The following is a 144,179-nucleotide window of genomic DNA, read 5'->3' as shown; positions in this document are numbered from 1 at the left end:
GGATGGATAAAGAAGATGTGGTACATATATACAATGGAATATTACTCAGCCATAAAAAAGAATGAAATAGTGCCATTTGCAGCAACATGGATGGACCTAGAGATTGTCATACTGAGTGAAGTAAGTCAGACAGAGAAAGACAAATACCATATGTGGAATGTAAAAATATGGTACAAATGAACCTATTTACAAAACAGAAATAGAGTCACAGATGTAGAAAATAAACATATGGTTACCAAGGGGGAAGGCTGGGAGGGATAAATAGGGAGATTGGGATTGACATATACACACTACTATATGTAAAATAGATAACTCTTAAGAACCTACTGCATAGCACAGGGAACTCTACTCAATACTCTCTAATGGCTTATATGGGAAAATAATCTAAAAAAAGTGAATATATATATGTATAACTGAATCACTTTGCTGTACAGCAGAAACTAACACAACATTGTAAATCAACTATACTCCAATAAAAATTAATTTTAAAAAAAGAACTTAGAAAGATTTCCAAACAGATATACAAAAATACACAACACATAAAAATCTGCAGTGCTGTCAAAATCTCAGTTGTTGATCAGATTAACTCCAGATGCCCCTTTGCATCTTCTGAGTATGATTCTTAGGAAACTGTGTCCTTATCTTGGCTATTTCCTATGATATTTTCATCTACAACCCTTTCTAGAACTGCTTGTGGATCCAAAGGTGATTCTAATTTAGGATTGATATTTCATTTCATTCATTTGGCCCCTAAGAGCTTCAATGGGACATGAGACTTTTCTCCTTTTAACAAAATGATGTACGTCAAAGCGGAATCCAACTTTTGACCCCAGAGTCGGAACGTGAGGGCAGATGGTAACCAGCTCAGTCCCTGGTAGCTTATGAAAACCTGCTTCTTCTTAGGATTATTTTGGGGAGGTAAAGCATCAAAGAGGAAGTTAACTGGACTCCCGGACAAATGAGTGTGATATAGGGAGGAGACCTCTGGAGGCATTTGGTGTTCATTAGTGGGCATTCAGTAGCTGCTTTGTCATTTTTCTTGTTTGTCATGAAAAATAAATAGAGTTTAATAGATGATCTAACCTAGCAGGTTTTGGCAACAAAGTAGACTGTGTCCCATTATGAGCTTGATGTGTATAATTTAAAGTAAGATGGAACATAAAACCATTTCCAGCGCACATAGGGGAGTGAGTGACAGATTTAGGCCCTGATTGTGCAGAAATGAAAACCAGTGCTGTCTTGGATGGGGTACTAAATCATGTATTCTCTTTTATGGAGTTTGTGCTGTAAACAGCATATTTCAGAATAATTAACCCTGTCATTTTTTACTTAAAAGTTTGTTTTTAAAAATTGGAGTGCTTTATGTAGAAGGCAGAAGCTTAAGTGCCGTAATAGATTGCATGAAGGCCAGAAGAAATTCGAAGGGCCGGTCCTGTTAACTCACAAAATTAGTCAAAATTACCATCAGTTAGCAGGAATTAAGACAGCCGAGCCAACCCAGGGGGAATTCTGCACTTGGTGGGAAAGATCTTGGGTCCCAACCAGGGCCTCTCGCCTGGCCGGGGTGGTGAGGTGAGCATCCGGGTCTGCAGGAATCATGCCTTTGGCAGGACATGTTGGATAATCATCTCCTATTCCACGGAATAGCATCAGGAATGGATTAACCTGTGCTGCCACTTGAGGGACTCTTATCAGTGAATTGCTCAGATTTTCCGCCTGGTGGGTGAAGCTGAAGCGACCCGATCGTAATCACCCCCAGGGGATTTTCCTTGAGATATATTTCTTGATTTGTTCTCAGATTTGTAGCCTACACTTGGTTTTCTTTGTTCTCAAAATACGAAAATTCTCTCCCGGCAAATTAAAGAACCCAGTGCTTTGCTGCGTTCCGAAGGCCCGTATGTTTTGGAAGAAATTCTCCCCAAGGTCAGGACTCAGGAGAGCCTTCTGCTGCTTCTCCACTCCTTTTCCTCCCGTAACCCATGGGAAGCATCTTTCTCCTCCTCTGTCTTAAGAAAACATCCAGGCGATAAATGCCTAGTGAATAATACATCCTGATGATGTTTATAAATGCACTGTGTTACTGTTGATACAGATATCCCCAATATCTTGCAAGAAGAGGTGTATCTAGCTAGTCCCATTCGTGCATCAGACCAAAAGATTGGGTGACATGCTGAATGGTCCCCAAGGAAAAGGCAACCTTGAAAAATGGGTCGCCAGCATCCCTCTCTTGGAGACTTTGTTGGGAAACTTCTAATGGCATTTCCCTTTCAGTTTCCGTGATCCTGTTCTGATTTCCTTTCCACGTCGTAACACCAGTTGTTCCATCACTGAAGCCCAAGCATGCATAAAATTTATTTCATCGGGTATTTATGAATATGACTACTATTTACTCTCTTACAAATGGTCTCTTATGAAATGGAGAGTTTTTCTTGGGAGTTCAGTGATCCAGCAGGAAAAATCAATATTTGCCCAGAAAAAAAAGCATGCACACAAACACTGACCAAACAGCTACATTCACTCTTCCAAAAGACAACTCAGAGAACAAAAAATAGGACAGTTCGTCCAGGGCCATCCTCCCAAGACACTACACTCAGGCAACCAGGAACATCTCTTATCTGACCCATTGATTGAGTAAAAATAGGTTTCATCCTTTCTGTGCAATCTTCACACGCTCCTGTGACAGAGATTACTGTTCCCACTTTACAGGTGAGGCACCTGTGGTTTGAGAGGTATTGTCCAAGGTCTCATGGCCCGTGAGGGCAGGGCTGGGACTTGTGCTCAGACCAAAGGCCATCACCCTCTTCCCACTACAACAGGGAAGTAGCCAAACAGTCATAACATCCCTAAAGAGACCATGTTACGGCTGTAGTCTCGAAATAATGATACTGACGTCAATCAAGTTTGGGAACCATTCTGCATATTATCCAGATATTTTCTTTTTATAATCTTAAATATCAAGAATGACAATTTTTAATTCAACTATCTGAAGTTTGGTATGAATTAACCTGAAGATTCAAGTATTCATTTTTCTAATTTTGTTATAAAATTATTATTACTATTTTAGTAGTAGTAGAACTTGGTTTAAAAAAATTGAAAGAAACTTGAAACCATACGTAGAATTACAGAGTTAACCTTGAACCAAAGTTACTCACTTTAAACTGCTTTTTAGTTGTTACTGTTCTTCTGTCATCCTTTGTGAAGATTCCTATGCACAGGGTCATACCGTGTATGTGTCTACGAAAACTTTGTAATTTTTCACAAACTGAGTCATTTAGATATACAGTGTTCTACACCTCACTCATTTCAATAATATACATCCCACACCTTGTGTAAACCAGCATATTTAACATCTTTCTTTTGAAAACTATGTAGTGCTATAACCTATACCACCTTCTCGTTGCTGACAAACACACAGGCTGTTTTTATATTTGACGGCTGATTGTTTTCACGTCTCAAATATCATTATACTCAACATATATTTGTCAGTATATGCATAGAGAAAATTCACACAAAATAGTTGGGTTTACACTTGATGCACTTTTAATTTTAATACATAAGGGCTTAATTGTCCTTCAAATAATGTTTTATCAATAGATTGCTTCTAACAGTGCATGAGAGGTTGTTTTATCCCAGACCATGGGATAAAATCCCATGACCATCAAAATTTCAAACTTTTACCAGATTAGTAGGTAAACTGTGATATTTTATCTCCTGTCCAATTTGCATTTCTTTAACTCTAGGTGAAGATAAGCATCTTTTCATCAGCTGTTATTTTTGATGATTATTTTAAAACTTCCTGTTTATTTTTTTCAGACAATCTTTAAGTTTCTTAGAAATATGTTACCAGTGTGATTCCTATGACCTTTGTAAATGACAAAAAAAATAGCCCATAGTCTATCACATATATTGCAGAATTTTTCACTGGTTATATCTTTTGTATCTGGCTCTGTTTATGATATTTTTAACAGCTTTAATTGACATGCAGTAAACAGCAAATGTCTGAAGTATAGCTTTAATTGACATGCAGTAAACAGCAAATGTCTGAAGTATACAATGTGATAGCTTTTGACATCTGTTTATACTGTTAACCATCTCACAGTCAAGATAATGGACACGCCCATCACATTCTTTGTGCCCCTTGGTAATTGTCCCTCCCTCACCTCAGCGCCTATCTACTATGATGGTTTCTATCATATATCACTATGCATTGTCTTGAATTTTATAAATATGAAAGTACAGAATGTAGTGTTTATTGTCTAGCTTCTTCACTCATCATACTTATCTGATACTTGTTTATCTGTTCCTTTATTGATGGACAGTTAGGTTGTTTCCATTTTTATGAACATTTGTGACAAACTGTTGTCTGGCCACATGCTTCCCTTTCTCTTAGGTGTAGGGTTAACTTTCTAAGAAATTTCAAATTGATTTCCAAGGTGGTTATCCCATGTGACATCACCAGCAGCTGAGTATGAGAGCTCCAGTTTCCTCACATCCTTGTCAGCACTTAGTGTGGTCAGTCTTTTTAATTCTAGTCATTTTAATAGGTATTTATCTCATTGTGGTTTTTAGTTGCATTTCACTAATGACTAGTCACTTTGAGTATCTTTTCTTGTGTTTCTTTGCTATTCACATATCTTCATTGGTAGTGTTTACTAAGATCTTTTGCTCATTTACTTGTGGGATTGTTTGATTTCTGTTCTTTTCTCCTTCTTTTGGTTTGATTTCTTATTATTAAGTTTTGAGAGTCATTTATACATTCTGAATACAAGACTATATTATAATATTGTATATTCTTTATATTTAGATGTATTAGACTTGTGCTTTGTAAATATTTTCTCCACATCTGCGGCTTGTCTTTTTATTCTTTTAATGATATCTTTCAAAAAGGAGTTTTTGATTTTGATGAAGTCTGATATCGTTTTTTTTCTTTCATGGATTATGATTTTATTGTATCTAAGAAATCTTTGCATAGTCCAAGGACACAAAGATTTTCTCATATGCTTTCCTCTAGACATTTTAAAATTTAGGTTTTATACCTAGGAATATAATACATTTTTAGTTAACTTTCTATATGGTGCATGGTACAGATTAGAGTTCATGTTCATTTATTTTTCATTTGGATATCCAATTGATCTCCCACCAATTGATCTATCATTTTTGCAAGGACTATTCTTTCTCTGGTGAATTGCCTTTGTACTTCTGTCAAAAATCAGTTGTCCCTCTATGTGTGGAATTATTTCTAGATTCTCTGTTCCATTACAATAATCTGCCCATCTTGATGACAATCCTCCACTGTATTGATTACTTAGCTTTTAATAAGTCTTGAAATCAGGTTGTGTTATTCTTCCCATTTTGTTCTTTTTACAGGGAGTTTTGATTATTCTATATCCTTTGCCTTTCTATATATATTTTAAAACAAATTTATCAATTTCTAAGGAAAATGTCTGTTGAGATTTTGCTTTAATTGCATTGAATCTATTTACATATCACTATATGGAAAATTGTGATATCTTAACAGTATTGTGTCTTCTGAACTATGAACAATATATGTATTTCCATTTATTTAGGTCTTTAATTTCTCTCAGATTTATTTTGTAGCTTTCAGGATGCAGTTCTTTCATATCTTTTCTCAGATTTATCATTATGTGTTTCATATTTTTATGTTGTTATAAATACGTACTACTTATTTTAATGTTCTGTTGTTTATTACTGGTATACGAAAATGCAATTGATTTTATGTATTGATCTTACATTCTGCAACCTTGCCAACCTCACTTACTAGATCTAGTAGACTTTTTGTAGATTTCACTGGATTTTTCTACATAGATAATTATGTTTTCTGTAAATATAGTTTTACTTCTTCCTTTACAATCTTGATATCTCTTACTTCTTTTTCTTGCCTTACTGCATTGGTTAGAACCTTCAGTGCAATGTGAAATAGAAATGATAAGAGCAGAAATCTTTCTTTCTCATCTTAGGGGAAAACATTCAGTTTTCACTTCTGAGTATGATGTTAGTTGTTGGTTTTTCATAGATGCCATGTTATTCCTAGTTTCTAGAAAATTTTTGCCAGAAATGGATGTTGAATTTTGTCAAATGCTTTTTCTGTGTCTATTGACGTCATCATATATTTTTTCTTTTTTAGAGTGTTGATATGGCGAATTACATTAATTGATTTTTGAAAGTTAAACCAACTTTGCATTCTGGGGATAAACCCACTGATCACAACGTATTATACATTTTAAATATTGTTAAAGTAATGTTTAGGATTTTTGCATGGACTTTTGTGGGTGATATTGATCTGTCCTTTTCTAGTGCTTTCTTCAAGAAGGTTTGGATCTCAGCTCAGTATGATTGTGTGTGTGTAAGGTGGAGACAGTGGTGATACTTCTTTCTTGGGCAGTCTACTTGAGCTCTAGGGGTAGTGGGCGTTCCTTATATCTGCTATGCTTATATTCTTTTTTATTTTTTTTGCGGTACGCGGGCCTTTCACTGTTGTGGCCTCTCCCGTTGCGGAGCACAGGCTCCGGACACACAGGCTCAGCGGCCATGGCTCACGGGCCTAGCTGCTCTGCGGCATGTGGGATCTTCCCGGGCCGGGGCACAAACCCGTGTCCCCTGCATCGGCAGGCAGACAGACTCTCAACCACTGCACCACCAGGGAAGCGCTATGCTTATATTCTTTACATTTATCTTTACTTCTTACTAGCCAATCCTTTCTTATGCCATTGCCCAGCAATAGTTATTAATTCTTTTTTGTTTTTTTTTGTCTCCAAAGGTTTTTTCCTTGTCCTTTTATTTCTTTTAAGCTCCATCAGGCAACTGTAAAACATAAAAAATTCCTGAGCAACAAAGCACAATAGTATACAGCTGAGAAATAAATGAACCACTGAATCATCAGTCTGGTGTATGACTTTAAAGAATGGACTATCTTTTTATCAGTAAGGGTTTCAGACCAAACAAGAATTTCAAAGATAGAGGCAAAGCAAAACAAGCTCCTTAAATAACTACAGACATGATTCTGAAGAAATGTCTTTGTATGTACACAGTGTGCAAAGGACTATTGGTTTGACATATAACAAACTTTTTCCATTCAAATAACTGGTTTCTCTTTCCTGATTGGACACTCCCTGATACGATTATAGCTGTATAATATGTTTTATTATTTGGTGGAGGTAATTAGCCTTCATTACATTTTATTTTCAAATTTTCTTGAATAGTCTCAGGTTTGTTTACAGTTGAAATTTTGTATAATTGTATCAAAATTAAAGAAATTCATTAAATTTCAAAATTTATGTATGTGAAATAGACTTCTTTACAATCATATTGAGTCTTCTTATTGAAGAACAAATAAATGCTTCCATTTTTTCAAGCATTTTTTAGATCCTTCATAAGAATTTTGTCTGCATATTTGTTATGTTTATTCCAAAATATTTTATCTTTAGCTTATCTTGGTCTACCATTCCTTGGTAGCTTATCTTTATCTTATCCTCATTTATTTTATTTACTTATTTTCATTTATTTTTTTATTTTTGGCTGCGTTGGGTCTTCCTTGCTGCCTGTGGGCTTTCTCTAGTTGCGGTGAGCGGGCTTCTCATTGTAGTGGCTTTTCTAGTTGCAGAGCACAGGCTCTAGGCACACGGGCTTCAGTAGTTGTGGCTCGCAGGCTCTAGTGCACAGGCTCAGTAGTTGTGGCACACGGGCTTAGTTGCTCTGCCGCATGTGGGATATTCTCGGACAAGGGATTGAATCCGTGTCCCCTGCATTGGCAGGTGGATTCTTAACCACTGGCTACCAGGGAAGTCCCTCTTCATTTATTTTAATGGGACATTTTCTTTCATCTGGTTACCATTTGTCTCAGGAAACTCTTGTTCACATAGTTTTATTTCTTCTTTGACTCAGGAGTGTTTAAAAGAAAAAGTAGTGATAGATTTATAGGTAGTTGGATGTGTGTTTGATGGATTTGGAGGGGTTTTTTGCTTTCATTTTAAATATTAATTTTCAGTTGTATTGGACAACGATGAGGGAATGTATCTGTAGTATATCAGCCTTTAAAAATGTATTGCCTTTTTTTTTTTTTTTGGTAATCCAAGGGTACTTGTATTTTTTTAGAAATGGAAACCACCAGAGTCTCTGCATTAGATGTGGAAAGACTGATCATTATGTTTAGATCTTTTTATGTGAAGGGAAAGATAGTGAATATTTTTCTGTAAAGGGAAAGTGGGTGTTACGGTCTGTGTTACAAATACTCAGCTCTGCCATAGTAGCATGAAAGCAACCACATGCAATAGCACAAACATGGTTGTGTCTGTGTTCCAATAAAACTTTATTTACAAAAACGAAGTCTGCGGAGGCCTGGTTTAAAAGACAACTGATGAATATGTTTTAGGACCTAAAGGAGGAAGATCAACTGTCCTCTTTCCTTTTTGTATCAGGCTTGTTTAGCATGTAAGTTTTCTGTCTATGTTGAAAGAACAGAGAATCTGATGGGGGATAGAGGAAAAGCCAATAGCCCACCCCTGGGTGGCCAGGACCCCTCCCATACAAACAGAGGTGCCTAAGCACAGAGGCAGGCTCCATTCTGCTCCTGTGTTCTCCCTTCCCTTGAGTGACTCTCAAGTGCCACTTGAGGGACTGAATTACAGGCCTTTGGACAATGCCTTTAATATTGAGCTGGTGTAGGAACATGAGCAACATCCTTGCTTTGAATCCTGGCTCTTAAATACATGATCTGCTACCTAACGTCTCTGAGCCTAAGTTTCCTATGCGTAAGCTGAGTATAGTAAAGCCAGCTTTGCATGGATATTCTAAGGATAAAATGAATGGATGAGGTAAAATCCTCTGCACATAATAGGAACTTTAACAAATACTGCTCCATCTTCCTTTTAAACACACACACACATATACACAGAGATTGTCCTTCTCTTTGTTTTTGCCTGGCTTTTTTTGGGAAATGATCTCATTGCTTTTTTTTACCAGTTGTTTTTGACTGGTTCACAATCTCCTACTATATAGCAAATCAGAACTGGTCCTAAGACTGCTCCGTGAGCTTCACTGCCTGAAACAGGTATCTAAAAATCCCATTACAGTTTTATTTTTAAGGTGTTTACTACTGGCCCAAGAGTAGGATAATATGATTAAAAGCAACATGGAGAAAAATTTTAATTCTATAAATCTCACAAATAAGAGAATTCTTTTGTGTAGATTTGAACATAAGTGGAGTTGATTTTTTTCCTTTAACAATACTAATTTCACTCACATGAGCCTTCCCCCAACATTTCATATATATTTTAATTCTGGAAGGGAAGCTCTTGAGTTCTCCTGGGTTCGTTCTCGCTCTACACATGTATGACTGTATGTGTGTGTGTATTTATATCATATTATATTATATTACCTTATATTATATTTACGTATGTAGGAATTTGTTTGCACTTGAATTGAGAGTAAGTTATAAACAACTTAAAACTTTAAGCACTTCAGTATGTATCTATTAAAAATGCTCATAATCTCCTACATAATCACAATAGAAACCATTCTTAAGAAAGTTTACATTGTTTTAATCCATGCAGTCAATACTCACATTTTCCCAATGGTCCCCCAAATGTCCTCTTTCGCATTATTTTTTTTTTCAGCTTGGGAAGGGATGATTTCTAACGTCTAGCTTTCATTCTTTGAGGGGTCCGGCCCCAGTGGCACCTGTTTATTTTGCCCCGGTAGGAACCTCTCTGCTCCTTGCCTGAACCTGGCTGGCTGTAACGGTGCGACCTGGCTCCTTAGAGAGATGCTAACTCCGTGTGGCGGGATGTAGGTCTGCCTCTGGCCCCATTGACTTCCCTTTGCCAGGCAGACTTTGTATTTTTTTTTAATTAAGATTTATCTTTTTCCAAGTACTCAGCCCTTCCCTGGGCTTGTAGTTTATTAATGAGCCATCAGATTGCTCTGGTTAAAAAAAAAGAAAAATCAAGGTTTGCATATTTTAAAAGGTAGTAGACACGAAAGGGCATTGTTAGGGCAGAGGATCAACCCTGACTAACTGAGGTGAAGCCTTGATTTGTTCCTTGTCTCGAACTATGAGAACACACTCTTCTCAGAAAAACGTTGATGACAAAAATTTCTCTTCGTTTCTGTTTCATCTGTGATTTGTGGCATGGAACAGGAGTAATCACTTAAATGGGTGAGGCTCAAAAAAGCAATTGAGCTGACCCCGGAGTCTGATTTCCTCTGTGATGTCTTCTGGAGCACAGAGGTCAACAGCAGAAACAATAACTAAGGGCTCTCTCAGCCTCTTGGCCTGTGGCTATTTTCCATCCTGGAGGGTAATTTGCCAAAGTAAACTCTTGTAGATGGATGGGGCCTCTCCCCAGTCACTTTCCCTGCAGCTTTAGCTGGTAATGTAATTGCTGTACAGATCATGGAGGTCCAGCCCCCGAAAGGAAGAAGTACTTCATAATCTAAGTCCAGAAATTATCCAGTATTGTAGAATCTTACAGGTAAATAACAACCCAACGTGGAGCTGTCTTCTCATTCCTCTAATTCCACACGGCTTCCAGTTCCCATGAAACATAGACTGTTTTCAATCTTACTAAGGTTTGGGGGGTTGCAAAGGGATATTACAGAAAGGGGTCTCCACCTTTGCTGGCTTCTGTCTGTTCTTCTCCATCTCTGGGTTTCTCACCATCTCTCTTCCCAAAAGAGAAAATTGTAGTGTGTTAATATCCAAAACAACTCAGCTCAACTGGCCTCTGCATTTAAATTTGCACATGTCTCCCTGACAGGGTGCTTAGCAAACAAAACCCTTTAACTTCTATTGGAGAGTACACTCTATGAGGGAAACAAAGACTACCTGCTTTCCGCCCTCCAGAAGCTTACACTCTAGTAAGGGAGAGTGATTTCCATTGATTAAGGATACATGAAGGAGAAAGAAGTACAGGGACTTCCCTGGCGGTAAAGTGGTTAAGGCTCTGCGCTTCCACTACAAGGGGCACGAGTTCAATCCCTGGTCGGGAAACTAAGATCCTACATGCCACGTGGTGTGGCAAAAAGAAGTACATACTACAACTTCTATGTGTTAGTTTACGTTAACATTTCTATTAGTGATGAATTGAGAAAGACAACCCCACATCTTCCTTGGCAGAGTTACAGTCCTTAGATTATGAGGGATGAAGACCCCACCCCAACCTAACTTTGGTTTAAGCTGGGAGGGGCCTGGCTTCCTCTGAGGCTGGGGAATTTGGAAGGTTGAGCGAGCTTTAGGTGTTGTTTATTTCAGTGTTGTTGTCACATGGCCAGAATCACAGTGCTTATCTTTGGGGCTCTGGGCTCAGCTGTAGGTGGCAGTCCCCACAGCTTCAGTCTCAGACGAAGTGGAGAAGAGTCGATTCTCCCATAGATCTGACGAAAGGCTCACAATTGAGAATCACCAGGTCTGTTTAACCTGACTTGTGTTATCCCCGTCCTGGAACTGACCAACATGTGGGGAGAGAGGGATGGGGGCAAAGATGTGCTGACTGACCTAGCCTAGGGCATGGTCTTCTCCTGAGGGTAGAGACAACACTACATGAGTAGAGAGTAGGATGAAGTGCTCTTCCAAAAGGAAATTGAAATGGAGTGGTGAACAAACGCTGATATCTACTACAGCAAGTAGTGTAAAGTAAACCATGGGCAGAGGAATTATATCCTACCTGTGAAACACGGAGGTGACCCCAGGTCCCCCAAGGCAATGTGAACCCTTACCTGTCTTCCTCGGCTGCCAACACTGGTCCATCCTCCTGACTCTGGGATGTTATCAACACAGGCTGGACAGCTGGCTATCAGGATGCCAAGGTGTGCATCCTGTGTTCAGAGCAGGTCACCTGCCCTACAGCCCAGTGCCCCAGCCACGGAGCGGCACTCACAGGCTTGCTCCCTGGACATGGGACAGATACGGTTCTCATCCTTTGGGGTTCAAAAGACCTGTCCCATTTCTCTACCCCAGAGCCTCACCCCCGCAAGCTGAGACACTGTGTGGGGTTGGGTTCACTGAAGGACAGTGAAACTTTCCCGGCTCACCATCTTTGTTTTGGTTCCTTGGTTTTTATTTTTAATTTTGCTCATGGTAGTCATATGTTGTATTGTTCAAGAGCCACCGTTGTTGCTGCTGTCTGCTACTGCTGGTACCACTATTATTATTACTGTTACTGATCCTGCTATTCTTGTTAAAAATGACAATCTACCAGAAGTCCAGAAGTAGGAAACAGAGAATAAGAATTTGACCATGATCTCCAATATTATCTAACACAAAGACCTCTGGCAGACCAAGTCAGGAATCAGTTGTATGGTTGTGATGGGTCTGTGAATGGGAGGGGTTTGGAGCATGTCTCACTTGAGTATTCTGGTCAACTAAAGGCTTTTGCCCAATCGGTGTGAACTTTCTCTTCTGAATCTCTCTGGAGCAAATTGTTCCCCCAGATTCTGATGGCACCCAGAAAACTGCCTAATTAGACCCAAATAGAAATAGCCTCCTGAGTGTTTGCCATTTGATTTTGCTTCCGAAAACCAGTGATTTTACACTTTGCAACTCCTGCCTCTGTTGTTATTACGGCTTCCAGGAAGTTCTTCAGTGTCGGATTATGAGTTCCTTGATGTTGTTTGTAATAACCTGCTGCTTGAATGTTTTGTCAACAAAACATTGTCTGGGTTTTGAATCTAGAGAATAGGAGTTTTATCAGGCTGACATCTCCCCAAACAATCTAATGAAAAACCTTTCCCTCCAAATCAAATTTGCTAGATGATTGACTCTATTATTTAAATTCTGTGTGGCTTTTGATACATTAGGAAGGGTGCTTGGTGCTTGGAGAAACGTAAACTTATGATTATTGTATCACATTTGAAAATCCTTGTGCTGAGCAGACAGTGGCTGTTTTCCATCTGTTTCCATAACTGCATTTAAAAGGCATTAAGTGTTGTGATTGTGGGTGATTTTTGTTTGGGTCTCATCATCAGTGTGATATATGATGGCATAAATTTCAAAGATACATTTTTGTGGTGCTGCATTTGGGAACGAGAACGTTACTGTTCAGCATGAGACTCACGGAAAGGATGATGCCGTGTTAATGATAACGACCTTACGAAATGTTCCGCCTTCAAGAACATTCCCATCCATTCACCACTCTCTCAGCTTGCCGTCTCGTTCTAGGAAAGCAGCGCACTAATCTCCATGACTGTTATGATCACTGGTCTCATTTTCTCTGAGGCTGTTTCACACTCATTCAGAGCCAACGCAGCCCAGAAGGTGGAAAGACATGGAATGTTCGGCCTCATTTTCTTAGCCAGCTTACAGGGACTTCCATTACCCGCTAGGCGAAAACTCCTTTAGTCTCCAGCTCTGAATGGAAATTCCTGGGTCAGGCTATGAGACCCTGTGGTGTCATCATACAGAAGCACCAAACAGAGCTTGAAGTCTTCAAGCCTTTCCATTGTGGTGCCAGTCAGTTTTGCGGAAGGGAAAAGGGACCTAGAACAGTTGTTTTCACTAAGGAAACAACAGACACAAGTGCAAGAAGCCCCACCTCCCCTTCCACCCAAACCTCAAAAGACCCACAGAATATTACTCAGCCATAAAAAGGAACGAAATAGTGCCATGGTGTGGATGGACCTAGAGATTGTCACACAGAGTGAAGTAAGTGAGAAAAAGAAAAACAAATGTATAATACCACTTATATGTGGAATCTAGAAAAATGGTACAGATGAACTTATTTGCAGTAGAATCACAGATGTAGAGAACAAACTTATGGTTACCAAGAGGGAAGCGGGGAGGTGGGATGAATTCGGAGATTAGGAATGACATATATACACTACTATATATAAAATAGATAACTAATGAGAACCTACTGTATAGCACAGGAAGCTCTACTCAATGCTCTGTGGCGACCTAAATGGGAAGGAAGTCTAGAAAAGAGTGGATACATGTATATGTATAACTGATTCACTTAGCTGTACAGCAGAAATTAACACAACAGTGTAAATCAACTATACTCCAGTAAAAATTAATTTTAAAAAAAGATCCATAGAAATGGAAAGGTGACAACAGGTGTAGAAGTAATCTAAGTGCAAACAAACTTTTAAGAATTACTAGTTTGGATTTTGGGGACAGAATTCGAAACATGAGTTCCCATAAGTAAGTTATATATTCTTCAAATAGTCCTCAGTTAAATGTTAGTTTATCCCACATCTAGAACCTCAAAGTTTTGAATCAGTAGAGTCTGAATTCATAGTTAATTGATGCTTAATTTTAGACTCTTATTTTGCGTATCTGTCATGTGTCTCCCTTGAATGTGGTAAAACCACTTAGGACATGAGACCAGGTCTTTTCTTTCGGTTCATACATCCCCAATACTCGGGGTAGTGGTACCTGGCATGTGATTGACATTCGGTGAGTAACTGTTGAGTGAGTGAAGAAGCGTGTAGTTTGGGTGGCTGACTATCAGCGGCTTAGCAGAATCCTAAGTCCTGGAGTTCAGGGGCTTGTGAGGGAGACAGAAATTTCAAGCCTCGGTTCCTCGATTCACAGCGGCTCTTTCTAGGTGTGTAGAGCCGAACGATTGGCAGCAGCGTGGTCAGCAGTTAAGGTCAGGGAGTCAGCAAATGCACACTGGAAGGTCTGCTCCGTACAAAGGCAGCTGCTTGTAATAAAAGAGCTGCCAGCAACCAAACAGAGCAAATGAACAACATCCATAAACCCAACAAACAAACCCGAGCTTCATCCAGCCATCCCCTCAGGGCACATTCCTGCTTCAACTCTGCTAAGACTCCTTATATTTACAGTTTGAATTCACAGCTCCCTGATCTCTCAAATTGATGATGAAAATTAGACACGTGTCTAATATTTCTTAATGTATGCAGGTTCTCTTGCCTGTTAATCAGATAAAGTGAAGCAAATGGAAGTTATTAATTTTTTTTCCCTGCTAATGTATCCTCCCTAAAATGCAGAGACTGAACTGAAAAGACTCTCCGTGAAACCTGAGTCTTATCAAGTAGGTTCTCCCAGGGCCTTTGAAAGACAGATAACAAGCTGGGGTTATTAAAGGGTAAAGCCTCAAGCTGTAGTCTAAAGACAGGGCGTGTTGGAAATAGGACGAAAAGCCCTGGAACGGTTGTAGTCTAGCAGATGAGGCGGTATAAATAGCTGGATCAAAGGATGCCTATTCTAAGTTGTCCTTTTCGCTGGGCATTCTTGCGGGCAGCAGTGCTTGGGGCGGGTCTGCTTCATCTTGGGGAGGGAACCAGTATGGACCAAGCTGGACCACATACCCCCCCATGCCTTCCCCACCACTGTATGGTTCTCTGGTTTTCAGGCATCCCACATCTATTCCAGTGCCTCAGCCTGAAGGACTGGTGTAGAGATAAAGTGCAGACAGAGCAGCTCCAGGAGGCCTCATGACAATGTGGATACAGAAGGACTCCGTATGAAACCCACTGAAACATGGCAGAAATCAAACTTGTGAGAGTAAGAGTTGAAATCATATTGTACTAAAACACTTTCTTTAAAAAACATCTCCAAAAACATTCAGTGGAGGATTTTTATGCCTCCACAGTGTCTCTCTTACAGATGGAGTGGAAAAGTTTCTGCTGTCATCTGATGGATTCCCAGAATTCTGCTTCTGTGCCTCAGATTAACTCTCTGACTTTAGTTCAATTCAACAGATACTCAATCATCACCTAATACAGCCAAGACACTATGTTTAAGCACCTTGAGGATGTATACATGAACAAGGTGAGAGACATGAATACTTGTGATGGAAAGGGCCTTAGGGATCATTATTAATTCATTCGTATAAATACTGGGTCACCACTATGTGCCAAGCTTTGCTTCCCTCTAGAAAACTAAAGAGATGGCAATGAGCCAAGATAGGCAAGATCTCTGGTTCCTGGGATCCAGGGGCATGTTCTAGAATCACCTGAAAAGCTTATAAGATGCCCATGCCAGGACTTCACGCCACCTTGAAGATTCTGATTCGGTCGGTTTTCATAGAATCATGGCAACACAGGTAATTCTGATATACCTCCTGCCTTGGAACCAGTAATGTAGCACCATTTTACCAGCATTAAGTTGAGGGAACTAGGGCTCAGAGAGAAGTTGTGTTGTTCACAAGGATATATACTGCTTAATGCCAAGTCATGCTAGGACCTTGAATTTCATACTACACTACACCCTGGCCTGATAGATAAAAAGACATGTACACAAGTGATCATAAAAGTAGGTAAAACTTGACAGAGGCTCTAGGAAAGGTTCAGAGTACCTGAGGATATAGGTGGGGAGACCACTTCTAGGATGGTAATCACCTTAGAGGCCTTGGAGAATGATGGGGATTGTGTAAATTTTTAAATAAGGAAGTGTGAGTCCTCCAGTTTTATTATTTTTCAAGACTATTTTGGATATTTATGATCCTTTGCAACTCCATATGAGTTTTAGGATTGGTTTTTCATTTCTTCAAAAAAAAAAAAAAAGCCATGGGGATTTTGATAGGAATTGCATTGAATCTAGACTGCCTTGGATCTATTACCATCTTAATAATATTGTCTTGCAATCCATAAACAGGGATGTTTTTCCAATTATTTAGGTCTTTTTTAACTTCTTTCAGCGTGTCTTGTCAATTTCAGTATATATGTCTTCCTTAAATTCATTTCCAAGTATTTTATTCTTTTGATGCTATTGTAAATGAAATCATTTTCTTAATTTCCTTTCTGGATTGTTCATTGCTAGGATATAGAAATCCAACTGATTTTTGCATGTTAATCTTATATCCTATGACTTTGCTCAATTAGTTTATTAGCTGTAATGGGTTTTTAAAAATAGGTTCTCTAGGATTTTCTGTCTGTAACATCATGGCATCTGTGAATAGCTGTACTTCTGCCTTCCAGTTTGGATGCTTTTATTTCTTTTGCTTGTGTGATTGCTCTGACTAGAACTCCTAGTACTATGTTGAAAAGAAGTGGACACAATGGACTTGCTTGTCTTACTCCCGATCTCGGAGGAAAAGCTTTCAGTCTTTCACCATTGAGTATGACGTTAAATGTGTTTTTTTCGTAAGTGCCCTTTACCAGGTGGAGGAAGGTTTCTCTATTCCTAATTCTTTGAGTGTTTTTATCATGAAAAAAATGTTGGATTTTGTCAAAGGTTTTTCTGCATCAATTGAGAAGATCGTTTGCTCTTTTCCCCTCCTTTCTACTAATATGCTTATTACTTTTGTTGATTTTCCTATACTGAACCACCGTTGCTTTCCTGGGATAAGTCCCACTTGGTCATGGTGTATAACCCTTTGAATATAATGCTGGATGGATATGGAGGGATTCTTTTTTAAGTAATTAAATTAATCTAGTACATAATATAGTTACCTGTTAGAATACTGGTGAAGGAGGGCACATGATTGGAGGGGAAAGATTGCAATTTCTACGTCTTACATGGATACAGGAATAGCAAGCAGGGAAATGAGAAAGGAAAATGCAGACTTTCTTCTTATAGGCTTGAATAAATCTCTGAAAAGACTCTGTGAAGGCCTTATGCTGCAAAAAAAAAAAAAAAAAAAAGACTGCTATAAGCCCTGACACATGGTGAAGCTTCAAAATCCCAGGCAATACATGGGAAAAGAATCTAAAAAAGAGTGGATAGATGTATATGTATAACTGATTCACTTTGCTGTACAACTGAAACTAACACAACATATACAATGGTATATCAACTATACTCCAATAAAAAAAATTTTTTTTAAAAGGTACAAACTTCCAGTTATAAGATAAATAAGTACTAGGGATATAACGTACAACATGATAAATATAATTAACACTGCTATGCATTATATATGAAATTTGTTAAGGGAGAGTAAATCCTAAGAGTTTATATCACAAGAAAAACATTTTTTTTCTACTTCTTTAATTTTGCACCTGTATTTGATGATGGATGATCATTAAATTTACCGTGATAGTCACTTCATGATGTATGTAAAGCAAATTGTTATGCTGGACACCTTAAACTTATACAGTGCTCTCTGTCAATTATATATCAATAAAACTGGAAGAAAACAGAACAAAACAAAATCCCAGGTGAGTGCTGTCATTCATGCACCATGGCGTGGATAATCGTGAACAAGGTCTGTGCAGTAGATGATAATTAAGTTAAAATAAGTTGGTGAGTAATTTCTATGTCTATAATTCCCTGTGCGTTTATGACTCATTTGTATTCCTGTCCTCTATTGCTGCCTAACAAGCCACTCCAAAACTTGGTGGCTTAAAATAAGAGTAAACATTTTATTATCTCTGGCAGTGTCTGTGGGTTAGGAATTTGGAGAAGGTTCAAATAGGCAGTCTTGGCTTGAGGTCTCTCATTTCAGTCAGACAGGAACTGGCCAGGCATCTCTCTGTCTTGGTTTAGTCTAAAGAGCTTCTCCATGTGTTTTTCCCACATGGGCTGCCTTGAGCCTCCTCATGACATGGTGTCCTCCCAGGGGAAGGACTTTGTGTCCGGCTATTTAGAACTCCAGCTTGAGTGCCCCAGGGTACCAGGTGAAGCTGTACCTCTCATATGACAGCCTCCAGAGTCACGTGGCATCACTTCCACCATAGCCTGTGGACTGACCCATCACGAAGGTTGGCCAGATTCAACGGAGGGGATGTGGACCCCATCTCTCCAGGACAAGAGAATCAGAAACTCACAGGACTGTTTTCAAACCGCCACAATTTGCTTGACCGAATCCTTGAATGCTATTTTATTTAATTGATTGGAAAATCTAATTCCCCGATACTGAAGCATGAGCTTCGTTGTGTGGCCCATAGAGCTGCAGCAAAGCAAAACTGTGCACCCAGTGGTGGCAAGCAGAATGCCCAGGAGGAAACAATGCACTTCTTGAGTCCTGCCTTTGCAGTCCTCGCACAAAGTGAGAACTTCACAAAACATTGCTACTCCCAATACAGATACACAAAACCCATCTTCCAGGAAACACCGTTCCATGTTTCTTCGATGTTTCTTCCATGTTTCCATGTTTAAGAAAATGCCATAAAACATCATCAGGTCAAGGCCCTCGCAGTACCTGTGGCTGACACTTATTTGCTATTTTCATTTGTATGAACCATTTCACCGTCCCACAGAGCGCAAACAGCTGGTTAGCCCTTAAATGAACACGATGATACAAGAATGATGTTCGGCATGCACTCGGGAAGGTCTCGCTGGATAAATAAAAGGTTGCTCATTTATTTATGATGCAGAAAAATGCACTGTGCATTCGGCAGAAAGAATCATCAATTATTTATTCAGAACTCTCTGTCTCCAAGTATAGCTTTTTGAGTGCACAAGGCATGACTGCTGTTATTACTCTAAAACATGTAATCTTCTCTTTGACGGTGGTGGATGTACTCTCATGGAGCACGTGGCGCTGTGGTAACCTGTGCATTTGATAAAGGATTTCTAGTTGACCATATACCCTTTTCATCTGATCCCCACGGTGCCCTGTACTCAGAAACCCAGGAGCTGTGACAGATGCATATCAGGAGTGCATTCATTCACCAGGAATCTCACGCCCTCTCTCTACCCCCAGGACAGAACTACTGCGTCACTACACCATTAATTAAACCCTGGGAGCAAACATCTTCTCAGGCATCACTACTTACCCTAACCTTAGTGAGGGCATGATTCTCAAAGGTATTTAAAGGTATTTTAAACTGACTTTCCTTCAGCTTAACTCTACATCCATCACATCGCATTGTCAGATCAGAGAACCTGGTTTCCAAGGTCTATGTGGAAAGTGTAAAGAGCTGAAATTGGGTTGTCCACAGCCTGCTGTGTGAGCTCTCCAAGGAGTTCATTCATCCCCCAGTGCGTATACAGCGGCCGCCCCACTGCTGTGCTCACTTAGTAGGAGACTAGGGGAAGGTACACCACGTGGGCCAGGAATTACTCCTCTTCCAGACACCTGTCAAGGGCTTTCTTTATTTTTATCTTTTATTTTTAAAAAAATTTATTGGAATATAGTTGATTTGCAATGTTGTGTTCCTTTCTGCTATACAGCAAAGTGAATCAGTTATACATACATATATATATATATATATATATATACATCTACATATATACATTATATATGTATATATACACATATATGTACATCTCCACTCTTTTTTAGATTCGTCAAGGGCTTTCTTGGTGCAGAGGGTGGGAAGTTCCCCTCATGGGAGGTTTGGGTGGCTGCCTAGCAAAGCCTCTGATCCAACACAGCTTTGAAGCGCTTGAGCAGCGCCCACAAGCAAGAGCAGCCCTTGGATCCCTCACCCAGGCCCTCCAGGGGATAGTCTATGCTTGGGCCCCTCTCCTGGCTCGAGGGCCAGCAGGTGTGGTCTCCATTGAGGTGCATGGCTCAGGTGATTTGGGGGAGCCTGCTAAGTGGAGAGCGGGGGACTGACGGCCTTCAGCTGCCACACCTTGGATCCACTGTGGCGTGTGTGCCGAGGCCATCCTCTTCCCAGGCTGCTTCCGACCGAGGAAGGAGTGTAGTGGCTAGGGGCAGGAGAGGGGCTCAAAGAAAGCCATTTCTTACCAACGTGGAGCCCCTGTAATGGGCAGCCTCTGCTCTAGGACTCCCCATCCGAGGACCTTCTCAGGGCTGCACTGCAGTTTGAGGCTCTTCCTTCCCTTCCTAATTCCTTTCATAAATGTCACACTTGCATTCGGATCTGAAGGCTATTATCCTCAATAAATTTTGCTTCACCTCACCTTTCTAGAAAGAGAAACAGCATTTGCCCCAGCAAATCTCTCCTACTTAAAATTCCATTGTAGGGTCTGCTCATAGAGCGCTAACCCTAAAACTTCACCCTCACCCTAGGTTTCTTCCTCACCTTTTCCCACTCTTCCCCTCTCCTCTGGGTTCCTGCCCACACATCTGCATCTGCCCACACAATAGCCTTCTTTTCTTTTCTTTTTTTGGTGGCATATCAGAAATAGATAAATATTCCATCTGTCTTAGCCTACCTAAACCATTAACACACACACACACAACTGCTTTACTTTCCAAGTCCCTGCTCTCTGTGGGGCAGGAATTGATCCTCCTCCTTAAGCCCCATCCCCCAGTAAGACAGGTGAAACCTTCTAGTGAAGCAAAGAAAACAGTGCAAATCAAGTTGAACTTTGTAAAAGATGGGTGAAACATGCATATTCTGCTACCTCTGAATTTTACTTGGTCATGTTTTATTCATCTTTGTATTCCCCTCACAAATGCCTGGAGTATAACTAACATAGCTGAAATAACTGTTGAATAGAAAACCCACAAAAATTGATCTCTGCTATTTCCCCACCCACACTCCTCTTTACATAACCCCTCTAGCACCTCCTGGTAGCCAGTGGCTTCAAGCTTCCTTCTGGCATTTGCTACAACCTTAACCTTTGCACCACTCAGATTCATTCTTGGCTCTCATGTAAAAGCCATATTAAAATCCTTATTCTATTAGCTCCCATTCTTCCGGCTACCAGAAATCTGATTCAACTCATAAAGTGGGAAAAGAATTTCCATGGAAGTCAGTCTGCTGCCTTTAACTAGCAGAAGATTTTGGATAAGTAATTCCGTTCCCTTGGCTTCAGCTTTCTCATCCGTGCTACCTAGTGTATAATGGCTATTGTACATTAAGGGAATTTTCTGAAAACTGAATCCATAGAACAGTGCAAATGGTTGCAATTTTACTTTATACTTTCTGATACGTGCGTGTGCGTATATATATTTATTTATTGCATATTCCTGGTAGATCAAATAAATCAGATGCATTCAGCCTTTCTGTTGATGAAGTGAAAAATGTCAAGTAGTGTTGGGGAGATTCTGGGAGGATTGGAAAGAGTGATTTTCCTGCCATCGAGGTATAATCACCACATACACTCACACTCAGTCACACACACCCACCTACATGTGTCTTGAGAGCCATATCCCACCTGCTCTGGAATATCAGGGCAAAAAAGTCTTGCTGACACACTTGGGCAACTCCTTGGTGAGACTCTCAAGTCCTCTTCTTGGCCCTCAAGGCACAGGATGGATGTCCTGACAGTGCAAAACAGCAACAGTAATAAATGACACGTAAGGGGTTTGAAATACAGGGCGAAACCGTGGTTATTTATGCTGAACCGCTCCGAAGCTCTAAGAGAAAGGAAATCTGGCAGAAACCTCTGCATTTCCTTTCCCCACCTCTGGGACAAGACCCTGAAATCCACACACCTTGGGAAAATGCAAAATATCTCTTGGATCTAAGCCCCCTCCCTATTGGTTTTAAGTACCATAATATACAAAGACGACGGACAGCCGGGAGACCCTGCCGGTGTTCCTCAGTAAAACGTGCCATTGTACGTTGTAAGACGCTCCCATCAGAAAGATAGCAAATAAACAGCCTGTTTCCTTTTTGTCCAAACTTTTTGGCAGGATCCTAATTTTTCAGTCTCCTTTATTCTCACAACATAGCTAATATATGTCACTTGCCCTAAATGTACCTGAGGGACCCTTGGGGTCACAGGAGTAGCAGCTTCAGGACAGACAATTAACTTTAGGAAGCTTGTTGCATCCATCTGATCGAAAGCAGCAGATAACGCAGGATGAGATTTTGAAATACCAGACGAAGGTTCTCCTCTTTTACTGTGTGACTTCCTCTCCCCAGGCCAAAAGGAAGAAGAACTGAGTCAGCTTTGGATCAAAATTGATTCTGGAAACTCCTGGCAGGAACAGTTGTCTACAAGAAAAAGAATTTTAAGTCACAAGGACCTCAAAATTAGGAGTTTCAAGAGCATACATGGTCCAGCAGATGTTTTCATATATCTCCCTGAAATGAGAGGTAGATAAACAGCTGAGTTATCCTGCCTGTGTATTGGGCAGATTTCAAAGGCTGGGAGGAGAGAGGTTCATTAGAAGAGAGAAAGGAAGTTAGAGGCTCACCTGGTCCTCAGGCAGGTCAGCAGGGTAATCGTGCCAGGTAGGCTGGAGAAGTAAGGCCGCGACATCTGCGTCTCTTCCCTGTGGAGCCTGGGGAGATAAAAACCCTGCTCTCTGGTGCTCAGCAGAACGCTGGAGCTGTAGAGTAGAAATGGCCGTGAGGTGTGTCTCAAGGACTCAGAGTCTGTAGTCTCAGGAATGGCACCAGAGAATGGCTGAATGTCTGCCTTGCACCCCTCACCCCTCTCCCCTCTGCCAGAGAAACACAGAAAAGGCTGAGTGGGAGCTAAACAGGTGTGTATGAAGAGGCCTTTTGTCTGGGGCAAGAAGGATGAAGCAGCAGGCTGAATGGTCAGGTAACTAGAGAAACGTTGGGACCAAGGAAAGATAAGCCAATGAATGCCAGCTCTGACCAACAGCAACGGAGGGACAGACACTCCATCCTCAACACACACACACACACACACACACACACACACACACACACACACACACACACACCTGCCTTGGCACTTGGCAAGAAACTGAAATACAGAATGCTGTAGGAATTGGAAGAATTCACACATTCAATGACTTGTTTCTTGAGTTTCTGTACATCGTTTTAGGTTCCTGGGGATAGAAAGGAATAGAAAAAATTGTCCCACCCAGTGGCATAGGATCTTAAAAGAGAAAATAGGATCCGCTAGAGATAATAAGGTAATGTCTTGAAAAGGCGAGTTTGTGGCCTGAGATTGGTATTCATTCCCCAGGGGTCTCGGGGCTGGGGCAGGAGTCAGGAAACACAAAGAGAGAAGCATTGGTGTTTTGCTCTGGTTCATTTAGCTCGAGGGCCTGCTTTTGCCAGCATGACGCACAGTATGCTCCATCTCTCCTTGCTGGGCCCTGCAGCCATCTTTCTGGTAGTTAACCTCAGAGCAAGAAAGAAGGGGAACCATCTTGACAGGTGACTCAGGATAGAGGCAGAAGTTATGGGACTAAATAAGATTTCTCTCAACCCTAGACTCTTGATCTTGTCACTCTGCCCAGTGCTCACCCTCGTGGGGTTTGTGTACTGGTTCTTCCAGAAGGACTTCCCTCCTGGCCCAGATGCCCAGAGGCCTTCCAAGTGCCCAGCTTCTCGCTCCTAAGCTACTTGCTGCCCTGGTTTCTAAGTCCTGGCTGCCTGAGGCTGATGGAGTATTGCCAACTCTGTTTTGATGGAAAGCATATGTTTGTAACTCCACGTCAGTGTCAGATGGCAAGACATGGAGTAGAAGCTATGGCTTCTTGTTCCAAGGGGTCTTTGCTTGCCTTAGGCTTGTAAAGATGAGTCCTACAGTTTGCCGGGATAACCCAGCATCCCTGCACTCCGTACAAAAAGCCCTTTTGCTAGACGTGCATGTGCTCTTGGTTCTCCCAGGCAAGAAGGCAGAAGAGCCATCTCAGAATTGAAGCATCGTGTTGCCCACCCCGACATTGCTCCCTGCAGGGACACAGTTCACCTGGAAGGCAGTGAGGATAAATCCGGGCTTTGTTCCCATATGGTGGTAGAAAATACTAGTCACCAAACTTCAAGTCACCCTGAGTGCCTGCTGCTGATTATAAACAAAGAGGAGGGCCTGAGATGGGCAGAGTCTAGGGCCAGGACCGCTCTCTCGGGCCTGAGCATAGGGGGGCACAAAGGCCCCTATTGTTTACACTGGGCCTGTCTGATGCCCAGTCAGGAAGCCCCCTTCGCAAACAGAGTGGCCTCTGCCAGCCCTCGGGGACCTGGGGAATACATTCGCCCAGCCTTCGGTCTGCGTGTTTAGACTCATGCCACACCGAATTTCATCTGGGAGGAAAAGCTGTTTCAGATGACCATGAATAGCAGCTTTCATCAGCTGTCACTCCCCATTAGGGCCAGCGTGATGTGGAAATGTACTAGAGGCTGGAGTGGAAGGAGCTCTTTCTATTCTAAACATTTATTGACTTCATTTATCCTTTCAAAAAAGTTAATCAGTCCATTTGACTTTCACCCCCACCCCCCATCTGGCTTAGGTTCATCTGACTTTTGGGGGCAGAAAAATTTGGTACCTTAAGGCCAGACCTGGGTGGAACTAAGGATGCCAATCTAGGTGATTCGGGGGTTCCATTTAGTGCTCTTTCCCTTGGGGCAATCAGCTGTGTGCCTCAGCTTCCTCATATGGACTTGGCCTCAAAGAGACAGGATATGTTTTCTGTGTTAGGAGAAATGGGATAATGTCCCTGTGGGCAGGTATTCTGTCTTATATTTGTCGTTAGGAGTAGTGATGGGCTTGCTTCAGGGGCATTTGGTAAACCAGCTCCCTCAGGAAAAAAAAAAAAGAAGGAAGGAAAGAAGAAAAGAAAGAAGGAGAGAGAGAGAGAGAGAAAGAAAGAAAGAAAGAAGGAAGGAAGGAAGGGGGAAAGAAAGACCATATTTGTAGCGTTTGCCAATTTCCACAGTATAAATACTCTCACCATGGTTGAGTTCAAGGTACCAGCATGACGTCACTGAATGTGGTGTCCATGCAGCTGGGAAGAGATGCAAGCTGTTGGCTCTAGTGAGCCAGTAGGGGTCAGTTCCAGCACACCACTGGTGCGTGGGCCTGTTGGTTGGTTGTACAAAGCTGTGTGATGGGTACAGGCCCAGGAACTTCTGATTGACCTGGATTCTTCAAGCCAGCCCAGGCGTTAAAAGAGCTCTCGATCCGAGCTATGGAGGGGGCAGGAATGACTGGCTGTAGCTCAAGCTAGCAGACATAATGTACTTTACGCTCCAGCCTAAGACTAAACAGGTCAGAAGAGTCATTCATTAGCCATTCAAGATGTTGAACAGGCAGTGGGGACAGGCCAAACCCTCGTGTTTTGATCGTTGACATCCTGCTTATGTTTGGCCACAATATAGAGAAATGCAAAACTGGGAACCAGGACTTGTTCATGCAGCCTTGATGGAAAGCAGATTCTATTGTGCTGGGCAAGAGAAGGAATGTAACACCTTTGAAGAAAAATGACCCTCGCTAGGAATTTTCTGTATAAGCCGCTATGGCTAAAGTAAACTTTCACAAAGCCAACTGGACTTCCCTGATCACCACTGGTTCACTTAAGGGTTAGTGCTTGGTTCAGAGCAACTGTGTGTGGAGTGTCTAGGGTGATCTCTGATGAACACCTCCTGTAGGGGCACTTGTACAGCGTGGCGGCAAAATGGTCCGATCGGGAAAAACATATAAATGTAAACACAGACAAGGTGAGTCCTTCGCCCTCAGTCTTTCTCTGTGGAGGGGGAGAAGCTGTTCTTCCAGTGAAATGAGGGGCCTATCTGGTGCCATAACAGCTGGACCCTGGCTCGCCTTCCCTTGTGTCCTTATCACAGTGCCCGGGTCTGCCTCGATTTCTATCCTGGAGTGAAAGCAGTCCTGCGCTTAAGGAACCTGCAATCTGGGAATATAAGTTTAGTATATAAATAGCTAGTATACAAAGAACAACAAAGAAATTGTCAGGGGTCACGAAGGGCTTGGAGAAGGGTGCGGTAGCTTAGAGTGATTGCAGAAGGGATTATTAAAGACACAGCGCTGCAGCTGGGCCTTGAAAGGGTCACAGTATGAAGACCTACAGAGAAATTAGGAGGGAAGGACAACAGGAGAACACTCCAGAAAGCATGAGCCAGTGTATCAGAGTCAGGCAGGCACGGACTGTAAACTGGGGAGCAGGAAATGAAGGAAGGAATCACAGAAAATAACATCAGGAAAAAAAATACAGACAGACTATGGCAAGGCAAATAGTGAATTAATGAAATTTTTTGACCAGGAGGGAGTTTCTGGAAGATGACTGTGGTGATAGGGTGAAGCCAGGAACCTGAGAGAAACAGGATCCTTTTTGCTGATCCATCCAGAAACAATCTGACATTGAAACTTCTCCTGATCAGGATGCCATACTCATTAAAAGATGACAACGAATGTGACATCTGGCATCAATGAAAAGGATACGGGAGCCGTATGACACTAGCTCTGGAGGTAAGTTAGCTCTGCCCGGACAGCCTGCCAGGGCCTGGGTATCTGCCATGGGGAAAGATGGTCCCTACGACCATGTGAAGCCGGGATGAATCCCTGAAGAAGGAGGAGATGATAGGATTCGCTCATTAAATTTTTCTTTCTGTTTTTCCTTATGAAAATTTTTCTTATGAAAGAAATGGAATAGATTCATCACGGGGTGGCTGCCAAAAGTGACGTAAAACCATCCGACACCGCGTCTATAGGAGCAGCTTAGAAATGCTTTCCCAGCATGACTCATTTCACTTTGAAACGCTCAAGTACAAAGCCCTCTGCGATGGTGGACCTGTCAGAAGGCAGAGGTGGCGGAGCAGTGGGGTCAGAGGCTCTGGAGCCAGACTGTCTAGTGTGTCGCGCCCTCCATCGCCTGCCTCCTTCGAAAACTTCAACTAGCCCTTAGCTACCCCAGGCCTCGGTTTCCTCTTCCATAAACGAACGTGGAGCTTACTGACAACACTAAGTGAACCCGCACGTGAACTTAGAATAACACCTGACCCATGATAAGCAAGCAGTTAAGTATCAGCCAGGGATTCCTATCAACTTCTCTTGACTTTTGACCTTCATTGCTCTCAGATGGAAGTTTGCTCACCCCTCGAACACCCAGAACGGAGCCGGACACGCTTGTGCCTCTGGGATCGAGCTGTAGCGGTGCCTTCCCTGCTGCTTAGAAGAGAAATTGTCTTAATGCAGCCCCTTTTAGGCTGTGGACAATAAGGGCTTTTAGATGTTTTCTATCCAAGTCACCCCTGGAGGGCTTTCTGGAGCCTCTGTACTCCCACGAGGTCTCCTGAATTGCTCTAGACCTCCCTGCTCGCCCTTCCTTCCCTCCCCACGCTGGGCCGCGCCCCCGGGGGTCAGGGGGAGATGGAAGGGGAGCGCATCCGCCCGCCAGGTGTCCTATAACGGGAACATAAAGAATTCCCCGTCTTTACCTCTTTCCTGGGAGAACACATTTCCTTTTAAAGCAGCCCGATCTTTTTTTTTTTTTAAACACTTTTAGGTCACCACCAACATCTATAACAGGTTTTGCAACAAAACTTTAAAGAATGCTTCATTTTGTGCTGGTGTCGAGTTAGGAGAGTGAGATCTGGGCCCCAGACTCCACTGCTGCTCACCAGCCCAGCACATGTTCTATTCTGAGGCTGATTTTATTCCAAGATAATCTATCTACCCTCCCCCACCCCTTTTTTAAACCAATGCACGTATACAGCTCATGAGAGGACTTCACTTGATCTACATTTTCCTTCTTCCCCATTCAGAATTTGCTCTCTCTCCTACAGACCTACCATCTCAGTCCAGCTTTCTTCAAAAATACCTGCCGTTCTCCCAGTTTTAAGATAAATAAGTCCTGGGGATGTAATGTATGGCACGGTGACTCTGGCTAACAATACTGCATCGTCTATTTGAAAGTTGCTAAGAGTAGATCTTAAAAGTTCTCATCACAAGAAAAAAATGTGTAACAATTCGAGGTGATGGATGTTAACTAGACTTATTGTGGCAGTCATTTCGCATTATATACATTTATCAAGTCATTGAGTTATATACCTTAAACTAATAGAGTTATATGTCACATATTGATAAAACGGGAAAAATGTTTTGTTTTGGTTTGGTTTTTTTAAAAACATCGTTCTCCAGTAATAGGGAGAATGAGAATAGGAGTATCTTCTTCCTGAAATTCCCCTTGGTCCAAAGTTAGTATTTTGAAGGAAACAGTAACTAATCCCTATTCTTCACATAATCTCCTAAGTATTTTTTTAAAAACCAAATCCATAGATGTGCATAGTTAATTTACAAGAGGTCGGGAGGCAGGTGTGCGTGTGTATGGATACAAGATGGGAAGGGAGCAACAACAATGAGCTTAGGGGTCCTCCTCTCGCTCCCACCCCTGCCCCACGGAGAGAATTTCTGAAGAATTTACAATTGTGTAGACAGAGTGAGAAAAAATGCAACTTCCTGATTTACTCATTTGGGCAGGATATGCGCAGTCCTGCCCATGGATTGTGGATTAGTCATTCCATCCACCAGGAACTTCGGGGATTGTTTGAGCGATGTCCGGCTGGGGAGAACATCCTTCTGAAATAAACCAGGAGTTAAGGAGTAGAGCCTTACTGACCAAGTCAGCTCATGTCTCACAACCTTGATGCCCTCATCTCTTCCCAAGCCCCATTGGGTGATGCTCTTTTCACAGTGTCTTATCTCCTTTGGTTCTTTGCTTTCTCTCACCTGACCCTCGTCATTCCCCCATCACAGTGAGTTTGGCATGCATTAAATCCCTGCACACTTTCACCCTTCCTCTTGCCAGAGCTAGGGCTTTCTTTGTTCTACATTCTGGCTCTATGAGTTGGATTAAACCCGTCTGCCCTCTCATCACAGGTGGTTTGCAGTAACATCGGGAAGAGTGTCTCATTCCGACCCTTGAGCTGAGCCCAGTTATGCTACACAACACAACGGTATTCATTCCTTCCCCCCCACATCTGGAGCCCCAGTTCTTGAATGTGAATGCCTCATGCTCTCTGTACTGGGTTCCCAGGTAAGTCACAAGGAACAAGAGAAGAACATGCAGCTTCAGTGGCCGGTGGGTTGAAGAGGTCGTGGCTGGGGGCATAGTATGCTAGGAAATGGGGAAGGTGGGGAAGGTGAGATGAGTTTGAAAGTCATTCCAGTGGCATTAGGCAAATTACAGAGTCCACAAAGCCAGGCCTGAATTGACATCCGGAAGTCAAAGCCAGGACTGAATCAAGTATGGAATTGTTACTGGCATCCAACAACTTCTAGAAGTACTAGGCTCTCTTCTTTCCACTCCTTACAAAGAAAATAAAATTTCATTAATGTGCCAATGGATAGAGTTTGAAGTCACAAGAATAAAGTCAGGAACCCTTGTTTCCTCATGGAGAGTCAGTCCATCTAGGATTTCTCTTTACCTCCAAATAGTTAATAGAATAAGAGGGGTCGAAGGGGTCTTCTCCTCTGTTCCCTTAGAAGGTCAAGGAAATCAGGATGTGACCACTAGAGAGAAGGACGAGGTTGACCACTTGGGGGCTTTGTCTAGGTCTTCAGGAAGCTACCATGGTTAACTCCAAAGATCTTGTTGAATTCCACGATTAAATGAAATTGAAAATTAACTGAGATTTTCTGCATGGCATTTAACATTTAATTGACAGTACTGTGCGTTTGTTTATGCCTCTGGCCGGTCATATTGAATTCCTGGATTTGGGTCCAGGGGGGTGGGAAATGATTGAATTGCATGGCTGTCTTTGAAATCCTAAGCTGTTAGAAAGCTTTAAAATTTCATGTATCTTCTATTTACCATGAAAAAGGTCGTGTGGGTTGTGGATATAATTAGGATTGAAGCAGAACGTTTTTCAGTGGCAATCATTGGAATCACTGATTTCATTGAGGTATTTCTTTTTTCATTCCTTTTCAAACGTTTTTTGCTTGGAGCACAGGCAAAAAAAGACCCTGTGATTCGCCGAATTCTTTAGTGTCATCCCACCGTCCCCATTACAGCCCTTCAGAATGCTACAGTGTGCCACCAAAACGCACAGGGAGAAGGAATTTATGTGCCCACCAGGCCTGGAATGGAAGTTGAAATCTCAGAGCACTTCATAAATCTGGGAGGCCTCTCATGCCTGTTGGCAAACTCCTGGCCCCTGAGCCATACGTCAGGTTGAAGAGCAACTTTCCTTTAAGAATCTCAACTATAAAGCATGATCCATTGTGCAAGAAGAAGGTCCCTGAGGGCCAGCTGGGTCCGACTTCCATTGCTCTGTTGAAAAGAGGTCAGTGTGTCCATCCATCCTTTCTTATTTTTAGACAGTAAAAGAGAGACACAGATAGGCAAGAAAGCCTGTGACAATGACCTTCGTTAGCTTCATCCTGAAAATGTGTAGTATGGCTGACCCTTTTTTGCTTCAAGGCTACAGCTTCACCCACTGACACGGCGTTTACTGCCAAGCGTGTGATGACAACATAGCTTTTCTTAATTGCTCTTGAATGTAATGAAGCAGGAAAGAGAAGACAGGTCTTTGGATTCCTAGCCTCATCAGTGGCTAATGAATCAAGCACTCCATCCCAGGATACCGCTGGTTTTAACTAGCAGTAGGTGCGGGATTTATTGGGGCAGATGGCAGTTATACGGGATGCGGGTGTGCAGAGAGTTCCCCTGAGTTGGAGAGGTGCGTACCCACCGGGCCAGCCTGGTGCTGCGGAACAGATGTACTTCCTGCCCTGGTTACTTCACCTGAGTTCTGTAACTACAGAGCTCCCTGCTGACAAATTCCTCCAACACTTTAAAACCACATTTCCTGTGAAGGTCTTTCGGAGGTGAAGTAAAAGTTAACGGGAAGCACAGTGAGGGGCCGGGATCGGGTTGCCTTGGGGAAGTTTATTACGATTCACACAATGCTGTAGACCCTGCAGACGTATCCACTCTGACGTGACGTGGTGAACTTAGCGGGAAGCAAGTTTGCCACTTCCTTCACATGGCTTGTCCCTAGAGCAGGGGTGGGGTTCCTCCCAGCCCACACAAGAGAGGCCGTGTTGGTGGTCAGAGGTGCCTCCCAGACCTCACTAGGAGGGGAGCTGCTTGGTCCTGAGTGATGTTAATGTCAGTGACAGCTCACGTTTATCAAGTACCTGTCACTGGCCAAGCCCTGCTCTCAGAACCTGATGCACGCAACTTTATTGAATCTTTAAAACAGTTCTACAGGTCTGATGTCATTAATACCCCTATTAACAAAGGAAAGTGAAGCAAATTGAAAACACTATCGTCTGACTCTGCGATCTCTGGGAACCCAGCTGTCTTCTGGGCGCCTGTATTTCAGCTGTAGGTCTCGGAAGCTGAAATGTGATTAAGTTGAACATACTATAAAAGGGTAAGTTATCATTTGAGACCCTGGGGATCTTGTCCATCTTCCCTTCCAAGCCTCACTTTTCCATTTTATTCCTAGAGTTCATTCCCTGAATTCTAGAGCAGGGATGGCAAATAGGGTTATCACATGCAGGGGCTTCAGTCACTTGGTAGGAGGTTCCCGAAGCATGTGGCTGGGGAGGATTCTCAGGGGAATCGGGGTTCAGTACATCAGAGCACTAAGATGAAAGAATGGCATCTTCTGTGGGTACAGGCGGGAGTGGATGAGGGGTTAAGACCATCCCCACAGTGGTGCCATTGTATCTCCGTTGGCCCTTCCATAGGGACCTGAAACAGTAAATCAATTCATTAATTTATGTATCCTGAGACGCTTCTCTGTGGTGGCACCGTGTTTTCTCATGCCTTCACACCACCAGCAACAATCCCATCCATCCTGGGAGGTTTGGGTCAAATACCATTATAGCCTGAGGGACGGTCCACGGTGGTGAGGCTGGAGATTCAAAGAAGAGTTTCACCAGCTACTGGCCCCCAATCAGAATTACTTTACTTGAATCTCCGTGTAAAATAATAAGGAATGTCCTATAAAGAAGCACCAGTGAATGACAGCAACAGACGCTGTATCGCATGAAATGGGTGCCGTTTATTACATACAATATAAAACACAAACACAATTGTTTTTAAAAACAGAAATAACACGGAACACAAAGTGTCCAGCAAAATATATGAAGACAGATGTTTTAAACTCCTTAAACCTTTATCACAGAAAACATACATATTTTATGTTACATAGAAAGAGACAGAAAACCTGGCGCAGTGGTGCAAATTTAATAAATACATTTAAAATGGGATTTTCCAATTTTAAACTGAAATTTTTTCTCTTTTTTGGCCTCACCCCATGGCATGCGGGATCTTAGTTCCCTGACCAGGGATCGAACCCGTGCCCCCCCGCAGTGGAAGCAGGGGACTGCCAGGGAATTCCCTTAAGCTTAAATTTTAAATTTGTTACTATTGCCTCTAACTTTCCTTTTTGTAATTTTGTCACAGCGAGTCTTAATACATTAAATGTAATTAATACATTAAACAGTGTCTAGTTTAAATTACTAGAGTAGAAAAGTTAAAGAATTAAGAAAATTCGCAGAGAAGCATTTTGAATAAAAGACCGTAGCAGCTTTTGTAAGAACTGATTAAGAATGATGGACTGAAAACAGAAGAAGAAATTATATTTCCTCAGAGACAGAAAATGGTCAGTTGTCTCAGATGGGGTAAAATTTGCAGTACTAAAAAAGAAATTTAAAGACTTAAAGCACATAAAAGCTACCTTTTTGATAACTGTCAGAGAAAAATACTTTAAAGGAGCTTTGAAAGGCCTTTTTTTTTTTTTTTTAAGTTAATTGTCATCAAATATGACCAAACAACTTGGAACTTCAAATAGAGTGCCCCCTTAATACAGCACATATGTAAATCTAATTTCTACTTCCACAAACATGAGAACATAAATTGCATCAAATCAACATCCACGACCACCAGTGGTCTCCTTTCAGTTGCCTTTGCTCTCCAGCGGGAAGAAAATAAACAAACATGTACAATTGGCTTAACGGAACCAAACCATGAAGGGAAACTATGAATTTGCTTGTTTTTTATGAACCTTAATATGTTTGCAGAAATCCATAGGAAACCCAGATGTACCCTTGAAAAATTCCAACTTTTAATTTCAGAAAGTCAGGGAAGCTAAAACTGTTTAACCAATTTGATAGATATATAAAATGCTAACAGCCCTAGTCTCTAAGGCCGGGAGACTTGTAAAGTTTTATTTCATAGCATCTAAGTCCTATTTCCTGGTAAATATCTTCATCTTATAGAAGTGCTGCTAAAGAGCATTTGTGTCATATTGAGGTTTTGCAACTGTAATCGTGAATTAATTCCACGACCTCAAAACAGTCTGATAGACACAGCATCCCAGTTTCATTCACCTAGTTTATAGTCGAAGAGGTTGAACAACACCCTTGCCAGTATATGAGTCATCTCTCATTAGGCTTTTTTCCCTAAACTTATCACTACTTTAAACTTCCGAACCATCATCTTTCTTCCTCTTCTAATAAAAACAGAAAATGTGAATTTACGTTGTCTCCATACCAGATGATTGCAGAAGTGGGGTGTGGCGTAGACTAGTACGAAATCTGCCGGATCACTGGGCCAGTGGTGATGATTCTTAAAGAAGATACTCTGCCATTGTAGTTGCAAAGGTATTACTGAAGAAGAGCCATTGAACTTAGGGGCTATGAGGGATACTCGGTGATGAACATGAAAATATCCACCTTCAGGGGCTCTGACTCCCATGAAAAAAGCTAGCCTTTGGCGTCAAAAGTCTTGGGCAAACTTGAAAGTGGCCACAATTAAAATGTGCCATCATCAGGGTTAGCCAAGCGATCATGTTTTCAGGTTTGACAAAACGTGCATTTATCCTTGTTTAGAGCTGGTGGGAACCTTCAAAACCATCTATTCTACTTCCTGAGGAGCAAAGTGAGACTCTAGGAGCCCTAGGAATTTCTGTAAAGTCACAAGGGAGTGGGACATGAGGCTGTGGGGGCTGCTCCGGCCCTGCCCTGGGGAGACCCACAGGTCACTCCACCAAGTAACCGCACGGGTTTGCTCTCTGTAGGGTGACTTACAGTGGGCAAGCCTAAGTGGTCTCCCTCCTGCCCATGACTTGTTTCTGCAAAATAGAGGCGGGGGAGGTGACTGAGGGGTCACAAACACAGACTCCATCAGTGGGTTTACGCTACTCCCCGCTCCTTCCATCTCTGGGATTTGGAAACTTCCAGCGTGTTTGAGCAGTCTTCTAATTTCAGGGTAAAATAACCTTAAAATGGAGTGCAGTTATCCCAAACTGCATAATCTCTGTGCAAAAAGACCTGGAAATGCATAGGAAGATAGGGATGCACCTGTATGTAAACGTGTTCATGCAGTCAGTTCCTAAAAGCAAGAGAGGGGGTCTGTAATACTCTAAACAGTAGCAAACAGAAAGGCTGAAACTTACATCCTGTTTGCTGGGCGCCAGGCATGGATATCAGCGCCTCACACAACAATTCAACCCTCATGTCAAGTCAGTGCTTTAAGTGCTTATTGTCATCCTTTCTTCACAGGTTAGAAAACTGGGGCACAGAGAGCGTAAGTACGTTTCCCAGGGTCTTCATAAATTAATACATTTAGAAAGTAATAAATCTAGAATTCAAATCAAATATCCATGCTCTTAACTAATAATTTACACAGACCCTCAGGATTAAAGACTTAGAAAATAAGCTCAGATGGGCTTAAGAAGGATGTGAGGTGATCTGGCACTGCCAGTTAAAATTAAAATACATCGTCATCATTCCTTTCAAATGGAGCTGAGAGGATGGTCTCCATTGCACTGGGCTGTCCCTGTCTCTCACACGGCTCCATCAGCCTCTCCTGTAAGTTACAGCTGCCAGTCGGGAGCAGATGATGAGAATGAGGAAGGGGAGCTGGAGAATAAAGCAAGAGCCTTGCAGCACTTCAGATCAAGGTGAATTTGAACGTGGTTTCGGGGAAGGCCGTGTGCCTGTGGCTGAGTGTGTGCCCTGGCCACATGCTACTGGGATGACAAGAAGGAGGTACCGGTTGGTCGCCTTCCAGAGCCCAGAACGGAAAAGCCAGACAAGCTGGGGGAATCAGGATCCATCCAGATGAAGCCGCCATGTGCTTGCAGGATAGATGATCAGGAGGGTCTCTGGGATGTGGAATGTTGGAAAGAAGCAGAGGAAGCCGTGGAAGAAAACAGAGGATGAGTTGATTCTTGTTGTGGAAAGAAAAGCGGGGAGCTGATTTCATCTGAGGGATGGAGAGGGGTGAAAAGGTCAGGAAAGGGCAAGGAAAATGAGAAACAAGTCTATGTATTTAAAAAATAAAAAAATTTAAAAGCCCCAAGAAGAATGACAAGAAGAAGGAAAGGGCCAGAAACAAAGATTTTGAGCTAAGGAATAAGAATAGAAAAAAGGCATCCTTTTCCCCCCACATCTATTAGGATGGCTATTATCAAAACAATTCAAATAAAATAAAAATCAAACAGAAAATAACACGTGTTGGAGAGGATGTGGACAAATTCGAAATTTCATGCTTTGCTGGTGGGAATGTAAGATGGTGCAGCGGCTATGGAAATGTCTGGCAGGTCCTCAAAGAGTTAAGCACAAAACTACCCTGTGATTCAGGAATCCACTCTGAGGTATATGCTTAACAGAATTGAAAGCAGAGACTTCCGCAGATATTTGTACACCCACATTCATAGCAGCGTCATTCACAAAAGGTGGAAACAGCCCAAGGGTCCTTCAAAAGATGGATGAATAAATGAAATTATATATATATATATATATATATGCAATGGAATATTATTTATCCTTAAAAATAAAGGATCATCACTATGTGGAAGGATCCTTAGAGACATTTGTAAGTGAAACAGCCCAGACACAAAAGGACAAATATTATATGATTCTACCATGAGGTACGTATAGGGGAGTCAAATTTACGGAGACAGAAAACAGGATAGACACAGCCTGGGCTGGGGGAAGGGGATGGGGAGTTATTGTCTAATGGGTACAGAGTTTCTGTTTGGGAGGATGAAGTTTTGGAGATGGTTGGTGGTGATTGTTACAGGACAACATTGTGAATGTATTTAATGCCACCGGATTATATACTTCATGGTTAAGATGGTAGATTTTATGTGTACTTTACCAAAAAAAAAATTTTTTTAAGGACCCTTTTAAAAAAAGAGAGTTCAAAAGATCCTTGGAAACTAAATTCCCACAAATCGATGCCAACTGGATTTAATTATGAGGCCCTTAGGCACAATGGATAGTGCCTTTCCTGGTCCCTTGAGGATAATCTTTGGGCAAACCCTAGACTCAGAAGGCATTTGTATTGTTGATCAAGAGGCAAGAAGTATGGTCCCCATTTCCAAATGGTTATCAAATGGTGCATTTTCTCAGTAGTAAAGGATTCACAGAGTGAGGTTCTATCTTCTTCCTTTGCAAGCAGGGAATGAATGGTGCAGGAGGTGGGAAAAGCCAGAGTATAAAAAATCCACGGAAAATAGCATATGTCAAAGGAAAAGCATGGTCTGTTTGGACCAGATCAAAGTGATGATGAAGGATATGGTTAACACAAGCATGGATGAGTTTCTTTATGGCTACATTTTATTGTTCAAGGTGGGAGGTAGTCTGTAAATTAAAGACCCAAAATGGATGGATGAAGATAGTCCCAAAGTAGAAACTGTTATTAAGGACCTTTTTTTAAAAAATTTTTTTAAATTTTATTTTATTTACTTTTTTATACAGCAGGTTCTTATTAGTCATCAATTTAATACACATCAGTGTATACATGTCAGTCCCAATCGCCCAATTCATCCCACCCCTCCTTCCCCCCGCAGCTTTCCCTGCTTGGTGTCCATACGTTTGTTCTCTACATCTGTGTCTCAATTTCTGCCCTGCAAACTGGTTCATCTGTAACATTTTTCTAGGTTCCACATATATGCATTAATATATGGTATTTGTTTTTCTGACTTACTTCACTCTGTATGACAGTCTCTAGATCCATCCTCGTCTCAACAAATGACCCAATATCGTTCCTTTTTATGGCTGAGTAATATTCCATTGTATATACGTACCACATCTTCTTTATCCATTCGTCTGTCAATGGACATTTAGGTTGCTTCCATGACCTGGCTATTGTAAATAGTGCTGCAGTGAACATTGGGGTGCATGTGTCTTTTTGAATTATGGTTTTCTCTGGGTATATGCCCAGGAGTGGGATTGCTGGGTCATATGGTAATTCTATTTTTAGTTTTTTAAGGAACCTCCATACTGTTCTCCATAGTGGCTGTTATCAATTTACATTCCCACCAACAGTGTAGGAGGGTTCCCTTTTCTCCACACCCTCTCCAGCATTTGTTGTTTGTAGATTTTCTGATGATGCCCATTCTAACTGGTGTGAGGTGATACCTTATTGTAGTTTTGATTTGCATTTCTCTGATAATTAGTGATGTTGAGCATCTTTTCATGTGCCTCTTGGCCATCTGTATGTCTTCTTTGGAGAAATGTCTATTTAGGTCTTCTGCCCATTTTTGGATTGGGTTGTTTGTTTTTTTAATATTGAGCTGCATGAGCTGTTTATATATTTTGGAGATTAATCCTTTGTCCGTTGATTCGTTTGCAAATATTTTCTCCCTTTCTGAGGGTTGTCTTTTCATCTTGTTTATGGTTTCCTTTGCGATGCAAAAGCTTTTAAGTTTCATTAGGTCCCATTTGTTTATTTTTGTTTTTATTTCCCTTATTCTAGGAGGTGGATCAAAAAAGATCTTGCTGTGATTTATGTCAAGGAGTATTCTTCCCATGTTTTCCTCTAAGAGTTTTATAGTGTCTGGTCTTACATTTAGGTCTCTAATCGATTTTGAGTTTACTTTTGTGTATGGTGTTAGAGAGTGTTCTAATTTCATTCTTTTACATGTAGCTGTCCAGTTTTCCCATCACCATGTATCGAAGAGACTGTCTTTTCTGCATTGTATATCCTTGCCTCCTTTGTCATAGATTAGTTGACCATAGGTGCGTGGGTTTATCTCTGGGCTTTCTATCTTGTTCCATGGATCTATGTTTCTGTTTTTGTGCCAGTACCATATTGTCTTGATTACTGTAGCTTTGTAGGATAGACTGAAGTCAGGGAGTCTGATTCCTCCAGCTCCGTTTTTTTCCCTCAAGACTGTTTTGGCTATTTGGGGTCTTTTGTGTCTCCATACAAATTTTAAGATTTTTTGCTCTAGTTCCATAAAAAATGCCATTGGTAATTTAGGACCTTTTTTTAAAACAGAATTTTTTTTTCAGAATCCAGAAAAGATAACGGCCTTACAGTCAAGGAGTGAGAATGCCAGGATTGCAGAGAAAATAGGAAGAAACACACAATTCAAGGGCAGTCATCACTCCTCCGACATTGACAAATGCAGCTAAGTGATAGAGGAAGGAAAGGTTTGGTGGCCAGCTAGCACTGATTCTTATTAATAAAAGCAAATTTTGGTCACAGTTTTTAGTGGCCTATGGGAAATAGGTAAAGCAACTGATTTAATGATAAGCATTTTAAGAGACAGAAGAAAAATAATTGTGACAGCTCCAACCATAAAATGTTTCCAGACATTTCAGTTGGACTGAGCTTGATAGTACAGTTTATCCTGTGCATTTTTTAAAATAAATGAGAAAATTGAGGTTTAGTGGTACTGAATGATTCATGCAAGAGTTCATCATTTCTGGTCAAATCAAGACTGTTCACAAAATAATCCACAGGACATAGGGTTTCATCATTAAGGCACAGAAAAAGCTGATGAAATGAAACATCTTTTTTTTTTTTTCCTTTCTTTTTTAAAGGAAGCTAGGGTTAAGAAAATGGATGGATTGGGCAGGTCATGGATTCTTTTCAAGGCATATTTAACTTTGAAGTGTGAGATAAATCTAATGACTATATAATCGTATTATTTATCAGTACGGCTCTATCCCTGGCCTCAAACAGTGAGTGGAGAAAAAAAATTTAAGTAATGTAGGAAATGAGAAGGGCTGCTTAGGAAGGGTCAGGCAAAGGCAGACACATAGCAGACATCACAGTGGCCAGAGTAGAAATAAAGGAGAGGACAGTAAAAAGGATGACGATCAGGCTAGAGAAACTGGAGCCAAAGTCAATTAAATAATGAAAATGTCGTAGGAATAAATGGGCCTGAACAAGCAGGGAACAGACTGGCGAGAGAGCTAGAGACACACGTCGAAGGACTGATGAGGGAAGCAGACTCCGGGCATTGTCACCACACGGGAGATGTGCAGCTTAACTTAGGACACGGGATGATGCTGGTCAGAAGAGATCTGCTTCCAGTTTTTCCGTGTATTCATTATGTATGGCTCAGGCTAGCGGAGTTTATCGTTCAGCTCATACAGAACTTTTTACTCATGGCCTCATCAAATAGCAGAGGCCAAAGAGTCTAAAAAAGAGCTCATTATTTACAGCCAGATGGAGGAAGAGTTAAACGTGTTCAACACAATCATTTCACAGTTGGGAGCCAATGCCATTTGGTGCTTTTGCATCTCAGTGGGTAAGAAGGGATCAGAAAGCTACATCCCCAAGAAAGTTCTCAATTCCAGATGCTCAGACGCTAGTGGGAAGGAGATTTTTCTCTAAAGAGGACTTTTCCTAAAATGAAAAGGCACACTCTAAGAAAAGGTAAAGTAGATCAAAGAAGGTAGAATCAAGGCCAAGTTTGGAAATGAAAACAAGGTATCGTTCTGGGGCCAGATGGTTACAAAAAGGGAAAAGTGACAACTAAGAGTCTCATTGAAAAGAAAGGCAGGAATCCAAAAAATAAAGATGCAAGATGATGTTTGGCATAAAGATTTTGATACAAGAAAGTATTGCAGGGTAAAAGGTCACCTAGAAGAAAGATGATATGGAAGTTCTTAAGAAGGGTGGGAAAAAAGGGGTGAAAAGATATTTGTAAGTTATTCAGTTGAGGGGAAATGTGGGGTTCGCTGGAAATGCTGAAGAGCTGTAATAGCCTAAACTTTTTTTTTTTTTAATTTAGAAAGAAAAAAACTGTTCAGGCCTAAATACGGTATAAAAGTGCTTTGACTCATTCTATATAAAGGTAAGTTATAATTATTCTAGACTATTTACTTGGACTTTTCATGACAAAGAACAACTGATCTGGGGTTTAAGGGGTAAGATCAAGTGGTCTGAAGCAAGCACTATGCTTTGCTCTAAAGGTATCAGTTGATAGTAACTCATCAGGAACTCTGTTCCCTCTGAAAAGCTGCAGTGAGATGACTGCAGAATTTCCTTGCTGCCTAGTGTTCCCTACTTGACCAGCTGTTGCAGGCTTGAAATAAAGAAATCTGAGCCTAGATAAGGCTTTGTGGGAAAACAGGTGGGAGAAAAATGCCATTGCCCAGACCAGAGGCAGACAACCTTTCAGGAGTGGAATGCCAAGTTGCTGACCCTGGTTCTTCAGGTCAGGGATGAAGGGCAGGGCCCTGGGAACCTGGGAGGTTCCAAGAACACCTCCAGCTCCAGTCAAAAATGTGCCCACAACTTTCACCTCTGTTTCATCCATCTTCCTTTGGGCCCTGTTTTCCTAATGTAAGTATTCTCTGGGAAAATGAAACTCATCTGACCTGCATCTGTCTGGGTGTCTACATCAGATAAACAAACTACTTTCCGTAGAGCTAAAGATCAGAGCAGTTGCCCCAGGTGGACCACAGGGTTTTCCCCAGGAATCTGAAGCGTGAAGTGGACACCATCAAGTATGGTGCTTCTGATGAGAGGGTAGAACTTAGACCAGTAGGGTTAAGCCCATAAGGACACAAGGGAGCAGTGGACACAGGCAGGATGAGGGGGGAGAAGTTACTTGAAAAGTGAAGGAAGCAGGGATCTAGGAGGTAGGAGGGGAAAAGGCACATCACTTCTCTTTGTGATGCAAACAAGCCCCCAAGGATGGTAAGCACTTTATGATTACTATAAAGTGACTTTGGGTACGTGGACCATAGTTGGACAATGTCTAGACCAGACAGTAACCTGAATGCCCCTGAGGAGTTATCAGTTAGCGCCAACCTAGGAATCTGGCCTCATCGTGTACCAGCCAGGAGGAGCTAACAAAGGATGCCGTTTCTCATCATATGTGATCCTTCGAATATACCTAAAATATCAGACCCAGGAATTGGGGGATGAAAAGGACTCACAACAGAATGTATGATCCCTCTTTATTGTTACTTTTTATTTTGACAGTAAAATTAGAGGAGAATTAAGATGTTGAGCCTATAGCTATTAAAAGAACACAACCAACTGTTGGAAATTTAACTAGATAATTAGGGTTATAGCCTGAAACATACTAACTAAATATCCTAAATGTCCCACAATGGATTCATATATTAGAAGCAATTTCTATTTTCAGTTTTATTTCCTCCTGACATAACGAAAATCCATTATTTTATTACTCTGTATTTGAGGTTGCACTGCCTTGTAATTTTCCAAAATTCATTTCTTTAAGCTTTAAACGAAAGACCTGCCATTCCACAATTTCATGATGTGACAAACAGGTCTGTACTTTCCCTGTCCATGGTTTTCACCATATGATTGAGGCTCTGAATGCAAATCTGTCTTCACGTCGATGAAGATATTTCAAAGACCATAAATTCTACAGTAGCGCTGATGTTTCTTGATGTTTGGGTTTTTAAAGTCCCCTTCTTCCTCAGTGATTACAGGATGCAATAGGAGAACAGGTGGGTGTTTTATTTCTACACTAAGACTTTCACTGGACGGTGAGCCATATTTTCTTAATTTGGGGAACCATACAATTGTCTCTTCCTTGATTCTATGGTGGGCCCATACAAAGACCTGGGGTTTCTAGAAAATGTGGCAGTAAGAATTCATCTTCCTTTGCTATTATTCAGCCACTCAGGGCCAATTGTCAACCATAGCACAACTGTCTGGATTTAGCTGGTTTACAGAAGTCGAGCCATTTACTTCTATTTCTCGACACTTGGTTGTGTCAGGTGACAAGAAATGCTGTCATGGCACTCTCATGGAGGCAAACTGAAGCTGCAGGACTTGAACTTGAAAAAGACTTCAGAAATGTTTTATCAGAATGACATTATTCCACCCGAAGCTGACTGATTCCACTTCCCAGAAATGCAGTGATCCATTTGTTACAAGCTGCTCCCGTATCTCAGTTGTAAAACACCCAGCTCAGCGATGCTTCTCTTTAGTACTTCTCTTGACAAAGCACACCCTCAAACACTGATCTAGTTACTGTAGTGGAGTCACTTACAGAGTTAGAGAAGGAAAGGTTTTCAAGAGAAAACCTAGAGTGGTGAGTGAAAGAATTACTAGCCAAACCTTAATTAAAGTCTGGTTTTTAGACCTGGTTTGGACACAGACTAGCTGTAACTGGTGTACTTCGTCAACTGGAAACCTCAGCACCACTGAGGTGCTGATATCTATGTGTGATAACAAAGAATTATCACACATTTTGGGTGCGATAATACTTTGTTATGAAGGCTCTCATGTACATTATTAGATGGCATCTATAATCCACCATGCTTGGGACCCCAGAATACCTCCAGACATCACTTGGAATGAAAAATTGCTTTTCGTTGAGAGCCACTGTCTTAAGTATTAGTTTTTTCATCTGTACGGTGGAATGTAAGTGGAGAGTAGGTGTTGGTTTAAGGGGAGAAGATGTACTTCGGGTAATCTGCTACATTAATATAAGCTATTATCGCTTTATGGACACATGTACTCACATATTAAATGTTGGTTATCTTCATGGGTAACAGATTTGGCAGGTCTCATGCAGGATGCAGGTGTTTAGAAGAAACGTATCCTCTTTACAACTGTAAAATCAGAGTTAATTTAGAGACACATCAATGTTTTAAACCCCTGCATAACCAGCTAAAGAAAGGACTCAAGTGCCAAGTGGGGATTTAATCCGCATTACCATTCAGGTTTATTCTAACTTTGAGGATTTTTGAAAATAAGGAAATTAGAGTGGGATTAATACTTCTGGAATAATAAATATCTGTTCTCTAGAAGCTTATTAATCTATAGTTAATAGGACAAAATTAATTTCCCTTAAAATTTCTTAGTTACCGGAAGAATTTTTACACTATAGGCGTGGCCTCAAAAGCAAACGATTCAGAATGAAGCTGTAGACCTCTGGTTGTTCTCTAAGAGGGGTGAGCTTGGAGGAAGGATGATTACAATGTTCAAATCAAGAGCACAGCCTATGATCTGATGGAGCCAAATGGACGAAAGAAATCTGAGGCCAAGTCCGTGTACAACAAGAGGAAGTACCACATAAAGGCAGAAATGGAAAATTCCTGTTCTGAGGTAACACTGACCCAAGATCTTTGTACACTTGGGCTGGGATCTAAAACCTCTACCACTCTTATGAAATCTTAGAAGTTAGAAGGCTTTCCGGGAATGCTCTGTAGTCATTCATTTTAAAAATCATATGACCAAACAAAAAATCTACATGCAAGAAGAGGTTCTTTGCACTCAATTCTGTTCTTTTATTATTTCTTAACACAACAAGATGAAGGTTGCTGGATTCAGTTGTTAGATGCACTTGTGTCCTTGTGCAAGCCGCCTTCGCAGAAGGTCTGGCACACGCTTACTAGGGAGTCAGAAGCACAAACATGAGTTAAGAGAAAAGACGAAAAGAGTTTAAAATGCGTTTCTTGTTGCTGGTAGTGATGATTCAAGTAGAACAAAAAAGCAGGCTGTAGCATCGGGAAATTGAGGGCCTCGAAGGGAAGGCTGTCGGCTGGGAAAGGGGACCTGGATTGGGGGTTTACTTAACCCCCGTGAAAGAGAATTAATAAATCCAGAGATTTAGAGCAATGATAGAATATCTAGAAACTTAAATTGTTTTCCTTCATTTTAATCCCGTGTTAGACTTCTCAAGAAGTATTTACTTCACCCGATGCAGCATCTATGTCAAATGCACAGTGAAACTGCATATTGTAAAACAACTTTAGTTTCTTTTGATTGACAGCACTGGAGAAGAATATTCTTTTAGAATACTGGAGTGTCTGGTCCTTTACATTTTAGCAGATATGGAAAATTTCCATGAGATTGGAGACATTTTCCTCTTGGGTTTAAAACCTGTGATAAAAATGTTGCTGACAGACTAATTATGAATGTTTTATATAGTTTGTGCATATGTGCTCTTCTCTAAACCAATTTAGTTCCCATTAATGCTAATCTCGTTAATGCCCACTCAGAGAGGAAAGGAATACTCTTAATAAACTATTGATTTATTTGAGCTATCTAAATGGGGAACAGGCAGAAACAGATGGGAGAAGAGGAAAAATCACCACTTTACCCATATCTGCATTTCTTATTTTCCAAATATTAACGAATATGAGGTTATAACTGGTACAAAGAGGAAATGGGGAAAAATAAAGTGACAAAGTGACAGCCCTCCCTCCACCCATGAAAAATTGGGGCCTTGTGAATGAGATGTTGACTGACCTTTTTTTAGTACTAGCGGCAAGTTTAGAAATAAGATATTACAAAGAGAGGCAGATTTTCTTTGTTAAAAAAGAGGTTTATAAAATGAGATATTTGTAAGCTCTTACTGAAGTGGGTTTTTCTTTAAGAAAAAAAGGAAAATACAGTCAAAACAAGAATAGGTAAATTCTTCTCCTACCACACCTTGTACTCCTAGTGTGACTGGCCATCTTGTGCTCCATACAAGGATCCAATAATTTCTCTCAACTTCAGTTGAGTCGAGATATCCACGTCTCAGGGTGCTTTAACAACCCAAGATTGGCTCTTAAAAGATGTTGTGTCCAAGACAGAGTGGTTTCCTTGAGTACAACTGTGTATGGTGTCTGAGTGCCATAGAGGCTAGCCTAGAACTTAGAAAGCAACAGGAAACTCTCTCTGTTGGTCCCCAAACTAGCTAACCATTTCTAAAGGCTGTCTGTGCCTTTCCCATTCTCACCAGAAAAAGTGGCACAAAATAGGGAACAAGTGGAAGATGAGGTTTTGTCCATAGTCCGCCATCTGGCCTTAGGACACATCACTTAAGCTCCCTGAGACTCAGTTTCCTTATCTGTAAAACGGGGGTAATAATCTCCATGTATTATGTTGTTGTATCACATCTGAGTATAAGGATCAAGAAAGATACTGTATTTGAAAGCACTGTGGTAACTGGGAAGTGATGTGCAAACGTACAGAATCACTAACTGGGAAAGGGGTTAAGAAAAAGTGGCACAGGAGAAAAACTAAAGGGAGAAAAACATAAGGGTAGACATCAATCTTATCCGGGCTTTGTTAAAAAAGGAGAGAGCGCTCGAGCTACACCCTCAGGATTTTCTCAGAAGTTTTCATGGCAGCTGATGCTCATACCTCATAACTGTGCATGTAAAACATGAAGGGAAAATGGAAAATGGAGAGAAGTTAGTTAGATGCGTGCAGGTTTCCTTTTTTGTTTCTCCAATGCTTGCGCGCGCAGTTGTACATGACGGTGAGGGCGGAGGCGAGAACAATCTCGAGAACAATCTCTTTAACAACATTCATGGGAAAAAAATACTGAAATATCAGCAGTGCAAATATTAAACTGCCTCTTCTCTACCGGTTGGTAAAAAAATATATTATCTTCTGATATTTTTTTTTCTTTTTAAATTATAAGGTTATCCGTCCCAGCCGAAGTCGTGGCCCGTCATCTGGTAGAACTTGCGGTTGAAGGGCCGGTAGAAGTCGCGCAGCCGCCGCAGGACCTGGCCGTCGATCTCGGGGTGGGGTCTGCCCTTGGTCTTGCCCAGGCAGTGAGGGCGGCCGCTGCCCTCGGCCTTCTTGAGGCAGGGGAAGCCCTTGGTCTGGTTGAAGTAGAAGTGCTTGTCGGAGATGATGCGCTTGAGGCCCAGGAAGTCCTGCACGCGGCCCAGCTCGCCAGCCGGGTCGCGCACCAGCCGCTCGCCGCTCACGAAGAGCAGCTGGCGGGCGGGGAAGTGGCGCAGCCAGCGCTCCAGGTGCTCGGCGTACAGGCCGATCTGGATGGCGCTCCACGCCCGGTCCACGAGGCCCGCCGTCCGGTTCCTGAAGGCCAGGCTCTCGAAGCTGGGGATGTCGGGCCGCTTGGACAGCGTCTGCGTGTAGTCCGAGACGGCCCTGGTCACCGGGTCCCGCACCACCACTAGGAGCTTGGTGTCCTTGGACATGGCCGAGATGCGCGCGGGCGCCTCGCGCGTCACGAAGTAGCTGGGCGTCTTCTCCATGGTGATCTGCCCCTCCAGGGTCCTCGGCATCAGGTCCCTGCGCGGAGCAGAAAGGCACGTTAGGGCCTGAAAACTGAGCTCCTTCCCAGCAGAGGGAGGGTCTTACAGACCCGGAGCCTGAGTTGAGGTACCAATTCTCCGCTTACTAGATGTGTGACCGTGATCGCGGAGAAGTCTCACAGACGCAAGGCTGTGCACCCCCGGTTCCTCGTGGACGTACTTAATGGGAAATAATAACACTACCGATCTCCTACGGTTGTTGTGGTGATTCAACGTATTAATATACCTCCGCAGCTTAGAAGAGTGCCTGCCATAGGATAAGCGCTGTGTAATTTTTAAAAAATAATTATCAACCCACAAGGCTGTAAGAAAATAACCTTGATCTAATTCTTTAGGTGAATTAGGATAGTGTAATAAACACAATTGTGTGACTGTGGGATGGTGTTAGAATACCCTGAGCCCTTTCTGTAGTTTTCTAACAAACAAAGCAATCACAGTCAACGTGATACCATTGCATAGTACACAAAATACTTCTCTTTATAATTCCTGAATTTTCCTGTAACAAACAAGACATGAAATAATCCATCTTTTATCTAATAATTTCAAATGCCATCCTTCCAGTAGTCTGAATATCTTGGTTCCTCTTTCCATTGGCCCAGTTATCACATTATGGTATATTTTCATGTACATCAAAGTAAATTCTGACTCTGTTGTTCAAAACGTTCTAATGATTCTTGTCTGTTTATTCTTCCAGATGAATGTTAGAATCCCTTTGTCCTGTGGAAAAAAGAAATCCTGTTGGAGTCTTGATGGAGCGGAGATTGCTACCTAGTTCAAGCATGCGTTCCTGCTGAGAAGTGATGGGTCTTGAAGCCAGTCCAAAACTGTGAGTAGGAGAGATAAAACCTATTTATTCTTCCAAAAGTGTACTGCCATTAAAGCCACTATTTATTATATATATGAAACACACACACACATATATATATATATATTCTAATTTTAAGGCACCATCTTGCTAATTCCAAGTTTTATAAGAAATAGACATTGTTCAAGTCAATATTAGATAAATTTATTTGGGAGATTTATTGCAATGACAAAATGTATTTTGTCCTTTGATCCACTGATCCCAACTGATAAGTACCCTAATATTAGATTCACTTTTATTCCTGGAGTAAACCCTATTTGATCATGGTATATTATTCTTTCAATATAGTCCTAGACTTGATTCATCATTATTTTGCTTTGGATTTGTCATCCATATGCATTAATGAGATGTTCCTGTCGTTTTTCTTTTGATCAATAGCTTAATCAATTCTGAGAACATGAATTATTCCACAAATAAAATGAGAAATGTTTCATAGTTTTCTATATCCTAAAGAAGTTTCAATAGCAAAATAATTTTCTATTCCTTCAAAATTTGATGGGTCATCTACAAAGCCACCTAATACTGGTACTTTTGGGGTAGAGGGTAAGAAAGGGATTAGAATCTTCAAGTATCTTTTCAGTTTCTTCTGTGGTTATTGTTCTTGTAATACTCTACCTCATCTTGTGTCAATTTTGGCAATTAATATTTTTCTAAATGAATTATTTTGAAGTTTATCTCAGACATAATATCAACTGGTTCATAAACAATCTGGTGCCCATCTGCATTACACCCAGCACAGATGCCTCAACAGTTGTGGCCATAAGCCACTGGTGCTGTGTTAGTTTAATGACGCAGATTTTCTCACACTTTTGCCACCTTTGATATTTCAGTCAAGTTATCTTTACTTTCTTTTGGAGGGGGAAATGATAATTAGATATCTCATTTCTGTTGCTTTTTTCTTTGTTGCTTTAAAAATCTGCAATTCCTTTTTCAAAAGAACTTTTAATATGTGCCCATTCCCCATTTCTTAAAAATGCCTGAAGGTCTGGGTAGGATAAAGCAAAGACCAGGGAGGTCAGTGTTGACACAAGGGAGACACAGACTGTCTTTACTGCCGGCGCAATGCTGGAGCCACTGAGTGACATGAATTCACAGATTTCACCACTGTATATACATATACATACGCACTATATATATATATATATATATATATATATATATATATATATATATATATATATATATTCCCTTCATGGAATTGAGAAATAGGCTAGACCAACCTACTTTGGAAGTTTAGTTACACTTTTATAAGATGAGCCAGGAGATCTATCCAGAAACTGTTGGACTATCTCAGTGAAGAAAATTGGCTCAAAGGTGTGAAAAGGTTTTGGACTGTAAAAGCGAACATCAAGCATCACTGAAACTATAAGAAGGAGTATTTGGTGATGTTTTTTGAAGTCAGCATTCTTGCCTCCTTCCCTATCATCTCTGACTTTTAACCACTCGACCTCATATTTCGGCCAGTAAAATAGAGATAACATCCTTCACGTGGGAGCTACTGGTTGGTAATCTCAGCCTTCCTGCCCTCCGGCCCTGGGGAAAAGCACAGACTCCCCAGTAGCCTTTCAGCAGAGATTAAAGCTGCAGAATGTGCCGTTCCAGAGGAAATGTTACCGATATTTCTGAAAAAAGAACCATATTTTAAATTATCTCAATAGGGTAGGAAAAAGAGCTACCCAAAAATAGGAGGAGTTCGAAGAGGAAGCAGCTAAAATAGGATTTCAGAGGAAAAGCACATTAATTACTGTCATCTACAGGATGAGGAAAGCTGACGGGTTTAGCATCCCCATTGGGATGGGGAGTCGGGTTAACTATGAACTCTGCAGTCTACTTTCCTCAAAAACAAAGACGTGCGAGTGCAAATAAGTCCTCAGTGAGGCTCACATTGTAGAGCATGGTTGTTTGGTAAAAGGAGTCACAACAGGATTCTTTAAAGAGCAATCTCCCTTTTAAATTCTACATTCATTTTCTTATTGCAATTTGAATTTTAACGTTCAGAAAGGAGCTCCTCTATCACATAAAACAAAATGCACATGTACTTTGGAATATCGTATTTCGAGGTGTTTAGGCAAACTTAGAAATCTTCCTTCCTTACCAGAGTGAGGCATGTACTGTGACTCTGCTCTGTGCAAGGGCTCGGCCTGGGATGGGCGATGAAAGAGCCATCCCCGTACGATGAGAGCTTTGCAGAAACACCAGGCACGCGAGGGGAGCGGAAAGGTGTACGCAATGAGAAGACATCTGAGGTTTGTCTAAAGACAGGACAAGCTGGGGCGGAGGGTGAGAAATTCCACTGAACGATGGGAAGGGGAGGTCCTAGGACGCCTTAATTTCCAGGCAAACAGTATTGGCTATTCCATTCACTTCTCCATAGTGAAAAGAATTTGGAGACATTTACAGTCAGTATAGGTGAGGAGAAATGGGTAGAAACTAGAACAATAAAGAAAAATTAGAGACGCTTATTTATTTTCTCCTGAAGATGACAAGGAGAAGAAGAGGTTTTACCAGCAAATGAAGGATTATTACCAGGTGTGTCCCACACATTTGTTCTTTGTCCTCAAAGAACAAAAGAATTCTCCATAGCCAAAAAGTAGAAGCAACACAAATATCCACAGAGGACTGAATGGGCAGGCAAAATGTGATCTCTCCGTGCAGTGAAATATTATTCAGCCTTAAAAAAGGAACAGGATTCTGACACCTGCTGCAACGTGGATGAACCTTGAGGACTTTATGCTGAGTGAAGTAAGCCAGACACAGAAGGACACAGATTGTGTGATTCCACTTGTATGAGGTCTCTAGAGGAGTCGAATCCACAGAGACGGAAAGTAAGATAGTGATCGCCAGGGCCTGGGGGTGGGGGGACGAGGAGTTCGTATTTGATGGGGACAGAGTTTTAGTTTTTCCAGATGAAAAGAGTTCTGGAGAGTGATTGCTCAGCATCGTAAATGTACTTACCGCTGTTGACCTGGACATGTAAGAATGGTTAAGATGGTAAATATTATGTTATGTCTGTTTTACCCTGATTTATTAAAAAGAGAACTCACCCAGAGGGCAAAGACTTCAAATTGCATCGATAGACTTGAATTAGATAAATGAATCTTTTTGGCTTTGCAGGTAATTAAACACTAGCATGAGGTACCTGAAGAAGGTGGTGGCCTTGCTTTCCTCTTGCAAGACCGAAGGGGAATGTCATCATGATGAGATTTTATGGAGCTGAGATCAGAAATGTTTATGGCCTGTGTCACTTCATTTCCTTTTTGTTTACCTTAGTGCTTCTGATTTTTTAACTACCAGCAGGGTGACCATGTGCTACTCATAACCTTTCCAATCTCGCCAGAAAAATCACGCCAAGAGCTTGGGAAATCTGGATTGTAACGAAGTGTCAGCATGACAATTTCTACAAGGAACACACCCAAGCACTGCTCTTAAGGAAGTGACGCCCAGTGTACAGAATTCCCAGCGGTCGGGAGAACCCCATTCTGTCCAGATAACGCGGGTCCAGAGGAGATCAGAGACCCCCTGGCGTGTTCCTGGGACGTCCACACACCTGCTCGCTTGAGGCCTCCCGCTGAGGACGTCCAGATGGTAAGGAGGCTGATGTGCGAGTTGTGAGCTGGCAAAGCCGAATTCTCTGGAAGGACAGAGGCTGGCTGGTTCTGGTGGGAGAGATGAGCTTGGCTTCTCAGGGGCAAAACCCACCTGTAGTGTTAGATGTGAGGACAGCTGTTGCCTTTGTGGAGGGGGGCGCTTAGTGACCAAAAGGGGCCACACGGGGCTTCTGGAAAGTCAGGAATATCCCAGTGCAGGACCTGGCTGCTGGTTTCACAAGTGTATCCACCTTGTGAAAAGTCACTGAGTTGTATGCCAGGATCTGTGTCCTTTTCTGAATGGTGCTATACTTCAATAAAAAGTTTACGACACTTATAGAGGGCGGAGGGGAAGATGGCGGAAGAGTAGGACGCGGAGATCACCTTCCCTTCCACAGATACACCAGAAATACATCTACATGTGGAGCAACTCCTGCAGAACACCTACTGAATGCTGGCAGAAGACCTCAGACCTCCCAAAAGGCAAGAAACTCCCCACGTACCTGGGTAGGGCAAAAGAAAAAACAGAGACAAAAGAATAGGGACGGGACCTGCACCAGTGGTAGGGAGCCGTGAAGGAGGAAAGGTTTCCACACTAGGAAGCCCCTTTGCGGGCGGAGACTTCGGGAGGCAGAGGGGGGAGCTTCGGAGCCACGGAGGAGAGCACAGCAACAGGGGTGCGGAGGGCAAAGTGGGGAGATTCCCGCACAGAGGATGGGTGTCGACCGGTACTCACCAGCCCGAGAGGCTTGTCTGTTCACCCGCCGGGGTGGGCGGGGCTGCGAGCTGAGGCTTGGGCTTTGGTCGGAGCGCCAGTAGAGGACAGGGGTTGGCGGTGTGAACACAGCCAGAAGGGGGTTAGTGCGCCACGGCTGGCCGGGAGGGAGTCCGGGAAAAGGTCTGGAGCTGCCGAAGAGGCAAGAGACTTTTTCTTCCCTCTTTGTTTCCTGGTACGCGACGAGAGGGGTTTAAGAGCGCTGCTTAAAGGAACTCCAGAGACGGGCGCGAGCCGCGGCTAAAAACACGGACCCCAGAGTCGGGTGCGAGCCGCAGCTAAAAGCATGGACCCCAGAGACGGGCGGGAGACGCTAAGGCTGCTGCTGCCGCCACCAAGGGGCCTGTGTGCGAGCACAGGTCACTCTCCACAGCCCTCTTCCGCGGAGCCTGTGCAGCCCGCCACTGCCAGGTTCTCGGGATCCAGGGACAACTTCCCCGGGAGAACGCATGGCGCGCCTCAGGCTGGTGCAACGTCACATTGGCCTCCGCTGACGCAGGCCCGCCCCACACTCGGCGCCCCTCCCTCCTCCCCGCCCTGGCCTGAGTGAGCTGGAGCCCCCGAATCAGCGGCTCCTTTAACCCCGTCCTGTCTGAGCAAAAAACAGACGCCCTCCAGCGACCTACACACAGAGGCGCGCCCAAATCCAAAGCTGAGCCCCTGGGAGCTGTGAGAACATAGAAGAGAAAGGGAAATCCCTCCCAGCAGCCTCAGAAGCAGCGGATTAAAGCTCCACTATCAACTTGATGTACCTGCATCTGTGGAATACCTGAATAGACAGACAACGGATCATCCCGAATTGAGGAGATGGACTTTGCGAGCAAGATTTAGGATTTTTTCCGCTTTACCTCTTTTTGTGAGGGTGTATGTATATGCTTCTGTGTAAGATTTTGTCAGTATAGCTTTGCTTCCACCATTTGTCCTAAGGTTCTTTCCATCCCTTTTTTTTTCTAAATAATTATTTTTTAATTTAATAACTTTATTTTACTGTATCTTCTTTCTTTTCTCCTTCCTTCCCTCCTTCCATCCTCCCTCCCTCCTTTCTTTCCTTCTTTTCCTTCTTTCCTTTTCTTCTTTCCTGCTTCCTTTCCTTCCTTCCCTTCCTTCCTTCCCTTCCTTCCTTCTCTTTCTTCCTTCCTTCCTTTCTTTCTTTCTCTCCCTCTCTCTCTCTCTTTCTTTCCTACTTCTACTAATTCTCTCTACTTTTTCTCCCTTTTCTTCTGAGCCGTGTGGATGAAAGGCTCTTGGTGCTGCACCCAGGAGTTAGTGCTGTGCCTCTGAGGTGGGAGAGCCAACTTCAGGACACTGGTCCACAAGAGACCTCCCAGCTGCACATAATATCAAACAGCGAAAATCTCCCAGAGATCTCCATCTCAACACCAGCACCCAGCTTCACTCAACGACCAGCAAGCTACAGTGCTGGACACCCTATGCCAAACTAGCAAGCCAGGAACACAACCCTACCCATTAGCAGAGAGGCTGCCCAAAATCATAGTAAGTAAGTCCACAGACACCCCAAAACACACCACCAGACGTGGACCTGCCCAGCAGACAGACAAGATCCAGCCTCATCGACCAGAACGCAGGCACTAGTCCCCTCCACCGGGAAGCCTACACAACCCACTGAACCAACCTTAGCCACTGGGGACAGACACCAAAAATAACAGGAACTACGAACCTGCAACCTGCAAAAAGGAGACCCCAAACACAGTAAGATAAGCAAAATGACAAGACAGAGAAACACACAGCAGATGAAGGAGCAAGATAAAAACCTACCAGACCTAACAAATGAAGAGGAAACAGGCAGTCTACCTGAAAAAGAATTCAGAATAATGACAGTAAAGATGATCCAAAATCTTGGAAATAGAATGGACGAAATGCAAGAAACATTTAACAAGGACCTAGAAGAACTAAAGATGAAACAATGATGAACAACACAATAAATGAAAAAGACTCTAGATGGGATCAATAGCAGAATAACTGAGGCAGAAGAACGGATAAGTGACCTGGAAGATAAAATAGTGGAAATAACTACTGCAGAGGAGAATAAAGAAAGAAGAATGAAAAGAACTGAGGACAGTCTCAGAGACCTCTGGGACAACATTAAACGCACCAACATTCGAATTATAGGGGTCCCAGAAGAAGAAGAGAAAAAGAAAGGGACTGAGAAAATATCTGAAGACATTATAGCTGAAAACTTCCCTAATATGGGAAAGGAAACAGTCAAGTCCAGGAAGCACAGAGAGTCCCATACAGGATAAATCCAAGGAGAAACACGCCAAGACACATATTAATCAAACTGTCAAAAATTAAATACAAAGAAAGCATATTAAAAGCAGCAAGGGAAAAAGAAATAACACACAAGGGAATCCCCATAAGGTTAACAGCTGATCTTTCAGCAGAAACTCTGCAAGCCAGAAGGGAGTGGCAGGACATACTGAAAGTGATGAAGGAGAAAAACCTGCAACCAAGATTACTCTACCCAGCAAGGATCTCATTCAGATTTGATGGAGAAATTAAAACCTTTACAGACAAGCAAAAGCTGAGAGAGTTCAACACCACCAAACAAGCTTTACAACAAATGCTAAATGAACTTCTCTAGGCAAGAAACACAAGAGAAGGAAAAGACCTACAATAACGAACCCAAAACAATTTAGAAAATGGGAATAGGAACATACATATCGATAATTACCTTAAATGTAAATGGACTAAACGCTCCCACCAAAAGACACAGATTGGCTGAATGGATACAAAAACAAGACCCATATATATGCTGTCTACAAGAGACCCACTTCAGACCTGGAGACACATACAGACTGAAAGGGGATGGAAAAAGATATTCCACGCAAATGGAAACCTAAAGAAAGCTGGAGTAGCAATTCTCATATCAGACAAAATAGACTTTAAAATAAAGACTATTACAAGAGACAAAGAAGGACACTACATAATGATCAAGGGATCGATCCAAGAAGAAGATACAAAAATTGTAAATATTTATGCACCCAACATAGGAGCACCTCAATACGTAAGGCAAACACTAACAGCCATAAAAGGGGAAAGCCATAAAAGGGGAAATCGACAGTAACACATTCATAGTAGGGGATTTTAACACGCCACTTTCACCCATGGAGAGATCATCCAAAATGAAAATAAATAAGGAAACACAAGCTTTAAATGATACATTAAACAAGATGGACTTAATTGATATTTATAGGACACTGCATCCAGAAACAACAGAATACACATTTTTCTCAAGTGCTCATGGAACATTCTCCAGGATAGATCATATCTTGGGTCACAAATCAAGCCTTGGTAAATTTAAGAAAATTGAAATCGTATCAAGTATCTTTTCCTGCCACAACGCCATGAGACTAGATATCAATTACACGGAAAGATCTTTAAATAATACAAACACATGGAGGCTAAACAATACACTACTTAATAACGAAGTGATCACTGAAGAAATCAAAGAGGAAATCAAAAAATACCTAGAAACAAATGACAATGGAGACACGACGACCCAAAACCTATGGGATGCAGTAAAAGCAATTCTAAGAGGGAAGTTTATAGCAATACAAGCCCACCTTAAGAAGCAGGAAACATCTCGAATAAACCACCTAACCTTGCACCTAAAGCAATTAGAGAAAGAAGAACAAAAAAACCCCAAAGTTAGCAGAAGCAAAGAAATCAAAGTTAGCAGAAGCAAAGAAATCATAAAAATCAGATCAGAAATGAATGAAAAAGAAATGAAGGAAACAATAGCAAAGATCAATAAACTAAAAGCTGGTTCTATGAGAAGATAAACAAAATAGATAAACCATTAGCCAGACTCCTCAAGAAAAAAAGGGAGAAGACTGAAATCAATAGAAATAGAAATGAAAAAGGAGAAGTAACAACTGACACTGCAGAAATAAAAAAGATCATGAGAGATTACTACAAGCAACTCTATGCCAATAAAATGGACAACCTGGAAGAAATGGACAAATTCTTAGAAAGGCACAACCTGCCAAGACTGAATCAGGAAGAAATAGAAAATATGAACAGACCAATCACAAGCAAAGAAATTGAAACTGTGATTAAAAATCTTCCAACAAACAAAAGCCCAGGACCAGATGGCTTCACAGGCGAATTCTGTCAAACATTTAGAGAAGAGCTAACACCTGTCCTTCTCAAAGCCTTCCAAAATATAGTAGAGGGAGGAACACTCCCAAACTCATTCTACGAGGCCACCATCACCCTGATACCAAAACCAGACAAGGATGTCACAAAGAAAGAAAACGACAGGCCAATATCACTGATGAACGTAGATGCAAAAATCCTCAACAAAATACTAGCAAACAGAATCCAACAGTACATTAAAAGGATCATACACCATGATCAAGTGGGGTTTATTCCAGGAATGCAAGGATTCTTCAATATACGCAAATCAATCAACATGATACACCATATTAACAAACTGAAGGAGAAAAACCATATGATCATCTCAACAGATGCAGAGAAAGCTTTTGACAAAATTCAACACCCATTTATGATAAAAACCCTGCAGAAAGTAGGCATAGAGGGAACTCTCCTCAACATAATAAAGGCCATATATGACAAGCCCACAGCCAACATCATCCTCAATGGTGGAAAACTGAAAGCATTTCCCCTAAGATCAGGAACAAGACAAGGTTGCCCACTCCCACCACCCTTATTCAACATAGTTTTGGAAGTTTTAGCCACAGCAATCAGAGAAGAAAAGGAAATAAAAGGAATCCAAATCGGAAATGAAGAAGTAAAGCAGTCACTGTTTGCAAATGACATGATACTACACATAGAGAATCCTAAAGATGCTACCAGAAAACTGCTAGAGCTAATCATGAATTTGGTAAAGTAGCAGGGTACCAAATTAATGCACAGAAGTCTCTGGCTTTCCTATACACTAAGGATGAAAAATCTGAAAGTGAAATCAGGAAAACACTCGCATTTACCATTGCAACAAAAAGAATAAAGTATCTAGGAATACACCTACCTAAGGAGACAAAAGACCTGTATGCAGAAAATTATAAGACACTGATGGAAGAAATTAAAGATGATACAAATAGATGGAGAGAGATACCATGCTCTTGGATTGAAAGAATCAACATTGTGAAAATGACTCTACTACCCAAAGCAATCTGCAGATTCAATGCAATCCCTATCAAACTACCACTGGCATTTTTCACAGAACTGGAACAAAAAATTTCACAATTTGTATGGAAACACAAAAGACCCCGAATAGCCAAAGCAATCTTGAGAATGAAAAAAGGAGCTGGAGGAATCAGGCTCCCTGACTTCAGACTATACTACAAAGCTACAGTAATCAAGACAGTATGGTACTGGCACAAAAATAGAAAGATAGATCAGTGGAACAGGATAGAAAGCCCAGAGATAAACCCACGCACATATGGACACCTTATCTTTGATAAAGGAGGCAGGAATGTACAGTGGAGAAAGGACAGCCTCTTCAATAAATGGTGCTGGGAAAACTGGACAGGTACATGTAAAAGTATGAGATTAGATCACTCCCTAACACCATACACAAAAATAAGCTCAAAATGGATTAAAGACCTAAATGTAAGGCCAGAAACTATCAAACTCTTAGAGGAAAACATAGGCAGGACACTCTATGACATAAATCACAGCAAGATCCTTTCTGACCCACCTCCTAGAGTAATGGAAATAAAAACAAAAATAAACAAATGGGACCTAATGAAACTTCAAAGCTTTTGCACAGCAAAGGAAACCATAATCAAGACCAAAAGACAACCCTCAGAATGGGAGAAAACATTTGCAAATGAAGCAACTGACAAAGGATTAATCTCCAAAATTTACAAGCAGCTCATGCAGCTCGACAACAAAAAAACAAACAACCCAATCCAAAAATGGGCAGAAGACCTAAACAGACATGTCTCCAAAGAAGATACACAGACTGCCAACAAACACATGAAAGAATGCTCAACATCATTAATCTTTAGAGAAATGCAAATCAAAACTACAATGAGATAATCATCTCACACCAGTCAGAATGGCCAGCATCAAAAAAACTAGAAACAATAAATGCTGGAGAGGGTGTGGAGAAAAGGGAACACTCCTGCACTGCTGGTGGGAATGTGAATTGGTACAGCCACTATGGAGAACAGTATGGAGGTTCCTTAAAAAACTACAAATAGAACTACCATCTGACCCAGCAATCCCACTACTGGGCATATACCCTGAGAAAACCATAATTCAAAAAGGGTCATGTACCAAAATGTTCATTGCAGCTCTATTTACAATAGCCTGGAGATGGAAACAACCTAAGTGCCCCACATCGGACGAATGGATAAAGAAGATGTGGCACATATATACAATGGAATATTACTCAGCCATAAAAAGAAACGAAATTGAGCTATTTGTAATGAGGTGGATAGACCTAGAGTCTGTCATACAGAGTGAAGTAAGAAAGAAAAAGACAAATACCGTATGCTAACACATATATATGGAATTTAAGAAGAAAAAAAAAAATGTCACGAAGAACCTAGGGGTAAGACAGGAATAAAGACACAGACCTACTGGAGAAGGGACTTGAGGATATGGGGAGGGGGAAGGGTGAGCTGTGACAGGGCGAGAGAGAGGCATGGACATATACGCACTAACAAACGTAAGGTAGATAGCTAGTGGGAAGCAGCCGCATGGCACAGGGATATGGGCTCGGTGCTTTGTGACCGCCTGGAGGGGTAGGATAGGGAGGGTGGGAGGGAGGGAGACGCAAGAGGGAAGAGATATGGGAACATATGTATACGTATAACTGATTCACTTTGTTATAAAGCAGAAACTAACACACCATTGTAAAGCAATTATACTCCAATAAAGATGTTAAAAAAACAGTTTAGGACACTTATAAAAAAAATAAATGGACCAGTTTTCCATAATTCTCCAAGGAATACATGGATTTCAAACAAGGGCATTTGCTAAACCAGCTACATCGCCAGCTTGTGGACGTTTAGGTCATAAAGGGAAAGGAACTGAGCTCCTATTTCTAGGAACCAGTGGTCCTCATAGTGACCTCTTGCCCCGCACCCCCGGTAAGCATCAGAACAGGAGCTGCCTCGCCTCTGTCCCAAACGAGGTTCTCCCCGCGCTACAAGCACTACCGGGTTCACGTTATCATGGAAGATGTGTCTCTAAGGTGTGGACACAAGCAGAAATACCTGAAGAGTATATTACGCTTGCAAAACATCTTATCAGTGGTTTTCTCCCTTAAGATAGGCATTATGCTCCCCAACTTTTCTGATGAAGAAGCTGAAATTCAGGGAGGGAAAGCTGCAGGTCCAAGTTCCCCCAGTCAGTACATGGAAGGTGACAGAAGTCCTCCCAGTGCCTACGGCCAGGTTATTTCTGTTGCATCGGATGAGAGGAAGTCAGCAGACAAGAGGGATGGGAAAAGCGTATGCCCGAGGTGACTTGGATGGAGCCAGTTGGACGGATGGAGAACCCAAGGACGTGTGAAACTCACCCAGAGGGTAGCTGTGAAGAGCCTGAAAGGCCCAGAATCTGAATTGGACACAGATGAAGAAATCTGTTTGAAACAGGGGAGCTGCATGAAATGAGACTGCAAATGTGAGGGTGTGATTAGAGTCAGTGATAGATTAAAATCTGAGTCGGAGCACAAGTCCGGACGGATCAGGAAAATCGTGCAGGTAGTGAGATATTTTGCAAGGCTCCTCCGGTGTAATCCAGGCTTGAGGAGCTGAAGACCCTGGGTTTGGGGGCTGATGGTGAGAGAGAAAAAGGTGGTGAGAACGAGAGGAACATTGATGGGAGAACGGAGGAGGCTGCACAGCTGACTTATGGACAGAACACGTTTTCAAACAAGATCCCAAAGCTTTAGAGGTGGAAAATGATAAAAATTTTACTTTAAAAAAAAACCCCAAACAGTTCTTTTCAAGGAAATAGTAGGACCCCCTTCTTCTTAAAAAAGGGGGAAAGATGTAAGTTTCTCCTTCAGTAGAGTTGAGGCTAATTTTTTTTTTACTTTATTTATTTAAATTTTTGGCTGCGTTGGGTCTAAGTTACTGCACGCGGGCTTTCTCTAGTTGCAGTGAGCGGGGGCTACTCTTTGTTGTGGTGCACGGGCTTCTCATTGCGGTGGCTTCTCTTGTTATGGAGCACGGGCTGTAGGCACGCGGACTTCAGTAGTTGTGGCACGCGGGCTCTAGAGCGCAGGCTCAGTAGTTGTGGTGCACGGGCTTAGTTGCTCCGCGGCATGTGGGATCTTCCCGGACCAGGGCTCAAACCCGTGTCCCCTGCACTGGCAGGTGGATTCTTAATCACTGCGCCACCAGGGAAGCCCGAGGCTAATTTTTTAAGTTAAGATTTCTGCCTAAGAATTCTAATGGAGACAAAAGACAACACATGATTGGCTTTATCCCAAAATATGGCTCAGATGGATCACATATTTCCATGAAGAAACCACAGTTTTATGGGAAACTCAAAACTGGGAAGAGAAATGTGGATTCAGTCTTGATTCTGATGTTAAAAGCTGTGTGATCCTGAGCAGGTCACTTAACTTCTCTGGGCCTTGGTTTCTTCATAAGCAAAATAAGACCACCGTCCTCCACGTCTCTAAGGCCATCCCACCTCTCAGGTCCCATGCACATTCAGGGCTTTCACTCCTTAGTAACTTGTCAAATTCAAAGTTCTGCCCAGTGTCACACTTGCTGCTCTGTTCTGAAGTGTGACTCCACCAATCAAATAAAAAGGATCTGTGTAAATCATTAAGCAGGGCAGTTCTGCATCAACAGAATTGATTTCAAAATCAATGAGGTCGGAAAGAACGCGGCTCCCACGACAGATGCCTAGGGAAAGTGCTCAGGCTGGTTCAGACGAAGGCTGTACTGGCCACGTCCCTCATGCCTGGAGCTAGCAGAAAGACCAGCTAAGTCCACCAGCTGAGTGCTGTCACTGCCTTTAAGAGGGCAGGGATGAAGGAGACGCATCTCTGTCCCACGCGTCCTCTGTGCCCAAAACATCAAAAGAAGATGTCCCTGCTAGAAGGTGAGGTTCCCAGATAGGGCACCGTTAGCAATAACACACACAGGGCAGACAGGATTTCAAGTCCCAGTGTCTTAGGAAGAACACAATGAAGCGGATGGGCACTCACTAAGCGTTTACCGTAGGCCAAGGTCTGATGTATCCTTTCCTGTGTCTCACAACAGCAAAAAGCTAGAATTACTGGCATGACTTCTCAGATGAGATGATAGACTCAGAGGTAACGTGAGTTGTCCAAAGACACACAGCAATGAGTGAAAGGGACAGAATGAAAATCCAGGTCTATTCTGCTCTAAAGCACACGGTCCTTGCACCGTCCCAGACGCCCAGGCAGCATTAGCAAGAGTCTCTGGGTGGATGGTATAGCCATCTTTGACGTTCTGCCAAAACATAGGAATGTTAAATGCACTACTTCCCTATTCATCTCAGAGTATAAATCATTGGAATCTTGCAAACAGGTAACAGACATGTTTTGCAAAGGCTTTCTTCTGTAAGAGAAGGACCTGAGTGGTAAGGCAAAGGTAATTTACCTTGAGAAATAAATAAATCTGGCCCGTGTACACATACAGTTTTTTTTTTTTTTTTTTTAAAGTCTCTGCAACCAAAGAGAACCACGTGTCTGTTTTTGGAAGCCTCCAGCAAAAGCAGAAAATTCGAGGGGAAACATGCTCTTTTCACGGCCACGGCATGAAGGTGGTTCCCGGGGGCCCTGGTGGCGTGAGCTTGGGGCAGAGGAAGCAAAGCAAACTCCGGTGCAGTCGGGCCTGCATCCCTGGGGCCGAGGACCAGCCACATCGATATTTCTTTTCCTGCTGCTGTTATGTGGGACCCTTCCCCCCAGCCCCCCCACCAAACGTGCCTTGTGAGGCTGGAAAGAAAACTCCCTTCCATTGTTTTTTGAGTTGGCTTCTGTGGGAGAGGAAGACGTCTTGTTTTTGAACCGGTTCCCACACTGACCGAATCTGGATGTGCAGATCTAGTAAGCAAACTGTCGTCAAGATATTCAAGCATCAAACTTAAAGGCTGGTACGTTTCCCAGTGCCCTTGATGGCAGGTTCCTTCTAAACCTCTGAACAATCAAGTAAACAGACAGAAAGGCGTGGTTCTCACCCTCCCCAGGCTTAATGACAAAGGAAACAAGCTTATTTCAAGAAAGCAACACAATGTTCCTTGGCACTGAGACGAGAAGAGTGGAGAATTCTTGGTTGATAATTTGGGGTAACCCGTGAAAGGGCAGAAAACACATCTCTCAGGTCAGCAAGAAGGGCAGCCCTGAAAGGGAAGGGGGCAAGGGTTATCTGGGATCATAAATTCAAGCAAGAATCCTTGATGTTTGTGTGGGACCTCAGAGTTTCCCAAGCAATTCCACAATTTTTCTCATTCGTGGGCTCTTAGGAAGTATAAAAATAGACCAGGGCTTCCCTGGTGGCGCTGTGGTTGAGAGTCCGCCTGCCGATGCAGGGGACACAGGTTCATGCCCCGGTCTGGGAAGATCCCACATGCCGTGGAGCGGCTGGGCCCGTGAGCCATGGCCGCTGAGCCTGCGTGTCCGGAGCCAGTGCTCCGCAACGGGAGAGGCCACAACTGTGAGAGGCCCGCATACCGCACAAAAAAAAAAAAAAAAATAGACCAGTAACTTACAAGGCTCATCGCTTCACCCTCTGATTTTCTCCTTCTAAGTTCACTTCATTGGGAAACTCATGTATTCGTAAGATTTAAAATATCATCTCTAACCTTGTTTACAGCGTCCCAAACTCTGTTTTAACATAGTGTCTGGCTCTTGGGAACTGAGAGCTTCTCCCAAAGTCCTAACAAACTATCAAAGAATATCCGGAAGGAAGGAAAGCCCTCACCCCCTGAAACAGTAAAATGCACAGACCCGCTAATGATAACGGCAGAATCTGTAAGAAAATCGGAGCCTGAGAACGCACCGAGGAAAACATAGCAACTCGCCACTTGTCCACGGTGGGTCTGTCTCTGGATGTCGGATGTTCTTTATGCCTCAAGCCAGAAAGGGACAATCACTGTTCTACTTCAACACTGCACTACCCAGAGAGGAAGCATCTCCTCAACTTCTGCACCCTGTGTGCTACCGATGCCTCACCCTAGTTCTGGTCCTGGTAGAGACCTACACTCTGAAATGTATGAGCAAAATGCTTTAGAATTTGAGGATAAAGAAAGTATTTCACAGGCATTCACATAGAAAGGCGAACAAAAGAGCATAATAACTAGGCTGCTGACGAATGAAGGTGACGGAGGGGGAGCTGGGCCCTGACTTAAGTAATAAGGGCCCAGAGCTTACGGAAGATTAAAGAGAACAAGACCTTTCGACTGAGCTCAGCTTTTACTTCATTGAAAGTAGTATCCAAATACCATCTTCAGATACGCAGTGATTCCAAACACTTGGTATCTAGACAAGCTTGAGAAAAGTGCAACCGTGAGATTTCATTTCAACTGAACCACAGATAGAGCAAAATGAAAAGCTCACATGTTCACGGAACGGAGGGGACATCTAAATTCAGTTAGAATAGAAATGTCTTAAAGAATGTTTCTAAATCTAGTTATAAAAAATGACCATAGAAAACAGAGATAAACTGAGATTAAATTAGTCAGGATCTACGGCCTGAAAAATATTTAGAAACCCTTAGGGGTGTGTGTGTGTGTGTGTGTGTGTGTGTGTGTGTGTGTGTGTGTGTGTATGAGAGAGAGAGACAGAAAGAGAGAGATTGATTACAGAGAGACAGAGAAGAGATCAAGAATGAATGAGCTGGAGAAAGTAAGTCAGACAGACAAAGACAAATACCATATGATATCACTTACATGTGGAATCTGAAACAATGATACAGATGAAGTTATTTCCAAAGCAGAAACAGACTCAGACACAGAAAACAAACTTACGGTTACCAAAGGGGGAAACATGGTGGGGGGATAAATTAGGAATTTGGGAGGAACATATATGCACTACTATATATGAAATAGATAATCGACAAGGACCTACTGTACAGCACAGGGAACTCTACTCAATACTCTGTAATAACCTATGTGGGGAAGGAATTTGAAAAAAGAATAGATATATGAATCACTGCTGTACACCTGAAACTAACACAACACTGTAAATCAGCTATACTCCAATATAAAATAAAGCTAAAAACAAAAAGAATGAGCTGGAGAAAAGGAAGCTGGCAGACTGGGCTGTCCTGTGGGGCAGCATCACCAAGAACTGGGAGGGTCTCAGAAGCCCCTGCCCCAGCCCCGTGGTTTCACAAAGGCGGGAAGTTCTGAAAAGACATGCAGCCAGATGGACCCGAGGCTTGGCTTAACTCTGGTCTCCTGAGCCCTGGTTCACTGTTCTTTCCATGATATAGAATTCTTCTCCAGTTCTAGAAATACAGCATGCTCAGGGTTCGACCACCTTGAAGTTTCAACTCCCTAAAAAAGTTCATCCCTGCAGGGGAAATTCCCTCGTGGTACTTCTGAGGCAGGAAAGGTGCATTAAATACGAGCCCTAATTAAAGGGAGAATTGATTGTCCTTCATCCTATCTGGTACTTTTAACCACCTTCTAAGATCAACAATCCAGAGGGGATGTGGAATTCCTCATCAGAGTGGGCGGGGCCCGGGTCGGGGCTGGCAGGCAGCTGTCCCCGCTCTGCAGCCACGACCCCGCACACCACCAGCTCAGCGCATCTTGGCTCCTGACAGGGGTTTTTATAAACGACTGGTCTGAGAGCTGTGCTATCAGCTTCTGTGGCGCTGTGGACGGGGCCCTCTCATCAGCCTGGAATCATCAGGTTTTTGCATACATGCCGCTGCAGATAAGGGAAGAACCGTGCTTTCCTGGCCTGAGATCCACAACCTAAGGACACTGAGGCAGCTGAGAGACAGGCCGAGGGCATGATGAGGAAAACCCTGCCATTTTAGAAGATTCTTTGTTACATTTGGACAATGGTGCATTTTTTGTTTCGGTTTCCTTCATTTTTTTTGCCTGTTGGTTGGTTGGTAGGTTCTGGACACAGAGTGGGTGCTCATCAATAGGTCTTTCAAGTTTAAAACAGGAAACGTGACGTGAAGCTATTATTTCGCAGGGTCTGGGGCCCTGGCCTTCCTGGATGTTCTTTCTAAAGTCTGCCATCAGGACCCTGCCATCAGCCTCCCTGGGTTTGAACAAGAAAACGACCCACATCCTGTCTCACTAACAGAACTTCCAAAATTATCTCACTCTGGTGACACAAAACAAACCTCCAAATTTATGGCGTCATCGTGAAGTGAGGCAAACGGACAAAACAAACTTCAGGAGAGCAACCAGTGAGGGTCCGTTAGACCCACATCATCGGCGTAGCTGCCAGATGTGTCACCGAGAAGGGGAAAACCCTCCAACAGGGACACAGGTGGCCCATGGGTCAAATCCAACTATTTTTTATCAGTAACGTTTTATGGACACACAGCCATGCCTGTTTGCTTACTTATTGTCTATGGCTGTTTCTGAACTTGGACAGCAGGCCAAGCAGTTGTGACAGAGACCAGATGGCCTGCAAACTCTAAAATATTTCTGACCTTGGCCTTTTCAGAAAATGTCTGCCAACCCCTGCTTTAGATCATTATTGCCACCAGAACAAAATTAGTATGAAAATCTTGATGGTAACATATTTAGTATCTTGCTGAAATGAAGCAGGAGAAATGAGTCGTACTGCAGAAGGGATAATTGCTCACGATGTGTGTGTTTCCATTTTATTACTCACCCACCCGTCACTGGTCCAGCCACAGAGCACCGGCAGAGCAATAACAGTCAAATCGAGTTCCCTCCGGTATTTTGCCAAAACTTTCAGACATATAAAAACAATAGATTTAAGCACATTTTTTTCTGTTTTGTTGTTATGAAGGAATATTTGTCAAAATAGAATATATTATGTTTAACAGTTTATTAGCTTGATTTACCACTTTTGAAATGTTTAGATGCATGGGATGTGGGGCTTCCATGAGTAGTTTTGTCCAGGGACCCGTTAAGGGTGGATCAGAAGAGGATGTACCAGGGCTTGGAGAAGAAATCACGGAGAAATAGAAGGCAGACAGACAAGGCTCTGGCTCCAAACAAGCCTGAGGGCCTCCAGGAACTGGGCTTTCGAAATGAAGCAGTTCACAGGGACCGGGTGGTTCTCCTATGGTAGAGATGTCACAGATGTGCTGTCACTACATCCCTGTGATGGACCAGGAAAGAATCTCTCTCCTATCGGCTCAAGGAAACAAAACACCATAGGCTGCAGGGTGAGATCATGGAGAAAAACAGCTGCTTTCCAGAAGGACTACTTTTTTTTAATTAAAATTTTTTTTTAATTTACAAATTGCACAAGTTAAAAAGAATTGCACAAAACTGCACATTGTAGAAAAATGAGAAAATTCAGAGAAGCCCAAAATTCTTCTACACTCGGATGTAGTATCTTGAAGTATATCCATCCAGGCTATTCTATGCAGTTCTTTATAACATTGGTGAAATGAGATCGTTTTGTATGTAAACCATTCTGAACTGCTTTTCTGCACCGAGGAACAGGAAATTCCTGACCTTAAATGCACATCGACTTCATTTTAAGCGACTGTGCAGTAACCCACTATATGAAGCACCATAAAGTGTTTAGCGAATCCCTTATTATTGGATACTTAGGTTGTTTCCAAAGTTAAACATTTTCATTCACGTTTAATTATTCCCTTGACGTATAAAGGAAGGTGTGTATGTCTTAAAGGTTTTTGAATCATGTTGCAAACTGGACTTCTATAAAGATTTTTAAACTTTGAATTTGAATATGTTACTTTATATATCTCAGTTCTATTTCCGTATGTTGAAATACGTCTTCTAATGCATTCATTTACACTGTGTATCATGATATCGCATGATTAGTTCCAACAAACATATGGAAATGATTTTTAAATATTTTAATACTTACGTTTTAAGCTAGTGAGCATTTTCTCAGACATTTATTAGAAAAGCTACTTTTAAAAACACTACCTGGTTATGCATTTTTGTCTATTATTTTCTACTGAGATGCCTCTTAGATTTTAAGTATTTCCTTTATATTAATTTATTTATACCTCTTCTTTTATGTAGCAAATATTCTGGTTTATCCTTTCTCATTTCCTTTTTGTTTATAGTGTTTCTGATATTTTAAGTGTTTTAAAATCTGTCAATCTTTTTCTTTGTGACTTTTCCTTTATGATGTTTTCTGAGGTCGTCCTTACTTTAATAAATATTAAATAAATAAGTATCCATCTTTGATTTTAATTTTATTCATTTTGGAATCCATTTTAAATTATTGTTGAGGTTGACTTCTAAATATTTTTCTTTATAAAAAATTACAGATTTTTATCCATTACTGATATGCCACCTACTTCACACACCAAATTCCTGTGTAACTTTCATTTTGTGTATTAAGTTTTTATATTCTTTTCTACGTTTATTTTGGCACTAGTAAAGCAGTCTTTTAATTATTATAATGTTATGATAACGTCTTAAATCTAACACGAAACTGCCCGTCCTATTCTTGAATATTTTTTATTAAATATGTTTTCTTCCAAATGGACTAAAGGATTATCAAGTATTTTCATCAAGTCCTCTTCTTCTCCTCATTTCCATTGGAACTGGGATTTCACAAAATGTAAGGACTAATTTAGGAAGAAATGACATTTTTCTATATTGAGTCTGTCAGTCTGAGAAGATGATATGGATTTCATTTATACAGATTTTTATACTCCTCAGTAAAGCTTTTATTTTATATTTAAGTTAACAGATAGTAAAACTGACATTTTCGAAGTACGATTCAATGAAATTCAGTTATATCTAGATTTGTGTAACCATGGTGACAATCAGAATGTAAAACAGTTCGATCACTTCAATACTGTGCTGTCACTTTGTAGGGTAAGGTATCCTTTCTTCACCCCTAACTCCTGGCAAACACTGAATGGTTTTCTTTCATGATAATTTTGTCTTTTTGAGAATATCTTATCAATGGAATCCTGCGGTATATAACGTTTCGAGACTGGCTTCTTTCACACAGCATAATGCCTTTGAGATCCACTCAAGTGTTGCATGTATCAACAGTTTGCACCTTCTCACTGCTGAGTAGTTTTCCATTGCATGGATGGACCACAGCTTCTTTATCCAACCACGTGTTGGAAGACAGTTGGGTTGGTTCCACTTTTCAACAATTATGAACAGAACTGCTGTGGATCTTTGGCACAGGTTTTTGCATGACTATGTTTTTCTCTTGGTTAAATAACAAGGCGTGGGATTGCGAGGGCATCTGATAAGTAGACATTTCACTTTATAAGAAGCTGCCGAACTGCTTTAAAGATTAGCTGTACCAATTTGCATTCCCAAAGCAACGTATGGGGGTCCATTTGCTCCAGTGTATGCCAGCACTTAGTATTGTCAGGTTTTTAATTGTTTGGTTTAGCCTTTCTGACAGTTACGTAGCGGTATCTCATAGTGGTTTTAATTTACATCTCCCTAAAGGCTAATGATACGGAACATCTTTTTGAACATCTTTTCATTTGCTTAATTGCCTCTTGTTTGAAATGTCTGTTAAAGCCTTTTGCCCATTTTTAAATTCAGTTATTTTCTTACCATTAAATTTTATAAGTCCTTTAGATATTCTAGCTAGAAGTCCTTTGTTGGATACAGTATTTGGAAATATTTGCCAAGTCTGTAGTTTGTCTTTTTTTTCATGATCACTGCACTAAATAGTAAAGATTAAATTTGAAAACTTCTTTTTTCCCAATTTTTTTCTTTTTCTTTTCTCTCGGTGAACACATTTAAGTTCTGCTCTTTTAGCAAATTTCAATTATACAATACAGCGTTATCAACTATAGTCACACCATATAACTACAGTCATACGTTAGATCCTCAGACTTTATTCATCTTAAAAATGAGAGTCTGAACCAACCCCTCCCTATTTTCCTACTGCCCCCCAGCCCCTGGAAACCACTTTTCTACTCTCTGTTTTATGATTTTGATTTTTTTTTAGATTGCACATATGAGTGATACGATGAAGTATTTGCCTTTCTTTTAGCAGTGTCTTTGGCTAAGTCAAAGTTTTTAATTTTGATGGAGTTCGATTTATCCATTGATTTCATGAATTACGCTCTTAGCATCCTGTCTGAGAACTCTGCCTTTGCCACAGATCATGAATCCTCAGCAAAGACGTTTACAGGCGAGTTGTGTACACTTCTTATTGATATTATTCCTAAAAGTTTGTATTCTGGCTACTATTTTGCATGGGATACTGCTGTTTCATTTAATCTCAAAATACTATTTTTAAGTGTTTTTTAAGATGCAGAAGTCATATTTCTTATCCAGTGATTTTTTGAAAACTCTCTTTCTTCCAAGAAATAGAACATATCTATGTATTTACACAGAATTATGGTTAAGTAATGTCAAATGAGTCTTGAGACCTATTTGTGGTAGATGTTTCCCTTTTATATATCTGTGAGTCTCCAAAAATATTTTAGGGGTAGGTAAGATCTCTAAAACATAAAGATAGTGATATGAAAATTCCATATTCTGGCCACTTGCACACTTGTCATGAAGTGAGAATTAAGGCCTATGACAGGGGAAGGGTCATGACGGATGCTCTAACCACAAGTCCCCCAAATCTGTCCTTCGTGGAGCTAAGTCTGACATGGGGTCATGTTCCTATCAACTGGAGGTAGAGGTTCTCAACCGAGGTCCCAAGACTGAATACAGGAAGTAGAGAACTCACCACAAGTGTATGTAAAAATGGGAACAAGTACATACACCTATTTTTCTGAGGGAGAACTCTGAAATTTCACCAGACTCTCTCAGAACACCGTCCGACATCAAGAAGCCACAGTGACGTTCTTGCCAGCTCCTCATTTCAAGTATATCCAACTCTCTGCACATATTCAATAAATATTTACTGAATCACCGAATAAGTATCTATTAAATTATTTTGATATGGCTACCATTAGTTTTGACCCCCAAGTGTAAGATTTTTCCTTAGCAAACCTTTGTCAAGCGCCTACTTTGGTCAAGCACCCCATTAGGAAATGGAGCTATGAGGCTCAAAAGACGACATCCCTGCTCTCGGAGAGCTTTACCCTCTTGACAGAAAGACGTAGCAGCAAATGTGTTTGGGAAAATGACTGTAACGGGAGTGTTTAGATGTTCAGAGAAGGAGTACCAATCTGCCCAAGGAACTTAGAGAAGGCTTCACAAGCACGGCGGTGCCTGAGTGAAGACTGGAATGACATTCAATTGCAAACGCTGTGAACCTGAGATACTGCAGGGTGCGTCTGATACGGAGGCTGGCAGCCAATCACCAGTGATGCTATACGCAGGTTCACTTTCTCCTGGGTTTCACTGTAGCTTATTGGTCAAGTGGAAGAGGGAGGAGGATTTTAGAAGAAACAGTGTTTGAAAACATGGGGGCGTAGAAGATGGTGGCACATTCAGGGGATTACAGGTTGCTCAGTCTCGCCGGAAGATAAAATAAGAAGGATCCCACAGGTTCAATTTACTGAAATATCAGTGTCAGTACACAAACGGTTATGCAAACATGTGTCCACTGCTGCACTATCCCAGAGTTCCCAAAACAGAAAACCACTTACATGCTCACTATTAGGGAACTAGATAAAAACTTTTGGCATATTCATATAAAGGAACATTTTGCAAAGTTAGCAAGATTGAACGATATCTGTTTCAAATTAAGAAAGGTCTTCAATATTGTATACGCCATAAAATGATAGAATACTATCTCATATTTGTAAAAACAGGCAATTAAAAAACTGCTCGTGTGTTAATTACGTTTCACTGACTGTTAGGCTGGGTGTGTTGATGGCCTCGATTCTTCACTCCTCTCTCTCTCCTGGCCCTTTGCCATGAACTCAGCAGCTTTTTCATCATGAAAGTGGAATCTGTTTTCCCATGCCTGGATACTGAGTTGCCATGTGGCTTGCTTAGGTCAATGAGCATTAACAAGTGTATAGTTACTTCAAGAAGAGGCTTGAAAAACCTCCTGTATGTTCCTCTCATGTGCCTGGCCACCTCTGTGAGGACATGTCTGGATGAGCCTTCTGGAGGATGGAAGACAATCGGAATAACATTGAGTGACCAAGTCATCTCAGCAAAGACCACCTGAGGTCAGCCTTCGGCCAGCTGATTCCCCAGACATGCGAGCAGACCCAGGAGAGATCGGGACAGTCGTCTGGTTGACTCACAGCTGACCACACACACGTGAGTAAGGCCAGCTGGGACCTCAGGCCAGCCCGGATCAGAGGAACCCCGTAGCCTTGTCCAATAAACAACTGTATGTCTCTGAGGCTTCACGGTAATGTTACGAAACATGATTTTGGCCATAATAACTAATGTGCTGTGTTTGTGTCTAATACTGGCTTACCAAAAATCTGGATGGATGCACACCAAGCTATCAACAGTGGTGACCTCTAGGGAACGGAATCGTTGGTCAGCTTATACTTCCCAACGCTGAAAGTACTGCTGTACCTTCTAAGAAATAGAGTTGCACCTTCTGATTTGATTCATTTTCCTTTCTTTAACTTATTCTTAAAATGCCAAAAGCAGAGTAGATAAGAAAATAGGCCCTAATCCTGGGAGCCTTAAGATGAAGTCTAAATGGTTACAGCACTGGCTTTGCTTGCAAAAGGTTTCGAATGGTCATCTTTGGTTCTTGCCTGCGACACTCATGGTCCGAACGTCAGTGAAGGAGCCACTTAACCTCTATTTTAGCCCATTTTGCTTTTGTAAACATGCAAGTAGCTCCTGCTTGGGGTGAGGTCATCGAGATGATGATTGTGTCTCCCAGGAATGGGAAAAGCAGGATGAGACACTGTCCGAGCTACCCAGGATGCTCTGCGCGCCAGCAAACCAGCTGAAGGTGCTTGGCATGGTGAAGCTGATGATGCAGTGAGTTTATTTTTCGCCACGGGAATGGCCACCTGCTACGTGATCTCTTAAACTCCTTGAGGTTGATCTAGTTTGGGCTTTCAGATGATGAAAATAAACGAGATATTTTTAAATACCGGCTACTGATGTGTATAGTTATTTCACTCCTTCATGCCACCTGTCTGGGAGACGATATGGCTATTGTTTAAACGTGACCAAGTCCAGAAAAAGAGAAAGTCATTACAAACTCTTACGATGTGGTTGGATTTTTCTTCCCCACATTAAGCTTCAACAAATACCGTTAACTGCCTGTAAGGCATTTACGGTAACTGTAAAATCCAAAATATCAGAGGACCATCCCCTGGTGTGAAGTACAGAATGCAGAGGTAGTAAGATGGGGAAATGGTGTAAAAACGGGTCAAGTTTGGGGACTAAACCAGAAGCATCTGGTTCCATTTCCTAATAATTATGTGACCCGTAAGTGTCTTACTTTCTGTCTCAGTCTCTTCCTCCACTTAATGGAAATAGTCAGTGCCCCACCGTAAAAGTCAAACTCAGTCATTTGCCACCATCTCCCCACTTCCGCCTTCCTAACAGTAAGAAGCCTGCAAAGGGTCAATGAAGGAAGAGCTGGTTTACATACCACTGCTACTGACACTCTCCATAATTCTTAGAATCGGCAAGTTTTAATTCGTTACTAACTCCCCTTTCCCCGGTATGCTTTTATGTTCTAATTCTGCTTGGGTGGAGATATGTAGAATCTGCCGTAATAGGCCAGTTCTATTATTATCCAATTCTCTTAAATCCATAGTAAGTTCAAGGGGAAACAAAGCTTTATAGATGACACCAGTCCAACCACACATTTAAATATCACAAAAGCCTGGCTGGGAGATGCAAAGTAATTTGCCCAACGTTCTACTAACCAAATAGGAACAAAAGTCTAAGACTGCAGGCCAGAGCAACCTCTAGAATATTTCCTAACCAGTGCACGTCTGTGGAGCCAATCCACAGTGATTATAGCTAAGAATGCTGAAGAACAGGCAACATATTTCCATCTAGATAAATAAAAGGCATCGCTTATTCACAGAAAAACCAGAACCGCATCCTGTATGCCGAGTTTGATGAGGGCTTGGTGAGCCCACCCTAAACCTTCCGCCCAAAGCAACTTCATCAGCTTCCCTCCAGATTCTCCATCTTTCACACGCATCCTGCTCAACTTTTCTGGTCCCACTGGCATCTTTTCTTCCTACTCAGGAGCGGCTGTCTGCAGAGGCGCCCTTCCCAAATCCAGGCTTCTGAGTTTCCAGTCACAACCTGCTTCTGGGCCGGGTTGGTCTACAGACTACATTCCAAGTCTCTCCACTTTGTGTTCTGCTTTCGGATTCTTTGCTAAGCGCCCGTTTCTTTTGAGGGGCACTAAAAGGGCCTCTGCTTCCTTGCCCCAGTGGGCAGATGTCCTCTGCTTTCAGATGTCTCAGCCCTTCCAAATATAGTCTTCATCTTGGGAAAGGAAGTAATTAGCCTCATGGGGAAGAAACTACCATTTCAGCAGTTTTCTCCCTCTTGGGTTTTGAAGTAACACAGGCCCAAGCAGGTCAGAAAGAAGTTGGGGGCTGTCGGGTCTTAATGCCCCACTAAGCTCAAATACCAACTACGGGCACCCGAAGCTCATTAGCTCTAACCCGACCCTGCTAATCACCCTGAGTGCTGAATCAGCTTCCATGGACGCTTAGAGAAGCATTCATTAGTGTTTTAACCTCAAAGTGCCCTGTGTGGCCTTGAAGACCTAAGTCTCACGAGCTGACCTACACTTGAAGAAAGAGTACGCCACGCACTAAAGTAAGGAAAAATGGGTCTATTCTGTGGGGTGCCCTCAAAGACAAAAACTGTCCTTCTTATTCCCCTTGGAAGAACCCTGGCATATTATTAGGGGCAGTGTTCCCCCTTCTTGGTAACCCTAGCAGAGAAGTGTTTTTAGCTCTGAGGGCACAAAGCTTCAGATCAGCATTTCTCAGCCTCAACACGACTGACATGTCAGGATGGATAATTCTTTGTGGTGGGCTCCCCGGGTTGTGTAGCACATAGCAGCACCCCTGGCCCCTACCCATGAGATGCCAGTAGCACCCTCCCCCCAGCCCCTGCGGCAGGACAACAAACAAAGACGTCTCCAGCCATTGCCGAACATCCCCTGGGGGTGCTGAGAACCCCCGCCTTAGAAGACTGCCACCTGCGTTCAAAGGAACAGACCTCAGTAAAATAGGGCAGGATAGAAATTATCAGACAGCATCACATAAGAATTCTTCTTTTTTTTTTTTTTGAAAAGCACTTGTTTTATTTATTTTTTTTATTTAATTTTTATTTTTGGGCTGTGTTGCGCGGCACGTGGGATCTTAGTTCCCTGACCGGGGATCGAACCTGCACCCCCTGCATTGGAAGCGCAGAGTCTTAATCACTGGGCCGCCAGGGAAGTCCAAAAGCATTCCTTCTTGAACATGTATTTCACATTTTGTTTGTATGTATATGCACGTAAATAACGTGGGTCATGGTAAAAAAAAAAAAAAGTGAAAAATACTGATAGAGTATCTTGACCCTCACAAAAACAATTACTTATCTGTGCTTCTGCTAGGAGATGGGTATTAGTCTCCCACTTAAAAATCTCTAATTTTTCTTCAGAAATTTATTGCATGCTTTTTACTGGGTTCTTCTTCATTTAACATGGCTTTATTTCAACAACAAATGGGCACTCTGTCTTCTACCTTATTAAGACAACTGTGCTGACTTATCTCTACTCTAGATTTACAAAATCATCAAAAGAAAACATTGTGGGTCATCCAGCAGATTAGTGAGCCTTGACTATGGGCGGAAAGAAAATGTGTGAATCCAAATGCTGCCATTTCAGGGTTTATCATCTGTTTTAGGAGACCATGTATTAAACGATGTTCCTTTAAGTCTAACTTGGCAGGCAGATCACACAGAGCTAGTCGGTGAACATCAAGTCATACAAGAAATGACATCTGCTCTTTAGGGATGCCTGACCTAAACACAAAAACTGAAACAAGTTATACAATGGTAAAATAACCTTTCACAAACCAAAGCTGTTATGAGTCAAGCTTCATAGATTCACCAAAAACAAAGACAGTGAGCACAGAAGAACATATTACTCTTAGTCTGGGCCACATCACCACAGAACACACAAGTGAAGGTTTGTAGGCGGTGGTAGAGCACGTTCTCAAGCTGAAATAGACATCTGGAATGAGGCAGAAATGCTGAGTGTTTGGAAATGAATCAGAAGTGGGTCAAGATAGGAACCAGAGGCAAGAGGTAAGGTCAAAAGCGAGACATTATACAAGCCAACAGGTTCATACAGGAGAGAGGAGGAGCTAGATCTCAAGGGTTCAGCATCGAAGACTGTAGAGTCACCTGAGACTCCAGAATCAAGCAGAAGATCAAGAGAAGTTTTGTCCACGTTCCTCTGACATTAGTTCCTTTCTAGAAAAAAGTGATGTCAAGATCTGGCCGTGTAGTTGCGCAGGAAGTGGGTAAAAGAAGGAAAAGACAAAAAGAATCTGGTTAGTTTCTTGAGAAGGAAACAGGATCTGGTGATTGAAACAAAGAATGTAACAATTGATGGGACAAAGCAGGGGAGGAAGAGGGTGGTGTCGATGAAAAACGAAACAGGGGACAGAGGAAAACCTTTTAAAAAGCAGTCCTGACCAACAATGTCAAAAATCAAATGCTGCAAAGATGTGGGTACGGATGGTGAGGGCTGGTGGATTGGACAACATGGTGTGCCTCTGTTACCCAAGGAAAGTACGCCCTCCACAGCTCCCCATGGTGAGGCTGGTATTTTCCGTGCCTCGGATAATGTAACAGAGGAGCGTACTTTTCCATGGAGAAACCTCTAACAGTTTTCTCTCAGTAAGATTTTGTCTGCTTTTCTTTGGTTGTTTTTAATTTACTTTGGATTGCCTTTCAATAACTGATGTCCTTTGTGTTTCCTGCAGACAGTTTTGGTGACTTGTGTCTTTCAGTGGATTATATATTTCAGGGATACAGATGGTCTGTGATTTACGATGCTTCAGCCTATGATTTTTCAACTTTAGATCCTGCAAAAGCAATACACATTCAGTGGAAATTGTACTTGGAATTTTTTTTTTTTTTTTTTTTTGTGGCCACACCATGTGGCAGGCAGGATCTTAGTTTCCCAACCAGGGATCAAACTCGTGCTCCCCTGCAGTAGAAGTGCAGAGTCCTAACCACTGGACTGCCGGGGAAGTCCCTGTACCTGGAATTTTGAATATGGATCTTTCCCCAGGGGAGTGGAGTGACAGGAGGTATGATGCCCTCTCATGATGTTGGGCAGGGCAGCCATAGTTCCCAGCCAGCCCTGAGATCACAAGGGTGAACAACCCACACACTTAACAGCCATCATGGACCCAGACAACCATTCTGCTTTTCACCTCAACCCATTATATGAGATGTTCAACACTTTGTTATCAAATAGGCTTTGTGTTAGATGGTTTTGCCCAACTGCAGGCTAAGGTAAGTGTCCCGAGCACATTCGTTTCCTTCACCAGAGGACATGCGGTGGACAAGAAGGGAGTGAAGTAAAGGTCACGGACAGAGGTGGTTTCCTACGGGGGCCCCTTTGGGAACCTCCACCACACTGGGCTTCTGGCTGGATGCTTCACTGTTCTAGGGACCAGGGCCACATCCCCAGGGACTTCCTGCCCCTCCGCATGTGCCCACCCCAAGCAACCTGCCCGTTTCCACTCCTCAAGCCCCAGGAGCTGTAAAGAGAGAGCTGAGACCGGCAGTCTGGGTCTGCCCTCACCTACCACTGCTCACGTCCATCCTTTCCAACAGCTTGTTTTTTTTCCCCTTTTCTGCCTGGGCTTAAAAAAAAATACGAAACAAAGGCTTTCTATGTCCACAAAGTGACACTTTAGGGGAAGGGAGGGAGGGGATGGGGCACGATAAAGAGTTAGGACGCTAGAGAGACACAGAGTGGATTCTGCCTAATTATACTTTTTAAACTCCCCTAATTGCTCTGTTTAATTATTGATGTGGAAAGTGTTTCCTTTGAGGGAATTCAGTCATCAAGAGCCCTCAGGACCAAGGAGACAGACATCACCTGCTTTGGGCTTGGTAATTAAGGCACAATTGTCACCCAAGAGTGGGGCAGACCCCTTGGGAGGGGAAGGTGGGGCCGTGCCCACCGCCAGTGCACAGCCCCCAGCCCCCAGCCCCCAAGTACAAGTGCACCTAAGGCCTCGGAGCCCAGCAGCTTCTAGGAAGAGCAACTGATAAAGAGGAAGGGACTCTGCCACAATCGACTCCCATTCTGTCACTGATCTTCCTCCTTTTACAAACAAAAATCTGCCCACAGACTCCCAGCTCTTGCTGCGGCTGATGTGTCTTTTTGGGTTCAGCTCCCCTTATAACCTCTAATTGTTTGGGGACTTCAAGTCACGAAAGCCTGATATTTGAAGTGTCAATACAGTTTTGTTTTGGTTTTTTAATGTGTAATTGAACCACTGGGCCTAGTGCCGATATCACAAGTAATTTCCTCATTTTCTTCCCTGACATCCAGCAGCATTCATTTCCTTGGCCCCAGGAAAAGGCGGTGCCTCCCAGGGCGGCCGGATAAATGGATACTTGAATGTCACTGGAATGAAGGAACAGGAATGGGAGTGGGTGGATTGATCTAGTAGATTCTGATTTGAGATGCAGTTCAGAATGGACCCTAGAATGAAGGAAGTCATAAGACAGTGTCTCCACTTCCTCGTCTGTAAAATGTAGGGGCTCTAGTGCATGATCCTTAAAGGCCCTTTCCGGTTCTCACATCCTGGGTGTATGTAGGTCAAAGAGTAAAAACTCTGACTAGCAGCAAAAAAGATGGAAGACACAGAGATGAACTACTCTGATCCCCTTTCATGAAAGGACTTGCAGCCTGGCTGTGTGACAGCTGCCAGGTCCCAGTTGTTTGAGCCCTTAGGGTCCACCTTACTGCGAAGCACAGGCTCTGCTCCCGGGCTCTCTCCGTCAAAGCCTGGACAAGGAGGTAGCCTGGGGGCTCAGCCCCGTCTGCCCAAGTTGGGACGTCTGTGATGACTGATCTTTGCTCCGGGTCTCCCGCTGCGGCTGGCAGAGACTGTCAGGTCTACACTGGGTCTGCCCAACCCAGATTCCTTCCCTTTTGCTCTGCAGGTGGCCTCTCCCCAAGACATCTTTTATACTCCTAACTCCTTCTCAGGATCTGCTTCCCGGAGAAGGAGAACCCAAAGGGCGATGGGGAATGAGCTGTAAACAAAATGGCATAAAACTCAGGAAAGGATGCTGTGATTCCAACCATGGGGGAAAGCACAGTCACGAAGGAAGTGGCATTCAAGGTCGCCTTTGAAGAATTGAGTGGGTAGAAAAAGAAGAAAATGGGCCTTGCAAGCAGAGGGATGGATGCGTGCACCAAGGCACAACGATATAAATATACAGGACATGGGACCACGGGCAGTGCCTGGAAATGGAGTATTCCGTGTGTGCAGCGGTGGAGGCCGGAGGGTGGGCCGGAAAGGTAAGGCTGGAAAACACGGGACCCAAGATATAGAGCTGTCACAAAAGCCCCGTACATACAGCCACTGGTTTGTAGACTCTGACATAGGGAACCGGGAACCCTGGGAGAAGAACGAGCTACCCAAAGCAATAAAATACGGGAAATCCCATACCAGAGCACAGTACTTTCGACCGCCCTAAAAGAAAGATATTTTACCTCTGTGTAGGTAGCTTCCTGAATGAAGACCACCAGCTATCTGTCAGGGAGAAAATGAATTGCTTGTCCCACGTTACGGCAAAATCAATCATATCGTGACACCGATCTATCAGGGAGAATTCAGTCTCTAGGCCTGTGATTTCAGGGGCAGTTAATACTCCAATCCCTTCTTACTTATTCAGGAGAAAAAAAGGACCTGCCCCCGGGTCCCAAAATAACCTCCTTACGACCGTTATCAAATTCTGACACTGAAGTTCTTCCACCCTAACAAAGTTTTCATTTTATAAATCACAATTTGCTGTAATAAAGACAAAAACAGAAACAAAACAGCATTTCCCCAACTTTGTTCCAAGGAACACATAGTCCTTTGGGTTTTCACTGTCATGAGGCAGACACCGTGCATGACACATCCCATCTACTCGTCATGTTGAAGCTTAGACACACAGCTCCTAAGAGCCCAGCATGAGAAAACCCTTAAGAGACCATCATTTAAGTTTGCTGAGTCCATTTCCCATTCGTATTTGACCACAGAATCTTCCTGCCCTCATGGCACCCACAGACACTACAGAAGTAACATTATAGGGAATACATTTTGCAGGCTGACTTTGAGGATTTCAAAAGCATTTCCTATCGAAATGTGACAGTAGTAAACAAAATCATCGCTTTCACAAAATTCCATCTTTTCTTCTTGAACTTGGTGCCTCAGGACTCAAGGGTAAAGTTAAAGCGGTTTCATTCCCAACCAAGTATGTGGATGGTCCTTCCAACTGGTCATGGTGTGGAAGGTCCAGTGAAAGGTGGGATGGGGAATATTAAATTTACTGTTTCTGTGGTCAAAAGAAAAGCTCTAAGCTGGAAGCACACACTGAAGGTATAAATGAGAAGTTCCAGGCCTATGGTTTGCTGTCCTATTCTTCAAAATTAAGGAACGTTTGTATAGAGTTGTCTTAGGGTTTGTGACCCCAGGGCAATATTCCTGTGTCCCCTGAAGTTCCGGTGATCAAAATTGCACATTATTTAAAAACGATGCAAATCTGTCCCACACAGCTAGAGAAGATGCAAGCCAATGAACTGTTCATTCAAACTAGGCTGAACACAAACCTCCAGGCTTCTTGGAAATGTGTTAGGGACACCCTACTAGGTGAGAGGGTGGCTCAAGCAGGTGGGTTCTGGACACCCACCCTCCCTCATTCAGTCAGCACGGATTCTTTTATAGACTAAGAGGTGGCAGGAGGTTTGTACAAACATTTGAAACCAGAACTGTAATCTGTCTATCAACACGCACGCACTGGAAGGTAAATCTGTCACTAGGAAAAGGGACATGGCCAGGGGCTTGACGGCAGGGGAAGGAACGCCCTCCTCTTTACTGCTCTGAATAAATGCAACATGAAGTCCCCAGGGGATTCTCCTGGTTAGATATCCACAAGCCCACCTAAAACGCAGCTCTTATTTCGGGCTTTGAAAATAAGAGGAAATTGCCGGGTCCAGTGTCTCCAGTCACTTTAAGTGCAAAGGATGTTTACAGATGATGGGTCCAGAAATGATGGCTTCACGAGGTCACGGGTCAAATGACAAAAATCACAACAAGAATAATGAGATAGCTCACATACACTATCTCTATGGTCTCCACCTTCCCGGATGGCGAAACGGAAGTGTGCAGAGGTCCAACAACTTGTCCCAAGTTACCTGGGGGTAAGAAGGAGTGTTGGGACTTGAACCCAAGATCGGCAGTGCTGTTACAAAGGCAGTGGGTCACATTAAGCAACTTTAAAAGACCCTAAGTAACACATCCGTTCAGATATAGGACAAAACAGATTATTCTCAATGATCCTCAAGGTGAGCTTGCTTTGTGGAACTTGGAGGCAACTGCTACCAACCAAAATTTAAATGGTGCTCAAACAGCTTATATCCCTGAATCATGGCTTCCTCTGCTTGAACTTCCCAGCGGCTACGCTCGGTACAATGTGCAGTCATTGCACGCGGACACATATTTAAAGCTTTGTAAATGTGACAAGGATGAGGCGGGCATTTCCTCTCTTCCACCCAGTGGTTTTACAGCACTGAGTCAAGGCCTTCCCTCCCCCTGCCCAGACGTCTTCGAGGAGGGCCAGTGAGTGTGTGCTCGCTCCGGCCTGCCCAGGAACGAGCCCACTGGCCACCTATTCTGATTGTAAACAGAATCAAGACCCGCTTCCACTTGAGCCAGTCAGGCAGCTATTCCCGAGGTCAACTTGGTGTCGTCCAGAATTCGAGAGAATCCATCTACTGCCCAAGCCTGGATGTCTTGACTCATTCAATCAAACACTTAGGGAGGAAAGCACCAAAAGACGGCTGTGTAATTTTATCATGGCTTCTCTCCCAAGTGCATTCAAAGCAAAGCATGGATTGAGTTTGTTCAAAGAATGGCCAACTCCTTAGACACGCTCATTAGTAAATAGCTCCCCTTCAAAATCTAGAACCCACGGTTGCGTTTTCCATTTTCAACCAGTTTTCGTCATCGGTGCAATTCCTGGGTGATCACCTACCCCCGCGCGTGACATCCCCTCTCGTCAGAACAGGAGTTTGCAAGTGGCAGCTCTTGTGAGGGCGGCGTGGGGGTGTTGGTCCTACCCACATCCCAATATCGGAGCGAAAAAATAAATAGGTTTTGTTCCCTTAAAATGTTTCAGGCAGGAGAGACCGCCTTGAATGTTATAAACTTCAAGAGAAAAAAATGTCCATTCTTCTTCCCCACACCCCACTCTGTTCGAGTCTCAAAAAACATGTAAATCTTGGCCCAGACTAAGCAAATCACCTTAAAAAGGAAGGTTGGAGAACTGTTTATTATTTGAAATGTCTCTCCCTAGGCCTGATTTTTGATAAATGGGCTCCAGCTCCATTACTTCATGATACATCTCCCTTGACATTTAATTATACTTACTTCAAACACATTAAGCGAGTCAGTCTGAACAGCTTCTTATTAATATGCAAATTTCTCCTTTGAAAACCCATGAATCTGTGAAAAATCTCTTTAGGCTTCCATTAGACCCACTCAGGAAGTTGTATACCTCACACAGACACTCGCTTCATTCACTGACCCAATGATTCAGCATTTACTAATTGTCTGAGTTAACTATTCCGACCACATCAAGGGGAGCTGGGAGGAAAGCGGGGGGAAGAGGGGGGACAGGGAACCAAATGGGATTCAGAAGCCGAACACTTAAAAGATGAATGATCAGAAGGCCAGGCCTGAATTAGCGGCTGTAATTAGAGTTGAAAATCAAGCCTCTCTGCAAACACAATCAGCCACACAGCCAGATGAGTTGACACAGCCCACTCTGTGGCAGAGAAGCCCCAGCTCACCAGTGAGCGACCGACTTCTCCGGCCACTGCTCTCCAGGACAGAGTAGGGGCAGCCGAAGGTGGGCTCCTGCGTGCGAGAGATCTCCGTGCAAGCTCAAGTGTTCCCTGCCCATGTGTTCACTTACAGTCATATTTGCAAAAGACCTGGTTGTCCTGTAACAGGGGGACCAACATGGACTCTTGTAGTTCTCAGAGGAACAAAACAAAGACCAAACGGAGCGCTCAGAAGTTCAGACTTCAACTAGGCAAAGGCATGGTCCTGAGGCTGTCGGGGGTCAGAAGCAAGTTCCAGAAGAAGAAGCCACAGCTCCCCAAATCAGGACAAGAAGGCTACACTTCCGGAGCAAGGAGAAGTCCTGGCACCGAGGAGACAGAGGCAAGATGGTGCGAAAGTGAGATTTCTAGGAGAATCCAAAGCCTGAGGGGTCAGAACAGAAAGGGAACAAAGTAGAGATCAAGGGAGAAAAGGAATCTGGAGATCCAGACTTCATGAGAGACTTAAGGGATTCTTGGCTCTCTGATGATGGGGTACTCAAGATGGGGAAAGACCACCATTCTCCACGGTCCTCGGACAAAAGTGTGGGGTTTGGGACATCTGGGCAACAGAGGATAAGAACATCGAAAAGCAGCGTATGCCGGAGGCAGGTTCCGTGGCCTTATAACCGTGATGGCGTTGAATATGCCCGAGAAATACTTGCAACTAGTAAAAGCAATATGGTGGCGTATTTGCTTTGACTCGTGATGAAAATGGAGGAGACGTAACAGGTTATTTTCAGTGACATCTGTGAGTGCCACTTCGTAGCTGTGCCAGCCTGAGTCTTTGCTCCTATAAATGGTTTAATGCCCTATCTGCAGGGCTGCTGAGAGAATCTAAAGATGATGTATTTAAGGTACTTGGAATGAGGAGTCACGAATGATCGGTACTGTCATTAAACACTCCTTGAGGATGCGATGTGTTCTACTGCACTTTGCATCCTTCACCTGAACAGGCGGGCTCTCAACCACACAGTCAGTCTATTCTCCTTATTCCGGGCACTTTACAACATCCCGCAAACACTGAATCAGAGAATACTGAATCATGCTCCTAGGGGAAGCGCAGGGTTAGGCTCCCATGAGCCTCTGGTCACAACATTTTCATCAATCAGTACATCACCTTGTCTTATGTGTGTTTCTGTTTAAAGACACCTCATTTAATATATCCTGTTGATTCATTAACGTTGAACCTGCAGCCAACCATGCTCTAACTCAGACCTGAACAAAGCTCATCTAACACACGGATTTTCTCCATAGAGCACCTCACAGCCTTAGGAACACTAGACAGCACTTCAGTTCTGCACTTCAGGGCCACTTTAAAAAGTGAAATCACCAACAAAAAGCACGAAAATGAGAAAAGCATGGCACTAAACAGATCCCCAGAAGGACATCTGTTCACAGTCTGAGCTGAAACAGGAGGGCAAGGCATTGCTTTTTTGTGATCTCAGGTGGGAACACACACACAGGGCGACTTAAGTTTTCTGTGCTCTGCCCGTGTCCAAAAATGACCCTGAAAGCGCTGCAAGTGAAAACTGGGGGATTGCAAATAAATTTTAGCAAGTAGGCGAATTCACAAACACAAATCTGTGAATAATAAAAAGGTCAACTGTATTTATTAAGTGGATGAATAGAAAGTGAAATGAAAAACCTGTAAAAAGTAGGCCGACTGCATTGCAGGGCTTCTTCCAAATTAGGTTTGCTCTTACAAAAAAAAAAAAAGCAAAACATCTTTAGGTCAGAAACACACTCATTCATACGAAATGGCATGTCGATGTCAAATCACTTTCCCTATGCTAATAAATGAATGTACTGACCCACTATCTATTCTCTGGGGCGTGAAAAGGGAGAAAAGAACAGATCTACAGAATTATTTTAGATTCTCTCATCAAGACCAAAACCGGAAATATCAGCATGTTTTTCTGACTCCAGAACCTTCTCTAAAGAATGCAGAGAACCACAGAGTCACTCACTGTGCGGCCGCGGCGTGCAGAGTGCTGTTCCTCGGAGCTCACATACCTGTACGCTCCGGTTCAGTGACCCTGTCATGGTTCAAGCAAGAAAAGTTATACCTCATCCCATTCTCATTTGTCAATAACCCAGAAGTTCAACTTCAGAGCGCAAGCTTTAAAGAAGGCGCTTGGGTTTCAAGGTCTCTTTTCAAATAGATAAACCTGCCAAAGCCGGCTGCAAAGTCTATTCCACGATAAATCAGCTTATGCTAGTTTTTGAAACTTCTGCTTGGGGACAAAAAAAGAGGTTTAAGTTGTTTTTTAAAAAAAAAAATTTTTTTTAGGCTAACTTTTAGGCTAATTTTTAATGCAACTGAATGGACTTGGTTTCATTTTGTAGATATGAGAAAATACATTCTTTTTTAACTTAAGTTCCCCTTTGCTCTACAAGACAACGGCCACAAGCTTTCTGCTCCCCACCTTCTGGGTACCCACGAGGGTCCACAGACCTCTCTGCACAGATGCATGGTTTGCAGAACAGAATAGGGAGAGGTCCTTGGGACTTAAGGTTTGAATTTCTTCTCTTCTTCGAGAGAAGATCCTACTTAATAATAGTGTTGCTAACTGATCCTCCCCCCGCCGGCCAAGGTGAAAGCTGACAATCACGTCCAGACCATTCAAGGCATGAAAGCCGAAACCTCAAGGTGAGCAAAAGCTTCCCGTCTCAGACTCGTCACCGAGTCGGGATGCGCTTCGCGGGCATCAGACCCACCACCCCACAGGGTGCATGCTCAGAAGGGCTCCACTCTCTGTTCAGTGCTCTGCTGTTGCACCTAAAATTTCGCAATAACTTTTTAACAAGGACCCCTCCATTTTCACTCTGCATTGCGCCCCATAAGGTACGCACCTGGTCCTGCACGGAGCTAATTACTGACTGAGGGAGAACTCCCCAGATCCCTGGTCCAGTGCTCCTCCCATCTGGACACAGTCACCACACCTGAGGTCCATGGGACAGCTCACCTACACAGACATGTGGCATCAACTTTGTGCCCCAAGAACCCATGCATCCATCCGTTCATTCATCTGTCCATCCATCCATCCATCCATCCGTTCACTCATCTGTCCATCCATCCATCCATCCATCCATCCATCCATCCATCCGCTCACTCATCTGTCCATCCATCCATCCATCCATCCATCCGTCTATCCACCCATCCATCCATCTGCCCAGGGCAGGCTGTGAATCAGTCTCTCTGCACTGCCCGACTCGAATGCACTGGAATCACAGCCTCCACTCTGCTCTGCACAGACCCAGTTTAACTTTATTAAAAGAATGAGCTAACAGACAGGCAGGTTAGGGATACAATTGTTTCCTGGATAAATAGCATGGCCCTCATATGGCTGCATCGGTGGCATATTTTATGCGTATGTATTTTTATAAAGCAGCTAGAGAAATAAAGCAACGTTATATCATCTAAGGACAACAATCTGGCTTTCTGTTTGGCCGGCTGCCCTGCAATCCTCCCCTCCACAGCTCCTGGAGTGGTCCCCTGCCTGTCCCCATTACTTTGCACAAAGGTGAATAAATCAACGTGAAACTCTTACTATCTTATTTTCTCTCTGCTCCCCCCGCTTCTGTCCTCCGCATCTTGAACGGTTTGAGAAAAATTAATGCCCGTGTCTCTGGCAAACGTATTGCATCTATAATTCAGCTTTAAAACAAGCACACCAGCAGTGGCCAAACCTTGGGTGGAAGGTTCATTTTTCACATGAGTAATTGAATCCTTCCCTTCAATTCCCTTTCAAGTATTAAAGACGACTTATGCCTCGCTGAAAAATCTTATAAAACTTCCACCAGACACTTGTCAACGGAGGGTAGAGATGCCTCTTGTACCAGACAGGGATGGGGGGAGGGGAGAGGAGACGAGACAGCGGGAAAGCATTCTCCTGTGGTCCACAGGTAGAAGGTTATCCCGAGGTACTGAAAGTAATAAGAGTCCTTTATTTCTTCAGCCTCCACTCTATGCCATCAATGTTTCAGTAACATGAAAATCCGGACTTCAGTGTTTACTTAGGTGACATCGCCAAATTTAACTGAGTTTTCAACAAATGCAGTAAACGTTCTTTAGCAGATGGCTTTGCCCTGCCAAGGTTTTAAAGAGTGTTTTCTACCAAGAAATATCTGTTTGGCCTGCAAGTGCTACATTTGTATATTTCAAGTGACACATAAATTTTATAGTGTTTTTCTATCCAACAGAAGTGACATGTCTGACCACTTAATCGGCACACAACCAGCAACAGTTTCATGCAATGACGCTCACTGTGGTACTGCACAGCTAAGTCACCCTTTGTGTTTACAGGCAGTGCTTCCACCTTTTTGTTGTTTATCAAACTTTTTTTTACTGTTCCCTGAAATGGCTCAGTGATTCACCTCCAACCACCTGGATGGGCCACTGAGTAGCCCAGGAGACATGGACTCACCATTTTCCGAGTCCACCGAAGTTGTCTCTTGATATTTTGATGGTAGCACTTTCTTTTCCTTGAAATTCATCCCCCCACCACCTTACCTTATAAGTGTCTAATTTCCCATTTCTGGTCCTTATCACTACCCCCTTCTCCCTGAGGGTTTGTATTCTCAAGAAAGTGTGTGTCACCTGTCACTGTCTTCCTTTGCCATGAGAATTGAACACCAAGCACCAGTAAAATAACATGGAATGTGAAATTCATAAAACCGTGACCCGCACTGGTGACCACTCCTACAAAGCTGGGAGTCACATCAGGACACTGGGGCCAGGTCCTCCAGCCCCATCCTTCAGCCCCATTTGGGTGGAAGGGAAGTTCTGCAGGGTCTAACACTGAGAAGTCCCAGATGTTGTTTTTGTTTTGCTTTTCTTCACCTAGAGTCTGGGCAGCATCAGAAGACTCAAGAGCAGAAGAGTCTATCAGGAGGAAGGAAGACTATCAGGGAAACGTCTATCAACCAGCGTCCGTCAGCAATCTCCCGGCCAGTTGTCTGAGCAGAAGAGTCTATCAGGAGGAAGGAAGACTATCAGGGAAACGTCTATCAACCAGCGTCCGTCAGCAATCTCCCGGCCAGTTGTCTCAGCTCGCTACTGCTGCCTAACAAAGCACTCGACGCTGAGGGTGGCGCAAAGCGTTTCGTGTTTTAGGAAGAGCTTGGCTAAGTGGTTCTTCTGCTCTACATGGTGTCATTTGGACTCACTTAGCTTTATTCATCTTGGAGCTCAGCTGGGGCTAGAATGACCAACATAGCTTCCATCACACGTCTGGGTCCTCAGCTGCAGAGACCGAAGAGCTGGGGGCTGGCTAGCCTCTTTATCCAGCAGGGTTGGACTCCTTGTACGGCGGCTCAGGGCGCCAAGAGAGCAAAAGCAGAAGCTGTCAGCTCCTTGCATGGCTAAGCCTGGAACTGGCATGGCATCACTTCTGCCTCCCTCTACTGGCCCCTGCAAGTCACATGGCCAGCTCAGATGCAAGGGGAGAAGAAGTCATTAGATTCCACCTCTTGATGGGAGAAATGGATGAACAAATATGGATGGGAGGAACTATCTGTGGCCACTGTTGGAAACAACCCCAGACCAACCCCCAGCGTTCTTCTAGTCCGCGGTCCTAGCTTAGGGGAGGGTACTAAAGGTCAGCTGGGGGAATCTGTGGTCATTCTCTACGATTTCACTTCACAGGTTAGACGTATTGCCAAAGAACACCTCTTCCCTTAAACAGCACCGCATATTTGCTATTATATCCTCATTTCAAGTTTATTTGAGTTACATATCAGTCCTATCACTAGGAGTCAATTTGTGGATAAAGTAGGAAACTTGTATAGTGGAATCAGATCCCATGCAATTCCTCAACGTACTCAACTAATCACTCTCAAAGAGAATGAAACATTCTAAAAAAGAATGGAAAATTGGGAGGCTGGGATTGACATATATACAATAATATGTATAAAATGGATAACTAATAAGAACCTGCTGTATAAAACACGAAATAAAACAAAATTCAAAAAAATATAAATAGAACGACAAGTTTGTAAGAGTGCTATGAATAAACAGACTGATGAGGTTTAAAAAAAAAAAAAGAATGGATACATGTGTATGTATAACTGACTCACTGTGCCGTACACCTGAAGCTAACACAACACTGTACATCAACTACACTGCAATAAAATTTTAAAAAGAAAGAGAACGAGATGTATAATATATTTATGCTGCCCTGCTCAGTTCAAAAGAGACCTTGGCTTCCAACAACACAGGAAAAAGAATATCTCAGCCAAACGTCCAGGAAGAAAAATAATACATGATTTGTCTTTGGGCTTCTATGGGTCTAAAGGATTCTCAGAGACCATTTTGATTTTGTAGCTCACTGATATCAAAAGCTCAGCACAAATCATATAAGATGAGATTCCACTCTACACGTTCCAAACTTACCACAGCAGAGCTATAAAGAAAGGGTACCCCCCCTGCTCCCGAGTCTGGGCTCAGGTAAATAAACCCAAATTCCCTCCACGAAAACATCTGAGCCTTGCTGGTGAGACTGACAGACTCATCTTTAGAGTTCCAGCAGAAATGAGCTCCTTGCAATACATCTCCGGTATAGATGAAACGCGATTTTGTACAAAGAAAGTAAATGGTTTCTTTTAAATTTCTGATTGCCTCTGATTACCGAGCTTTTCTGATAGATCAAATTGTCCTCAGGCAACAATCCACACTGTTCTAGTGTTATCTGTGTCACCGACTAGCTTCTCAACATTGGGCAAGGTATTTTTCCATTTTCTGAGCTCCAGTTAAGGGGTTCAGTGGCTGGTCATCAAAGGAATGTTAAAGAAAAGGAGTAAACATCATCATCAACACTTATTCTTGCAAAGTGTTTTACAGGTTACAAAGCACTTTTATGTCATTATCTCATTTGATTTCAATTTCTAGGGTCCCTGCCATCTTCAACACTATAGCTTTGATGGATTAAAAAATGCATGGTCAATTGATAAAATATACCTTGTTTCAGCAGTTTGCTTTAAAGAGTCAAAGAGTTTTAAAAGCTCCTGCTGTGGGGAAAATCTGATTCTTTTAATCTCTACGTTTATGTTGGAAGACCACATATCATTTTCAAAATAGTTTTCAAAACTTACTGAAGGAGAGGTGTGATTTACTACTTAGCGATCAGCTTCCACTCCCACATGCTCTGTGGTCCAGGAGAAATTCACTGTAGAATGAGAACCTCCCAGAGAAAATGCATTCAATCTATCTTCTTGGAAGATCTTGGCGTTCGTTTCCGTCGGGTCTCTGCGACTTCACATCCCTTCCGCAGGCAGAGCACCTTTCTCTTACCAGTACTGTTCTATTTTACCTCAGTGTAAAATTTCATTTGAACCAAGAGTTCTAAGGTCACCAAGTATTTGAAAACTGCTGCTTAAAGAAACACATGTGGATTTGTACATCTTGCTAAGTCTGCTTAAATATTGTGATGTAATTCTCCCTACCGATGCTGTAAAGGAACTTTTTTCTACTGAAATCTATGATATGAACTATTCAGACTGACCCTGCCTATCCCCAAAGGCCTCCTTTATAGCTCTACCCTGTAGGTTGAATGAGTGTCAAATGGATGCCAAACATTTCCTATCTCTGGGCTAAAGAGCCTAAGACGACAAAAGAAATCAAGCCAAGAAAAAATAAAAATAAAACAAAGATCCAGCCATAAAGTTTGAAAGAATTCTCAGACGTTAATTCTGACCCAAGTGCCAGTGTGATGCACTGTTGGGGGAGAGGCTGAGTGATCTCACTTTGGACTTCTTAATTCATGTTCTATTAATGGATTTTAGCCACAGCTCAAAAGGTTAGGAATTAAAGACCACATTTCCACCTCTTTTTATTAAATTATTCTAACCTCATCCTGGGTAATTCATCACTGTCTCACTCGCTCTTGGTATACATGTTGGGAATGGAAGGGCCGGTTTGTATAATTACCCTCTCCACCTTCCCAAACATATTATAAGAAATCAAGGCCCGAGTCCGGTTTCTTTGAGATTTGAGAGGCTGATTCTTCCGATTTTACATCCTGTGCTATAACAGAAAAGCCAGTTCCGAGAGACTCGTGCTCCGTGAGAACTCTCCTCTCTCAGTGGAATCCTAAGCTTGATTATTTTCAACGTTGATTTAGGTTGAGTCTTCGAGCATCACGGCCAGATGCTCTCTGTTGGCTGTTGACACGGCACTCATTCAGTGGACAAAAATTCCGAAGGCTATTCAAATAAGGGAGATGCAGACCTTTTTCCATCTGTGAATGGTGCTGGTTTTCTCTGTTTTCGGTACATGCAATAAAGTATGCTGAAGAAATGAAAACCTTGACCTAACTGTACCTGTTTATGCGCTCAATGCGTCTCCTTAAAATCTGTGTGTTGAAGCTTTAACCCCTAAGTGACTGTCTTCAGAAACAGGACCTTTAAGGAAGTAATTAAGGTTAAATGGAGTCATAAGGGTGAGCCTTAATCTAAAAGGACTGGTGTCCTTGTAAGACGAGACAGAGACAACAGGGATGCACGTGCAGAGGAAAGGCCCCTTGAGGACACAGAGAAAAGGTGGCCATCCGCAGCCAGGAAAGAGGTCTTACAAGAAACCAGCCCTGCTGATACCTCGACCTTGGCCTTGCAGCCTCCCAAACTGTGAGAAAATTAATTTCTCTTATTTAAGCCACCCAGCCTGTGGTATTTTATTACGGTAGTCCTAGCAGACTGATACAGTACCATATAACCTCAAGACCTGGAAATCAGCATAAAGATTAGTTTCCAGGAGACATCAGGACTGTCTTTATGTGAGGGGCTGCTACACAGAGAATCTAATTTTTTTCTCTGTGTACCTAGGAGGAAATCCAGAATCTGCTAGAATTACAAAGCTAAAGATTTGGGCTCAATTATAAAAAAGAAGTTTTAATGGCTAAAGCTATTCAAAAGAAGAATGAGCTATATACAAAGAGAAATGAGATCCCTTCACAAAATAACCATTTGTCAGGATTTTGAAGCATCATGTAGAATGTCAGACTGCTATGAGTCTATGACGACTTTAAGTGGTATAAGTAGGACTGAGGAGACCTCTCGTCAAAGTTGACCACTAACCAGATCATGATCTTGGCAAGCTGCATAACATCTCTTCATCTCAGCTTCCAAAATCTTTTTTTAAAGCAAGTACAATTGTTGTGAAAATCAAAAAAGACTATTAGTGAAGCATGATATGAATGGAAAAAGACCATCACCATCACCATCATCACCACCGCGTTGTTTGTGCCATCAGGCACACCCCATTTTCTTGTATCTACGAAGCTTTACTGTGCTCCACAGATTTGCATTTCTTACAAATTGAAGGTCTGTGGCAACTCTTCCTCGAGCAAGCCTAATGGCGCCATTTTTCCAAGAGCATTTGCTCACTTCAAGTCTCTGTGTTACGTTTTTGTAATCCCCACAGCATTTCAAACTTTTTCATTGTTATTACATTTTTAGGGTGTTCTGTGATCAGTGACCTTTGATGTTACTCTTGCAAAAAGATTCTCATTTGCTGACGGCCCAGATGCTGGTTAGCATTTTTAGCAATGAAGTATTTTTTAAGTAAGGTATGGACATTGCTTTTTAGACATAATGCTGTTGCACACTTAGTAGACCACAGTACAGTGTAAACATAACTTTCATGTGCCCAAAAATCCACGTGACTTGCTTTACTGCAATACTCGCTTTATTGTAATGGCCTGGAGCCAAACCCACAGTACTTCCGAGGTGCGCTCATGTGGGCCTCGCCCGGAGCATCCAGCACAAACACTTAAAAAATATCAGATGAACCTTTACCTGCAGCCTCTTGCCTGCGTCCATATACAGTTGGCCCTTGAACAACACAGGTTTGAACTGTGGGGTTCTTGAAGATTTTTTTCAATAAGTATTACGTGATCCTCGGCTGGTTGAATCCATGCACACGGAAACGAGGATAAGCAGGGCTGGGTATGGGACTTCAGCATCTGTGGATTTGGTATCCATGACGATTTTTTTTTTTTTTTTTTTTTTTTTTTTTTGCTCTGGGCTTGCTTTAAAAATATAAACATTTATTTTTGAAAGTGTTTATTGAAAAGGCAATCATCTAGACTCCTTTACAAACCAAACCCTAAACTCTTGTATTACATCAGAAGAGGAAGAAAAAGCAGAGGTGAACTTGGACAGAGGGCTCTGTTTTCCAAAATAGATGTAAAGGGATCTGTATACGCTGTAGATGGAGAGAAAGAAATGTCAGTCCTTCATGATAAGGTCTGGGACGACCTTTGTAACTCGGGCAGAACTGCCTTTCCTGTGAGTCACCCTTTGGAGGAGAGGGCCGTCTGCCCGGGAGCAGATCTGCTGTCTCCCATGCTTTCATCCATCACTCCTCAGGCCCTGGACGTCTGGCACAGTCCCTGCCTCTTTCCTGGCTCCCCTTGGCTCCTGTTGCCGTGGAGAAGAGATGTCAGGAGACTCTGACTCAGGTGAGCAATAAGGAGCAGATGGCGCCTCCACCACCCCAGCCCCTCCGTGCACCCAGCTCCTCGGAACACGAGTAATTATTATAAATGGGCGGATGACTGGAGGAGCAAAGACGGGGGTTTTCCAAGGGGACCTGAAAGCCTCATCCTCTAAAAAAGAAATGCAGCCTCGGAGCTGGGCAACACAAAGGGACCCCTGACCGGACACTGTTTTCTGACACGATGCTCCCTCCGCGGGTTGTTGTTCTAATCTGATTAATGAAAGGACAGTGTTAACGGGGGTGGGGGGGGGGGCGCAGCTTGCTGCATCTCGTGGCGGACCAAGTTGGGCAATTCCCTCTAGAACATCAATTCTCGGTGCCCTTGTCAGATAATTGTTTATGACGAGATGAATGCATGTGGCCATCTCGGGTAAACGAGGCTGATGGATGGGTTATTAATGATGGAAATAATCAGTTTGGTAATAGCCGGCTCGCGTGTGTCAAGCGCCAACCAGGAGGGGTAGCCTTCCTCAGGGCCCACATCTTTATCTCCAGGCTGGAGTCTGACAACTGCCCAAGATCACCCATGAATAAACACTGCGTCTTCCCCAGACATCATTAACCTACCAATGCTGATATGCCTAAGTAATATTGATATCTTAATGACACCAGAGAGTGTCCAGGTAATGAGAGTGGCATGAGGGGGCGGGGACAAGGCATGGAGACATCGACCCTCTGCTCGCTCCAGGGAGCAATTCCCCCAGTAACCCATCCCAGGGTTTGCTTATCATCAGGCTTTCATTTCTGGATTTTTCTCTCCCCTTGGTTTGCCATCACCACCCCAGAAAGCTTTTCTTTCCTTTCTAGACTTGGGGGCTAAGCCTCTCACCTCACGAAAGAAGTTTTCATGTTTCTGTCCCACTCCAATTGGCCCCAATTTCCGTGGTCACCGTGGCCTCTGAGATAAGCCACTGTGCTCCGGACACGGATGAATGTGAATGTGGATCCTGGATCTGGCGCTGCATCACCTTGTCCGTGAGGTCATGGAAGAGACCCCAGTCCTGGACGTGACCGTCTCCTGATCTGCCTGCGTCACCCAGAGCATCCAGCCCAATAACTTGAAAAGTACCAGATGAATCATCGTCCAACCATCTTATGGCCTCAGGGGATGCCCCTAACACTGATCCCTCGCCGTGAACCACATCCATTGGTCCTTTTCTGACGGTAGCCGATCCTTACTCTCAACTTTTGTTTACAGAGAAGCTCAGATCGGGGGATTTATTCAAAGACAGGACTAGGGTGACATGAGTGAGAGACTTTCCTCTGGTATGCAATTTAAGGGGGCACAAAAAATTCAGTCATCAAGATAAATAAGATGTTAATGCAATATTTTAAGAAATCAGAATTGATGCAAAAAATATCGATCACAAACAAATGAGCAACCTTTTAAATAAAGGCACGATCACCATTTATCTGCTCCAGCAGCGTCCTCTCCTAATTTGATAGGTTTCCACCCTCTACCATGCACACAGCACCAACGAACTGTCCTAAAGAAGAGCTTGGATCTCACCATGCCCTGTTCACAGGACCACAGATAACTCTAAACTCCTGAGCTAGCGCCCTTCACCCTCAGGCTCCAACTATTCTCCATGCTTTGATGAATGTCTGTCTCTGAAAAACAAACAAACAAACTGTATTCACTTCTATCTTGATGCTGTGCTTAAACTTTTTCCCATTCTGAAATTTTCACTCTTTACCAAACCCTCTCCATTAAGAGCCAATCATCTCCTTCATGCAACGTTCTCATAATGACCTATTTGCCTCCTGCATTTCCTTTTCTGTTTTTCGTATATGATTTAACCCAAGAATTGCCATTCAACTTTGTAGGACTGAGTCTACTTTATTCAACTAAGCTGCACGCTTTGTGGAAGTGAAGAAAGTTCTGTCTTACCCGACTGACGGGCACTTAACTGATGGGACTTGGGCCTGAGTTTACGGCTGTCTGACCAGCAATTGCTGGTTTTGGTTTTGAACACTTTCATTTTCCCTTGGCTGACCACGGTACTTACAATCCAAGGGCCAAGGTATGTCAGGGCAAAATACGATTGCGACACTGATCGATACAGCCTCCCCGTGAAAGCATCCTCAAGGGTGTACGGAAAGGGGATGTAGGGAGGGTGGGAAGGGGGTTCTTTCTGCCTCTTCTTAGGTGGATGGCTTTGGCTCTGTCACCTCATTTGTAATTTTATTTGTACAAAAGAGCTCCCATCTGTACTGAACTGTGTTTGTCTCCAAAACTCCGCCTACTGGCTGGAGAAGCGGTGCCCCAGCCCACCTTCAGCATCTTGATGACTCAGTACTGCACTTGTTAGTAACTTTCCTGGCAGGTCTGGGGGACTTTTTCAAGTGCAAATTAAGGCAAAGAAAGGTAAAAAACTACAAATAAAACTACCATACGGCCCAGCAATCTCACTACTGGGCATATATCCTGAGAAAACCATAATTCAAAAAGAGTCATGTACCAAAATGTTCACTGCAGCTCTATTTACAGGAGCCCGGAGATGGAAACAACCTAAGTGCCCATCATCGGATGAATGGATAAAGGAGATGTGGCACATATATACAATGGAATATTACTCAGCCATAAAAAGAAACGAAATTGAGCTATTTGTAATGAGGTGGATAGACCTAGAGTCTGTCATACAGAGTGAAGTAAGTCAGAAAGAGAAAAACAAATACCGTATGCTAACACATATATATGGAATCTAAGGAAAAAAAATGTCATAAAGAACCTAGGGGTAAGACGGGAATAAAGACACAGACCTACTAGAGAATGGACTTGAGGTTATGGGGAGGGGGAAGGGTAAGCTGGGACAAAGTGAGAGAGTGGCATGGACATATATACACTACCAAACGTAAAACAGATAGCTAGTGGGAAGCAGCTGCATAGCACAGGGAGATCAGCTTGGTGCTTTGTGACCACCTGGAGGGGTGGGATAGGGAGGGTGGGAGGGAGAGACGCAAGAGGGAAGAGATATGGGAACATATGTATATGTATAGCTGATTCACTTTGTTATAAAGCAGAAACTAACACACCATGGTAAAGCAATTATACTCCAATAAAGATGTTAAAAATATATAAAAATAAATAAATAAATAAATAAATAAAAAATAAAACATTCCCTCTTCCAGCCTCTTCTCCAGCCCTTGAACTTGAGAAGGGGGAATGGAAGCTGCAGAGTAGGGTAAGAGCTTCCCACATCTAATCTTTCTGCAGCAAAAGCAAATGATCAGAACCTTCAGTAACCCCGTCAAGGTTCAGATTATTTGGTTACTGACTAATACTGCTTCCCCTTTAGCGGGGAGAGGACTGCAATCGATTGCTTAGAGAGGTGGCCTTTTGGTGTCATTTGGACATTCAGTTCCCCTGGGACGAAGGCTTGCCGGCTTTTTCCATGATTAAGTAACTTTTTAAAAACACTTTTTATTTTATACGGGAGTATTGTTGATTAACAATGTTGTGACAGCTTCCGGTGTACAGCCAAGTGATTCAGTTATACATACACATGTATCTGTTCTTTTTCCAATTCTTTTCCCGTTTAGGTTGTTACATAATATTGAGCAGAGTTCCCTGTGCTATACAGTAGGTCCTTGTTGGTTATCCTTTTTTTTTTTTTTAATATATAAATTTATTTATTTATTTATATTTGGCTGCATTGTTTCTTCATTGCCGTGCTCCGGCTTTCTCTGGTTGTGGTGAGCAGGGGCTACTCTTTGTTGCGGTGGGCGGGCTTCTCATTGCGGTGGTTTCCCTTGCTGCGGAGCACGGGGTCTAGGCACGCGGACTTCAGTAGTTGTGGCACGTGGGTTCAGTAGTTGTGGCTCGCGGGCTCTAGAGCGCAGGCTCAGTAGTTGTGGCGCACGGGCTTAGCTGCTACGCGGCACGTGGGATCTTCCCCGACCAGGGCTCGAACCCGTGTCCCCTGCACTGGCAGGCGGATTCTCAACCACTGCACCACCAGGGAAGTCCCCTGGTTATCCATTTTAAACATAGCAGTGTGTACATGTCAATCCCAATCTCCCTAACTATCTATGATCAATTTAATTTAAATTCCTTTTTTCTTCCTTCCCATGGAGCAGAGTCAACTCAGTAAGCATCACTGTGGCCCAAAGGCACACACGAAATCCAGAGCCCCATGAACAAGGGGTTGGCTTGTGTCTTCAAGGCTGAGTAGAGACTGGTGCCCACGCCCCATCCAGCTCCTTGTGGACTAAGCGTGCAGGGGTGGGGAGACAGGAGAGAGTTGGGGTGCTGTGAGTTCACACGACGGGAAACTTGATGCTGCCTGAGCAGGTGTAGCGGGTGGGTGGAAACCCGGGAGAGCACCCCCTGGACCCCGTGCAAGAGAAGCTGCCTGCGGGAAGAAGCAGCTCTCACGGCTGCCCTGCTAATGCAGGAGCCGTCCTAAGGCATCACTGCAGGTTCTCAGTGCGTTGGTACGGATTTCTCTGCTGCTGATACTATGTTTTCTCTCTTCATCCAAAAAAACAAAGATCTTTTCTACCTGTGGTTCCCTTCAGGGTCCTCAAGACTTGTCCAGATCAGATGACGTTCTAAAGAAACTATCCAGGTACTGAAATTCGAAACAGCAGTTCAGACCTCCCTACACATCTCTGAGACGATACCTCACCAATCAAGTTGCCATCCACAGCACTCCTTGCTTTTATTTCGCATCAGGTGCCCCTGGCCGGCTGATATACTACTTTCTGAACGCTCTGGCGTTTTTCCCAGGCACATGAAATAGTGCTGATTTCCCAAAATATATATACTTTTTAAGTTCATCATCCCTAACCTCCTCCCCTTACCCTTTCAGGTACTTCCTTTTAAAACTGTAACCATCTTGGCCTAACCCCTCACATCTTTATCAAATTTCCCTTAAAATGATACCCAGGAGGAATCTTACTCTTTTGGAAGCGCTTACAGATAGAGACTTCAGAGCAAGGGATGATCTAATAATTTTCCTACGAAAACTCCAGGCAGGAACCTACAACGGAAAGTAGACACTGAGATAAGGAAACGGAGCCTCTGATAGGATCGCCAGCAAGTAAGGGGGCTGGAGACCCCAAGGAAAATCAGAGATTCGAACAAAAAAGAACCTTCTCGGTAAATTAACCAGAGTTGGGGACACTTCCTGCCACATAAACGAGACATCTTATCCATTCGACAGATCGTAGGTTTCTTCCGTGGGGTTTTCTTGCTTGTTTGTTTTCTTTTGCTTTGTTTCTGAGAGGTTCTATCAAGTTGCCAGCCTGTGCTCCAGACAGGACTGATGCTCAGAGCTTCGCAGGTCCAGCTGCAAAGCCCACGGCCCAAGTCCAGCAGTTGAAGCAGCCTGGAGCCTTCCACGGACTGCAGCAAAGCAGCAGGGAACTTCGAAGTTCTCAAAGCGGTAGTTGCCAGTTATTGCTCTACTGGTTCCGATTTTAATAGTAAATTAGCAATGCATCAGGCTTATTAAAAAATAAAAATGAGAAATAAAAGTGCTCCAAGGGGAATGGCAAATCCGCAAAGTTTTTCCAGACACAGCCGTGACCAGAGCCGCCATCTGACTGCTCAAGGCCCCACGTGGCACTGATGTCCCTGGGATGCAGCCACCCGCCGGGCGCTCAGGGGTCACTGCACAGCCCTGACCGGAGCACAGCCTTCCTCGCTGAGTGCCAGTGATTCAGGAACTGTCATGACCCAACCCTATGAGGGCGACCTAGTTAGCAGCACACTCAGCCTTCTTCCAAAAGAGAGATAAAGCAAAGGCTTTGTTTTTCAAGCAGGAAGAGGAAAAGTTCATCGAGGTTTTCCAGACCTGCTGAGGTGGGGAAAGACGCTGTCCCCGCAACAGACGTCACCTCCCTCCAGCGTCTGTCCACCCTCCTGCCTTCTTATCTGTAAACTAAACTATGTGATGTCCTCGTAAGTGACCTCCTTGTAGGCAAACCGCATGAGTATGCAGACAAAAACAGCAAGCTCCCAAGAAGCCAAAGCCCACGTCAAAAGCAGCCATGTAGCTCAGCAGGTTCACAAAATGAACAGGGGTTGGGGGACAGGCTGGAACTGTTTCCCTGGTAGGTCCTGTGAGATGCCACCTCTTCCCTCCTGCTCACACTTGCTGAATCACTTAATTAGACTGGATTTTTCATGAACTGAACCTCCTGTTTATCTGGGGTGATTCACACACTCTATTTTTCACGCAAATTAAAAGCCTGAATGAAACCTTGAGCGTTCAAGTATGAGTCAACAGATAACAACAGACATCAGTTCTAGAAAGAGAAGCCACAAAGTTGAAGGAACAAAGCCCTAAATAGAAAGGGACTACAAAGGTACATTTTGGAGAGAAAAAAAAAATTTACAACAAATAAACAAAACCCGAAGTAAATTTTAAGAGGTATTAGCCCGATATGCCCACAAAACTTAAATATGGACCTTACGGGGCTTCCCTGGTGGGGCAGTGGTTGAGAGTCTGCCTGCCGATGCAGGGGACACGGGTTCGTGCCCCGGTCTGGGAAGATCCCACATGCCGCAGAGCGGCTGGACCCGTGAGCCATGGCCGCTGAGCCTGTGTGTCCGGAGTGGCGGGAGAGGCCACAGCAGTGAGAGGCCTGCATACCACAAAAAAATATATATATATATGGACCTTACGGAAACAGAGATAAATTGTGAAATAGTAAGGATAAAGAGAGGCTCAGAAAGAGCGAGTTGATGAAAAGAGCTGCCATACAATTCAGCAATCCCACTCCTGGGCATAGATCTGGACAAAACTCTAATTCAAAAAGATGCATGCACCCCTACGTTCACAGCAGCGCTATTCGCAATAGCCAAGCAACCTAAAAGTCCATCGACAGAGGAATGGATAAGGAAGATGTGGTACATATATATAGAATGGAATATTATTCAGCCATAAAAAAGAATGAAATAATGCCATTTGCAGCAACATGGATGGACCTGGAGATTATCACACTAAGTGAAGTAAGTCAGACAAAGACCAATACCATATGATATTACTTACATATGGAATCTAAAATATGACACAAATGAACTTACCTACAAAAAAGAAACAGACTCACAGACGTACAGAACAGACTTGCGGTTGCTAAGGGGGAGGGGGTGGGAGAGGGATGGATCGGGAGTTTGGGATTAGCAGATGCAAACTATCATATATAGAATGGGTAAACAACGAGGTCCTACTGTAGAGCACAGGGAACTAGATCCAATCTCCTATAATAAACCATAATGGAACTTTGCTGTACAGCAGAAACTAACACAACATTGTAAATCAACTATATTTCGATAAGAAAAAAAAAAGTTACAAAAAGGAGTGGGTTGAAAGGTAACAGAAATGGGAAGGGAAACAGGCCAATCATTAAAAGACACGAAAAATACAAAGGTAGAAAAGTTCATCATCACTGTGGAGGCCAAAGGTGACTCTGTGTCCTCTTAGGCTGCAGAGAAAAGTTGTGGAGACAAAAGGACAGAAAAGGGGGAAGGGCAAACAGAGACCAGGGCTTCACGATGTGGGGAGGGGCTGCTCCAGATGAAGCTCTCATGACCCTGAATCTTGAGACAGAAAGGGTTTACCATGGACAAGGACGACTACCGAAAAGGGACAAACATGTGATGTACCCGGGTAAACAGTTTGAATTTTAAGAATAAAGACAGAATCATACAAGTTACCTAAAAGCAAGACAACAGTTGCCTAAGGCATCTCTTTCACAGCATGAAATACCATAAAACCAGAAATCAGCTTCTGCGGAATTTGGGGGGGGGGGGCGGGAATATCTATGACGCAGGAAAGCTAACATTTACCAAGATTTCACTTAAGAGAAGATTTTTTTTTTATATTGGACATGCAAAGAATCATAATGAAACGCTGAAATATTAAAGTACTACAATGAATACATGGATAAATGGAAACAAAACGTTCAAATATCTTACATAAATTTTAAAAACAAAAGAGAGCAGTTATTTATGGTATGCGTCAGTAATAAAAATAAAAATATACAACTGAATGATTTTTTAAAAAGATTACCACAAGGGACAGAGTATAGGGGCTGGAATCAAACAGGGACACGAGGAAACTGACATGAAACAACACCAGTTTATATCTTTGAAAAACATCTGTATCCATCTCTACCTATGTCTGAAGCAAATATGGAAAGAGGTCAGTTCTGGTACATGAGCGATCAACTGTATTATGTCTATGCTTGACATTGTACATGTCCTTTAAAAACAACTGAATAAAGGAGAGATCAGAGAATAAAAGGCTTTATCATCAAGTAGGCTAAATACAGAAGTCTAAATAATTGTCATAAAAAAGTTTATAAAATGCCAAGGTCAAAAATAGCTCTTGAAAATATGACAAGGTTAATGAAAAGTAATAATAAGATGCCAGGGGATATAATATTAGCAGTTTAAGGTCTGAGTTCGGGGATAACACTGATCTGTGTTCTGAGCCTGACTCCAGCACCTAATGGCTGTGTGACTTTAGGAAAATTGCAGCACCTCTCTGAATCAGTTTCTCCCTTTGTCTTACAAGGTTCCCAGTGATACCTGCCTCCAAGGATAACTGTAACAATTATGTGAAACAACAATCACAAATCTCTCATCCTAGGGCCTAGAACATATGGATTCTGAATTAATATTAGCTATTACCAGTATTATTAAAACAAAAAATGGGACGGGGGGGAAAAAGTGTTGCAGGAAATAAAAGCAAGAATATCAGTTCATCTTTCAGAAAGTAAACCGGTACTTTTTCTCTCCATATTCTCATTATAAGAGAAATATAGTTTCAATTTTTAAAAAATTAATGATAAAATTAGCAGAATTAAGAATACGATAAACTTCAGCCAAGTTAATAAAAAACATAGTCTGGGCTTCCCTGGTGGCTCAGTGGTTGAGAATCTGCCTGCTAATGCAGGGGACATGGGTTCGAGCCCTGGTCTGGGAGGATCCCACATGCTGCGGAGCAACTAGGGCCATGAGCCACAACTACTGAGCCTGCACGTCTGGAGCATGTGCTCCGCAATAAGAGAGGCCGCGATAGTGAGAGGCCCGCGCACCGCGATGACGAGTGGCCCCCGCTTGCCACAACTGGAGAAAGCCCTCACACAGAAACGAAGACCCAACACAGCAAAAATAAATAAATTAATTAATAAACTCCTACCCCCAACATCTTCTTAAAAAAAAAAAAACAAAAAACATAATTTGTGTAGAAAAAGAAAAGTTTAAAAATAAGTAACAATGACTACAAAACCCATGAAATGGGATGATCGTTTGTCCAAACATACGATATGCTTATATGAACAGATACATGAATGAATGTTCATTCATGCATTTGTTCATCAATGAACAAAAGTGGGTTCAGCCTATCAGACTGTTACACGTATTGTAAAAAATCCAGCAACGATTTGCTCTGAAGAGATATACCTAAAACAAGGTGGCATCAAATGGTTTTAAAAAGTAAAATTAAGGCAAAGAACTTGAACAAGCAACAATGAATAAACAAATTAAGTAGAAGAGCAACACCAAATATATCAGAGTTTAAGGGCAAATGCACTGAATAATGGTAACAGTCAAAACCTCTCTGTTGCCCATATGGCACCTTGACGCAGATGTGAAAAAGCGCCCCATCCTTGGGTGCTGCAGCCCTGGGGCAGGATGCTCAGTGTGGCATCACCAGCGGTGAGCATCTTTGTTTCAGCACCCCAGCCCCTCAGCTGGGTACCAGCACCGAGCAAAGCTGGGGAAGGTCATTTCATATTAGTGGACGGTCCCTCCCCCAAATATCTAGGAACTCAAACATCTGTATATCCAAACTTTAGTTCTAGACTACACTTACAGCTGAAGAGAGATTAACATATATATTATCCATATCTCTATATAGCCATAGTATATGCAAAAAGGTTTGAAGCAATTTCTTATGTTTATGGTATCCTTCCCCTTATAAAACTCTGGAGATGAACACACTGTTACAGCAGATAGCTTCAGCAAATAGCTGACAAGGACTAGCATTTCCTTAGTCACGTTCTAGGCACAGAATGTCAGCAAACACCAGCCTTAAAGTAACTGAGGAAACTGATGAACAACAGGCAAATATAGATTTTGATATATTTTTGTTTAGGTTGTGCAATTAACAAGATTCCTTTTTCAAGGAGTTCAGTTATAGTTGGGCCACCGACTTATTTTTAGTCAATTCTTTGATTCCATAAGCTTTTATTTTGAAAAACGTCAGAGTTCTAGGAGAGTTACAACAATAGTCGGAGGGAACTGCCCATTAAATTCTTCACCTAGAATCACCAACTGTTTTTGTTTTTTGCCACATGTGCTCCTGTGTGTGCAAATGTATATATTCTTTTGATGAACTATAACAGAGTTAGCTGCAGGCATAGTGACACCTCATCCCTAGATGCTTCCACATATATCTCCTAAGAACAAAAGTCATTCTCCTAAATAATCAGAATACAGTTGCCACGCTCAGGACGTTTAACATTAAGGCTTTTTTTTTTTTCTTTCTTTTTTGGTCATAACATGTGTCTCGATTTTTGGTTTAGAACATAAGGTCGCCATTAGTCTGGATACCTTTGCTGACTATGCTTATGCTAAAGTGAGCTGACCTCTTCCAGGGCAAAACAATATCGCTCCATTGCTCAAAGGATAAATCTCTCTAAATGATTCAATACCACAACTCTATTTCACTCAAAGTAAACTGTAATATAGGTACCTAATAGAGAAACTGATTTTGAACTAAAGTACTCAGCACTTCAAGAGAACTCTTTTCAATGTTTTCTTCTTTTAAATGATAAATACACCAAAGTTTGGGAAATTAAAGTGGCATTCCTCAAGTTTACCGGCTGAGAAAAGGTTGGTGAAATTCAGACAAATTCCAGCAAAGCAAGAAAACTTAAATGCTTAGCCTATGGGGGGATGTGGCTGTAAAAGAGTCACAGAGGACCAGAAACAAATGTTTCCATCTCCCTCATTTCTGTAACTAACACATCCAAACCGAAGCCCCACCCTTCACGCACATTAGAATCATCCTGGGTCCTGGGACCATTTACAGGACGCCCAGATGCTTCGGCGTCCAGCACAGACCAATTAGATCGGAGACCCGGGGCATCAGTATTACCAGCTCCCCAGGGGGCTCTAGAAAGTGGCCAGCCCCAGGACCCAGTGCCCTGGAGGAATGGCAGCCTAGACATGAGCTGCAGCCAAGTACTTTTGTCCACTTCCCACAAGTGGGAAGTTTCTCGTCTTAGGAGGTAATGCTAGTCTGCATTTTTTCTCTCCCCGCTGCTGACTCTCTCCCAGGCATTCTCCCTGAGATGCTGCCAGCCCAGAAGCATCCCTGAACGCACTGGCCACAGACCTCCCAGCGAGCTAGAGGCACTGAGGAATTCCACCAGTAGGTGGGCCCAGCAGCAAGCAGCAGCCCTTTCGCTCACAGAAGCACCCGAAACGCTGTGCATTTTGCAAGAGCGAAGGTCCCCATCACAGGGGTGACAAGAGGAGGCTCCCGAAGCAAAGTGACAACGTTGTGTGCTGGTCTGTGCTGAAGGCAGCTTCCTCGGATAAGCTTTTGGCCGTGATGGGGTTCTCACTGAGCTGGCAAGCTCGGCGGCGGGAGGACCCCACACTTGCCAAAGCAGGGTGCAAGGTCCACCCTTATGGACAGCTGGCTCCTCAAGCAGAGACCAACCAGCAGTCTGTTCAGCCTGTCTCCAAAAACCTAAAAATGGGAACCGACGACGGATTGGACTCCGCCCCCTTTCCCTCCACCCAAGGCCTTCCAGTCCTGTCCTGCGTGGCTGAGACCAGCAGTGTCTTTGGCTGTGTCTCCAGCTCTGCTGGCCACACGACAGGCCAATGAATCGGAGGTGAGGTGACTGGCCCGCAGACAGAGAAGATGGCAGACTAGTGTCTCCGAAAAACCACCTTCTGGGGGTTTGGATGGCAGTTTCTTTTATAGCACAGAGAGGGGGAGGAGATGAGGAAGTAAAGTAAAAAGGCCATAAGTTTTGCAAATATCCCCTGGAATGGCCAACCTCAGGGAGGGGATATGTTAATTTCTTCTTCCTTGCAGCCATCCACAGGTGGACAGGGTCCAGATGTGTCCCTGAACAAAGGCACTTTAGTTTTAACATTCAGGCAGAAGGACAGGGTGCCCCGAGGCAGGCCGTTACGTATATAGAGACAGTATCCTTTCAGCGGACAAAAGCAACGGGAAGCAAATGTTAAAGAAATACCCAACGTGTAGTCAGGTTGGGCTCTTCGCTGTTACAGGGGGCGCCCAGCAGCCTGCAGGCGTACTGCGTGCCAGGAGGTGAGTCAGACACAGACCTGGCCCGGAGGAGTCCAGGGTAACTCCCTCTGCAGAAGGCAGGGACAGACCCAGCTGCCTCTGACGGACACCCCAAGCCCTTCTGTGAGCACTGCACATCCTGTCACCAGGGTGGTGGCCGGGGACTCACGGACAGTAACCCTATCCGATTCCTGACATCGCCGCCCCCTGCCACCCCCTCTGATCTCTCTTACATCCTGGGATCAAATGGCCCTATAAAAATGTCCAGTGTGAAAGACAGATTCAAAAACTGGAGAAACATTACCCCGAAGGAAGTCCTTTACCATCCTCCCCCCAGGCCCCTCCATCGCCCCCCTACACCCCAGCCCCGGCCAGGCAGAGAATTTATGGGCTGTAAGTCCTGTTTTTCTACGTCGATGGAAACTGCTGGCAAACATTTCCATGGGCCAGACTCCATCCAGAGAGTCAAATATCAAGGCACCCAGCTGAGCTCCAGGACTCAGGGTTTATGAAGCCAGCCGACGTGCCCTGCGACCGTAAACCATCTTAGATTTACTATGACAGGACTGTATTTGAGCTCACAGAAAAGATGATTTTTGTCTAACTTCTTCGGCTGCCTGGAAGGCCTGAGCTTCTTCTACAAGGGGATTGTGTATGAGGAGTGGGTACACAGCCTGCGAAGCTCAGTGGGCCCGCGGTTGCTGCTCACTTGGTAGGGGTAAAGGAGTCAAATCAACCCCATGTGACCCACGACAAAACCCCCGAGATCCTCAGGGCTGCACTGGAAGTGGGAAAGATACAACCTGTGATGTACAGTGCAGACGGAAGGCAGGGGAAGGGGAACCCATCTTCCCCAAACGAGTACCAGATCCTCCTCCCTCCAGGGACGCATGGATCCCATTCGGAAAGTAAGTGATGAACCTTTCGGACGGGCCACCAGAACCCTGGGGAAAGTGAGATCACAGGTCATCTGTTCAGGGGGGCAATGGTACTGAAAGACACTAACGGTGGGGCCCAGGGAAGTGGAGGGGTTAGAAGGGCACCGACGCTACTGAAACAGGATGGCGAATTCTCTGCTCTCTGGGGCACCTGAAGGGTCTGTGTGCTGGTACCAGTGTCGTATTCGGATCACGATGCAGGAGGACGTTACGTCAGCTGGAACCAGGGCAACCGGAGGAGGATCTGCGTAGGTAATCTAGAAGTCAGAATCTGGGCAAACCGTAAATGGCACAGATGTCCAGCTCGTCTGCCGATCCCAGCGCAAGGGGCATTTAGCTTGTTCATGTCTATAGCAGCTTGGCGGGTTGGAAATTCAGAAGGTTCTTTCAAGCTCTACCTCTAGGAATCACTAATACAAAGGCGTTTGGCTCAGCAAAGCATCACAAAATGACCTTCCTCCAAGACACGGGTTCCCCATGCCGGACTCGAGGCTCTGTCCTCTCTCTTTCTGGCTATGGAAACGTGTCCCCAAAGAACATGGCTGAAGCTCCTTCCTGTCTTGAACAGATGTCTCTGAACTCTTAAAATGCTTTTCATCAACTGAGAGAGGGCAAGTGAAAAATCACAAAATTGCAACTATTAGCACTGGTGCTGGGCGTAGAGTTTTTCTCAATTACTGTTGAATGCATGGCCAAATGTACTGATACACAATGAAACATGTGGACGGGTCGCCCTGACCAAAAAGCTGCATTACCGCTGCTCTGTAGGAAACTATAGAGTTTAGGTTTGATTTTAGGAAACTTTTAATGTTCATCCAAGAAAAGCCATTCTTCCATCAGCGGCACCTCAGGACATGTGTTAATGATATTTTTTCTACACATTGATCTTTATTCAGCCTGTGCACAGCAACGTGTATTTTAATGCCTTGGTGTAGAAGATACTAGAAGTGCGGTGTATTGCGGAAGTTTGAAAGGAGTAGAAATTTTCTCCAAAGATCCAGGTTCTTTCTGACAGAGACCTATGTTTCCGAGAAAATTATCCAATCCGAGAATCTTTCAATGTCTGAGTTTAATCCATTTACATTTATTTTGATTGCTTATAAATTTGGACTTCTTTTCTACCATCTTATTTGATGCTTTCTAGATTCTATGTCTATTCCTATGTTTTCTTGTTCCTATTCTATGGTTTTTTTTTTTTTTGCTACTTTGTTGACTTCTATTGGGTCGACTGAGTTTATTTATACTGTTTTACCATCGCTCCAGTTTGAAGTTATTTTTATTCTTTTAGTGGTTACGTGCAAATGGTTTGCATGATGGTTAACTTAAGAAAATCTAAAGTGCATATCACTCTCCTTCTCACTATCAACACTACCCTTCACCTCATTCTCATTAATAATCCAACAAATTTATGACTTTTATTAATTTTATAGTCCTTGCTCATTTAGATGTACTATAGCATGTTTACCCAATCCTTGGCTCTACACGGCTTTCATTACATCATGCTTTCCTTACGGATTCAGTCTTTCTTGCTAACGTATATCATTCAGTAGTTGTTTCAGTGAAAGCCTGCGTGTAGTTAACTCTTTATTTACCTGAAAGTTCTCCGCGTTCTCTTCTCTGGATGTCTTACTAAATGTACCTTGGACCTAGTTAGTCTATTCTCTGTGCCTAGAGACCACCCTCTTCTAGTCCTCCGTCTCTTTATCTCTTTGGTAATTTCATCAAATGTTTCAGTTATTAATATTTTCCAGCTGCTTGCTTCTGCTGTTTGGCAAACCTATCAGACTGATCTCTTAGTTGTTACTCAGTTTGTTTCTGCTATTTTAATCTGCAGCTTAGCCTATCCATTGAGTTTTTAATTTCAACTCTACTGTTCCTTTCACATTCTCTTTGGTTCTTTTCCAAATCTTTTTTATGCTGTTGTAATTTTTCATTGTGACTTTTATATATTTAAAAATTTCTCTAATAATTTAAAACGAGTTGTAAACACCTTTCAGAGTGCTGTATCTCTGAGGTCTTTCTGGGGTTTGCTGAGTCCCCTGTTTCTCACTCATGGTTGATTTCTTTTCTCAAGTGATTGAAATTGCTAATGGTGCCCTCATCCTCCATCCTGGTTGTTCATTCTGGGGAGTTCTCCTGGGAACCAAGTTATAAAAAATCCAAAGCAGTTTTTTTTTTTTTTGTCTGCCAAAGATACCAGGGGTTTCAATGGCCCTGAGACCAGTTTTTATGTTGATTTCTCGGTGTGTGAAATCACAGTTTATACTTCTCAGTTTGTACTTCACAGGAAGTATAAACTCAGACCACATGCCAACATACAGAACTGCGGTTTTAATTTTTTGTGGGTGATTTTTTCTTCTGTCCAAAAACCTATCGAGAAGGCAAGCCTCCTGGCCACATTTTTCTGAGCTTGATAGGTGAGCCACGAGGACAGAGAGCAGGGGGTTTGTCATGGCATTTGGTAGATGTAGGGGCCACCGTTTTGTCTCTCCTGGCAAACACAGGCCGCATCCCAGAACCCCGGCCTTCCGCCTGCGGGCCCTCCCTCCTTGGCATCCTCTGTGGGTACCACAGCCTCGGCCTGCACTGCTCTGGCAGGAGAATTCCCTGCCTTTGGACTCTGGCTGGGGGCACTTGTTTTTGTTGTGGTGGTTGTCATATTTTCTGCAACATTCCTGTGTGTTTATTGTTAGTGGCCGAGGGAGGTGGGAAGGGGATCATATCTTTCCCCAGCTCAGTCCTTCTCATCACTGGAAGTGTTTCTGAGATAAATAAAGGTTCTCATGGTGAGGCTATATTAGTCCTACATCTCACGAGCGGAGAGGCTAAGCGTACAGCGTCTCTGTGCATTGCAGGAACACACGGCAGATGCATACCGCACAGGAGCCCTCCGAAGGAGACGACCCTGAAATGCAACACCTGCCCAAAGCCTGATGCCCACAGAGGACCCAAGAATGAATTCGATGAGTCATCACTCCTGTTCCCAGGCCGCGTCCTGCCAACTCTTCCGGTTCCTCTTTCTCTGTACAACCGGCCACGATTTTTAAGATGTCCATTTCTCACAACTAGCAACCTCTGAAATTTTAATGCAGGAAACTAGACTGGAAGTAAAATTCTGATGTAAATCCCTTTCCCTCGGGAAAGACAGTGGGGGGAAGAAAAGGGCAAAACAGAACTTCTGAAGAGCGCACCCAAGAACTTCCAGGACGCCTGCCCTCGCGACCTCGCTGGTGTTCGCATTCTCTGCTTGAAAACCTTGAGCTGTCCCTCGCTCCTCCCACCTTCCTGCTCACGGAAGCTGGGCCCTGGGAATTCTATTCCGGGTGCCACTAATCCCGCCTGGAAAGTGGCACAGTGCGGAAGACAGGAGTTCGCGGGTTAGCCAACGGTTAATCTAACCTCTCAAAAGTCTTCTCACAGCTCCAAGTGATAAAATCTTCCAGAATCACTGACAGTCAAATCTTCTCCACACATTTGTGAGACCCCAGCTGTCATCCAGGGATGCAGAGTAAACGAATGTTCTTAGGCTACACAAGGTATAGATCAGCAGTCAGTACTACTCGTAGGCAAAGAAGGTTCATTTCTGCGAGATTTCAGTTTCTCCCCCAAATGACGGATTGCTTCCTTCTTCCACTACCTACTACAAAAATCATTTCTTGCTTTTTGTTCTAAAATGATGAGAACAACAGATGCTTAGTCCTAATACACTTTTTCACGATAAAGGGAGTATCACCGTATAAACAATTTTGGAAAACAGGAAGAGGAAATTATCGCTGGTCCCTAATTCTAGCATGCTGGCATTTTACTGGATCTCCTTTCAGTCTTTTTTTTTTCTTATGAGTTTTATTTCAATATCGTAAAATGATATTTAAAATCATTTTGCCCCATGTATTTTTCATGTATTTACAGGAGCTTGGGGTTCCTAAGTATCTCTTTTTTTTTTTTTTTTTTTTTTTTCAACACAACCACCCTCCCACTTGAGCCTGGTGAAAATTCTTGGCCATATTTTACAGAGAAAGAAACAAGCACAAGCATTTATTTAGTGGCGAGTTGCTCAGCGTCACAGAGAGACAAGAGAAGCTTCTTGTCATGAAAGCTCTCTCCTTAGATGTCTGCAAACACAGGGAACTCAGCCCGCACAAGCTCATGGGTGCTGAGAACAGTAGCCACAGCTGGGATTAAAGGGAGACAGGGGGATGAAGGGTGGCTTGGAGGAGTAGCGTCACTAGTCTAACCTGCGTCTGTCTGTTCCGAGCAAGAAAGCCAGTCTTCTTATGAGCTGTATAGTCCTGAGGGGAATTCAGAAGAAAAAATCCCCCCAAATACTCTGGGTGATGGCAACACTGAAGGAGGTATACAGCCTCCACTGGAGACCGCTTTGATGAACTTTGCTCATTCGGACCTACAGACCCTGTGCTTTTTTATATTCAGTCTCCTTATTCTTATATTTTATATTGTGCAGTTGATGCACCATTTCAGCAAAAGCTCTTTTCTGTGAAACTGCAGGAAGAAACTCTCCCTCAGAGGACATCCAAGATGGCGCTGGGTACCAACCTGCCGACTCCAGTGGTCTCAGTGACTAGCTGGCAACTTACCCCAACTTTCCCAGGGCCCTGTGGTGTCTGTCTGAGGAGAAGTCACCATGCCCTAAGGGACCGTGCAAACAAAAGAGAGTCCACAGTGCACAGAGGACACATCGATGGAAAACTATGTGATAAAACAAGCACAATAAAGTTCTAAGAATAGACTCGAGGTAGCGAGTAGATGGGAGTTTACTGCAGAAGTCTTTTAACTTTACTATATACTGAAATATTTCATAACAAAATGCTGTCTTGAAAATTAGCGTTCTCCTAAGTAACAGAATGCTGCTGGATAGATTTTGTTTCACCTGCCTTTCTCTCTCTTCACCTCACCCCCTCACCGTGTCTTCCTTACCTCTACGACTCCTCGAGAACACATCTCTAAAGATGACCAAATATGTTCAGAGAACACTGAGTGAAACCCAGTTTCTAAGAAAACAAAACTGAGGTCCTACCAAGGGGAGCAGACTTGTCCCAAATCAAGTCATCAGCTGGCGGGTTCAGGAGTACGTCTCCGGTTTCCAGATCACACTGTGACACTTTCCTTCCTAGGAGATGGACAGTTGGACCTTTGTATTGTGGACATTCCTTGAAAGGATCAGAAAACCAACACATCTGGACATTTTAGAAGGAGGTTTAAAAGAAGCCAGGGTGCTAAGGACAAGGCAAGAGCCAGCAGAGGCAACATGTGAGCAGCTGATTCTGTGGATACAGGGATCACGTTTTCCCAGTCAAATGAAATTGTCTCTCTGTTGTTTTAGAATCCCAGAAACAGAGAAACTTGATCACATTTCTACCTGTACAATACTGCTGGGAGTAGAAATTCACACAACCCTTCTGGAAATCAATTCGGCAAATACGTATCAAATATTCACAGCCTTTGACCTTGTGATTCTACTTCTGGCAGAGCATTCCAAACAACTTGTATTCAACATAAAAAAAAGCGTTACAAAGATAGGCATCAAAGTACTGTGAATAAGAGCCCCAAATTAAAAAGTGCCTAAAGCCCAAATGATAAGTAAATTATGATACATTCTTAAAAGGGGATTTAGAAGTCATTACAATATTTATAAAAGGTCTAACAATATAGTTAGAAAATGTTTATATGATACTCCTAAATGATAAAATTTCTAACAAATTGTACATGTGCCCTGAGCCTAATTAGATTAACAAATTTAAAAAATATGTGACACATAGTAAAATGCCTGAGAGGAAATACATCACATTGGTTACAAGGCTTGTCTGTACTGCATTTGCTACATTTTCTGTAATGGTATCCAGTCGGCTGTGCTATAACTCCAACATATGCATTCCTAAAATCCCTCCACTACATAAAATCACACAATAAAAACCACAGAGCTTATGGGGAAAATGGACTTAAGCTACAACACTCTCAAAATTTATCAGTGGCACATTTTTTGAAAGGTAGGAACCTAATAATAACGGTACCCCAGTTTTCACACTTTAACTGGTTAAGTGATTCATAAACACATGACACTTGACCTTGAAAAAGCCCTAAAGTTTTCTAGTGGAATTGCGCTTTGGGAGGGTTGCAGCTTGGGAGTTTTTGCGAAGTGGTGGAAAGCAGGTTATCAAAAATGGGACTGTTCACCAGATGTAGATGAATGTATCTCAGAACTGCCTCTGAGCTGAGGTGGCTGGTGGACAGTTGAGGCACATGTGTGCAAATGTGTGCACGTGTGTGTGTTCTTACACGACTCACTTCAGCTGAGTGCAGTTTTCTGCATTCATCTAGTGTTTCTTGCTGATGAAAATGTACACGAGCTACAAACGTACAAATCTAAAACTGGCAGTATACGCAAACGGTTTCCTAAACTATGAATTCCACTGGAACAAACTCAACGTGTTCGAAACAATCACTCTAGCAGAACTGCTGTATTATCCTTCTAATAAATACATAAACGTGAATATGAGCTACTAAAATCCTCTTTCTAAAGTGGTCTACACCCTCTACACTCTCTCAAAACAACTAGTCACGTGAATAAAGAATCAATAGATGAGATTCTGCTTGGCAACCAGTAGGCAAAAGAAGCCAAGAACTGACGGAATAGTTTACCCTTCAAATAAGTCAGGTTAGATCAGTGTTTGAAGACATATCAGAAGATTATTTGTTGACCAGAGCAGCTATGGGACTCATTTAATATACTTTGGTCTGTCAGACAAGTATTGGGCCAGATGACCTGGAGGTCGTTTCTAATGCTAATAATGAGATTTTATGATAGTGTACTTATTTCTTAATAATTAGATAATTTATTTGGGGGTGAGAACAAACAAGTTCAGTGCCGAGAGAATTGAGATTTAGTACAAAGTCCGTGAAACTCGAACAGGAATGGAATATCATAAAAGTAAATTCAGTCACACCGTTCTGAGCCTAAATATTTCAAGGTTTCAAAAAACTGTTTATGATACATTTTATATTTTGTTGTGGCTGTGTCTAAAAAAAACTGCAAATCTGTCTTATTTCCATCATTGTTATGTGAACATACGCTATTAAACAGTCTACATTACTTTCCTCTGATTATGGATTCCTCTTTCCTTTAACTACTGTCTCAGCATTTCTGTGCCTACAGAATACAACCCACAGACTCAAACTTGTAAGTATCACCTGAGAACAATATGAAAATTTCCTCTGATTTTAAACTTACCTTGACTTAAGCAAACAAACACACCCACAAAAAGGCCTTCCTGGGACACAGTTTGTCCAACAGAACACTTCCTTTTTCTGATGGATGTGATAAAAGGGGAAACGACTCATTTGGCAAAGTATAGTACATCATTACTCAAAGCTGGGTTCAACAGTTCAGATTTTTAAGGCCTTGGGAGTAAGGAAAAGAATTTTCTTTATTTAAGGAAAATGATTTTGCCCATGCTTTCAAAACAGAGCTAGCATTCTACAAAATTCTGATAAGGGGCACTCAGAAATCAGACGCCCAAATCAATACATTGAAATTGTTTACATATTTAGTTATTACGCAATTTCAAGAACTTACTGTTTTGAAGGGCAACGATTTCACCCAAGCCTTTAAAACTGTGCCGCAGATCATGACAACAGGTACACATACATCCCATGTTCAAGCCAATGTACTAATGGAGCTGTTTAAATAGACTATTATTTATTTGCTTTCTTTTATGAAGGAAGGGGAAACAATGCCTGAAAGAAGAGAGTCAAAATATAATCTATCTGAACGGACACACAACGAGGTCCTGCTGTAGAGCACAGGGAACTAAATTCAATGTCCTGGGATAAACCATAACGGTAAAGAATAGGAAAAAGGGTGTATACATATGTATAACTGAGTCACTGTGCTGTTCAGCAGAAACTAACACAACATTGTAAATCAACTATATGTCAATAAAAAAACCATATATAGATATAGATATATAATCTAACCCTTGATGGAGTCTGATGAACCATCAGGGGATTGGCCACAGAACGAGACATTTCACGTCCAACAGATTTCCACGTATTTCATAATAATCATCTTTTACGTCTGCATACCCCTGTTCATACATGGTATCACGTGACTCATCATTTTCCTGTTTCCTCTCCCCAAGAAATCGATAATCTATTAAAGAAACCATATTTGAAATACTGTCATATTTTTCTGAAATCCTCTGTTTGTCACAGATAGTAACCCCCAGCAGACACACTGATGATACGTAAGCAGACTGCACAGTTCACGAGGTTCAGACGTGCGTTAATTTTGTAGACGCAGATGATGTGAACATCTGTGAAGGCACACAGCCGTTCAGTCTCCGCGAATGTGGGGAGATGCTCTTTTTCGAGAAAGATCAAGTGGACAGAATAATGAGGACCTTTACTGGAAACCGATGGCCACAGGAAGGATTGTGGACGGGGAGACACACAAGGAGGGGCAGGTGCGAACATTTCCACATCTGAGAATTTCAGGACTCACAAAAGTCCCCAGAGGTATCTACCGAAAACATCAAGAGCGCCAGATCTGAGCCAGACCTGAACCCGCTTGCCCACTCCACGCCCCTCCTCGTGGGTCTCTGGGCCCCTTTATTGGTGGCCTCTGAAGCATTAGCTCAGCAGTGCTTCTCTTTCTTTTCCCCTTCTAGTTTTCTGTTTTCTCCACTGCTGCAATTATGCAGCCCTCTGGCCACGCAATGAAAAGTTCTCCAGTTCTGTCACACAAATGCAAAGGGCGACACGGTGGCCTGCTTCATTTTAATCAGGATATTAGATGAGTGAAGATTTCATGCAGTCATTTGTTTACACTTAAACCCTCGAGCTTTTGAGTTCCTCGGTTCTCTGGACATCTCACCACCCCCTTCCCTCCTCCCTTATACTTTCCAAATCTCACCACCACGCTGTTTAAAGGTCCACCCTCAATTTCTGAGTGGACTAGAAAGGACCATCATGGTGAAATAGATGAATTATTTGCAATACTCCAAGACTAAACCTAGAGAGATGCCATGAAAATAGTTTCTGAACTTTAGGTACGCGAGTCCCCTTATTTTAAGCAATTTTCAACTTGAAATGTCCTTCACGTCCTTTCCCTAAGAGCCTCTATGAATCAGAGAAAAATGACTGCCATTGACTTAAATGAGAAACAAACACTACAATAAGAATTTTTTTCCCCCATAAGCAACAGATCTGTGAGTCAGACAGTAGGAATAAGTTGGTTTGGTTTTCTCAGGTTTTTCTTTTTTCCTTTTTTTCTTTTTTTTTTTTAATGCTTTCTCATCAGCAGCAAAATTTCCAGGGAAAAGAAAGGAAAATACTAGAAGCACTACAAAGAATGTCTTCGATTTGGTATTCCTAGAGAAGAAATAAGATGTCACCAGTGGGGACCTCCCTGGTGGTCCAGTGGGTGGGACTCCGCACTCCCAATGCAGGGGCCCAGCTTCGATCCCTGGTCGGGGAACTAACTAGATCCCGCACACATGCCGCAACTAGGAGCTCTCGTGCCGCAACTAAGACCCGGTGCAGCCTCAATAAATAAACAAATAAATAAAAATCAATCTTAAAAAAAAAAAAAAAGATATCACCAGTGAAAGAATATCCATGGTTGAAACTTTAAATTTCAGTGTTGGTGAGAGAAAACACAAAGCATTCAGAAGTCCTCATTCTTTCAGGGAATTTTCAAGTGAGTCTTCAAAAAGACGGAGATTCTTAAAGCAAGTTTCTTTTGCTGCCCGGCCTTGCAATGGAGTTTAGAATAGGCTGGTATAGCACTACCTTGAAAATTAGCCACTACACTTTTACCAGAATGTTCAAGAAACTTAAACAGGTCTATCAGATGCTACTTGTGCTCAGTAACTAACGCAGGAAGTTTTAAGCATCCAGCCAAAGAGCACAGTCTGCAATTTAAAAAAAAAAAAAAGGCTTTTTCCTAAGACCCTGTGATAAAGGAACTGCTGATCAAGCCACCAGGCCTAAGTAACGACATCCACGCAGAAAACAGGACACACAAATGCAGTAACCAGGACAGAAACGTACTAAACACATTGTAAAAACCTCCTTTCTATATAGGGAAGTTTTATGTACATGGATGACCAGCCATAATGGTCATAAAGCAAGCAGGAGGACCCCACTGGCCAACTCAATCCAGGAAAAAGAGGGAGACAGCAAAGATCAGGCAGACACATGGATGAAGTTCATCACACTCTCTGCCTCTTCTGAGTAGTTTTCTTTTACCCATCAACACACTGCCTGCTTTGTCACACGCCATAGCCCACCTGGTCTCAGGGTCACCAATAACTTCCTAGTTGACGAGACAAACATTCTTTGGTCTCGGACCTCTGTTCACACCTTCTGTAGCATTTCATACCACTGACCTTGAAAACATCTCCTCCCCGCTACTGCCAACATTTTCTTATGAAAATTTTAAACGTGGCAAAAATTGGTAAGAATTGTACAACCAAACACCCATCTTACCCACCAACTAGATTCTAAATAGGGATTTTTCTGCACTTTTATTATCACATATCTACACATCCCTCTACCCATCCATCAATTCATCTCATCCTTTTGAATGTGTTTCAAAGCAAATTCTAGACATCAGTACCTTTCCCTCTAAACACTTGTGCGTGCAAAGCATAAACTGTCGAAACGGTCCTTCTTTGGGGCAAGAATATAACCATGTCTTCCTGCTCCTGCCCTTCCCTCCCTCCCCTGTGTCCTTGCTGCACAGTTTCATATCTCGGCTACAGTGACGCTGGCACGGCCTCAGCCATCAGGCCTACGGTGGTCCCAAGCCTGACCTTATTTGTGTGCCCCAGCCCACCTTGAGGCTCCATCCGCTTCATGTGCCTAAAGCAAAGTTGTCTGTTCCCCTTGGTACCTGTTAACTCCTTCTGTGTCCCTCCCTATGACAGTCACAGTTAATCATAAATATCCCTGAGCTGGAAATCTTCCAGTCTTCTCCAGTTTCTCCCCTTCTCCTCTTGTTAGCATCCCACACAGAGTTTTATGATTCCTTCCACCAAAACGTCCAGCAAATCTCCTTCCCACCACTTCCCATGGCCGTGGCCCTGTTCTAGTTCAAGCCTCCATCTCTGTCCTTGAGACTTGGTGTGCATCCCCCTGCCCTTCCCATGCCACCTCGGACTGGGTTTCCTGGGCAGAATCAGAGGACGTCTACGGAATCAGCTCTCTATGGAAAGCCTTCAAAACCCCTCCCCTGGCCCTGCCTCAAGAGCCGTAATTACCCAACATGGTAGCCACTGGCCTCAGGGAGCTACTGAATACTCGAAATGTGGGTAGTCGGAATTGAGAAATGCCGCAAGCATAAAATGCATATGAGGGACTTCCCTGGTGATCCAGTGATTAAGACTCCATGCTTCCAAGGCAGGGGGCACAGGTTCGAACCCTGGTCAGGGAACTAAGATCCCACATGCTGCGTGGCACGGCCAAAAAATAAAAATAAAATAAAATAAAGTGTTAAAAAAGAAAATAAAATAAAATGCATATGAGATTTGGAAGAGTTTGGACGAAAAATGCAAAATGTCTCGTTGATAATGTTTTATTGTTGATTACATGGTGAAATTATAATATTTCAGACAACTTGGCTTCAATCAAAATATTATTAGAATGAACACTGCCTCTTCATTCCTACTTTTTTTTTTTTTTTTTTTGCGGTACGCGGGCCTCTAACTGTTGTGGCCTCTCCCGTTGCGGAGCACAGGCTCCGGATGCGCAGGCTCAGCGGCCACGGCTCACAGGCCCAGCCGCTCCGCGGCACGTGGGATCTTCCCGGACCGGGGCACGAACCCGTGTCCCCTGCATCGGCAGGCGGACTCCCAACCACTGCACCACCAGGGAAGCCCCATTCCTACTTTTTTAAAGAAGTTACCCAGAACATTTAAAAGGACATATGCGGTTCCCGTTACATTTCTTTTGGACAACGCTGATCTAGAATAAAGTCCAAACTCCCTAAACATGTCACTGAATGGCCTCAAAACTCTTTTCTGACACTTTGATCCCAACGTGATACCTCACTCTTCAGCTGCAAACTCAGACTGCTGACTGGAACTGCTGGGTGGGATTGCTTCTCAGGACGGAGGTCAGGTGACCCCATCACAGGATGCCCAGGCATCCAAAAGACAGACGGGAGAATGGAGAAGCAGGGGAAGCTCTATGTAAACTAAACAGGTACTCGAGACAAAGTCAAGGAATCCGCAAAATGCATTATTAAGCTTTTGTAAAAACAATGACCAAAGACTGCCGATTTGTGTTTATATGACGTCTCTTCCAAAGTAGAACGTTTGTCATTGAGCATAGGAATCACCTTTACATGGAATGCCACCATGCTGAACAAGTCTGCGTATTTCAAAAAGTTCCCACTGGTCACTGCCTGGGATGGACACTTCTAGCCTCATCCAGCCTCGAGGAGCTGTTATTTCTGAGCGGCACCTCGCATAGGGGGTCCCTCAGCTACACCCTCAGCACCTCCCATGAATGTTCGTGGTGGATACTCACATGCTAAGTAAAGTAAGGGAAGGTCCAGGGACATATCTGAAGCTTTTAGCCTCTCCTAGAAGTCTGCAAACCAGGCCAGTGAGCCAAAGGCCTGTTCTGGTCAACAACGTTTTTATTGGAACACAGCCACACCCATTCATTTACATATTGTCTAAGGCTGCTTTCCTGCTAAAAAGCAGAGTTGAATAGCTGTGACGGAGACCATACGACCCACGAAACCTAAAACATTTACTATTGGCCCTTTCCAGAAAAAAATCACTGAGCCATGGCCTAAGGCATCATTTTTTTTTTATTCAACAAAGAGTGAATCTCTTCTGTGACAGGTACAGTTCCAGGGCCCAGAGATACAAAGTTGAAAAAGACCAAGGTTACTTTCTCGAGGGACCCTGAAGCACGTTCACTTTAGTCTCTTCCCACAGGACTTCTGCTCACACTGGCCAGTGTTTTTCAAACTTTTTTCTATTGAAATCCACTAATAAGAATTACGTTTACATCCAATCTTTCAGCACACACTGGTCTATTTATGTATGTACACACCTGAACCAAGCTTGTCAAGATAATATTTGCCCAGCTTACTACCTGGGATTCACCCTCTTATTTTATCCTGTTATAGCCCCTTCCATTAAAACAATAATAATTGGTTTTATTATACACTAATGTCTTGGGATTCACAGTTTGAAAATCTCTTAATACACACCAGCTTTCTGTTGCTAACTCTGATCGTCACTGAGCCACAGGTTATGAACTAGCAGCCCCTCTCCTCCAGATGAAATTGATTTACTCCCTCTACGCAGAATTTTGGTTTGTGTTAGTTTTGGTTTTTAATATGTTAATTATTTCTCAATATGTTTTTTAAGAAGTCAGTATCCCGAGATTCTTTAGAAAAATCAGAGGGCAGGGCAATCATGAGTGTGCTTTCTTTCTTGGTAACTGTCAGCTGGAGCTGAGAAGTGGTTTCTCCAGTGTCTGCTTCCAACTTGCCACCCTCTGCCACGGGGCAGATGCACCTGAAAATCCCAAGAATTTTCATCACAAGCATTAGCTCCCCATGAACTCCCCCCGCCCCATATAAATATAAAACAGATCCAATGTGTTTTCTTTCCATCATTAAACCCTAGCAAGGCATTCTAGTAGACCCTCTGGCTTTGGGGAAAGCCTTTTTAACAGATACTGTTGTAATCTCAAGTCCTCCTACACCAAGAAGAAACAGAAAGGCCTCATTAGAAAGAAAAACAAGCGGCCTTTATTTAAGAAGAACCCACAACATTTGATGAAAGAAACTACAATAATTAAAGTCCACCAGAAAATTAAGAAAAAGCCCAGATGCCAGTTTTTGTTTACTCGAAAGCTTTGCTTGTAAAACGAAATCACTTCATCACTGCAGCCTTTTCTTACCGCCAGAACTTTTCAAAACATCGACTGCAAGCAAACATGGCTTCAGTTACGAAAGGTGACCAGGGGCGCAGCAGTTAGCTCTGGGAATGTAACTTTCGTTGCGGCTTAATTCAGTTCCCTTTTTAAATACCTGAGCTTAAGGAGCATCTGCAAAGATTTACGACCGTAACAAACACACCACTTTTGAATTTGTCATTCAAACCAGCCTGGCAACTTTGATATTTCCTATTGAAAGGAGAGCTCTAATCCAAGTAAGAACTCTGAAAAAGGGAAAAGGAATTTTATTCCCATAATTTGATTGATTACTTCCTACTCTGAACACTCGAGAGAGAAAAAGCAAACTTTTTTTCTGTCTGTAGTTGGATTTCTCCCACTAATCTTTTACAATCAGGTAACAACCATAAAACACAAATTACTTACAAGGATCCACAAGCCAATCGTGCTAGCTGGGTTCCAAAATCCATAAGCGTCGAAATACTGGGGAAAACATCTGAGATGAAAACCACAAATTTAAAGATGAATTGATCACTGACTAAATTCAATTCAATACTTTAATTCACCAGTTCTGGGAGGAGAAAAAATGGTGCTATCAATTGTTCCATTCTCTGGAATAATTCTGCCATCGATACAAATCCTCCAAAATGATATTTATGTAATTTAGAGCATGCAATGGTTTCCCAACTGTAGTCTCCAGAATTTTACCCTGAAAAATGGAAGCTCTAAGCTCTTGTCTTTTAGCTTAACCTTGGGCAAGGCACCCTGTTTTCTCATAGGCAGAAGACAATCTCTGAGATACTTTCTAATTCCAACTTCCTTTACGGTCTATGATTCTGTCTGGTTAGAGCCAGAAAAGTTCAAATCAACAACCATGCCTTATTTGGCAATGACCCGACCAGTACAGTAAAGAGCTTGGCACTATTAATGACCAGCTGGCAGGATAATTAGATAAAAATTATTAGTAACAATAATAATGAAGACAGAAGAGTGCTTGGGGCTTAAAACTGGGCTATGGCCTGATCGGGAATATTAACATTTCTAAAGAAAAAAAGGTGTCTATCAGAAAGTGCAAGTACACGTATATGGATGACCGAGTGGCTTTGCTGTGCACCTGAAACCATCACAGCATTGTTAATGGGCTCTACGCCAGTACAAAATAAAGGGCAGATACCGAAAAGAGTGAGAGAGATGGACTCTGGCATGACTCAGCCATGGCTGGTTGGGGGTTTCCTACAAAGCTGAAGACACCAGGGAATGGGTACAACCACCAGCTCACCTTGCCCCACTTCCAGGAGCAGCCAGCCACCTTCTCATAGGTCTCTGACAATATTCTGGCTTCCCCATGCAGCCATTTAGAAGGAGGAAACTTGCTCATTTGGACCACTAAACAAAGAGGCTTTTTTCACGCTGATTATTTTTCAATGGGTGGGTGAAAAATCAATTGAATGGCTCAGGATTTCCGATATGATCAATAAGATGAGCTCTGTGATCAGATTATATTATTTCTTAAAAAAAAAAAGAATTCCACAAAAAGCAGAGGTGGTTTTAGTTATTCCAGATAGGCCAATATACTCACAAGGATATTTAAAGACTTAAAAATTTGCTCTGTCAACTCTATGTTGATATGTTGCCTAGTTTTTAACTAAAGGTCTAGGGCCCAGAATCAAACATGTCCACGTCCTTCTATCACATGGGACAGGCTTTCAATCCCTACCATCTTTGAGCCGCTGATGGCCGGATACCTAGGCAGGAGCCACACATGGGCAATTCCACCTGATGCTTCCCAGCGGTGAAGCATTGGCATAAGGTGGGTGGACTTGGATTCAGCACTAGTTCTACTATTTACTTGACTATATGACCCTGGGCAAGTTACTTCATCTTTCTGAGCCTCGGTTTCTTGAGTGATAAAAGGTAGTAAATAATAGGACCTACCTAATGATACTAGTCATATTAAAAAAGTATCCAGACTACATACAGCAGGTCATGCAGCAAAATCTAGCAACACCCAGTGTGGGCTCAACAGACGCAGCTATTATTACCTTACATCTAAAATGACAGATAGATTGTTCAGACAGGAAATCAGTGAGGAAACACTGGATTTGAACTACATGTTCAATAGTTAGGACCGGATAGACCTAACAGACATATACAGAACATTCCATACAATAGCAGCAGGATGCACACAGAACGTTCTCCAGGGTGGATCGTATGCTTGGCCACAAATCTAGTCTTAACACATTTAAGAAGACAGAGATCATATCAAGTATCTTTTCTGAACACAATGGTATGAAGCTAGAAATCAGTAACAAGCCGAAAACGAAAATTCACAAATATGTGGATGTGGAACAACATCCTACTTAAAACCAATGAGCCAAAGAAGAAATCAAAAAGTAAATCAGAAAATATCTTGAGACAAACGAAAATGGAATCCGAACACACCAAAACTTACGGGATGCAGCAAAAGCAGTTCTAAGAGGGAGGTTCATAGTGACAAATGCCTACATTAAGCAAAAAGAAAATCTCAAATAAGCAACCTAACTCTACCCCTTAAGGAACCAGAAAAAGAAGAGCAATCCAAGCCCACAGTTAGAAGAAGGAAAGCAATAACAAAAATCAGAGTGAAAATAAATGAAATAGAAACTAAAATGACAGATTTCGTCAAATGTACTTTGCAGGGTTCAAATATTTTGCTATTTTTAAAAAGTTTCAACACACATGAAGAAAAGCATTATACCAACTAAGATGGAAAAATGTCAAACAACAAGCCCAGAATGGCATTAAATCACAGAAATTATTTTTATCTACATAAGCATTTAGTAGCCTGTCCTTTGCACGATACAGGTTCATAAGACAGATGCAACCAAGGTAAGTGAGCCAACGATTCAGAGGAAGTACTGTTATCTTCTCTGAGTCTCAAGACGTACCAGGTATTGTTTTGTTTTGCTTAAGTAAAAATAAGATTTTAATTTTTTTTTTTTTTTTTTTTTTTTTTTTTTGCGGTACGTGGGACTCTCACTGCTGTGGTCTCTCCCGCTGCGGAGCACAGGCTCCGGACGCGCAGGCTCAGCGGCCATGGCTCACGGGCCCAGCCGCTCTGCGGCATGCGGGATCCTCCCGGACCGGGGCACGAAGCCGTGTCCCCTGCATCGGCAGGCGGACTCTCAACCACTGCGCCACCAGGGAAGCCCTGATTTTAATTTTGACAGTTGTTAAAACTATCAAAGGAAATGTTTTGAGGCAGATTGTCATTACTCTACTAAACCCGAGCCTCTGATGCACAACAGAAGCCCAAAATGCCAGCACGCTACCTGGACAGGAACTTTGAGTCTGATAATGCTGGCGTCCCAGGCTTAGCTGTTGCAGCAGGAAGAACCGCCAGGATGCCCAGGTCCTGTCCTCCAGTGCTCTGGAGGTTGGATTTTCTCCCTTCCACCCTCTCCTTCAACCCCGTGATTGCTCCAGGTCTGCTTTGTTCCCGTCGCAGATCCCGTAAGCCAGGGTCTAAACCAAAGGTTAAAGCACAAGGGCAAGTAAGCAGGTAGAACATTTAAGCTGACCCAGAAAATCCAGACTGTGTCGTCATCTTAGCTGTAAGGAGTGTCCCCAGGCACGGCCCCATCTCGTCACCGCATCGCCAGCTTCCCCAGCCCTGACAACTGCCCCTCCTACACTGGAGGCAAAAAAGCCAGATTCCCACGTCAGATTTTCCTCTGACCCCTACTTCAGTTCTTTGTGTTCTCAACAACTTGCCACCGCCATCAAAGTTTTTTCTCTCCAGGCAGAGAGGGATTCAGTCAGGGCTGGGTGACTTTTTATACCTTCTTGACTTGACACTTGCCAACCACAAAGAAGAGAAAGAAAGACAAAACAGTCTCTGTCCGTGTTTCAGAGACAAGAGAGTAGGAGGGGGGCCCTGAGCCAATGTTATTATGCAATAAACTGAGGGGGAGATCAGCATGCCTGGAGCAACAGGTGCTGGCGTGGAGGGAGCCAGCGGGCTGGTGCTGGGGGCCCTGGGGAGGAGAGGAGTCAAGGGCTGGCTGGGTGGAGTGTTTCGGGATGACCCCTCACACTCTCTGCCTTCTTTGTTAATGGTCTTCTTTTCCCTTTGGTTTTGGAATCATTCTAGACAAGAAAACTGTAAAAAAAAAAAAAAAAAAAGCAGTACAGAAAAATCTCAGAGACCCCTTCAGCCAGACAGTTTCCCCTGAGGCTGTCATCTTCCATAACCCTGGTAAAGGATCAAAACCAAGAAATCAACCTTGGTATGACACCGTGAACTAAACCACACACATCAGTCACATTTCCTCAGTTTTCCACCAATGCCCTTTTTCTGCTCCAGGATCCAGTCGACGGTACCAGACTGTATTTATGCATTAGCAATTAGTCTCTTTTTTCCCCTCCCAGGGTGACAGTTTATCGGTCTTATTTTGTTATTCATGATCTCGCCATTTGTGAAGAATGCTGGTCAGGTATTCTGCGGCTGTACCATCCATTCATGTTGTTCTAACGTTTTCTCATGATTAGATGGGGGTCAAGGATTTAGGGGAAGAAAACCCCACAGGTGAAGCCCTCCTCCCTGCCTTACACCAGGGGATACAAGATCTCAACACGGCAACTAGGGAACGTCACCCTCAGCACTTGGTTCAGTGGGGTCCGCCAGGTTCCTCCACCGTAGCGTTCCCATGTTCCCCTTTCCCCCTTCCTTACTTTTTTTTTTAAATTGAATTATAGTTGATTTACAATGTTGTATTAGTTTCAGGTGTACAGCAAAGTGATCCAGATGTAAATACATATCTATCTAATCTTTCCAGATTCTTCTCCCTCACAGGTTATCACAGAATACTGAGTAGAGCTCCCTGTGCTCGGCAGCAGGTCCTTGCTGGTGATCGAGTCTATATATACTAGTGCGTACCTGCTCACCCCCCCTCGCCAGGCCCTGGACCAAAGTCACAGGAAACAGTCTCCCGTTGGAACTCCGAAAACACCTTCCTATAAAACTGTCCCACAGGGTGGATCTTCCCCAAAGTGTATCTCAGGTGTGTTAAGGGTTAAACAGGCTTCTGGGTGCTGCCTGTTAAGAACCCTGGGACCCTCTTCCGGAGCCTATACCACGCGGGGATAGAAATAAGACTGCATTACCGATGTTGAAATAAAATCATCTGGGAGTGTTTTCATGTGAAGCTGGCTTTCAGAAACAGAGGCAAAACACACTAACAAAACTAATCTGGGCATATGGCATTCCTTTCAGGCACACACATTCCTAATATAAAACTCCTAATCGCTTCTTTCTTCTTTTTCAGGTTTATTGTCAAGGCAGCTCTTTTCTATTTCTCTCCAAAGGATAACCTCCCTGCCTGAAAGAGCCGGCTCAGGCAGAGTGGCTGTAAGTGCTACCCAGGATGACTTTTTTTTTTTAAGGTGAGACCAGATACACTCTGATCATGATGAGGTTTTCAAAGTCCACCCTTTTGAGTTCCTTGCTGACTCTCCCTCCCACTAGGTGGCGCTAAAGGTCACATTCAACGTGGGCTGCTCTCAAGAGAGACCAGGAAGAGGATTTTCTTTTTTTAACCTTTGTGAGAATATCACAAGTACTAAACTAACTGCAAGTACTAAACTTCCTTCTTACTAAGCAGTTCCCCTTTTCTTTTTCACGTTTACTGCCATCTGACAGCTTCTGAAACTGAGCAAATCTGAACTGCTGGAATCCAGCTTTCAAGGAGTCACAGAATAAATGTAAATGTTAGAGGCGTTAAGGGTCATGACCACATGAGTGATATATAAAATCAGCAGCTGCATCATTGGAGGCAAGCAGCTGGGAAGATGCTTCAATTCTCTGAACTCAGCATTTCCTCAGTTTCTACGTTCTGCTTTCACATAAGTTTATTTCACTCAAGTTTATTTATTAACTATATCAATATTCCCCCTCCAAATAGATTTTTTAAACTGTATCAAATGAGCAAAGATTTTAAAGTGCTTCCGAACATTTTTAAGACATTCTTAAAAATGCAAAGACTAGGGAGCTAAAATATTACTTAGGTGCAATTTCCTCTGGTAACCCATCAAAGGCGTATGTTTTAATAAGAAACCTCATTTCCACAATTATGATTCATCACTTAAGGAAAAACAAACTTTCTAAAAGCTTCGAGTCTAATATCATCGGGAAGCACACGGAGAAAGGATGCTCTTTATCAGCCCAGTTCCTGTTCCTTGGGGGAGGAAGACGTGCCCCGGAGGGAAATCGCTGCGTCTGTCAAGTTCCCAACCCAGCGCAGCAACGTGGCTGATGGTAATCGTGATGTGCAGTCCTTCAAACGCATCCCGTGGAGAGAGCAGGCCTTTGCTGCTCGTACCACGTCCGTCTGTTCGCTCTGTGGCACTCTCCTACTGTATGTGCGCATCTGGTCTGTGTAAGGCCAGCCCCTGCTGCCGTTAATCGCACAGGCTTATGTTGTTCTCGTGGCCCCTCCAGAATACGGATCTGGCATGCACTCTTTCTGGGCCAATCAACAGAAATGCCATGAGACAAATATTTTGGCCAGAGCGTTTCTTGATTTTTTTTTTAAGAGGAAGGCAGAAGATTCCAATATTGTGGAGGGTTTTCGCTCCTACTTGGCTATGCATTCCACACTCACTACATCAGCACCTGATAAACCTCATCACTACAAGGGCATAATCACTCACACAAGGTATTCCAATTCCAGGCTGCACCAAACATGGTTTTGCTATTGTGGTTTTTAATGCCTGGACTCGATAATCCTAGACCTTGCTCCACCCGGGTGTCTGACGCTGCTCAGAAGTTCCCCAACCACCAAGTAACTTTTCTGTTATCAATTCTATCACTTTCCCCACCTACTGGGTACCTGCTCTTGCATACATGTGTGTATGGGTTCATGCATGAACCTCGTGCGCCACACACACACACAGAAATGAGACTGTTGGACTTGTCTTGCTGGGTTGGTCTACTGGGGAGATGAACCCAGGGCAAACAAAATGGCAGCATGTAGCTTCTCAAAGGGGTTCTTTGCACCTCTCAGTTGATGGGGAGTGTCCAGTCACTGAGGGCTCCAGGGAGCAAATGCATGAAAGAAATTGGGCCCTCCCCTCCCCCCACCACAGACACGTACCCTAGACTCAGGGCCCAAAGCTGCTTCTCCACGATCCGCCCCCCCCCCCCCGACCTCTTATCCCTTCCAAGGTCCTTCGCTTCCCTCTGAGGACACAGAGCCCCTTTGGATGTCAGTCCCCAGGACCTTGCATGGGTGGCCAGACTCCCTTGGCTCGAATTTCACTTCCAACCCTTCATGTAGAAGGGCTGGTGGCTCAGGAGGGTGGGAAAGTACGCACGGAGGTACTCTGCAGCTGCTCCCAGCTGCTCCAAGATGCCGATCACCCCCCGATAGGAACCGGAAGTGCCTCTGCTCAGCCTGCCTCTCCCGTGGACTTGATAAACAAGGCAGTGATCAGGAAGGGCCAGAAAACTTCACATTCTGATGAAGCCACGGAAAGGACCAACTCCTAAACTCCAAGCTGAGTAATCTTTGATCTTTCTGGATGCTACAGAGTAAAATAAGTTTAGCGACATTCTCCTCTGGGGAAATCACCCAGTCTCACTAAAGAAAATGAGTCAAAATATAGGAAAGATACATGCTAGCACAAGAGATTAGATGATGAACACTTACTATCTTGTCCCCAAATAAAAGACTTAAGTGTTACAGAATCCAAACGTTTATATTCATATACATATATAAATATATATATGTACATAGTATATATAAGCATACACGTATCTTTAAGTACTTTATAAACGGTTATCTTTTGTCTTAGGAGAAAAATAACCATGGTCTCCAGCTGGTGCAGATATACAGGCAGAGTAGGGGAGGGGGCTTCTTTTAGAATTCCAAGGTCACCTGCTCTTGAACCACAGCACACGCATTTGGTCTTAACTTCCAGAAAAGATCTCAAAGTTCTGAAGGTAATGAAACAATTCCCCCCTTTTCTTGAGGAATCCATCACACATCCGATGGAAATGGAGACAGCTCACAGTGAAGGATTGCTTTCCTGTGACACGCAAGCCACAGACATTTGTTGTGCTGATATCATGTCAGCTAAATTAAGTAATGTGGAATGTTTTTTTAAACCCCATCAGAGCAGAGTTTCATATCCAGAAAAGTCCGCTGAAGCGTCCTAAATTATCATCAACAAATTTCCCGGCATATTAAAACGTTCATTTATTTCATTTATTTTAGAGTAATATTAGGACATTTTTAAATCAATAAGAATAACTTCCTTTTTAGAGATTTTAAATAAATTCGTTTTCTTGGCCTTTACTACACATTAGTCCAAACGAAGAAACCATTGACTACACTGTTCTTGGGATGTAGTTTATAAAGTACTTTTAATTTTTTTCCCAGAGAGATAAATTTATTGACACATCCTAACAACAGGCATTTTTAACTCTCAAACTCAGTTTCCAAGAGATTTTCTCCCAACTTCGCAGCCAGCAACAGATTTGTCCCATTGTCAGGACGGTAGGGGGCGCTGCCACAACAAACTATTACGGCAAATTGAGAGAATTTTCGCTCGGCGAAAAAACAAGGCTAGACATTATGATTCTCCCATGTCAATGAGCATGTAAAAAATATTGTACAAATTTTTTTCTCTTCTATAATTCACTTCAGGGTTCAAATACTAGGGTTTTCTTTCTGTTCGTGTGTGTGTGTGTGTGTGTGTGTGTGTGTCTGTGTGTGTGTCTGGTCATAAATGTGTGTTAGAAACCCTATATTACAATTTTTGAGCTGACTCAAGAAGGTCTTACCGAATCCCTTTACCTAAAATACTGGCTAAACACAAGCAGCTAAAACATGCCTAATAGTTAAATGCCATTCTGTGTGATTTTTTGTCATTGGTAAGTAAATCCTCAGTCTTTTTCACAAACATCTAACTCCAAGTTCAGGGCCGAGATGAAAGAGAACTGTAGCAAAGTTTCATTAAATAATCTCATAATCCAGGCCCCATAGGTTGGACTTCTTAAATAGTTTTCCATGTAATTGATTTAAACTTAAATTTATGAGTTCAATAAAAGACCACTGCAAATGGTAAAACAAAGACACTGCTCCAACACTTAGAAAATTAAATTCACCAAACCATGAAGTCTACTGTGCAGTTATTTTTGTAACCACCATAAATTGCTTTATAAAACTCCTCTACCGAAGTAAACAATCCAAGGAGATATTTACTTTATAGCATGCCTCCAGTTTCCAAACGAGACAGCAGCCTAAAAAGTTCATGACTTTTTCTTTTTTCCTTTCCTTTTTTTTTTTTTTTTTTTTAAATACTTGTGTTTCTAGTTACCTTGAAACCTTCCTTCTCTTACACAAGCTCAGAAAGGTCAACGGAAAATAAGATCCAGCTCTGTGGATATACTGTGCCCCCAAATACTCATTTCTGGAATAGGAAGAAACAGTCCTACTTTGTGGAAATACAGGCTATATAGCAAAATGAAAATAAAGGGTTTTAGTACTAAATGTTTCACCATATTTAATAGCACCTCAGAGTCCAACATTGTCTTAGATGTTTTTGGGCAGTCGGCTTGAAATGTGTTCACTTATAGTCCTGTACCAGGCCACATACAATGCAAACTGCTATAGATAAGAGTTTTAGGGGTCTTTAATCACTTCTTTCTTGTGTCCTTGATGGAAAAAACAGAGCTGCCTTTGTGCTAAGAAGAAGGACCTGTTGTTTCCAGATTCAACAGGTCATTTTTATAAGAACTTCCCAGAGGATACAACATAAATGACAGAAACACAAGGGGATTTTTTAAGTGGCTGATGATTTTAAATGATATATATTCTATAGTAAGGGAAGGTTGTTTGTCTTCCTCTCCAACAAATGGAAAGTTACTGTTTTAAACATGTTCAATGTTCTAGTTCGACTTTTAGGACCAAATGTTTTCTCATGAGTGGTGTTACTGTAAATTTGCTTCCTGTGCTTGACCCTCAAGTAAATAAACTTGTCAAATCACATCCATTTCTCTTTTGGGGATGAATGGTTAATTGAGTGGGCTTTTGAAATATATTTAAATGGTATTGTAACTTTCGTCCTATGATTTCAGTCAAGATAACAAGGAGACTGCAAATTTAATGAACAAGATAAAACTTTATAAAATGGAAAATTCTGGCCTATTTTTCCATATACTCAGAGGAAAGAAAAAAAGGCCAATATTTTATGGCACACAAAATCCAGGTGACACTAAGATTTATTAGAGTTTGGCTTATTCTATTATTAAAGGTGGTTTGAATTTGAGAAGACTGGTAAGTTTAAGATGAAGACCTAAATCAGACTTGTTTCCTACACTGTATTAGGAGGGTTTTTCACAATGTAACCGGGATCTCTATTTTTCCCCACGTTTCTTCCTTTCAAAAAATTTTGTCTACCTCATTTTTAAAGGGAATTGTTTGGAGATCTTTAGAAAAGATTCTGCCAGCCCAGAGACAAAAGGTACTCTTCCCTACAAATACAGAAAGCATTTTATACGAAGTCATTCCTAGCCCCAAACAAAAGTTATTGCCAACGAAGCCATCTTTAAAGCACGCTGCTCTCACATATATCTCCCCCAAACCTAGAGTCTAGTTCTTGACACTTTAACTCAGTGTCTGTATTACTTACTACCTAGGACAATTAGGCAAAGAGTTAAGGTAAATAAATAAACAGGCGATGGCAAAGTCTGCGTTAACCGCAGGGAATCGCCCAGAAGATGAAGAAGAAATAAAAACAGGCTTCCTTGGGAAAGGGATCCACTAGGTCACGTATCTAGTAATTGGTGAACAGGTTTCTACATGTTTCTTTTTTTTTCTCTCTTTAGCTACGCACAGGGAAACTTTCACAAAGCAGGAGAAAATGATGAGATTGGCTATTTGGGGAAAAGGGAATTCCAAGAACTAGACTGGCTATTTGGGGAAAAGGGAATTCCAAGAACTAAAGACAAAATCTGCAAGGCCAAAATTTCCCTCCGACCCGCTCCCTCTTCCCCGGGAGAAGGCAGGGTGGGGAAGGAGACCCCTCATCTTAAGGACAACTACCGATGACCCTCTGCCCTCTGCATGAAACCGGGGAGGGCGATGAACTGGGTGGGCGTCACGACGGGCTCCTCAAGCCCCTACCCCGGGCTCTGGCCGCCCCCGCCTGCCCGCCTTGTCCGGCCCCAGCTCACCGGTACCAGGCGAGGCCCTTGTCGTAGCTGCGGTCGAAGAAGTGGGGCTCGGCGCCCACGGCGCGCACGTCGGGGTGCACGCGCAGGAACTCGAGCAGCGCCCGCGTGCCGCCCTTCTTCACGCCGATGATGATGGCCTGCGGCAGCTGCTTGCTCCCTTCGTCCAGCAGCAGGGCCAGGGTCCCCGGCGGCGTCTCGGACACACTGCTCCCGGCCCCGGAGCCGCCGGGACTCCCCGCCAGGCCAGGGGGCTCCTCTTCCCAGGCCGCCACCTCGCCGTCGTCCCGCAGCGCGGGCGGCCGGCGCCTCGGCCACGGCTGCACTTGCAGGAGGCGCTTCCTTCGCGCGACCGCGGGCCACGCCACCGGCTCCCCCGCGCCTCCCGCCAGGACGCCGCGACCCGGGGCCCCCGCCTCCTTGCCACCGCCCGACCGCCCCACGACGGGGCCCGACAGGGTCTGGCAGCGCTCGGCCAGGCAGTAGAAGACGTAGAGGGACGTGAGCAGGGAACAGAGCATCAGCAAGAACTTCCGGAAGATGCTGCGAGACAGCGGCTCGGTCGAGGTGGGGTGGGAGCCGGCCGGGGCCGGAGGGGCCATCCTAGCCGGAGGCGACGTCGGGCAGCGCGCGGGCCATGCTAGGCCGGGACTTCGCCAGGTGCCGTGGCATCCTCCGGGGGGGCCGGCGCGCTGGCCGGAGGCCACATTGCCCTGCGCCCCTGCGGCCGTGCGAGCTGCCCGGGCGGCGGCAGCCGAGGCTCCTCGGGGAGACGGAGCCCCCGGAGCCCTGCGCTGGATCCCAGCCTCCGGTCGAGGGGGCGGGAAGGGGGACGTGGTGCCGTGCTTAAGAAACCATCGTCTGAGAATCGCCCAAGTCCTGAGCCCGGGGCCGCGCTCGGCGCCCCCGGTCCCCGAGAGTCGCCGGAATAGGGGTGTCGGCGGCGGTGGCGAAGGCGTGCGTCTCAGACCCGGGCCGAAACGGCCTCTCGGCGGGAGTCCCAGCTCAGCGATCGTGCATCCCTCGCTCGGTCCCGGTGAGGGGACGTGCGGCTCCGGGGCCGCTGAGCTCCGTGCGCTGCAGACCGCGGCGGGGACTGTGCCTCCCAGCCACCGCTTCCTCGGTCCCCGGCCCGCCTGGGCGCGCACTCTCGGCCCCGGGGCGAGGTCCCCCGAGTCCCTCTACCCGAGCGGGAGCCAGAGGACCCGCGCCGAGCCTTCCGACCCTCTTGGTGCGCGCCCAACCGCTCCGGCGGCTCTCGGGCCCCACCTGGGAGCGGCGTGGACGAGCCGGGCTGCACGGGACCTGTCAGCAGCCGTGGCCACTGCGCTCGCCGCCTCCCGGGCCGTCGCTGCAGCCACACGTGGGGCTCCGAGGGCAGCAAACTTGGAGGTGACGTCAACGGCCAGGGCCGGACCGGCCCCCGAACGAGCGCAGCGGGGAGGGCGGGGTGCGAAGGGGAAAAGGTGGCGCGGACCCCGAGGCGGCCGCCCAATGACATCGGAGAGGGCGGGGGCGACAGGGGCGACGCCCCTTCCCCACTCCGCCCACCCCTCCCCGCCAACCACAGCCGGCGGCCTCGCCCTCTCGGAGCGCTGCCGGGTCTGCGGCGGCTCCTGGGGCGTCTGACAGCCAGGGCAGCCGGATCCCCGGGGGCCTGACTTCCACCCAGCCAGCCGCTCGCTGCATCAGGGGTTCCCAAACCTCTGCGACGCCGCTCTGCCCTTCGCAGCCCTGACCCCTCCGAGGGCCCCGGTTCCCTCCCTCCGGAGTCGCTACATCCTTCCCCCGCTCTGCCCCGCCCCCCGCCCCCTCCGCGAACCTTTAGAAGTTTTGTTGGCGGAGGTTCCCGGGACCGGACCGAGCCGCGCGCCACGCCCCCATTTGTCTTGGACTAACCGAATTCCTCCGCTGCGGCTTCGCCTTCCACCTACTCTGCTGTCCACTGCCGGCTCCGGAGCAAAGCCTTTTCTCCCCGCAGCAGTTTTTGGTGTTTTTTGTTTTTTCATTTGATTTGTATTCGTTTAGGATGATCAGAGTTCCCCAGGACCTGGAAAGGAGCAACCTCTTAGGAAATGAGCCAATAAATAAGGAGAGAAATTAAGATTTAAAAAATTATATCAGCTACGATTCCAAATCCATATGCCCAGGTTTTGAGGGATTTTCTTAGTGTTGCTTACACTGGTGTGTGTGTGTGTGTGTGTGTGTGTGTGTGTGTGTGCGCGCGCGCGCGCGCGCCCGCTCGCCAAGCTAAAGGAGTTATATGTCCTTTCCTAAGCGGTTTCCTCTTTCTCTTGCCTCCCCCGACCCTATATCCTCTCCCTGCGCTCCTCGGAGAGCAGGTCAGGAAGGGATACAAATCGCCTTGCTGTTTAATGGAGGGAGGTGGCCCGTGGAACCTGCATGAGGTGGTTTTTAATTCCAGTCCGATTTGTTCCTGATTTCTTGGCTTCCTCGTCTCCGCAGGACGCCCCGCAATGTGGGCGGTAGCCTGACCTCCTCGTACCCACCCTTGCAAGCTGTGCAGGCTGCTTTCGGGGCGCACTGCGGGTGCTGACCAGGGCTGGCAGCGGCAGCAGAGCTAGGCATGCAGGAAACTCACAGGGGAAACTTCTGCTTCCTGTGCTCTATCTGACGTGGAAGTGAAGTCCTTTTTAACCTTCCAAAGGGGACCTGGTGATTCTGACTCGGTGCCTGGGTGGAATCGCTGTGTTTGTGCCGGTTGGATAAATACCCAGGACTGGACGTGATTTTCTGTTTATGAAGTGCCAGTCCCAACCTATTCTGTAAACTAGTGAAGAGCTTGTTAGGTTCCACTGCCGTAGAGCAATGGCCTTTTATGTAAACTAGTGAAGAGCTTGTTAGGTTCCACCGCCGTAAAGCAATGGCCTTTTATGTAAACTAGTGAAGAGCTTGTTAGGTTCCACTGCCACAGAGCAATGGCCTTGTACAAGGATGAACAGTAAGTCCTGCCAAGCTTTAATGCCTCTTGTGTCCTAAAACTGGACATCAAAAATCTAGTTGAGGTTTAATACTAACTTGAGCTTTAATATATTCTAGTTTGTCTCTTGGTATTTCAGTCTGACTTGCAAAAGTGAGACCAAAAAAAAAAAAAAAGGCAGTTTTAAAGTTATTCTGAAAGTATACGCCAATCCCATAAATGTTTACAAACATGCTTGGGTTTTTCCCATCTGGAGAATGGTGGTCGCCAAGTTCCCTTCTAGCTCCAACATGGTAGGATATCATGCGTTTTGCTTTCACGTTCCCAGCACACGTATTTCCTTTATGTGGGTATTAAACACCCACACTATGTAGGAGACAGGGTTCTAAGGACCACTCACACCGTATCTAGCTCTAGGGCAGCTCTGTACATTAGAAATAAAATAGAAGCCATGAACACAAGCCTCATAGGTCATTTAAAATGTCTAGTAGCCACCTTAAAAACGGGAGAAAGCAGGTGAAATTAATTTTACTAATATAGCCAACATACCTAAAAATGTGATTTTACCATGTAGTCAATATAAAAATTACTGAGGTCATTTATGTTCTTTCTTTTCATACCAAGTCTTCAAAATCCAGTATGTGTTTTACACTTTCAGCACTGCTTTATAGGGACAAGCCACATGTCAAATGTTCAGTAACCACAAGAGCTAGGGGCTCCCATGTTGGACGGCACGAATGAGGATTTGTTTTTGGTGAGAGGAGTGTCTGGTGTTGATGTGCATGGATTCATGAATGGTTCTCCTCAAAGAATTTTGGGTGCTTCACTGGACCTTTCATACCGCCACCCTTCCCCCGGAAGACTGACATATCTCGGGAACAACGCTATGGCGCCCTGCTGCCCCATTCCTTGTTTTAGGAGCTTATGATCTTAATGAGACAAAACGTACACACACTCTTTAGAATGCAAAATCACATTGTGTTCAACTGAACACAGGTGTGCTGCCCACTCACCGGATTCACATCCAGCTCCGGGATGTGCCCTGTCCCTTCCTGTCCCAAAGCACATGGTGTTTCGACCTAGAATGTACACCCTCTTCATCCCTCAGATGTCAGCTGTACACATCTTTAAGGATGCCTTCCCTCCGCATCCCCTGTCCCTGGTTTGATCATGTCTCCTGGTACAGATTCTCAAAGTTCCCAGCAGTTTCCTTACAGACTTGATGAGGGTTTGCAATGTTACAGGTGTGTGGTTATGTCTGTGTTTCCCCATTAGAAGCTGAGTACTCCAAGGAGCCGGGAACCACTCCTCAGTAGCACACCTGGAACATCTAGCATATTACTTGGTGCAAGGAGATGCCTGGTGAAGATCTGTTGATGAACTAATGAACCTAGAGGACTGGGGGCTGGGCATCCCAGTCTGAGAGAGCACCACACAGAAGCCAAGAGATGGGAGGGAGCATAGGGCAGTGTAAACCGCTTGTGTTCAGTGTGAACCAAGTGTGGGCTGGCCTGGGGGAGGCACTGGGGGGACTAGAATTAGCACAAAAACAAGACTAGAGAAGAAAGCAGGAGTGCTGGTAATTAGCTAGAAATAAGGAGGGAGATTTGGTGGAGGGGCTGGATTTCAACATGGGTCTTAAGGAATTGACTGGGGTGGGGGGACATGATATTTTAGGTCACAAGGAATAAGCACTAAGGTGTCTGCTGCAAGACACAGACAATAAATGTTGAGTAAGAAATGTTGAGTAATGCCCTGTGACCAAATCGTCATTTATACTTATTTCAGCCCTAAGGAAGTGTTTCAGTGCTCCCTCTCTTAACTTAAGAGACAGAAGTGTTAGGGTCTGCGATCTTCAGACTTCAAATTCGAGCGGCTGATTTCCTGTGCTCAGTCCAGGAAGAGTGAAGGTAACATCTTAGAAAATTACTCTGCGAGCTGAATGCTGGATTGGTTAGAAAAGCTTGGATGTAGACAACCCAGTGGAGAGTCCAGAGTTAGATGTGAGCCATGAAATCATAAAATCCCAAACTGTAATGTTAGCAGAGGGTACAAATAGAGAAAAGCTGAAATATCTTACAAAGAAACATAAAATCTGTGATAGGGCAGATGTCGCAGATGAAAGAATACTCAGAAGCCATTCCAAGTATCGCCGCTGGATGGGTCCTTCTCCAGCTGGCCTGGTGTGTGTTTGCTAGTCAGTTTTTTTCGTCTGTCTTTGCAGTTGGGCATGCTGGTGAATGCTCTAAATTGACTTGGGGACCCGCGAGTAGGATTGGAGAAATGGAGCTGAGTAGGTAGCAGTCAAATGGCCAAGTGGGAGTTGAAGGTGAATCAAGTCACTGTCAGAACTGAAGATACAGCGTTGGACACAAGACCGTTCTCACCAAAGGATGAAGCAGACTTGACAAGAGGTCCCAGTGACTATTTTGATCATTATGGTCCTTACTCATCTCATGTGGGGGGGGGGGGGGGCAAAATGGTTTTCTCAATCTCAGGTGACATGTTGATTAACATGTATTATTGGCTATCCTGTGAGTCATTAAGAGTTCCAATAAAATAGAAAGATCACCAAGAATTCCCAAAGTAAGTGGAATTTAAGAAGGACCTTGTAGAAGAAGGAGTAAGAGTTTTGCAGATGGAGATGAGCATGGTGGTAGTTCCAGACCGAGAAACAAAATAAACAGAATTACAAGACAATATTAAAAAGTGTTCTTACCACTGTTGGTGATCAATATTAGTCTTTGTAGTTTGGACAAGAAAGGATGATGAGAGAGAGAGAGACTAGTGATATCCCCTGAAGGCCAGACATTGTGCTGGGTGCTGGAGCTGCTCCTACTAGGTCTTACTCTGAGTGGATGCTCAAGTCTTTGCTTGCCATTTCTTATGTTGGAAGAGGCCAGAGTTTCCCCAGATATAGCCCTAATCCTGGGAAATGTTCCATAGCAAAGTATTCTGTGATAGAATAAATTTGAAAGACTACCCTCTCTTGAGCATTCCTTATAAACATTAGCATGTTACAGTCTCTGAAGTGACTTTTCAGTAAAGATACCAGTTAAATTTTGCTTAATCCAATGTTTTCCAAGGCTTTTGGACCACGGACTCCCATTACCCATGCCCTATCCAGTAATATTCCTTGTTCTCAGGAACACGTATCAAGAAATGTAATCCTAAACTTTACAAAGGCTTGCTGTTGTCAGGAACCTCGAAGGACAAATGTTTTCTGAACGTACAGGGGCCTCAACTACAAATAACGAGGGTTTGTTTTACTTTGAGACCAGGTGGGGGACATTTCACCAAGTATCTGGACTTTTCTTTGTTCTATTATTTCTCCCGGGACCCACCTCCCCCGAGGGATAGGGCTTTAACTAAGGTCTTGACAAATGGTAATTTTCATGAATTATTGACTTAGCCAAAAGTAAATGGAAAGCTTGATAATTACACAGAGATTTTCTCATGCGTCTTGCTTCTGTCCTGAGTCAATTCTTTCCGATTCTGTGACATATGAAAGAAATGGGTGCAGGTTTTGAAATACACCTTATTAAGAAGTGAATTAGCATGCAAAAGGATCAAGGGACATTTTCAGTAGACTGACCACTCAGTTCTCAAAATCTCCAGGCTACAATGTAAGTTAAGCAGGAAGAAATAAGAACTGTTAGTTAAAAAGCAGGACCTATTTAAATAAATAATAGAGAGCTAAAAGTTGATTTAAGGAGGGCTATACGGTTATTTTTTATTTATTCTCAGTTTCTCTTCTGAGAGTAGAGGATGCTGAGTCCATAATTTTTTCTTTGGTTTATTATAATATTGGTATTTCTTTTATTTAAAAGATATCACATAGTTTTTATGGTAGTAGACCAAAATTGAGTTTATATTTTAGGTGAACTTTAGAAGGATGTGGGGCATAAATAATGGACCTGAAGGATAAGGGGAGTCAAGAGTGAGTTTCCTTGGTTCTCCACCTCTAGAGACTTTTAAGCTTTCCTTATGGTATAGGAGAAGGAGGTATGAGTCAGAGGGAAAGTAGGAGAGCGACGGCCTGGTGCTTCCTATCTGTCCCCCTCCCAAGGCAGGAGCTGGAGGAGAGACATCGACCCCCTAGATGAGCCAAGGGAATTTGAGAGCAAAGGAGCCTTGCGCCTCGGTCCCCAGGGAGGACCCAGGGAAGCGGCAAGCCTCAAAGAGAGAGAGCAGAAGAGGAGAAGGGCTGTGGATTCCTTAGAAAGCACCAGCAACAACTCCCTAGGGGCCCCTCAAAACTCCAGAGGCACGGAAGAAGAATCAGTCAGCTGAGACAGACGGAGCAGGGTCTGGAGAAGCCTGGGGATCAGGAACAAGGCATGACGCAACTGTCATAGGCATGGGCTGGTGACCAAGGACAGGAAGGACAAAGTACAGCTCATCAGATGCCCACTGGATGGGTAACAATGGCCAAAACCCAGACTCCCTACAATATCTTGGCATCTCTAAGACCAAACCAGAGATATGGAGTGAGAGCAGGACTGGGGGCAGGGGGAGGGAGGGGGAGACCCTGAGGGTCCCCAGAATGCACTGAGATTACATTTCTGCTACTGTGAAAACAGGCGCTAAAAATGGAAACCCAGCTTCAGAAGCATGAGACAGTTACTTTGTGCACACCTGATTTCTAGCTGGAGATCTGTGTGCTCATCATACTCTCTGAAGTAGGCATAGACCCCCCCAGGCTTAGTTAACTCACCAGAACGTAGAAGGCATGCCTTGACACACCCATGCACAGCACCTCTTTCAACAAAGGTTGTTACTTTCCTTTTTAGTTCTGATTATTATTTCTCCACAATCATATAGCTTTTCCAGATATATTATTAGGCAACTGAGGGCAAGACCGCAAGGTTCCTCACTGCTGATATTTTCCTGCATACTGACTTGGTCATTTTATCCATCTGATCGCCCCTTCTCTTTAGCATTCTGCCCTTCAACTGCTGGCATAATAGTAGCTGGGGCTGCAAGGATAATGCTTAGCTTTACTAATTAAACACTAAAAGCCCAAGCTCACCTCTGAGATTTTTACAGCTTAGCCTCTGACACGGCTCTCGCTCTTTTAAAGGATTTGGAATAATTCAAATCCCAGACTACATAGGAATGTGATTTTTATAGACCCATTTGCCCAGGAAAAAAATAACGGTTTTAGACATGGATATATATTGATTTTAAAAAATAGTTCCGGGGCTTCCCTGGTGGCACAGTGGTTGAGAGTCCACCTGCCGATGCAGGGGACATGGGTCCGTGCCCCGGTCCGGGAAGATCCCACATGCCGCGGAGCGGCTGGGCCCGTGAGCCATGGCCGCTGAGCCTGCGCGTCCGGAGCCCGTGCTCCGCGACGGGAGAGGACACAACAGTGAGAGGCCCACGTACCACAAAAAAAAAAAAGAAGAAAAAAAAAGTTCCTTCTTTGTATATGATTAGGTCTCTTTTTTTCCTTTACAAACAGGAGAATTCAATCCAGTGTACTAAACATCTCAAGAGGTTATGAATGAGACCAGGGAAAGTTACCAAGAAAGGGATATTCTGAGTACGTTTCTTACGTAAACAATTTCTCTATGTGTTGTAAGGAAACCATTCAATGTTTCCCCCCCACCCCAAATGATGAACTAGTTTTCCTAATACCTATTCTTTCCTTGCTGACTTGAAATGACATGTTTCTCTTATATTTAGCTTGATACGTACTTGAGTCTGTCCTGGGACATTTTATTTTATTCTATTCATCTGTTACTTTCAGGACCACACTATCATGATAGTACTTACTATGTACAATCACTTTGAGACTCCAAACCCTAAACTACCATTCCAAAGTGTCTTGACTATTCTCACACCTTTATTTTCCTAGAAATTTAAGTTTATTAGATCAATTACCCCCCAAAATATGCTGTTTCTATTTTTACTGGATTTTAATTTCATTTACTGATTTCTTGAGGGGAAATTCAGGTATATATAATATAATACAATATAGTCCCTTCCAAGAACATGGTATGCCTTATTCTACATCATCACCATTAGTCTGTTCTATTGAATTATATAACATGACCACAGGAAGAATTTTTCATTGTCTTCATAAAATTCCTGCATCTTTTGTTATGGTTATTCCTGTATGAGTTAAATGTATGATTGTTTTGTAAATGAATCTTTCCGCAAGATATCTTTCATGACTTTTCCTTGATATATAAGCAAGTTATTACCTTTCCCACATATATTCAATAACTGGCACCCATAATGGATACTCTTACTAGTTTCAATGTTTTTCAGTTAGACAATTATTTAATCTCTAGTTGACAAAAAATTTAAATCCTCTTTCCAAAAAGTCTAACTCATTCATTTTTCTTGCCACATTGCATTGGCTAGAACTATAAAAATAATGCAAAAGTGATGATAACATATCAGATGTCCTTCTTCTGTGTATGCTATTTATGGAATAATTCTGTATTTGACCTTTAAGTATGACGTTTGTTCTTTTTTCCACTATGGAGTCTTCATCTTATTAAAGAATTAGCTAACTTCATTTCTAATATAAAAATACACTTTAATTATAAATGAGATTTTGTGTAAGGCCTTTTACAGATACTGAGATACCTGTTCTTTTTGGTTTGTTTTCTGTGATGTAATATTTTATGTTACGTCAATTTGTGTTAATGTTGAAGTATACTCATATTCACCTCCTTGGTAATGTTGTACTGTTATTATTATTTTCTTTTGCCATTGTATGTGTTTTGCTAAGATTTTATTTGGGATGCTTGTATCTATATTCATTCAAAAGGCTAAACTTTTATTGTATTCAATTTTGGTCAGGTGTTTTTATTATGATTAATCTGGCTTTCTAAAAGGACACGAGAAATTCTACATTTTTTCCGTGCTCTGCAAGAGCATAAACAATTTGTATGAGAGTAATATAAAAATTATCCATAAAGCAATTCAGATCTGGAGCCCTACTGGGGAAGGATATTCATCAACAATTTCAAAAAATCATGGTTTTTATATTCAGATCTTCTAACATTTCTTGAGTCGGTAATTATTCCTTAAAATCATTCGTGAGAATTTAGATCAATATAGTAAAGTGAGCACGCCCATTACCTTATGGGGAGGAAAATAAAGGAAAATGTGTAACAAGTGTAACAAGTAGACCAGAAATGTTGCAGAATGCATGAAAGCAAGACAGAAGAATAGAGTAGACACAGGGAACCAAGTGCTACCCAACATGCTGTAGGGCAGCGGTCCCCAACCTTTTTGGCACCGGGAACCGGTTTTGTGGAAGACAATTTTTCCACCGACCGGGGCGGGGGTGGGGGGCGGTGTCGGGAGGAGGGGAGCGGCTGGGGGGGCGGTGGTCGGGAGGAGATGGGTTCAGGCGGCAATGGGAGCGATGGGGAGCGGCAGATGAAGCTTCATTTGCACGGCCCAGGGCAGGGGTTGGGGACCCCTGCTGTAGGAGACGCTGCCGCAGAGATGAGCGTGGTTCCATGTAGTCTCAATGCCATAGTCAACAGGTGGGTATGAAAAGTGGAGGAGCAGTTCCTCAGGGTGATGAAATGGGAAGCAGTGCTCAACCTCCTCCCTCTGCCCCTCCCGCTTGCGGTGTGGCTCGGCAGTGGGAAGCCCTCAGAGGTTCTGGTTCACAAGGGGCCAGCCCACCCCACACCTGGTAACCCTATCGATGACCAAACAACATAGAAAAGCATAGGCAGAGAAAGAGGGTCTTACGAGACTTGCAAAATATGAATTCACTGTTTTAGTAGGTTACAAAATAGTCAAACATCAGTAATAACATTTGGTCAACCTGCTTTGAACCACCAGGAAAGATCGATACTTGATTGCATTAAAAGAAGGAACAATATCCACAGGTAAAACTGCAAAGCGAAGAAGCAAAAACACTTTTCAATAAGTAAAATTACTATTGTCAGTGATGAGCAAGAGACCATTGCATTCATAGAAAAGAATCAACTCGACTTCTGCCTTAAGATTGAAATTTCTTCACAGAAAACCTCTTTGCCAATACCTAAAGAAATGAGTAAAAATTAAGAAACAAGCTATCTCTCTCCCATTACAAAATGTATCAGGAAAGAAGGAAGGGAGGGAGGGAGGGAGGAAGGAAAGAAAGAGAGGAGACCTAATTCAATTTGAGCAGAGCTGGGGATAAACTTGATTCTGCTCCTACGTCTGTTTCAATCCCTAGAAACCATTCTGGTGAAGAGACATAAACCTGAGAAATTTTACTAATATTCCCAAGTCTGGAGAGATGAAAACTGAGGAGGGAGCTTTATCTTTTGACTCTTCTCATCAATAAGTAATAGAAATTACTGCTGGGGAGCAGTGAAAGCATGAGATATATTGCTGGGTGGCCTCATCCTATTGGCAGAGTAAAAACACTGATGATAGAAAAGATTTTCAAGAATGAGCAAAAAAAAAAAAAAATCTAAAAGAGTAATGCGAAAAGTATATTGTTGTTGACTTTTAGGAAGGTGAGTTGCCGCCCTCTATCAAACTAGAAATGATAAATCCTTCCAGGAATTTATGCTAAAGAAATGCTTGCACTGGTGCCCAAAGATGCAGAGATGCTCAATTTCTATGTTGTTGATAAAAGCAAAGTTTCTAACATCCTAAATGTCCATCAACAGAGACGTGGTTAAGTAATTTAAAAGGCTACCTTCCCAAGGAACACGCTGAAGCTGTAAAATTGGATGAGGCAGATCCACATGTCAACACTGGATTTACCATCAACTCATTTGCTTAAGTGAAAAAGGAAGTTCCAGAGCAGCATGGATAATATTATCTCACATGTAGATTTTCCCATATGACACCAAAGACATAAATACACACATATGTATAGGCCTCAGTGGGGGAAAACAATGAACACTCAACTCTTGACGGTGGTTATCTTTAAGAAGACGAGTTCAAGAGATGTGGAAAAGGGGATTTCTTGGTTTTGCTGTACTTAATTGTTTGATTTCTTTCTATGACAATACGGTCGTGTTTCACTTGTATAATATTTGCTTAATAAACATAAAACATGCTAAAATCATTCTATTCATCAGTGTTCAAACTGTGTATAGTATTCAATGATAATTTTTAGAATACTGGATCTGTTTACTTCATGATTCTAATTCTTATTTAGTACACTTGTGTTTTAGCCTCTCCTTTATTTTTTTAATTAAGCTTGCCAGAGTTACGTACGTTTATTTATTTTGTTCAAAAACAAAAAACTGAGAAGTAAAACTACCATTTTCTATTTTCTGATTCATTGATTTTTGCTTGTAAGTTTATTTCCTTTTTTCCTCTTTCCTTAGATGCATTTTGTGGTTCTGTTCTAGAATCTTGAGCAAGAAGAGAGATCATATTTTATTTATTTTCATTTTTTTGTTGTTCAGTGATGGAAGTTTTTAGGGTTATAGATTTTATCTAAGTAGAACTCTGTCTACATCCCAAAGCTTTTCTATGTGCCGTTTGTATCGAGCTAATGCTTACTTGCTATGGGTTGGGCATTGTGTTACGAACCTCATATACAACCTCATACACAAGACTCCTGTCTCATTTTACACGGGCGAGCCAAAACATCTCTCTGGGGAATGATCACTCCCTCATTCTTAGCCCATGTGGCCTGGGAAGCATGGATCCAGCCTGCTTTACAGGCGTGGACACAAAAGCCAGAACTTGGCCATAGTGATTTGTTCACAACCAGGCCAATGACCCAAACCCAGTTAATTAAAACCTTTCGTGAGACGTTTACTAAGTCTTAGAAGAAAAATACACTCTTTATCACGGAATCTTTAGCTACATAACAAAATGAAAACAGGTGTCTTTGCCTCCTTGTGGACAGAGTTTGCCTGAGATTGAAAACAAACACAAGGGTGTGAAACTGTACTGTCTGAGAGCAGGAGACTGAATTGACCCAGAAATGTAGCACAGCAGCCCACTTGGCACTTGTGGCCATGAACTTAAAGTACAACAAATCAGCACGGCTGTACTTTCTTGAGTCATGTGCAGTTTGTTGCCTGGGTCCAGGCTGAAATACATCAAGATTAGGGACGAACCAAGGTGGGGTGTGTCAAACAAATACTCTGAAGTCAAAGAAGAAAAGGGAGTTAAGGGAGGGACTGTATGAAAACCATAGAACCTAAGCTGAGTGGGAGAAAAGGGAAGGTGTGAGTGTGTATCAAACAGTGAGAAATGGTAAAACCAGTGGATCTGAGGTGAGCGACTAGAGAAATAAGATGTGATGTTACAGGGCTTTTGGAGATGGTGCAATTATTGGTCATGATAAGACCCAAGGCAGTACTTTTGAAACTGTTTTTGACCTTGACCTAGAGTAAAA

General features: G+C 43.2%; 1 protein-coding gene and 1 pseudogene across 2 annotated transcripts; one reads left to right on the top strand and one right to left on the bottom strand.

Moving 5' to 3' along the window:
* Positions 1–43,198: 43,198 nt before the first annotated feature.
* Positions 43,199–131,555, bottom strand: HS3ST3A1 (heparan sulfate-glucosamine 3-sulfotransferase 3A1). 2 transcript variants are annotated; one of them, XR_004347705.1, is made up of 3 exons: positions 130,906–131,555; positions 45,771–46,676; positions 43,199–43,246 (listed from the first exon to the last, which is right to left on the bottom strand). XR_004347705.1 is itself a non-coding variant. In XM_032617974.1 (2 exons), exons 1-2 carry the CDS (start codon positions 131,502–131,504, stop codon positions 46,055–46,057), a joined length of 1,221 nt encoding a protein of 406 aa, XP_032473865.1. In that variant the 5' UTR covers positions 131,505–131,555; the 3' UTR covers positions 43,901–46,054. The 2 variants fall into 2 exon arrangements, 1 of the variants encoding a protein (XP_032473865.1); XM_032617974.1 differs by lacking the exon at positions 43,199–43,246 and having other exon boundaries at positions 43,901–46,676.
* Positions 131,556–141,208: 9,653 nt separating this feature from the next.
* The window catches only part of LOC116745477, a 5,604-nt pseudogene continuing 2,633 nt past the window's right edge, over positions 141,209–144,179 (top strand).

This window comes from Phocoena sinus, chromosome 20 (genome assembly GCF_008692025.1).
Source record: "Phocoena sinus isolate mPhoSin1 chromosome 20, mPhoSin1.pri, whole genome shotgun sequence".
Lineage (NCBI taxonomy): Eukaryota > Metazoa > Chordata > Mammalia > Artiodactyla > Phocoenidae > Phocoena > Phocoena sinus.
The sequence above is the reverse complement of the archived record's forward strand: the minus strand, read 5'-3'. Positions and strand labels throughout refer to the sequence as shown.

What these genes read in the sequence shown, in the direction of transcription:
- HS3ST3A1 (XM_032617974.1), bottom strand. Translation starts at nt 131,504, where the DNA reads ATGGCCCCTCCGGCCCCGGCCGGCTCCCACCCCACCTCGACCGAGCCG. An exon ending in AAGGGCCTCGCCTGGTACCG is followed by an intron (nt 46,677 to 130,905) that starts GTGAGCTGGGGC and finishes TGCTCCGCGCAG; the next exon opens with GGACCTGATGCCGAGGACCC.